We start from the raw sequence: 129,129 nt of genomic DNA, 5'->3' as shown, positions 1-129,129 counted from the left end.
CAGCTGAGGGGAAAGGAGAAGGAAAAAGAGAAAAAATAATATTCAGAAATATTCTTTGAATAGGTGAGTTTTGTTCTGGGACTGAGATGACAAAATTTCTTCCTCTTTTTGTTTCTTTACTCTTAAAAACTGTGTGCCGAGAGGACGGAGCAGGCTCTTCTCGGTGGTACTCAGCAATGGGCAGAAACTGATATACAGAGATTTCCACACGAACAGGAGGAAGAGCTTCTTTACTGTGCAGGTGACTGGAACAGATTGCCCAGAGAAGCTGTGGAGTCTCCCCCCGGTGATATTCCAGAACCATCTGGACACACTCCTGTGGGATGGCCCTGCTTGAACAGGGAGGTTGGACCGGGTGATCCATTGGCCCTTCCAGCCTGACCCATTCTGGGATTCTGTGAGGGGAAATGCAAAAAGTGATACCTGGGTGTGGTACTGTAGGAAAAGATGAAAAAACAACTAATTATTTTAAGAATAAACTCTCTACGAATTTTAAGAATTCACTCTTTGAATAAGTGAGCTTGGCTGCTGGAGGTGAGATGACAAAATTTTTCCCCCTTGTGTGTTTAATTTGTAGTCTCAAAAATTGTAACTCTGGCACACAATTCCTTAGAGGTCAGATTCCTCTCCCTGCTTGTAGCACCTGAACAGAGCCTTGTGCTGGGGGAATGTATTGGAACATCCTTTGTGTTGCATTCAAGTATGTGGTTTTCTGAGTGCCATGGCTGAGAGCAAAGTATAGGGCAGCAAAGTTATTATTGTATTTTAAAAATGTAGACATTATCTATGCTTTAAATTGCTGTAAAATTATATTTCTTGCCCTTTATTTAAAAAGTAGAGGCATTTATTTATAGATCACCAAAGTGAAGTTAGAGGGTTTCCACACCTAAAATGTATGCTTCCCTAATAAAGTCAATTAAGAGGCTACTCATTATTTAGGAAGTGTTTGTGTGGGAGTGGGGTCAGTTCAAAAAGACAAAAGCCAGCTTGGAATAAGACAAACCTAAAACAAATCAGCAGGACAAGCAGTAGGACAACTCTAAGTATAGGCTTGGTGCTTTGGGGAAATGCAAGCTTCAAAAGAAACATTGTTGATTATTGGTGCTAAGTTCTGGTCATGGAAACAATTCCTTAAAATTAGAGCAAAGAGACACCTCACTGCATTATTAGTTTCTCATCAGCAAGTAGCTGTGAAGTCCAAGTTGTTGATCCATTTGGAAAGAAAAAACCCAAAGGATTAGTAGGTTGGTACTGGCTCTTCCTAATGGGTGAGGTTCAGACCTCAGAGGATTCACAGCCTGGCAAATGCAAAGGCAGGTCAGCAGTGTGTGGTGTGGGAGGAGACCATGTAAAATTTTGATTTAATCCTTTAAACATTGCTTGATGTGGAAATAAAGATTTTTCCCTAACCTTTCATAACCGATTACAGGGGAGAAGAAAAGAGAGAAGAGTCCTAAAACCTGAGCTGCAGTAAACAACAGAAGCTGCACGAGGCAGTTTCATTGCTTTAAGAACTTAAAGAGCAGATTTTATATTTACAGTTAAGGTATGATGGATGCCAACCCTAAAACTTTCTGTTTATCCAGGCAAACAGAACATGGAAAAGGAGTAGGATTCCATATGAAGCTGGAGGGTTGGAATCAAAACAGTGCCTGCATCAATGTAACTATGGCTCCTTTAACACAATTGTTATAATTACATTAATCTGCCCAGAGATTTTCTAACACTGTTCTGACTCTAGACAGCATAGCCCTCCTTTAGCATTCTTCAGATATAGGAGTAATATCTGGGAAGGTTTAGAGAACAATTTTGCATTTGGAAAAAGGAGGGTATGAGAAAGTAAAGTGCCTGCTCATAGCTGAGGGCAGGGCCATTTGGCATTTTCTACAACAAAACACTGAGAATGTAAATAAATGTTTCCTAACACAGTTATAGATGAAAACAAAAGATTGTGTAATTACAAAAAAAAATCCAAGATGTGAAGACATTTCCCAAGACTTTCCAGAACAGGCAGTTTACAGAGCCACCAATTACTTTTTAGAAGCTTGCTCATATTGTGCACAATATTTAATTTTCTGTTCTCTGTTACAGGGGGTGATTGCAATTGAAATAGGATGTGGCAAAGCCCACCAGAAGAGGTACTGCAGGGAATACTGAAGAACCTACATCCAGGATTGCCCTGTCCCTTGCAGAATCCAGCACATGCCCTGGTTGAACTTCATATGGTTGGTGATTGCCCAGCCCTCTGATTTGTCTGGGTCTCTGCAGGGCCTCTCCTCCCTCAGGGGAGTCAGCAACTCCTCCCAGTTTAGTGTCCTTGGTAAATGTACTCAGCATCCCTTGCAGTTGTGTATCCAAGTCATTTATGAGGGTGTTGAAGAGCACAGGGCTGAGGCTGGGGCCCTGTGGAGCCCCACTGCTGACAGGACACCAGGCTGGTGTAACCCCATCCACTTTGTGCTGACCCAATTGCTCCCCCACCCCATGGTGTGTTTATCCAGCTGTGTGCTGCACACTTTGTCCAGAAGGATCCTGGGAGCGACAGTATTGAAAGTTGTACTGAAATCCAAAAGGATTACATAACTGGCTCATTAACATTTTAAATTAGATCTATTTATAGGACTAATAAAGCTCAAAAGCTTTTAGATTCAGAAAACATTCAAAGGTGGGTATTTGCAAAAGTATGAAGTCAAAGTGTCCTATGTTTTTATGGTTTGCTGCTTGCAGCAGAAGCCTGGAGTACTGTGTTAAGGGGCATTAAATCTGATATTGCTGGCAGAGCATCAACATTCCAATAACAAAAGAAGGTCTGGTGAGTCTGTTAAAGCTGGTATCAGAGATCCAGGCTGATATCCAAGTGCTGAGTCATTGAGTCAGAATAGACATTGCTATGAAAGATTCATAATTGTTTAAGAACTTTCAACTCTCCTCTGGGAACACGAGGGAAAGGTCTGGTCACTTCACCTAACTTCAGCTATCTCAAGCATCCAGTTTGAGGCCATTGACTGTGAAGAGAGAGAGGAGAAGAGGACACCTGCAGGGCACAGTTCATTCCACCCTCTTTGGAGATGTTTCAGCAAAGAAGGAACTGCCTGCCAGGGCTCTGTCCCAGGGCTGCCTTTTCTCCCCAAGTGCCTCGACAGCCACCTCACAGATGCCTGAAGTTAAGGGACATGAATTCAGGTCTAACTGGTAGCTATAACCTAATGATGGAAATAATGTGGCAGCATTCCAGGAGGTATTAGCAATTCACATAGTTCCCAGATTCTTTTTTTAATCCATCTTTTATGATTTATGGAGGTCAATTATATAAAGCCTATCAGAACACAAGAAATGCTTAAAAATGCTGCATTAGAGACACATTAATATTAGTCCTCCTGAAGTGGTAATGGCTGTAGCCTTCCTGGCCCTGCTGCTCTGCCCTGCTGCTTAATGCATCCAGTTTTTCTATTTACAGATTCTATTTTTGGTGTTAACAAAGAATATGAGCATATGTATCAAACACTGTTCTCACATCTAATTATAGTACTGCTGGCAAAGTAATTCTGGAAAGTGCCACTTAATTACATATAAGCATTAACTTTTTGCTGATAGCTTATCAGAAGCAATTAGACTTGAAATGTGGGCAATACACCTAGAGTTTAGAACTTTCAGGTGAAGCATTAAAAGCACAAAATAACCCATTTTCACTTGCATTCTCCAGTGTCTTCCAGCTGAGCAGAACCTCGGTTTTCATCAGTACAGGGTGTCTTTAGCTAATCTAGCAGTTGCAAGTTTATCTAGGCTCCTCTTTGTGTGTAAAAGCCTGAGCTAAGTGGATGCTTTTGAAAGTGGTTAAATCACTTCAGTATAGTTGATGTTTTTGCCAATTCCTCCTGAAATATCAGATATATTCTGCTGACTTTTTGGGGTTTGCACACAGTAACCCAGGAACTACTGGGGGCAGTCAGACGATCTCACAGTTTATGCCAAGTACTTATTCTTTGCAAGGACAGCTTGATCAGCATTTATATTCATTAACTTGATCAGGGATATGCTTTTTTGTCTGTGTGGCAATGCCAAATATTAGTTAATTCTATGTAATTTTTCATCCATAGCCAGATAGATCTACCAGATAATTATCCCTAAAATATCTCTGCAGAACTTTGAGCTCTGCTGCTGTTTGCCTGAATGTGAAGAGGGGAAAAAAGAAAAACAGAGCTGTAATGAAAATAATTATTCTTAAGTAAAAATACAATGGCTAGAAGGAAAAATTCCTTCAGGTTTGTTTGACAACATACAGCAAAACTACATAGCAACTGAGGGGAGATGCTTTTCCCAGGTCTAACATTTGGGCAAGCAGCAGTAGCAGGAGGATCTGAAATAACACCATCTGGTGAATGCCTGTTTCTTCAGCAGTCAAGAACTATGTGTAACTATAAACAAAGAATAAAATAGAAATAATGCAAAACTACTTTTTAGTTAAATGTTACACAGAATGAACAAACAGCTGCTCTGGGAATGCAGAAAAGAATGATGTTAAATATAGCAGGAAATTTGAGCACACTGCTCCTATAAATACATGAACCAAAGAGAATGTAGGATTCTGCAGAGCTGTGGACAGGGAAACTTAGTTCCAGACTGGAGAGCAACTATTCTGGCAATAAATGTAGCAACGATTTAACCATCACACAAGAAGAGCTCATCCCTTGACAGTGTGAAATCAAGCTGCAGGACATCTGTGCCTGCCTTTATGTCCCATTTTTTGTCAGTCAGAATTCCCATGTTTCTCCTGTTTGTCTGATATGCTTTGCTGAACTCTGGGCTACTCAACCTTCAGAAGACAGTCAGGATACAGGAGTTTGCACAAGAGCTCGCACTTGGCTGCTTGATACTGTTTGTGGCAAAAGCAAATATGCAAATAGGTGATTCAATGTTTAGCATCCTATCTATAAACATATTATGAAAATAATTCAGAGCTCAGTTTTTATCAAGTCCGTTTTTTTGCATTGATAAGAGATTTGCAAAATCCTTGGAAAGTGAAAGCAGCACTGGAAGTTTAAAAAGCAAAGCCACAAAATCTTAAATCCAACCCTACCTGATAAATGCCACTGATTAACAATCACAGGAATCTGACAAGGAAGAGATTTACTGTCACTTAACTCAGACTCCAGTCACATCGAAGTCAAAAGGTATTTTGAAGATGCTGCTGGGTTCACTAACAAGTGAGGTAGAGAGAAAGATTATTAAAGTTTTGGAGGCTGTGTCATATGAGGAGAGGCTGAGGAGAAGCTGAAGCAAACATGCTGCTATTTCTAAGCATTCAAAAATAAAATATGCACAATACTAATTAAAGTAGAACTAAAAGTGTATTTAGCAATGAAAATAATAAATAAGCAAAGTGAAGCAGGTAAGTCTAATTACCAAAGGAGATAAAAACTAAATTGTACCATCAAAGGGGCTGACATGTGCTAGAATTCCAGAAGTAGCTGAATAAGAAATTTTTGTGTTTGCTGACAAAGTAGCATTCTTCACTATAAATTACAGCTTCTTAGACTTCTATCCATGGAGTTTTTCTTTCCAAAGATTCTGAAGAAGTTTTTACAAAGCAGAGCAAGTGCATTATATGAAAGACCCTCTGAAAGGTATGAACCATCCCAAAACACCAGAACCACAGGAATGTTTAGATTGGAAAAGACCTCAGTGGTGATTGAGTCCAGCCATTAACCCAGCACTGCCAATCCCACCACTGAACCAAGTCCCTCAGTGACACATCTCCAGGAATTTTAAATCCCTTGGGAATTGTGACTCCATCACTGCCACGGGTGGCCAGTTCCAACAGTATTAACTTCAAGACCAACAAGCAGTTAATGTTAGATTCTTTTAGAACATACTCAGTACTACCAGTTTTTAACAGGAGGATGCCCAATTTACTGCACAAAATAAAAGAGTGTTTCTGCAGAGTTTCAAGAAAACTCAAATTATTTTATTCACAAAAGCAGAAGTCAATAAAAATATAGATATCCTGATCAGTTTTACAGACCATGTTCATTTCTTCTCTCCACTGACAGGCAAAAGCATGTTAAAAAAAAGGTAACAAGCATTTACATCACAAACCATTATTAACACAGATTCATGTATATGAGCAAATATTACAGGTCCAACAAACATTCCTCTTTTGTTTTTTCCTTTTTTTTTCTGTGCTGTACTGTTTTTTAGTAGTGATAAGAATATGTGCTGTCTCACTGTTATTTAACTAATAGTTTTAATAGAAACTGTAATGTATGAACTCACTGCTCTCAAAATATTTTCTCTGAATTCCAAACCCCTTTATAGGACTAAATGAGGACATTTGTGCTATATTACTGAAGTGATGAAAAAAAAAAAAAAAAAGCATCAGGAAGCTCGTTTTTTATTATTTTTACAGAGCACCTCCTCAAAAAATACCTGAAGATATCCTCCTTATTCAAATCAAACCTCTCTCAGCTCAGTGTTTATGCATGAAACTGGAGGGAAATCTTTCCTCTTTTGAAGATATATAAATGTTCCCTAGAAATCAGTTTTGTGACACTTGTATAAGTCTGGCTTTCAGGACCATGAAGGAAGACAACAGAGATTAAGGACAAGGACAGTTACTTCTGGTTTGCTTTGATGTGCTTTATTTTTTCTTATCCACCTATAGGTTATATAGATTTAATAGGACTGAAGCCCCATCTGGAAAAACTCTTACTGAAATAAAGAGACCAAGTGCTAATTTTATTTCTTTATTCCACTTTTAATGCCTTTGAACTTTGCAGAGATGAAAAAATTGTGAACTCTTCCACCATACAGACCTTGACAAAAATGTTTGTAGAACAGGTTACAAAATTACAAACCCAAACTTACTTGAAAACAAAAACCAGTCAGAAAATGCTTGCTTTTTCAAAAAGCACGTACTGAACTAGGAGGAAGAAACACTGTAGTACAGAAACATACTTTAAGGATGGGTTGTCTTGTACAGAAACCAACCCCAAACTCATAATTATTACTGCTATCATTCTGATGATCAAATCTACAATAATATTTCAGGTTGCTTGCATGCAGATTGCTCCTGCCTCTGCCTACCTAAACTTTGGGAGCATTACCACTGGGGGACAATCTGCTCTTTTTTTAAAATCCAGAAAATCCAGTTTCATTTAGAAACAATTCTTGCTACATAAGTGCTACAAGAGATCATTTTGACCCCCCTGCCCCTCAGGACATGTCTATGTTACCTCTCACACCTTTAGCTCCTCTTCCTTAAAATATCCAGCCATAGATCACTGAGAAGCAGGAGCCCCTGCTTCATCCTCTGCAGGCAGCTGGCAGAGCTGGAAGCACTGGTTGCCAAAGGAAAGCCCCACTCTCCTGTCACTGCAGCCTGGATTCTGAAGGTGGTGAAGCTGCACAGACTCCAACCTGTGCACAGTGAAACTGGAGCTACAGCTGCTCTGATGCCCTGCCTGTGCCAGAGTCACCCCTGCACAGGGCACACACAGCACCGAGTGCTGCAGACAGAAGAAATAAATCATCAGGGTATTGTCAGCAAACTCAAGTCTTCTCCTGAAGGTCCTGCAGCTCTGGGATTCCTGCAATTCACTTCCCCCAGCCTACCCTCCCTGTGGCACCTGCTGCTTTCCTGGCCACAGACAGCAATAGTGGGCACTGGCTCCTTTTCAAAAGCACAAAGTGGACGTCACCAGTCACCAGTACTTGGCATGACTCCAACACAATCTTCAAAATACAAATATTTAATAGAAAAATTTAATTTAATTTTACAAAATACAGATACAACACTACCCAATGTAGCAAAATAATGGAATTGAAAAATAATTTCAAAATATTTAAAGCATTAGGTTCTAAAATAAATAATGCTATCTAAAAGAAGTGTTCAGGTTTTGCAATTAGGAGGCAGTTTCACTATTACTGATCTTTTTTTCAACTTCTTTACAAGTTTCATAATTTATGTAGAAAAATATACAAGAAAAGAATTTGGGATAAAGAATAGGTTGAGTATGTAACATTTAACATAAATAAAAAGCCTAAAGCAAAACCAAAAAGAAAATCAATCATTTTATTTCTGTACATCAAGACTACAAATAGTATTTTAACACTTCATTTATTACCCAAATTAAGAAATTATACATTTTTATATGGTTACTAGTAAACATCTTAAAACCACTCAGTTTCCCCACATTTAAAAGGATATTGCTGGTTACTGCTTATTAAATAGGAAATCCAGCAGAGTTTCCAGTAACAGCAAAATTTTTTTTTGCATAAGAGATGAATACAAATTTGATTGTAATTTTTGATGATTTAAAGTATAGAAGTAAAGTTCAGAGGGATGGACTGATGAATCTTACAGTCTGAACTGTAATTCCTTTTTTAAACTCACTGCAGTTTGCATATGAAACCCCACAATGTGCCTACTACAAGAGGATCAGCTCCTTCCATACAAGAGCAATTTTTTCCCCAGATATCAAATTATATTCAGCAGCATATTCCCACTTACTTTTCTCAGCAGAAATACTGTAGGGAAATGGATATAAAAGCTGTTTAATCACAAAAAAAAAGTCAATTTTGTTAGCGTCTATGGCACAGACATGGCATTTAAGATGGAAAGAAATGATAGGGAAAAGGAATGTGAACACCACAGGCTTCAAATATAAAAGATAAAGCCTGATAACTTTGGTTCAAATAACTTTAATAATTATTACATGTATATTTTTCCAATGTGGTGATTTCTGTATGTACTGTGTATGCAATAGGAGATTGATTCATTTAAAACCAACCAACTAATCCACAAACCTGTACAGGCACAAAAGACAGAAATAGAACAGAGAAAACCTGGAAAGTCACATCCATTCAGAACAGTGTCCAAGTGATAATGAGTCAGCAAAGGTTGAACTTAAAATAATGCAAATCCGTTTTCTTCCAAGTGTTTCAGAATGCACAAGTGGAATATTACACCCATTTTATCTCAGTGCCTACCATCTTGAGGGAAGGTAGTATGAAACAAAATCAGTTTTGCAACAATTATCATAGAATCATGGACTATGCCGAGTTGGAAAGGGCCCATCAGGATCATCCAGTCCAACTCCTGGTCCTGCACAGGACACCCCGAGAGTCACAAGTATCTGAGAGCATTGTTCAAACACTTCTTGAACTCTGGCAGACTCGGGGCTGTGACACTGCCCTGGGGAACCTGTCCAGTGCCAACCACCCTCTGGGTGAGAAACCATTTTGTGATACCCAATCTGAATCTTTCCCAATCCAGTTCCATGCTGTTTCCTCAGGTCCTGTCACTGGTCACCCCAGGGATGCGATCAGTGCCTGCCTCTCCCCCAGTTGTAACTGCAATGACTCCCCTCAGTCTCCTCCAGGCTGAACAGACCAAGTGACCTCAGCCACTTCTCACACAGTTTCCCTTCCAGGCCCTTCTCCACCCTCATGGCTTCCTCTGGATGCTCTCTAAAGGCTCAATGTCTTCTTTTTATTGTGGCACCCAAAACTGCCCCAGCCCAGAGCAGAGCAGGTCAGTCCCCTCCCTTGCCTGGCTGGTGATGCTGTGCCTGATGCCCCCCGGACAGGGCTGGCCCTCCTGGCTGCCAGGGCACTGCTGGCTTGTGTTCAACTTGCCATAAATAAACCAGCACCCCCAGGGCCCTTTCCACAGCCGCTCTCCAGCCTCTCATTCCCCAGTCTGTCCACACAGCCAGGGCTGCCCTGTCCCAGGCACAGAATCCAGTTGAACTTCATATGACTGGTGATTGCCCATCTCTCTATGATTTGTAAACAACTCTGCAATGTAAGTTAAGATGATAGGTTGTCAGTAATGAGCATTTTCATCCTCTCAGTTCTGGGATATCTGCAAACATCTACTTGCCTTCCTTCTAAAAGATTAATTACAGGATGTTAGCCCTGTCTCATCCCAATGCACCGCACAGTACACAACTTTATTGCCAGTTTGCAAAATTATTTATGTTTAAACAGCAAAAAGCCAAAGCTTCATCTTTGGTTAATTCCACTGAGATGTCACTGTTCTTTAAATGTGCTCTTTTTTCACATAAACACAGAAATCAGCCACGCTGCACACAGCATTCATTGTTTTGAGTCATAAAGCAGTGTCAACGCAATATTCAGTAATGGAAGCTAACTAAGAAATTGTGTTTAGAAATGAAACCTATTTGAGGGCATTTGGTAAGACACAAGAGCTGCAGAAATGTAGACAGAATTCCCTTAAAACTGCTTGGGTATGGGTGCTGCTAATAGAGTAGGCACTGGTTCTTTCTTCTGCAGATCATCCAAGTAAGCATTGGTTGGACTCAGCTGAGCTCAAATCCAGCAGCACATTCAATGGCATAGAGGAGCTTGCTGCGCATCAGGTTCTCGTCATAAAACTCGGGAAGCTTCAGCAAGTTCATGCAGGTACTGGCAGTAGGCAGCCTGTCTAAATCAGATCCTCCATTGTGAATGCAAAATGCAGGATATAACTCCTGAAAGATGCAACCAAAACAAAAAAAAAGCCACGTATCAAAAAAGGGTGTACAAAACCTACCCTGTAGCAGCTGGCACACATTTCTGTGAAGTAAATCACTAGATGAAAACCTGTCACAATGACACTCAAATGGCATTTCTTTCATTCCTCATAGCACCAAGACCACTCTTGAATTATGCAGTGTCTGCCTTGTTCCAACAAGATCCACTAATTTGGAATACACAAAGCAATTTATGTGATTCTAAGGAAAGTACAATGACTTGTTATTGTTCATGCAGTCTATGGTAAAAATTTACAATGCTACAAAAACATAGTATCAATGTGCATAGTGAGTCTGTAATAACAAACTTGTCAAACCCTGATTATTCTTGTGCAGAGTTAACTATTGATCTGAAGAACACACTTTAAAAGACATTTATGTAATATTTAATTGTTTTAATAATATCCCATTTATCTTCTTCTAAGAAGTAGTATAGTGAAAAATATATTTATTTGTTACCTCCAAAGCACTGCTTTTGCTGGCAAGACAGTATTCATTTTATCAAATGCTTCCCTGAGGTAAAAAAGTTCTGATTTTAGAAACTGGAAAAAAATTCCAGCTCCAAAGTCAAAAGGTCAATGAGATTCTAAGCTAAATTATTGTCCAAATGGAGGCCTTAAAAGTATTTAACAGCTAAAATGTTGCATTTTTAGTGTTCCTTTCAAAATGCTAATTGAATTCCCCTACTCTAGCTTTAAAAATGGGAAAATGGAGTTCTAAATTGAAATGTCATGCCAAGGGCACCATTTGTTGCATAATTAAATACTGTACAGCGGGAAACTGCAGTAGTTTGGAAGGGAAAAGTATCATCAATTTATTATGTGACCTGATTGGAACTTAACAATTTTCAACCACACTTTAATGATTTCTTTTTTGTCCATAACAATCACATTTATTAAACTTATTAAACTTTAATTAGCTTTAGTAAATGTTATTCTGAACCTGACTCTGGCAATGAAAGTTTAAAATTTTTAAATGATGCAAAGCTAGAGTATGTAATCTATAGGCTATGACCATCAAGGTATTTCCTGATCTTAAATCAACGTGGACTAACTTTAAGAAAACATGCTGGTTGCATAATAAAATGCATACACAAAAAAAATCAGAGTAAGAACCAGAAATTGTGTTTCTCTCAGAAAAATACAGCTCATACACCAGAAGTGCAAACAAATTTTGAGGATGGTTTTTTTGAGGAGTGTTCATGTCTCCCATCAACATAAATACTTGGCTGGTAATACTCAGCACTCCTGTGGCTTCACACTCTGCACCTTCGAAGCTCCAAACAAGGCACTGTCATGGGCTACCAAGACATTCCTGCTGATGACACTGATGACACAGTCACCACTGCCTTTTCTGGCAGCCCTTGGTTTGGAGGTAAATCCCTGCTGACAGGTCCTGCTGCAGCCCTGCCCAGCAGAGCAGCTCTAACGCCCTTTCAGCTGCTTTCCTCTGCCAGCACTGCTGCATGTGCCCCAGCAAGCCCCTTGTACAGTGAGTTCATCTTTTAACTTACTGCTTTCATGATAAAAATTTGGTGACTAATTTGCTTCCATTTTTTCCTAGCCATGTATGTTACAGGCAGTTTGTGGCCCATCTCCCAAATCAACATACAACTGCAGCTTTCCACATTTAGCTTCTTTTGAGTGTGTTACTGTCAGCCTTAAAATTTTTAGACTTTTGATTTTCCATTTCTTCACAAATGTCACACTCGCTACCTCAAAGCTGGGTACCTACATCTGCAATTTCTTCCTCTCCCCTTATAATTAAAGAGGATGACAACAAACAGGAACTTCAGCTTACTTGGTTTCCCCAGCTGTTTCCCAATTCTCCCTTCCTCGTGTGATTGATGTGCACTGTTCTATTTTGGTCTCATCCTGGAGTTTTCCAATTGCTCTTCCTGCTGTCCTGTAAAATACTATCCACTGCTAGAGTACTGTACAGCAATATGGGGGCTTTAGGAGAAAAGCCTGCAGACTTTTAAATAAGGAATCACATAAATCAATCAACAAATACCTGAAACAGGATTCATGTGATTCAACAGCCATTGTCCATTGTCTCCATATCCATACCTATGGACAGTCTTTACTGTTAAAGGGGACCTGGTAAGCATGTTTTGGGGAGTCTAAGACATGACTCATTTCATCCTGAAGCTAACACATGGAACAGTCAGACAAATTACCAACTGAAAGTGCCACTTCCAACTGTAGATGTCTATAAAGGAGTGTAGTTGAGCTATAGATTACAGATACTGAAGATGGAGGATGTTGCCCATTCACATGGTAACATCACCACACAGCACTGAATGTTCCTACATTTTAGAGGAAATTATATGATGGCTGGTTCTTAGCCAAAATTTTGCAGTCCACTGAAATTCATGGGTAGAAAAGCCCCAGAACATCTTCACATTGCCTTGGGTTTTATCAGCAGTACAGAAGATTTTTCTTCATACTTAAGATTCCCTGTAAATAGCAATCTGGAGACTGCAGCTAAATATTTTTCTGCTAAGGGTAATGAACTGTGAGCTATAAGTAGATAAATGGGAATTAGAAGAAAAGAAAATACATGTCCTCCAAATGGTTAATTTAAGAGGATCAATCTTAATAACTGCTTTTATATCCTAAATTGTCTTTTGCCTGACTTGAAAGACACTAGGCTTAACTCAACCTGTTGCTTGAAACTGATAGCAACTCTGTTTCTGCACAACATGAAATGGCAGCAAGGACCTTCCACCACATGCAGCAAGTGCTCTAATCAGTGATTTGCAGGCTTGTCAAATTTCACAGTTAAAACAGAAAGCAACAGAACACTTCATTACATATTTTGAAACTGCACTTATTATGCATGCAAATGCAACCATTAAAGCTGTTGCTGTAGTCATGGATAAGTATTCTCAGATTTTAGATTCTGAGAGAAGAAAAACTTGGGCCAACATCTCCATCATTTCAAAAAGCTTGCCAGGGAGTCAGAGGACATACCTTGAATCCCAAAAGGGGTGGTCGAGAGCAGCTCGTTACAAATTTGAGTAGTTTGCGTTTCTCTTCATCAGTGAAGCTTTCTACAACCCTCCAGAATATTTTAATTACAGGATGGTCTGCTGTGTAGCCACCTACAATGAGATTTAAATGATTTACAGCTAGAATAGTTTTATCTAAGAAATAAATCCTTCAGAAAACCTAGTATCAATCTTGAAGGTTTGGGGAAAATATTATAATCAGTAGGCTTGTATTGCTAACTTCTAGTACCTACAGATCTGTCATCACTACAATTTCAGTTTCTTTGCTTACCAATGGCTACTATATCCCTCAGCTTCTTAAATGCAGTTTTCTTCATTGAATCCTACTTTGAATTAATTTTATTTAGTTTAGCATGTAACTTCAGATTATTGAAGTTACTTCAGATTATTGCCTTTCACTCCAAGAGTGCGAAAAATCTGCAAGACCCAGGATGTTACTGAATGAATCTGCTTACCCTGAGGTAAGCCCAGATGTGAACTGATGATTTGGTAGCTACTCTTTGACTGCATTAACGATAAATGCAGGGAACAAATTAAATAAAATACCTTACATTTTTTAAAAGGAAAATATATGATTTCTCACTTCAGACTCTCTGAGAAATGGTAAGTATCTAAATGGGGTAGTAGAAACTACTATCACAAAGTCATTTGCAGACCTATTTTAAGATCAATCAGACACAGTCAGTGACTAACTTTAATTTAGAAAAGAAACACCCTCAAATTATCTGGCTATAAACTTGCATTTAAGCCTGTCAATAAAATAAACTATGTATCTCAATTTCTCACAGTTTATAAAACTGGGTTATAATTTCAGCCAATTTTCTGAAATTTAGGCACATCTATCAAAATTGACCGAAGGTAACAAGAATGACCCCACAACTTTTTCTTAAACTTAAAAAAGTTATTCTCAAGTCAGTCATAATAGATTTTTTTCCTTAAGCAAAATATGCTTACCTGAATAGTTTGTGAAAGATTTAAGGTCATCCAAACTAATAGGAACTTGTGCACCAGAAGTCAGAACCTAACAGCAAAGGAAACGAGACGGTTGCGTTACAGGAAGAAATCAGCACTAATTTCTGTGCAGAGCACTTGTTCTGTGCAGAGCTAGGCAGAAGTACCTGGATTTCCTGCTGATCGAACATTCGCAGCCACTCGAGGTTCACCACGTTGGCCAGCCCCTGCCGGAAGGCCAGGCAGTGCTGGCGGATCTGTTTGTTCAGCCTGTAGTCAGCCACCAGATGGATGTACGCGATCCGGTTGGCGCTGGTGACGGGAATGTCTTTTCCACCCGGCTTCAGCTCAACCACCTACAAACACAGCCATTCTCACCACCTGCTGAACTGCACTTCTGTGCCCTAACCGTGAAATGGGGCTGCAAAACACTCCAGTAAGTGGTGCATCTGTTTGAAGTTGACTAGTGTACACTCAGGAATATTCACCTCAAAGGAAGACAGAAGATTAAGAGGATTTACAAAGGTAGGTGTTTCTTGTGGTGTACTGTGCTGTGCACCCAGACCTCCAGCTGCCAATGCAGCTCATCACACAGTCCCATGGTTTATCACCAGAAAGCAGATTAAACATAGAGCTCTTTCACAGGAGCTGTCTGTAACACCAAATTCACCAATGCAAATAAGACAAGAACTGAGGTGAAAATACTCCTTGGCAAGCTCCCTGCAGCTTCACTGCAACGTGTCCTGGAAGAGAGAGTAGCCTGTAACACCACAGAGCTCACACAGAACACTATCTATGCATCTAGATCAGGGGAGCTGTGCTTGACTGGCTGGGCTCCTCCCTAACTGCTGCTAGTGAATTCTGCAGGGGTACATTATGGTAAAAGCAATGTCCACTGAGTTAAAATTCAAAGTCTGACACAAGACTGATTTGAAGAATGCTCAGCACTCACAATTCATCCTGTGGAAAATGTACTGTTGTAAAGACTTAGTACATTCAATCAAAGTAAAAACCCCAACCAAACAAATCAAGTCTAAGTATTGTTTTTGTACTGGGAAGCTCAACTTTTGTCCTTCAAGTATACCAAGGTGCCTCAGTATGGGAGAATTTTTAAAGAAAACCCTCAAAACTAAAGATACTGTAATTGCATTAAGATATAAACCAGGTTCAAAGACAGCTTTACATACTCTATTCTTTACTATGTGAGGTTAATTTTGTTAAGCAGCAGCCCAATTGGAAGATATCATTAGACTACTTAAGAGAAGAATGAAAAAAACTTGAAAAGCCGAGATACTGTGACTCTTCCAAAAGCGAAGTATACTATTTCCTTTTTTTTCCCTACATTCTGCAGTCAGCAATTTCTTCACCTAATACAACTGTACACTTTAGTATGTGGTAATGATGACATTTTTAGAGCACAGAGAATGAAACACATGAATAGCTTCTTTTCTAACATGCTACCTAATAATGTGAGCTGTTCTTGTACTAAGCTAAATGTGCAAAACAGAATGATTAAAAATTCACAGTGCTTTTGAACATTCAGATTTTTTCTTGATTCATAGCTCTTTAAGGCAAAAGAAACCATTAAGATCTGTGAATTCTGACTTCCCAGATAACACAGGCCAGAGGATTCTGTCGAGAGATTCCTGTATTTAACTCCATAAATCCACAGATGAGTTAGAGCACATCTACAGAGACATGCAATCCTGTGATGGAGTATCTACCATTTTCTTTGATAAGCTACCACAACCTGAATTACAATAGGTGTTAAAAATATGTCTTACTTCCCACTTTAATCCTTCAGCTGCAAGCTTCTGGCTTTTGTTAGCTCCTACAGTAAAAAAACTCAATACTCCACCATGTCTATGTGCAGGTACTGATAATGCTTAAACTCTATTCCTGCAAGAATTAAGCAAAAGGAAAGTGTCAGTGTAGGTGACTCCACTTCACACTCTGCACACATTATCTTGCTCCCTTTGAGAAGAACCAGGGACACAAGACCCAGCAGGGCTCTCTCTGGGATCCACCCATGGCAGAGCCTGGCATGGGACAGAGCCAGGACTGTTTCCAGAGGGTACAGCCAATGCCTGGGGCCACTGGCTGGCCTGAGGGTGAGAGGATTTCTACTGGCAAAGTCCACATGGAGTATGAATAGAAGTGTGGGACATGTTCCATACCATAGTGGAAACAACTGATGAGAAGGGGCCCCTGCACTGCTGAGCTCTCTGTCTTTCATCCCACTGTAGAAATTTTACAACAGGCATGGGAAAGTTAATCATCAGATTAATCCAATCATTGACAAGAAACATTCCAATTTTCTCTTCAAATCCAATGGGTAAAGTTTGTTCATATCCATTGTCCTTATTTCAGTGTTGAAGAGCTTAATCAGCTCTTTCCTTCCTCCTCAATATATCCATGATGTATTACTTATGGGCAACAACTTCATTAATCTTCCCAGAGACTTTTACACAGAACTAAAGACAGGTTTTTTTTTAATTTTATCCTATAAAATACCTTTAACAAAGCATAACAAGACCTGAAAGCTTTCTCTTATTTCTTAAAGTCTCGTCCTCTTTAGCTTTACAAGATCAGAACAACCAGTGATGTTCCACATGAACAGATCACTGTTGTGACCTCAATATTAGTAATATTTCACTATCTGCCCACTTACAAACTTTCTCTACTTGTTTTGCAGGACTGCAGAATCCCTTGGGGTTTTGACACCATTTAGTACCCTCTCTCTCAAGTATGGACACACTGAATTAGGCCATATTAAAATGCATTAAAGCATATTTGTATCACCTAACTCATCAAGCATCTCTTAAGAATATGGACACCAACACTATACTAATAGATATCACTCCATGTGCATACAACAATTTCTGTGAGATAAGTATTTACACTAAAAGATGCTTGAACTGACCTCCTTCCTAAAATAGTCAAAGAGAACTACTGGCAAGGTGTTCTATAAAACTTCTGTATTTTAAGATTCATCCCAGCACTATGTGAAGTAAAATGTCTGACCTTCCCTGCAGGCCAGCAAACAGAAATCAGGACACAGATTAATTTACATTTGCATTGCAATAGCACTGGCTCCACAGTGCTCTAGGGATGACAGGAAAGCTGTATTCATTCTATAATAAAAAGCTATTCTCTCACCATAAAGATCTTCCTGCAAAACAAAGAAAAAAAAAGTGTTGCACTCTTTATGACTGCTATTTTTAGAAAACAGGACAAAGTTGTTTGTTTTTTAAAAAATTCTATTATTCCTTTTTATTTTTATATTCTTAAGTAGCAAATCTTGATTGCTGATCCAGCAACATTTCTGTAGCTCCCCTTCCTCCCCAGAGCCCTGCATTGCCACAAATACAGGCACAGCATTCAACTGAGTGCATGTCCTGGGTTTTCCAGAGACCAACCTATCCATTTTCAGAGTTTGTCAGTGTGAGGTTAATTTCACCACTGTTGCATCACAGTATCACCCAATACCAAAACAAAAGGGATAACAGAACACAAATAATAAATATATTATGCCAAAAAGGCTAAGAAGGATGTAAAACAGAAAACAGTGACACTTGGTAGGCATAAAACTAAAGTAAAGGTAGATGCACTCAATGTTTTCATGGCATTAAAGGAACTGTTATAGAGTTCCCACTTAATTCTAAAAGTCAGGAATGATTGTTGAAGAGTTCCTATTCAAAAAAGCTACAGTACAACTTAATAGATCTTAAACGCTGTAGCAGCTTCATTTTTACTTTTATCCATCCGGCTTTGGCCACTAGATGGGGCAAGACAATAACCCAGGTTACCCGGGACTGGCCACACGCGGCAGCTACAGCCCAGGGTCATCCATTCCTATTCTGTAGATCTAAGTTTAAACAAACAAACAAACATTTGAACTTGCTTTGGAATCAAAATCGCATGTACTAAAGGCAGTCAAATCACAGAAATAATTTAGGTAAGTATTCAGATCATTCAGATAAATTCAATTCCCTGCTCATAAAGTGAATCTTCAGAATGAAGGGGGAATACCAAAAGGGGACAGAAACGTCCAGTATGAACACATCAAACAGGTAGCTCTTCACAAATCACAGAACCTCCAGTGCAATTTCATATAGCTCTTATAGGTATTCAAGAACTCCTACAAGATAAGAATCTTTTTTCTTTTATCTTGGGCTCTGATCACTTTTGTTCAACCCCTACAGTTTTTCTCCCTTTTGAAAAGAAATCAATAATGTTTTGGTTTTTTTCCTTTCCCTGTCATCTGCCTTCCAGATGTTAATGCAGTAATTCCAGGTAGGAGATATGAATACATAAGAAAGCATTTTCTGTAAGTGTTACAAGTCTGCCTGAGAAGGCTCAGCCTCAGATTAATTACTTTGCTGCTGAAAAACCTCTAAAAACATCCATCTATGCCATTGTATCCTAGTAAAGAGGCTGTCAAGACAGAAACTTTGAAAACTCTTTTTAAGGCTTCAAAAATCTCCCCCCCAAGAAATTTAAAGGCAAAGAACTCCCCTTTGGTGTTTTCAGTGACAGCAATGGCATCCACATCTGTTTAAAAGCTCAAGAAGGTGCCCCAAAACCAAGTTCTGTAGGATACAGATTTCACAGAAACTGCTGCCATATATATCACAGTGCTTCTCTGTGGGTTTGTGCTTTTACACTTTATTTATGGAATCTTCTGATCACACTCAGTTTGTGATCCATGTAATCTCCAGTATGAGAGTGAGACTGATACCCTCAAGCAGAGTTTCTGGAGTACAGTACCCATCATTTCTGAAGGAAGAAGAATGAGTATCTGCATCTCCCTCGTGCCCTGGACAGCCACAAAACTCGCCTTCTTCACTGAAAGAAGGGGAAGTATTTTCTTGAGTTTGCTAACCTTATTCTTACAGACCTTTCATAACCATCACATCTACAAGTTAAAAGGAAAAACTAAATGAATGTACAGACCTATGACCACAGGCTGACCTCCCCTGAGACTTTGCTACTGGCCACCATTTTCTGCAGGAGACCCAGCAGCTGAAATGTAGGCTGGGATCACTGCATTAGATAGATCTTTATCAAAAGCTGTTTGGGGTGGAAGATAAGGTTGATGGCATAGCTCCCCTAATTAGCAGGTCTAATGTGCAAATTATTAAGTACCTTTTTCAACTTCTGGTGAATGCACTTTGACAATAGTTTAATGGGGTCTAAAAGCACATTACAGGATTGGAATCAATACACTGATAATATAATTTCTACCTTCTACTACTGACAGAGGCAATGGAGCCCCTTTTGAATGTGTCTTTCATTGCAGATAATGCTTTTGTGCCACAATTGGTGGATGGACACTGTCATGGGGACAGCTATTTACAATGATAGATTTATGATGCATTTATTGGGCACTAATTTATTAAACACTAAAGTGGTTGTTTAGCTAAAAACTACGTATAATGTACATTCAACATAAGGAGTGCAAATTAAGCTCTTTTCCCAAAGTGAATTAGCCTTACCTTGGCACAGTCAATTAGTATGCAATGGTTCCACGTCAAATAGCAGATAAAATGTATTTATCACTATGAGGTTTATTAAGGTAATGAAATGAAGTATAAAAAGAGACTTGATTGCATTGAAAGACAAGACAGTGACAAGTACCAATGGGTTCTGTTGAATTAGACTAACATGCAGTGAGCCTCATAAAAAGATGGTGATACTTCATGGGTAAAATGCTCTCTCTTCAAGTACAGAAACAGCAAATCAGCATCAGACTATTTACATTTCATCTTGTTACTCAGTAACTCACTATTATATTAAACCTTCCTTTTAAAGTTATGCCAAACAACTACAAATCAGAAGCCTTGAAAACAGCAGCCATAGCCCCCATTTTAGTTAGATACTAAACTGAATTTGTGTTAACTGTGACCAACAAAAGCCATTACTGTAAGCAGAGTTAAATAAATAGTTTTAGAATTCAGACTTTCCCCCCATTGTTAAAAATCCCAGGTAATATTGAAAGCTGTCATTTGGTGTGCTTTGCTCCCTGGAACCCAACCTCTGGGTGCTCCAGACCTCAGTTTAGTACCAGCCATGCAGAGCACACAGTACCACAGAGCAGGCACTCCAAGAAGTGCTTTTGGGTGCATCTGTATCACATCTTTATCTCCAGTTTTTGAGCATTTTTCTAAAGACAGTGCAGGTCAGAAGTTCTCATACAGGGAGTGGAATCCAGGGAGGAAAATGACATATGGCACATGTTTAATATTAAACCTTACTTATATCAGGCAACTGTTGCCTCTCCTTAGCATGCTTTAGGAACCCCAAATCTGAGGGTACTATTTAAAAATTTAATGCAATTCATATTTTAAGATCTTCCAAAATGGCAAGGAAGTGGATGACAGAAGAGTAAGATAAAATCCAAGCCTGATGCTGCTCAAGCAGAAGTCTTGGCCAGCAAACTTGCTATGACTTGCTATGAGCAGAGAATTCAAGGTACCAATTTCCAGGACTGGTTTCTGCATCTCAGTGGTGCTGCTGAGATGTGCAGGGTCCTGGATTCCCTGAGCAGCCAACCCCAGAGCACTGCTCACCCCCTTCTGGAGTCTCTGTTTCTTCCTTACAAGAGGAGGCTGAATTCAGATCCTGCTGCTTGTCACAATGTGGTGAGGGGTCTCCTGTTTTCATCCAATTATATGCCATAATCAAGTGCAAGTTTGAAATTCTCAATTTTAACTCCCCAAAAACCTAAGAGGAAGCATGACAAGAGACTACCTAGGAGGCCTCCTGCACTAGCACACTAAGGCAGGCTTTTAGATCTCCAGTGACATTTATTTTCTACTATGAGTGATCTTTAGTACACACAACAGAGCAAGTAGAAGCTGTAATCAAATTATATTGTGCAACTGCATTAAAAACTCAGATTTAAGGACCTAAGTAACTGTTTTTCAGAAGCACTGAACACCATTTATCCCCTTTGACTAATCTGGTATCTCAACCCTTAAAAAAAAAAAGGGGTGGGGATAAAAAAAATAAGGTTTGTCAAACTTCAGGCTCTCTTACTTTAAAAATTACAGATAAAGGAGACAATGCTCATCTCAAAATAAAGGGTTTTTACTATAATTATTATTTAAAACCTCTCTGACTGCTAACTGCAATTCTAAAACCTGGCACTACTTCTGCAGTTTACACATCATCTGAATTCTGCTATTATTACAAGTGCAATTCAAGAAACAACACATTTTTGTTCAAGAAACATTCTCAGGAAATAGAACTTCATATGTATGACTGCTAGAAAATAATCACTGCAGTTTACTCCTTAAAGGACCAGACCTTTAAGTAATCATCAGAAGTTATTTTTAAGTACAAAGTTACTCTCTACTCCAAATATTGAGGCAGAATTCCAACTGATGCCTCACAGCACCTTTAGCAGTTGTTTCCTATCACCTTTAAATTAAGAAAAATAGTAGGGATAGTAAAGATTCACCAGATAAAAGATTCACTAGATAAAAGAAAAAAAAAATAAATTCAAAGTCATTCTTACCTGTGCTTCCCCAAGGTCATTATTTACCACAGTGAAGTTTAGTCCAAGTTCTTCCACGTCCCCTTCATAGCTCTTGAGAAAAAGCAAATTTTTGTACATTTCTGGGTCTAGTGAAGCTAAATGATGAATGTCAACATCAGCACTTGTCCCTAATAATTTTGAAAGGAAAAAACTAGCAAATGGCAGCTCCACCAGCATATTTTCATAAAGAGCCTGAAAAACAAAGCAATTAAAAGCACATTAGATTTTATTGTTGTACATGCAGCAATTCAGAAGGTCATTGCCTATTTCTAACTTTTGAGTAATTATGTCTTAATTTGGTGCCTGAGTAGGCTCTTCTGGCATGGAAATAGCTCAGTTATTGCATAAATGTAAGAATATTCATCCAAAATTTGAAATGTGAATATTCTTGTGAAACACCAAGGTCCCAAATCTCACAAATCAATTATGTTGTGATTTAAAATGCAAGGTAATCGCTTATTTGTCATTACTCTTCTTATCAAAACAGCATTTATTTTAAGGAAAAGCAAGGTTTGCTAAAGGACAACGCAACTGCATCAAGAATGTCTTACAGAATAAGTTTACATCTCTCCTGCCATTAGCACCATCACAAGCATTATTATTCCATTCATATCAATCATGACATGTAGAACTGTCATCCCCTCATCATCTTAAAACACCTCTGTAAACCCAGTACATTTCAAATTAATAAAAACTATCTAGTGCACATTACACAGATTCATTGGTACACTTTTGGTCAAAAATCCTCATTTGAGAGGAGTTTAGTTCTGATTGTATCACAGGTCCAATCCTTTCTATGCCTGACACTGCTACAGATATCAAAAAATTACTGTACCAAACATGTACCTGACTCAAATTTGCAGCTCTCACAAAAGATTTATTTTGACTGCAACCTCAAATTATCCTCAAGAATTTTCGAACTCCACCAACACCATTCTAGGTTCATCTACTGCATGAGCACATTTCCATGTAATGCAAAGTATCTTTGCATTATTTTTTATTAAGCCAGAAACAACTGCTTGACTGGAAAAATGGTAGCTCTCAGAAGAATGAGAGATGTACCCTTCAGAGCTATTCTGAATAAAGAATAAGAAAAGACCCATTCCTGGCACATGCTGCCTTTCATTGTCCAGTCTGTTTGCCACATCTGCATCTATACCAATGACAACCAAATTTTTACAGAACATTAATATCACTGCCAGGCTGATCAGAAAAGGCATCACCAACATAACATCATTGTAACATCATTCTTTGTTCCCTTTTAACTCTCCAAGAGCAGTGTTTTGGTGTTACTTAATTCCTCCATAATCTGCTGCAAACATAGAAAAGGAATCCCACCAAGGGGGGAAGAAACCTGAAGAAAGATTAATAGATGAAGCTCTAATTACTCAATGATATTCCAACAAAGACTTTAAGAAAAATATACACAATTCCTTAAACTTTTGAAGGAACATTTTTCTATGAGGTGAGTTAGACCTTGCAAAAAAACCTGAGAATAACGAGTTCAAAGCCAAAGGGTGCATTATATTTAGAGCCATATGATTTATTCAAGGTGTAGAAGTCAAAATCCTCATTTGTATAGTTGACTTTAAAAGCAAACTAGAGGGATAAATCATTAATTTGCAATGTGTAAGGTCAGTGTTTGCTGTTCCTGCATTAGTAACAATAAAGCTATTGTAATTCCTTAAATATATCAAAGCTACCCGAATTTAAAATGGAATTCCATCTGTGACTCATAAAATGTAAATGCAGAGGTGTAATTTTTTACACGAGGCAGGTTTAAGCCTTTAGAGCATTTAATATACAAGGACTAATAAATGATAGCACTAAAAACTATGATCACATCAGCTAAATGGATTATAAATTAAATTTCCATAATGTATGCAACTGAAATACAAATGTAGACATAAATCAAGGTATTTTCTAAACACAGGTTAATTACACAAATTCAAAACCTGTCTATTTTTTATGCAAAATAATCCACTTAGCATTTTTCAAACTGGTCTTAAGTCTTCAGCACTTGCAACACTTGATCCTAGAAGCCTATCAATAATTCCTTGTCAGGAAAAAAACAGCAATAGGTATATTGAAGAAACTTGTATGTTATTTTTCAAGTGTCTGTCTTTTATGAGTGTTTATTGCTAGAAATTGTGCCAAAATGATTTGAAATAAAAAGGATTAATTATGGTAGAAGCTTTTTAATATAAGTGAGTGCAGCTGCAATGCAATTAATGCAAATTGTGATGCTATCAGGAAAATAAATGTGAACAACATCACTGGCTATTTCTGTTTGCTGCCAAATAACTTCAGTAATTTACTACATTAAGAATCAATAAAAAAATAATGCATTTCAAATGCATCACTATTAATCTTCAGGTAGTTCCAAAGTGAACATTTATAACTTCATCTAAAAACTATATAAAGCATTTTTAAATAAACTAAATTGTGCAACTTGAGAATAACTTTAATTACTCCCTCTCTTAGCTAAGTGATTGCAATATTCAAAATAAAGTATTTTTGGAAAGAAGACAAACAGTAGTGTTTTAATTAGTTTGAAAGTCAAGCTATCCTAATAAAGTTTAATAAAAAATGCACTAAAACTCTGGTGAATAAAGTAATGATGAACTTTGATTTCTTTTCAAAGAGGTGAATGCCACCATTACAGCCCCAGCACTGTGCACAGATGCTGCAATGTTGTGTACAATATGAGTAAATAAACCAAAACTTTATTTTCTGGATTCCATCTAACTTTTCTGTTTCACACTCAGCATAAATTGATCAAACTACCTGTTGTTGCTAAAAGATGTGATTCCACACATTCCTGCCAGGACAATGAAACCAATCAGCTGCTGATTCCCCCAGGTTTGATGCAAGCACAGCAGTTGTACAGTAGAGGCTACAGGGTTATTATTAACCTGAATAAGAGTCAAAACTTGCAGATTATTTGTGCTGTGCTTTGTTTGGGCTGTTGGATTTGAAGTTTGCAGGCTAAGTGTGTATTGGTGGCCACAGCATGGATACTGAAGCTTCTTCCAAATCAGAGCAAGATCCAGCTCCCAGCCATGGCTGAAACAGGGTGGGAATTGCAGGACCATTTGTTTCACCAGGAGCACAACATTCAAGCTGCCAGCTGCCCATGGAAGCCCATCCTGATGGAGATTTTTCTTACTAAAGCTAATCTAATGGCCAAGAAAGAGACTTTCCTCCTTCCTTGTTTTTCCATACTGAATTGCCTTGGGGAGCTCTAAGTTATCCTATTTTAAGCTTAGTTTTATGCCTGCCTGAACTCTCTGAACTGACTTTCTGCAACACCAACACCAAGGAGGCAGGAGCCCAGCATCAGCAACAGGCAAGGGAATGGTGACCACCTCTACCAGAGGGAAGCAGATGTCAGATTTATCAGCTGCAGGATGAAGATGAATCATTAGTGTACACTTATACATTCCTTTAATACAATATATAGACATGCTCTTCACACAGAACCTTCCTTTTTCTTCCTCTCACAGCCAATGAGCAACAACACTGAGTGGGGAAAATGGCTTGCTCTTGGACAGAGATGTCTACTTCTGTTTGGCTAAGTCAGAGCTTCCTGTTCCGACATTGCTTCAGGAGACCAAAGCCAGCAAGCTTAACCAATGTATATTTTAAAATTAATCTCTTTCTCTTCAAGTGCTCTCACTCTTTCACAAGTTTCCTTTCACTGTGGTAGTCACTGATGAGACTGATGCCTTTGTATGAAGAATTCTGACAGTTCCCACTTCCAGCTTTCCCATCTGAGCCCCTGACCCCACAGTCTCTACCCTGCAGCCCATAAACTCCAGCAGGCAAAAAGTCCAGAAGGGAAGTCATGAAAGGAGTGATTGGTGGTAACATATGGCATCAGACTTTCAGTTTCTAATGCTCAGATGTGGGGGTCAACACAAACAACCTCACCTGATCCTATACAGCTCTGCCTCCTTGAAAGGCTGGGAAATTAACACTCCAGCTGGGCAGAAGTGCAATCTGCAGGTCCAAGCTTGGGGCAAGCAGCTGGTCTGAAGCAGAGCTAGTGATATTTGCATCAAGGGCAATCCCACCAGCACTGTAATGTTCACAGGGTGACGTATTCCCAAGTACCTAAAATCTGCTGAAAAGGCCAGCCTGGAATTCCCAACACTCATGTAGATTAGGGATGCTCTTTAGTTAAAGCTGACATCTCTAGATAACAAAAAAAGTAACTTAAAAGCTTCTGAATTACTACAAAAAATTATATTTCAGTAACAAAATATTTTTAGTAGTCCCCAACCCAGTGTTCTCCTAATTATGTCAAGTCTTTTCTATTTTCTGAAGAGATGGTTAAAGTTTTTTTCTGGTTAAAAGGCCAAGAACAATTATTACACTATGGAAAAAGTAGTATTCAGTAAAAGGAACTTCACCCAGCTGTCTCCCCCTCTGTGTGAACATCTGCAGAACACAACAGAACATTAAAAACCACCAAAGTAACAGAAACCCTACTGAGGTTAGTAAGTTTTCACTTCACACGCAGTCTGAAGTCTGTTGTTCCTCTTTTAAATAGTCTCAGCTACCTGTGATTACAGAATAGTTCCACAGTAATTGATTGCTACAGGGACTGGCCTTTACCCTGTTCAGTGACACAGATCACAATGCTGGCATTTGAAGTGATGAAAAATATGATGTTCAGACACAAATTTACTGAATTCACTCACTACATATCTGTGCTGTGGAGGAACAAGAAACAGTTCTTTAAGGTAAGCACCCTTCAGAATACAGGCATGTAATTAGTATCTGTAATATATTATGGAAGAAGGATCTGGGCTGAAGGACAGCTGTACATAGTGGCAAAAAGAGAAGGATGACACTTCTCTGGATAAGGAGGACTCTTCTTTCAGAAAAATAAGAAAATTGCCTGACAGAGACTATAGATGGTAACTATCACAATACCAAGTACTACATAGTCACACAAGGTATTGTTCAGGTATCACCCCAATATTTAGGAAATTGCTCCTCAGAAAGAAAATATTTCACACCATGTTTTAAATTTGGAAAAAATGTAAGCTATTAGAGTAATTTCAGCCAGCTTAGCTATACACAGCAGAGGTTACATGAGCACTACAATGTGCTGAATAAAGTTCAAACTGTGTAAACAAATTCATAGATGAACTAATTAAACCTCCCTCCCTGTAAGGCAGCTTTAGTGCCTTTAATTACACTCTCAGGTCTACAACTAATTCTCTCATTTATTATTTCAACTAAAATCTCTCTTAAGAAAAATAATCAGTCACTGCTTCTACTTTCCATTAATCCTTCACAACCCAGAACTGAATTTTAAAGCACAAACAATGCTAAAGTCATATCCCTAGAAAGATGCACGACTTTTGGGATTAGCAATAAATGACTGGACTTAAATTCAGTTATTTCCATAATCAGCCCCCAAGACCATAACCCTTTCTATTTCAGTAATTTTAAACAGTTACTATTAAATAATACTTAGCACTTACAGAGTGCAATAGATCTTCAAAGTTGTACAGAACCATTAATAAAAATGATCGAAAAATAGCATAACCATTAGAACTTCCTTCTACCTTATTATTTATATCCAAGATATATCTCATCACACTCAAAAAGCCTTTGGAGGCAGCAGAGTATTTTCAATCCTAATGAAAAAGATGAAACTAAAATTTTAAGTTAAATTAAAATTAACATGTACTCATATTTTTGAAGCTAACATTCAATAATCTCTAGATAAAATAATTTCTAAAAGATATGCTCAATTATGTGCTTTAAAGTGAACAAACCCCAAATTATATTGTTTCTAAAGCCAATGTGGCAAAATAAAATTAATTTTCCCAGGTGTGTGTCTCAATGCAACGTGTCCAGTTACCTGGGAGCTCCAAGTCACTGTTTCCAAGCCTCTGATCAGTAGCAATGTCTAGATGCATTTGTATCACCATAGTAATGGAAAATCTGGTGCATTATCTTCTCTGTATTACTGTGAAAATTCATAGCTCCCCTTTGTTCTGTCTTTTAAAAGAACAGGAGTCCAAAATTCCACTGCTTGATGTCTGTAATTAGGCTTCTGAAAGTTTTAACAGCCCTTGCAGCAAGTGTGAATACCATTACATTTTTAAATTATTATTATGTTTTTAAAAAAAACCTTTTGTAAATTGGTTTTATTTCAGATTTCCCACTCAGTGGGAATCTGAAGGTCAGTGAGTACAAGTTTATAGAAGTTCCAGAGCTTTGAGGGGGCAAGACTTGGGCATGAAAGGACCTGCCTGTCACAGGTGCTGCAGTCAGTGCAAATCCCTGAAATGGATGGCAGGGGTGTGGCACACAGACCAAACTCATGAACACAGGACCAGGAAAATGTAAGGAACCATTCACCAAGACTTCACTGGATCATATCAACTGTAATAACCTTGAATTAGTTTTTAATTTATAAATGGGAAATCATGCTAATATTTTTAATGCAATTAAAGACATGCTCAATTCCTAGAGTAATGTTTATTAACAAAACAAATTGCTTCAGAAATGCCAGCACATGCAAAAAACTACAATTTTATCAGCTTGATACTTTCTTTCTCATAGGAACAGTTCTAATAGGAACAGTTATCTCTGTAACTTACGCCATAACTATGATATAAATTGCAATCAATGCCATTTGAGGGGTTTTGAAGGATGAGAGGAAAGCACTATGGATACCTGTGGATGCACTGGATAACTGATAGTTATCATTCATTACTGAATTTCCAGTAAAGGCTTAATAGATTTTTCTTGTCTCAAATTTAAACATAATTTAGGAAAAACTGAAGAAAAAAGGAAAACTTCTCCTCCTTTTTTAATTTTAATCTTCTGATATACTGAAACACTTAATACTATATAACTAACCTCTGGATATGCTTCTAAGATAAATCTGTATTTTAATAGCAGTGAAACTAGTAATTTTTAAAGTTCAAACCAATTCAAGAATTTCAGTAAATATTCCAAACCTAATTGACTGAAATGGATGTAGGTGTTTCCAACTGTGAAAAAAGATCCGGATACCATTACCACACACTCTAACTGTTTATTTATTCCCTGTCTAGGAACCTGATTTAGAGGCAATAAAATGCAATCAGTACACAAACCAGAAGCAGGAATCATCTGCTAATGGAACTTTTAATTGAGGAGTGACCAGTGACATGAGGTAATTCTTTCCATGCAGAACTCCTTGCAGAGACCTCTATGCACTTTATCACGGTAAACAATCACTAACATATGCATTAAAGAAAATTTAAATACATTATGACCCAATAAATATCACAATCCATCAATAAACACTTTTCCTCCTTAAAGATTTAGAGCTAAAATACCACATTTCAGTAGTCTTTTAGCACTAGACATATATTTACAAGGTTACTACTAACATAGCTATTTGTAATCAAAAGATAATTGGTTTTGTTAAATGCACCAGTACACAAAGGAGCTGACAAGCTGAAGAACTGTGTCAGAAAGTAGATTCCAATTAGTTTACATCTGCATTCATAAATCATGAAATAACTTCTATAAGGTTGCTTTCTTAGGATTGTGTTTTCAGACCCTAAGTTTATCATTAAAGGACCATGCCACTTTCCATGGTAATTCCTGTTTTGATTCCATATCAGATGATTCAGGATTTTCTCAGGCAAATGATCATCAGCTAACTTGCTTTTAAGCAAAATGCTGAAACTACAAAATCATGTGTGAGGTAACTGAAATTAATAAAACGAAGAGTTTATACCAATTACTTCCTCTTTGCATCAGTATCACCAATCCCATACCTACCCCTCCAGGTAGTAGCTGTATAAATTTTGTCTGCAGCACAAACCAATCAAGGATGCACTGACTTAAATCAAGTCAAAGTGGGTCTAATTAAGTGAACAATAATGCTCAATACACCATCCTACAAAATAATCAAATATATGAAACTCAGTTCTCATTGTGAGGCTTTCTTGCTTTGTTTTCTTTCCACAAGCTTTTGGTACACAAATGACACTCAAATATGTTATTAAAAACATTCCCTTGAATGTTTTAACTCCATATGTGAAGCTTATTTATAATTTAAGAGTTTAGGATCTGATGCAAATCTTGCTGTGAAAAGACTCCCCTGATTCCACACTTCTTAGATAAGGCCTGAGAATGATTACAAACTATTTTAGTTTTTCTGCAGAATGGATTCTACAGACACTACTCATCTTAGAATTGTATGTTCCAGACAATATTCAAAGCTACAAATATTAGCCATAAGGTACACTCTCTAATATGCAATCAATAATTAGGTCCCAAATTTGTAGTGTAACAAAATCTGTATTTAATCTACTATTACTCTTCTAAAGCTTTTTATTCAAGCACTTATTTTGTAACTCTTTATATCAATTGCATCTATTTAATAACATTTAGATATGTGCAAAGAACAGTCTTAGATCTTAAATCAGTTAACTACAAAAACTCATAGGAAAATAACAATGTTGACTTTCATCAATATAATATCCACAAATCTATGGAAATTACTGACCTCCTATATGCCATTAAATATGAATGATCAAAGAACTAAACCTAGATTGTATCCGCCATCAAAATAATGCTGAAATTTAAAATTAACATGTTAGTTTTTCTCTAATCCTTGCTGCATCTTCTATGAAACTTCTTTACTTGGTTCCACAAAGGAAGGACTCAGTTCAAAACAACTCAAACGACTTTGCTCTCCATATTGCTTTCCCAATTATTTAAGATAGAAGTTGGGTCTTCACAAACAAACAAATCTAAGTATTTTCAGAAAACTTTAGTGTCTTCCAAGTTCAGGTTCTATTGCTTAGAAAAGGAGACTTAATATTACATTTCAAAAATAGATGTTTTTCAGCAACATGATGTGTGACTCACAAGTTCTATTTAATATTCTGGAATAAGAGAGGTGGTAGAATTCAGTAAATGCAAAGACAGTGTATTATACAGAAACCTCTACTGTCAAAGTAATTTTGTTTAACATGCAAAGACAGTCACTGCAAAACAAAATAAATGCAAGAACTAGCAGGCTTATGTCAAAAAGGAAGAAGAGGAAACCATAAAAATTATCATACTAATCTATCTACGGATTTCCTGCCATATTCTTACACTAATGCTGATACTTCGTGAAATTTAAGTAAATTATCCTAAGAATCAGCAGCTTGATGGCAAAGAATTCCAAATGCAAATAATGTCCTTTTCCACAACATCTGTCACAGTAACATCATTGAACAAATGCAAATGTAAATAGGAAATGGAGAAATATGTTGTATACTAGACTGAGTTTAGGTCAGAACATTGTGAAGTTGAGATTTTACTTCTCCATCACTGCTCTACCAAGTACTGCTTCTGCTAGAATGGTTAACCAGTGTTTCCCTCTTTTCAGGTTTGCAGCAGACCACTCCAGAACCAGCATGGAGTAAATTCTCATTTAATATTCTCAGGTGTTGCTTCCAAATTTCCTTGCTTTGTTGCTTCTTGGCAGCCTGTCAAAAAAGCACCTTTCATGTTTTCCTGAGCCAATTCTACTCCACTGCTAAATCTTCAGCAGCAGAGTCTGCACATGGGGAGATTTTTAGTGCAGCCAGAACAACCCCTGCATGTAGAAAGGAAGTGGAACCAAACCAGGATCCTGCCCACAGCCCAAAACTAGCAAGAGAGAAAAGGATCACAGCATCTGGACCATCCATCCCTCTGGGACACCACCTGGGACAAGAGGACTTCACTTTCCAGAGAGGACAACTAAGAGGACTTGGGGTCAGAACTCCTCTGCTGAACATTCCTGACAGGCCAGGACACCCTTGGCTCTCAAGAAAAGCCTGGGACTCAGAATCCCAGCTGTGCTTCCAGTGGGCAACACACAGGTTCAAGTTCCTAACCCCTCTGGCAGTAGGAGACTCTCACCAAAGGTGGGCACGGCAAGCTGAGCTTTACCATCTGAGGAAGAGAAAGGAAAATGCTTAAAAGGCACCAGTGCTAAGGTAATATTTACATTTCAGAGTAAAGTCACTGACAGTTGAGAAATGTAAACTTTGGAAGTGTTTGAGTAGCTGCTGTTTAAGCAAACTCATTTCTGGGGTTTTTTTAAGGATGATTTTGGACAACATATGCAATTACCACACAGTATTATTTCTACAAGACATTTTGCTCATCCAGTGACTACAAAAGCTGCATGAACAAACTATGCATTTTGCACACAGATTTTAATTTCTTCATCAACTAGAAAAATACACCCAAAAGTCAGGAATTTATTCAGGATTAAAATTATCTACATTTTCAGCTATACCATTTTTCAAGATATGTTTTAACTCTTCAGATATTTTTGCTTCTGAACTGACCAATGAACAAAGAGGATGTCAAGCTGTTAAAAACTTCCTCATAAGAAAACTGAACAAGGTGTAACTTCATGATGCTGAAAGTTTAATGCATTTGGATATTAGTATGAAGTGGTTACCAAGACACAGAGAATTTCTATAAATTATTATATTTTAATGTATTTGCTTTCTGATAACATTGAAGCTTCTTACGTGACAGCTTTTGGTGGCAGCACTCTTTCCATACTGGCTTCCACAAAGAAGAAATTGCTGTGGATGCCTGATTGCTTCCTTTGCATTATATCTATTTTGTTTGCAAAGGGGCTTTTAATAATTCACTATTGCTCTCAAATAACCCTGTGCAAAGCATAAAATGGACACATTTTTGGAAACGGATGAGTGGGTATCCAATAACCTAACCAAGATCACAATACTGGCAGGTTTTGAATAGTATGGTCGTGCCTTATCTTTCTGTTTAATTCATCAAGCCTCTAAATACACTACTAAAAAGGTGTCTGTGCACCTGGGCAAGGGTAATTATTAAGTAGCACTGTCAATTCTTACCTTATCTACACATACTGCAAATACAAAAACAATTTATGCTTTCAAAATGCTAAATAATAGATTCTCTGATTTAAAAAAAAAAACAAAAAAAAAACCTCTACTTGCAGCACTCTGTGAGATAAAACACACCTTGCAACTTCTGTCTCCATGCTAATATTTGAAATTCAATTACAGTAGGCAATGTATTATTTTGACAGAGGAAACTGAAGACACAAAATGACAATCTTTTTTTTTTAAATATTGTTTCAAACTTCCCCGATAGTTGAGCCCTGCCTCCTTCCTCTATACATAAAAAACATTTTTGTGGTGAAGTAACTTCCTTAACAATACCACAAGTACTTGCTTTCCCACTCCACAAATTTATACATGCAGAAAGAAAATGAAGCTTGGATATGCAGTATCTGTTATATCTATTATATTATATCTATAGTATCTATCTAAACTATTGTATTAGTACTGAATTCATCTCCCAAAAGAGTGGGAACATCACTCAAAGACAGATTATTTACTGAAACAGCAGATTTGTGATTTCCATTTTTTAAGAAGTTTGGATGTGGCAGTAGCCAGGATGCATTAGCAGGGAATTTGCTTACAAAGAGGCAGTTTTACCTAAATCAGTCAACTGGCAGCTCCCAAGCACAGCACTGTTTCAACAATTCACTGTTTGCCAACAACATCCCTTGAAACAGCTTCCAGCTACATTATAAAGACATCCAACTGCCCATCAAACCAACTGCAAGGCAGCAGCAGCATTTTAGCTTCCAAAATACTTCAGGCAGTTAAATGGGACTTTTATATCTTAAATATCTTCAGTATTAGACAGCTAAGTAGCAGTTAATACTTCTTTTTTCTGAAATGGAATTTGCATTCCAAATTTTGTTTCACAATTATTAGCTTTATAAAAATTATTTTGAGTGCTTAGAATGAAATAGCTTCAGTATTAAACCTGACCATAAAAGAAAATTGAATGTAATTAATGTTTGTAATGGTTTCTCTCTTTGTTCTTCCCCCTTCATGCTTCATCTAGCTCAACAACCATCTATTAGCCTTTGCACATTCATATCACCAAATTATCAAGCACTAAAACTCAAGAAATAGGCAAAATGTACAAAATCCCAAACAAAATATTTGAAAGGTAATTTGCATGTGGCACCTAAGTATGGAAAATGCTGATGGCAAGTTGTAAATGCTACCAAGAATTATATACCTCATACAATTAGTAACTGTTTAAAACATTCATTTCATATATTCCAAATGATGAAAATGCAACTGCAGTCACATTCCTAAAAGCTCCAGATTGAAAATCACTATATGCAGAGTAGAGATGGTGACTTCAATCAACTTAACCTTAAGCACAAGGATATGCACAGAAGCAAACATACACAAACTTTGCTCAACTGGCAGCCAGAATAACACATATTTCCTGTACTTCCCAAATACATATTTTATTAAAAACAACCAGAAATTTAGTAATAGTTACGTTCATACTCTACATCTCAAAGTTACTGTCTCTCAAATCTGGGAAAATCTTTTGTTTTTCCCATCCACTCCTCCTAATTAGAAAAAATACCATTACTGAATAATTTCAGTACTGCTATAGCTTTGTATTACAGAACACTGTTTTTACCTTTCCAAGCATTCTCCCAAGGAAATAGTAATGTCGGGCATATGAGTCTCCAACGAGCATCTGTGCAGCAGGGTTAGGGTAAAGCAGTCCCTCATTGGTGGTCTTAAAAAAACCCTGATTAGGGTTAAATCCTGATTTGAGGAGTTCATTCAGAAATTCTCTGAAAATTCCACCACCATCAATACCAGCTTCATCAAGACCATGTGCATTAAGCAAGTGAACACGAATGCGCTTTTTTAGGTCAGGTTCTGCAGAGACAGAAGAGAGACAAACTCAAATGCAATTGTCTGCTTCAGTTTTGTATGGATGAAAACACATGTAATTGTACACACAAACAATATATGCTAGAATAAAAACTGATCTAGTAAACAGTAGCAAAACTCTTATTACTGGTTTGAATTTTGGAACATTCTGTTTGTGAAACACTCGCTTTGTAGAAAAGGTCTTGTTTTAAGAGTCATCAAAAAAGAAGTAAATAAGACCACAGGCAGGGGAAGAAAAAAAATCCTACGAAATATTTAAAAGAGACCCAGAAAAAACTTGAAAATTGTATTTATGTAAAATACTGTGAGTGCAAGATTCACACAGATTCACCTGAACATGATTTAATTCAATGTAGTAAAATGCATAGTACTACATCCCATCATTAAAAAGAGCCCTGCACTATTATCAGACACATTGTACCTAGCAAACCCCATTCAGTCTGTATGTATTTGTTGGCAAAGATCACCAAAGCAGATAATACCTAATTAATTACATAGAAAAATATACAAATTACAATTATTTGGATGAGCAAATGAGAATAAAAGCACCATAAAAATAGATTGTAAAGGGATTATTTAGACTGCAATTATCAGAAAGAATATGGGTGAAAATCACTTCTGTGAAAACATGGAAATTTAACTTTAAAGAACTTTCACATCTCAGGCTGATAAACCTACAGTATACCAGTAAAATAAGCAAATATGGAAGTACATGGTAAGAACAATAAAGTGTTGTAACAAGCTAGTAACTTAACTGTAAACCTACCATTCTCAGGGGAAAGTTTATCATAAGCATCTTCATAAATATAATTTCTTCTGATAGTGACATTAATTCCATCCAAAAATGGCCCATCTCCTTGAACTTCCTGTTTATCAGCATAGATCAGTCTTTGAAAAATCTGTTAAAATGAGTGAAAAGAGCAATCATATCATTGTGCAGATGAGAGATGGTTATTCACTCCTTTTACTGTCCTTTGTGCTGCCTCTGGCACTCACTTTAAAATGATTTGTCTTCTGTCTTACTGAGCTGCAAAACTTTAATACAGAGCCATGCCCCGTGGAAGGGGAGGAGGGGGACAGAAATGCAAAGAACTTTTCTGTGCCAAGATATCATCCTCAGTTCCCTCAACATAAAGAGGCAAATCTACATACATTGGGCCAGTGCTTCCAGTTTCCTTTTCCTAACTTTCAGAGTTCTGAAATGCAAAGTATTCAAAACCAAAGGAAAAAAACTCCCATGAATATTTTATACACAGAAGTTATTTTCAGTACTGGTAAATAATTTTTTTTTTTTTGCTGTTTGCAATGGTCAGGAACATTCTCAGTAATACAGTTCCCCTTGTATAAACAGTGAACAAATAATTCAGACTAAAATAATGGATATTACTGCCATTAAAAAAATAACCAGAGCATCATAAAAATTCAAAACAATTATGCCAGGTAAAGTACAAACTGAACTTCACACTGTCCATTTTCAAGTCTTCACAACAGGAACTTGTTCCCCTGAAGAATAACTAGCTAACTGTGCTTCTATGCCAAGATGCAGCATGGGAGGGGGTTGCCTAATGTATAATAATATTCCCTCTATCCAGGCAGTGTATGTTTACTATAATTTCCCTTGGCATCATTCCCATGTTCAACAAATAGACAAGCACATTTTCCAAAGGACAGAATCTCTCAGTAATACGTCAGACAATCTATTAATGAAGAAGATTAAGTAAGAGTCTGCAGGGATTTTTAAAAACAACACATTAACCATGAAAGAGGAAATCTAACCCCAGCAAACAAAGGCAGAATAAGGTCTCAAATCTACTGTTTTTATGGGCAACTGTTGCTAGTGGAGAAGATGCTTTCTAACAAGGAAAATTACAGTATAGACAAAGCAGAAACCTTTCCCAAGGTACACAGCAGGAAAACAAGAGAAAATAGTCCCAAGCTGCAGAAAGAGAAACAAGGGATGGACATAATGAAAAAAGTTCATAATAGGAGTGATTGGGTATTGAAAAAGGTTACATGAGAGTCTGTAGATAAACATTTCTGGAGACAGACAAAACTCATGTGGACAAGTCCTTGTGCATGCTGATCCAAGTCTTAAATTATTCTTGTTTGAGAAAAGGTGTGGACTAGAGTACTCCAGAGGTCCCTTCTGGCCTAAATTTTTCTAGTTTTATAACATCAAGGCAATAGCCACAGGCACCTTTTTCTATACACAGAGCATGAGAATATGCTCACCACCACTCTCCTTCTTGAATCAGGACTAGATAGAGTTTATTAACTATTGTTATTCAATTCTAGATGGAAAAAAAATCACTTGGTATTACATCTTATAGCAAAACTCTTTTTGGTACTGACCCTGACTCCCTATATATAACCCAATGTTCCTGGATGTGTTAGTCCTCAAAATGAGAACCCTAATGCACAACTGAAGCATTTGCAATGACTTCAGACAAACACAGGAAAACAAGCTGACTGAAGCACACACCATGGGAAGTAGCATCACCATAGCCAAGCTGACCAAAGTTTGGCCTAAGGAGGTGAGAACCAAGGCACTTGCTACAAATTGGATTCATTACCTCCCACAGACTGAAAGGTGCACCCCAATGTGCCTTAAGGCTGAAGGGGAAAACACTCCCTGGGGCCAGAATGCTGAAGAACCTACCATGGAACTGGAACTCTGCAATGGCTTGTAAGAGTATCTGTTATCTAGTAAGTCAAGGTAAAAATGGCAAGAGGAAGTCAGAAAATGAAAGGGCATATGGAACAACCCACAAACACAAGCAGCACTGAGCTTATCATATCAAATTACAGGGCAATAGACAGCAACTGACCAAAAGGGAAAAAAACCCACCTTATTATGGTCATGATATTTTCTTCCCTTATTGCAACTTGCTCTGTAGAAGCAGTGGGAGAGTCCAAAAGAATGCTGACTCCCACTATTATACAAAAAGGACTGTACACACTTGTTCCAAAACATGGTGTAACTGGACCCCCTCTCTGAACTGCAGAAGTTCAATTGTACCTTTATCTCCAAGCTCTCGTGCCACTGTTATCTTAGTTTTTGTGATAAAAGCACACAAGGTTCTATGAATTCCAACTGCACCAAAAAAGGTTTTATGAATTCCAAAAACATAACATATATGCATCTGAACACAGCTTTAGGAAATCCAGAGGCTGGAATGAAATTATTAAGTCATAACACAGAGATCCCTACTCGAGGTCAGCTCCTACATTCCCTGTAATTCTAGTGTAGGATTGCCACACAGTTATAAGATGTTTTGTTGGAACAACTGTTTCATAGAAGCCTGAGAAAAAAACCACACATTTTCTACCAAAGCTGCCTCTGTCTGTTTTGACAAATAAAGATTGACTTTCCCTATGGAATTACTCTTCATTTCCTTGATAGTGTCTTGAAATGTATTATTTCCATGACAATTTAGAGACCAGTTTTAAAATAATTGATACTAAAACTAAACCAGTTTTTTAAAAAAATGTGTTTAATAGAAAAAAACCAAACTTTTAGAATATTTATGATGGAAACTGAAATAGGCAACAGAACTAACAGTTACATCTATAAAATCTCAAGAACATTCAGAAGCAAATCAAATCAATCAAGTACAAGAATCTTGCAAATTTTAAGCTATACACCCTATTGAAACTCAGTTACTCAGCTATGAATGCAGTAATTTAATCTCTAGGTGTTAATTTGCCAAAGCAGAGATCCATTATCTCATTTGGAGCAAAGCCACAGTGCTCCAATGTCTCCATCTGTGACCCTGCACTCTGGTACAGACACGGCTGGCCGGTGCTGTGCCACCACCAGGGGGTGCAATCGTGTAGAGCCATCCCAGAGCCGACTGCAAACTGCTCTCACCTGCCTCGGAATAAATGTTTCTAACTTCAATGTTATTAAATATTATTAAGAGCAATGTAAGTAGGAAAGTAAGACAGAAATCATTTACTCCAAATGTTCAGCTGCTGCATGAGTACGGAAAAAAGAACCGTGCAGACTGTCATATCCTTCTGTAGGAAATCTGAACTGAATCCTGTTTCTATCTAACTGAGTGATCTTTTCACACTTACTCAAAACAAAAGCTAAAAAAACCAATTGCATATTAAATTAGAAATTAGGTACCTTTACTCTTTCTTCAAAAGGAACTACAAAAGGTAGCTCTGTCAGAATTGCAAGTTGTCGTTCTTCAGATACAGAAAGAGGTGCTGGTTCCAAACCCACTTAAAACAGAAACAATAATTTTAAAAATTTTGGAAACAACATTTTTAAAAGTAATTTATTTTGTATCAAGTGACTCAATCTGCTTTGTATAAAAATACATATATTAAAATGGTTCATTTATTAAATATTCACTCGAAGTCTTACCTTGCTTTAAACATCAGTTGCTACAGGCAAACTGAAATATAAGCAGTGAAAATACACAAAAACAAATGCATATAAAAATACATACTTCCATACCTCTATTTTATTCAGAAAAAAAAAAATCTTACCGATATTTTTAGCTTAGGAAATAGGAAAAAAAATGCATGATAGAAGACAATTAGCAACTGTGATGATTTAGAATTTTCATTGCAGGAATATACAATATTCCTACGCTTATGCTCAAAATAGTTTACATTATTGTGCTTTCAACTACATCATCTACTTTCAATCAAGTTGTTTTAGGTAAAAAACTTTAGAATTAAACCAAATCTAAGGAAACCAACAGAAAGTTAACACTTATATCAACGAGTTTTGTCTCATATCAGCAAAGTCACAGTGACCACATTAAATCCTAGTCACTGCAGAAACAGTAAAAACATCATCAATAATCTGTATAATGCACTTAAGACAAAAATCTTAGAGAAAGACTCAAGAAGCCACAGCAGAGAGGCTCATTCATGCAGTTCCCAAACTACTGTGCAGCTTCTTTGAGCCCACAGAGGGTATTTTTAGGAAACTCAATTTTTGGTGATGCACAGTAGAAATGACAATCCTGCCCTAACTTCATGGGAGGAAACTCAGCCAGAGAGCACAGATCTGACTGTAAATTAATTAAGTACAGTCAATATTGCTCACTGAGGAGCCACTGTGGCCAAAGGTCCACCTGACTTCAGTCTACAGCTGTAACAACACCCACAGTGCCTTGGTTGTTTCATTTTCATGTTTAATAATCACCTCTCTGGGAAAAAAAAACTCCAGAGTCTGGACTATTCATAGAGTGTCTTAAAAAATTAGTAATTAATTACATGTCACTACACTGTCTGAAGTTCTTTATCACAATTTCAAGGTTTTTTCTTTGGCTTCTACCTATGGTGACAAGCATCTTCTGCCATCTTCTGGACTGAACACTTCTGTTCTTTTTTGTTTGTGTTTTAAATCCTCGAAGCACTTTCAGTAGGGATATTTTAAGCACCAATTTAATAGGATATGGCTCTAAACATCACTATCTTGATATATATTCATTGGGAGAAGTTTCAACATTGCAAGCCTTTGGAATTTCTGATAAAATGCTTATTTGTGATTACCTTTAGTTTACTTAGTAAACATTTTTAATTAAAGTCAATGTATGAAGCCTATTAAGCTAACAGTTAAAAGCATTTTAAATGAAAAGTGCATGTACAGCAAAGGTAAACTACTACATGACTTCGACAGTTCAATTATTTCAGTCAATTAGTCAATTTTATCTGCATTTCTCCATCACAGCTTCTTTCTTTAAAGAGAAATATGGGATGGAGTCATCAATACAGAGGGCATTTAGAACTCACAAGTCTGCCATTTAAGTAAATGAAAAAGCACAAATAAACATGACCATATGTGATTCAGCAGTACTTTCATGCTAATTGGCTTTAACCCATATGGAGTCAAGAGGGATTAAACAAGTCATGTGTACAAGGTTACCTGCTTGTTTTCACACATTCATGTTGACTGCACTTTCTTTTTAGTCTGACTTCATATAAAAAGGAGGTTTACATGAACACAACCATGTTTCCTCACCATTTTGCCTTCAATACACTTCCTGAGTTCATCAGCTGAACTTCAACTTTGACAGAGAATAGGAGATTCAAAAATACCAAGTACTGCGAAAATTTTCAATGGGCCAGAGAGGAGAAATTCCTTTGGCAACCTGAATACAGGCAGAGCCAGGAGAGCACTGCTCAGTGTGCCAGCTCACCTGAAGCCAGCCAGGAAAAAGGAGGGAACAGCTGCTCACACCAGCACAGCACAGGCATTCCTCATCCCCCACAGGGGAGGCATGAAATGGAGAGAACTGGGGGCATTTGGGGAAGGAAGACCTGGCAGAGAGTCAAGGTACTGTAGGTGTGAGTGCAAGGAGACCAGGAAAATGTGGAAGTGATAAATGTGGAACAGGTTTGACAGTGGAGAACATCCAGACAGTATAAACAGCTGTGGAGAGTCATGCAGGTCAGTGAAAGAAACAAGGACTGCTGATGTGGAGAAGAGGTGACTTCAAAAGAAAGAAATTAAATTGAAAAAATATATAATTAAAAATTCTCAGCAGTACTTAAACTGAGCCAACTAGTTATTATCTGAAAACTACACTAAGAAGGTAATTAAAATAAAACTTTTACCATCATAGTTACTCAACTAAAAATTATCACAACAAGTCTTTAGGTTTCAACCCTGGACAAAGCTCTTAATTCTGTACAACCCTACAGCAGCATTCAAAGGCTCCAGTCTCTACATGATCTACTGGCTAAACTAACTCAAGCAGATTGCACTGTCTTGAAAGACAAGGACTATTGCAGATTAATCATTTTGCCACTTAAAGGCCCAATTTTAAATTCATTAATACTTCTGCACAAGTGTCAGTGATTTAATGATTATTTTACCTGTTCATAGAGAGGCAAAATTCTAGAATAGGGAAGCTGAAAAGGTATGAAAAGCTGGAAGAAACAGACTGTCTATGAGACAGCATATTGGCACAACTAATTTAGTGTACATTTACCCTGATTGCTAAGTTTGTCCCATTCTCTAATTTTTCTCTGCAAGTTCCATAAAATCCTGATATTTTGAATAATTCAGAGGTTTAAGTTTCTGCCTTAGTTAATTAGAGACAATATTTATAAACAGGAATCAATATTTAGCATGCCAAGCCTGTTTGTTACAGTTTACTATATAATGAAAATGTCTCTTTACAGTATACAGCAAAAGCAAAATCTCAATGCTTTACATCTTCTGAAACTGTATTAATTTCCTAGCCTATCCAACTGCCTTTTATACATATTAATACATTATTTTAAAAACACATCATTTCTCCACCCCATTATTTCCCCTCATCAATGTCAGCAGAAGCTTGAACAAGTAAATTATTAAATTAAATAAAATTAAATATTCTAAAAACATGCACACACACATACAAGTACACAATTCTAAAAAATATCTTAACTAAACTTATGAAAGATTGTCTTGCTTTTGGTTACGAAGATTTTATTACAAAACACTCAACTGAGTAGCAGAAAAGACAGATTTCTTTGCATAAGGCAAACTTTTATTTGGACTTAGCAAAGCTGAAATTGCATAGGCAGTGTCTTACCATCCAAAGTAGACTGCAGAGGTCCTATCCTCCCCATCCTCCTGACTCTCCAGACATGTCTGGCTGATGGCACATACAGCTGTGTGACCTCACAAATTAACAGGATTTCACAGTTAAACAGGACCTAATTACACACTAAAATTTACTTTATAGTAAATGCACTGAGTTGTCATATGCAGGAGTGTGTCTTCATTTCTGCTGATCCCTCCTTACATTAGTGCCTTACAGGAGAGCCACACAATTAACAACAATACAATATAAATCCCATGTATTTAAAAATACTACACAATGCTACATTCAGTTCTGGTATTTAGGACACTAGAGAAGCTGACTTGGAATTTTGAGATGTCAAATATTCTGTTTATTTTATATTGAACATGTGTCATGATTCAAAGGAATTTGTCCACAGCAGGCATTAGCTTTTTCTTTTGCACACACCTATACACTTTTTGAGATCAATGTCATCTTTTTCAAAAGTTCTTAGGAAAAAAAAATAATTTCTAGTTACAGTAACTACAGAAAATGCTGCTGAATTTTCTTTTATTTTGGAAGAGAATTTTCCTCACTATAGTACAATTCCTCCATCTAGCATTTTTTACTTCATGATGATGCAAGTAAATGCTACCAGATTTCCAATTCTCCTCTGCTATAAATGCCAGTGATTTACACTCTTGAACTGCAGGGCAAGTTCCTCTTTATGGATTGGAAATGTGCTTTAACATACAAGTTTCTTAACAGATTCAAGACTCTTACATCAGAGAAAAGCAACATTATTCCAGGTTTTAAACCATTCAATCAATACAAAATCAACATCACTAATACTGTAAGGAATCAAACAGAACCATTGAAAATCTGGCACCTGCAAGGCTTTGTGGAAAAGGATATAACTCTTACCTTATCTGCTTTAATGTTTTCTTGTTCTGAGAGCCAGTGATTTGGTGGACAGAAATTTCTCCTTGTATCCCTAGATTTCAACATTTTCACTAAGTTTGTGATGACCTAGGTGTCAGAAACACAGACATTCAATATACATTTAGCACTGTGAATGAAATTACATAATTCACAATGCAAAAGCTTTTCTAAGAAAAATCAGTAATGTATAAAATTGCCACTTATTTTTAACTCACAAAACCTTGCTGTTAGACTTAAACACCTTAGAATGAAATTAAGTACTCATGGTTCACTTGCAAGACATCAAAAAACCTAGCTTATTAATTAAGTGCTGCATGCCAGTTCAGGGAAGCCCAAACAAATAATTATCAACGTTAAACTACTTATTTAAAGAAAATCACACCTAACCAAGTATACACACAATGTATATTATGTATGTATATAATGTTCTTTTATCTTCCTAGCAAAATTGAGAGGCTGAGAAAAATTGTTATCATGGTCACTAGGGCATCTTTGCAATTTTAGTGTTTTTCCTGGCAGTTTCCTCCACTCCAGAAAAACGAAGTAGAGAAACCAAGGTAACAAGTTCTCCACCTCAAGCAGAACTGCCATATTCAGTTGTATTTCTTCTGTCCAAAGCTGAATCAAGTTCACCCACCACTACATAAAACATAATTAAGTGGAATCAATAGAATAGTAAATTACTAGGCTAAAAAGACATTATCACTGCTACAATGAACAACCATCTGTTTGGCAACTTTAAAGTACAGCGCTTGAAAAATGAATAACAAAAAAAATGTACACAGAGCTTTTCTGAAATAATCTTGCTAAAAGACAATCTTAATAGACAGGTGTCAAGAGTAACAAAGTTTAATGGGCCTTCTAAAGGATTCTGTGACTAGATGCCACACAAAAGAGCTTTTAACAACCAGTTTTTAAGGTAATGTCTTTATTCAAGACAGAACAAAGAATGTTATTAAGGGAACTGTCTGATTACATGGGAATTTTCATCACCTTTCCCTTATAAAATTCAGTGCAGGTTACATGAGTCACTGAAGCTCTCTGGTCCCATTGCCACTGTGAGGTAAATGTTTTCAAAAAGGAAAATAAAATCAGAACATACTAAACACATGAAGACCATGTAAATACAGGACTTTATAAGAGGCTGAATAAACCTTAAAGGAAGCTGAATCAGATTAGGTGAAATTGGGGTTTCTCCTGCAGAATTCATGGACACTGAGAGCACTAACCCAGTTGCCACTCCAACTCAACTTTGTAACAATTTTTGTAAGTATGTATTCCATTGAAAGGGAAGATGCACTACAATAAAAATTACTAAAATGGGAATTTCTTCCAGTGTCCAGTGTAAGCAGCATTTAAAACTAAAATTCAGCAAAATTAGAAACTTGATTCCACAGGATTAACTCAAGATAGTGAAATAATTATTTTGTTTAACAAAATCCATTTTCATGTACTCATAACTTAAGATTTTCTACAAAATCTGTAACAGCTGACTACACTACTCATCATTCTACCAAGCCAAAAATGAGGGATTCTGTTGAATGGAGACATTTGCACATGGAAATCTTACCAAAGACCTTTAATTTGTTAGCAAATATGCACATGACTGTCAGCAGCCTGTTTCCAGATTTACCATTACATTGCAGAAGTAAAGTCTACGTGTGTATGTATATATGTGTGTGTACATATAGAGATTTCATTCACTTTATATACACACATATGTGTTTCACTAGACACCAGAGACATGGAATATACACAAAAGAAGTGAGGAAAAGAAAAAAGGAAAAAGGGAAATTAAAAACACAAATAAGGAAGGAATGTGCCTTTTTTCAGCCAGCAGCTTGCAAAAGCTTTAGCAAAGATAAATCCCATGTAATTGATAGATATATTTGACATAGTGTAAAAGAAAGAAAAAGTATTTTCTACTTGAACTTATAATTAACTCCTTTAGCTTTGTTTTAATGATTTGGAAGAAGGTGCTGCTGCCTGCTTACTGGCAGGAAGCAATTTGGAAGCTGCCCTCAGGAAAGATTCAGTGCTATGCAGAGGAGTCTTATCAATGACATTAACTTCAGCCACATTCAATTTTTGTCTGTAACAACAAACATGTTTCTGGAGAAGTAAACAAGGGAAGCTGTATTATTACTTCTTTTTTTGGGTAAAACTGGAGCCTTTCAGATACCCACAAGACTTATATTTCCAATTCAGCTGATGGAAGACAACCCTGGCTCCTGAGCATAGTTAAGAGCACACCCAGTTTTGACAGTTCCACTACAAGTTTAATGTCTGACTGCCAAAGTGGGACAAAGTAACTCAGGATTTTACAGCTTTCTGAATGACAGCAAAATATGATCAAATTCACCTGAAATCCACCCACTTATACAAAGATTGAGCATAACAAATTAAAGCAAACAAAAAGAAGGAGGCACGATATGAACTGCATGCATAAAAATACCCCTGGTCTTACATATTTCTCAAAAAAAAGACATATTGGGGGTTTCATTAGTGACCTTTAAATCAAAAGTTTACTTGGTAATTTAAAGACAAGTAATTAAATTACATTGTGCAAACATATATTAGATCAATCTGTGCAAATTACAAATCCAGTGGTGCATTAGGACTGTATTCCATGCAATCAAAACATTATCAGTTACTCTCACTGCTATTAATGCTTATGCTCATAAGTGAAATGTGTTGTAAAATCAGGCAGAATAGGCTGGATAGAGGCTACCTTAGACTTGTAGAATGAATAAGCATTCCTTAATTAGCCCATCAGGTTAAGTGCAAGCCTTAATGGGCCTTTCCTAAAGTCTAGCATGACATCTTTCTCCAAACATGGCCAAGAAGAAAGTTCCATTAGCAATATTAATACAAGCTTAGTTGATCATTTTCATTCAATTAACTTCTTTCAATTAAATAGATAGCTTGACAAAAGCAGTGATAAAAGACCTGAAGGGACAGCTGATGACTCGAACTGAACATTAGTGTGCGAGAGGTCGCCAGTATTAAACAGACTGTAAATCTAGCATTCAATTTGGAAAATGCATTTCTTCTGCTCCCACTTCTTTAATGAGCAATTTTAGCTGACTAGATGTGTTTGCTGCAGAATTTTCATGACAAGTCAAGCACTCCTTTTTTTCAGCAACAGTTATATTAGGGTTTTTTTTCTGCCAATGTTTTCAGCTTCTCTTAACTCATGTCTTAGCTTAGGATGGATAAAACCAGAAGAAAAACACTGGTGGATATCCAGAAAGAACACTAAATTCACATTTGCTAATCCAGATTCACCTTCCCTTCAGTATTCCAGCAAACCCAAAACGAGGAACACCAACAGGTTTTAGGAGAATACCAACAAAACCAATACAGCATGGTACCAATATAGTGAAGTCTCTAATACAGAATAGTAATTAGAGTAATAATTAGATTTTGTTAGAATTTCACAGCTATGCAAAGTTATAACATGCTTAAGCACCATCTGAATGGGAGTCTGAGTTAAACCCCGTATTTTACACAGTAACTGTTTTATAAGCAAGGCAAGCAAGAAAATTAAGAGCTGACAGAAGGAAAAAAAATGGTTAGTTATCAGTTTAGTTACTTGAAGTTTAGCATATTTGCCAAACAGCAATCTTCCCAAATCTATATTCCTTGTAGCAACAGCAGTAAAATTAGAGAAAAAAAAAATCTCATTTCATATCTTCAGCAGCATAATGAAAATTTTATTCAGCTATGTTCTGAAAATTGACTCAATTTACCTTGAATAACTGAATCCACCTTTTCTGTTCTGTCTGTATACATTGCTGCATTTCTGTGTTTTTTGTTACTCCAACACTTCTAAATGCTGCAATATATTCCTCACGAACCTCTGGCTTTGTTTCTGGGTAAGCCAACTTTATGATTCCTAAGCATGCATCTCGAAGGCAGCGGGACAGTATCACAAGCTCTTCTAGGGTAAAAGGCATCATTGATGATTGTCTTTGACCTACAACTGCATGAAACACAAGCTTGAGTTTCCTTAAATGACTTTCAAGAAACACATTTATTTAATTAAACTTTAATATTCAAACATATAATCTAAAGGTAGAGAAAAGAAACATCACCCAAAAAGAGAATGAGTAAACATTTAGAAAAAAGAGATCAAATCTTGGGATTGTGTGTAGCCACAATTATTTTAACTACAATATCCCCTTTATCACTTTTTTGATTCCTGCTATGTTAAATTTATACATTAAACTACAGCTTCAGTCCAGAAGTTTGCTCTCTTCACTAACTCATTAAAAATTACCATGATTAAGAACTTCCATATCAGACCCTGTATAAGGCTAGGGATCCCAAGGTACAGACCATTAATTTTTCTCTCTTTTTTTCTAAGTGCAATCACCATAAAAGAGCCAGCTGACAGCTGAGTGCTCAGGGGACCATCAGGCCAGAAGCTCCTTCCTCCCAGATGTCAGCAAATCATTGCCCAGGGAGCTCTCCAGCCTTACACAAAAACATTTTACAAAGCACTGCTATTTAGTATGTTCAAAACTCACCTTCTATTGGGTCACCAAAGAATTCATTATCATGAATAGAAATAAGTGAGTGACTGAACAATGAACTGAAAAGGTAGAAGAGAGGGATAATTCTGCTGGAGTCCTCTAAAGACATTGGAGAGCCTCTTGAAATCACCTGAAGGAGTGGCACCATAGACCTTAAAACACAAAATGCAGTGTAAAAGGGAGGGTTAATAAAACACTCTACAAAGCACTATAAAGTACTACCTTCAGCATTCTAGTAAAAGAATGTGGCAGTAGCTCCAACAGCAACATAAAAATTGTTTTTTGAAGTCAAATAACTATTATTTCCAATTTTTGGAAAATAAGGTTGCTCTTCAGAAGTTCTTGTGACTGGTACCTCAGTGTTGCCATGATAAATAAACTTGGGCATTAATTCATACAAACTGCAGATACTTAAAAGACACAAAGAGAATAATTCTCTGCATGTCAGCACTGAATACATCTGTAGGTTCAGTGCCTCAGCTCCCAGAAAAGTGGTTCTGCCACCAGCTATTTTTGGGCTAGTCAGAGAATGTGAGCTATAACTCACATTCTTGGGATGAACAACCTGGGGCTTCAGTGCTTGTTACACTGATGCTTGTAAGCACTCCAAGAACTACAAAATGTTTAACTCATTTTAAGTAATATTTCATTTTTTTCTGACTGATTTCCAAGATTTTGCTCAGTTTTAGGAAATCACAGGAGGTAAGTATCTCTAATTGTCCCATTCTCTTTTCTTTAGATATGCTCTATTTTAACAAAGAATCAGTTTCAGAAATGGCACAATACATACCCTGTAATCATTCGTGTAGTCATTGAAGATATCAAATACCAAAGATGCCTCAGGAATCTGGCATTAAAGGCTAAACTATAAAGAAGCCTGCAAGAAGAAGTTCAAATGAATTGTGTCTTCCAAAATACTGTATTCACAAAACACAATGTTTCTATAAGAACTTTTCTGTCAAGCATTCCTCAGAAATTAACAATTTAAATTTACATTTTCAAGATGAAGGGTCTTATTCAGATCAAATCTGGTGAAAGCCCCAAGAGTTGAAAACCAACCATATAAAACCTTATACCAAAAATAACTTTTCATTAAATCAGCAACAAACTATACACTATAAAACCACATTTCCAGTCTTTTGCACAATTCAGCATATATTAATAAAAATAACATAACATTGAATTAATGATCTAGGACTTATAAAATTCTAATACAGAAAGTTATACCAAATTAGTTAACAGGTCACTTCTGTGGTTCTTCTAACAATAACAAACACAGCAATTTTTTGCAAAAGGTAGATTGAAATACCTTCACTTATGTCAGAATTATATACTTTTATTATTATATACAATTTTATACTCAGCTTGGCAGAGAGAAATAGAATATCAGTGAAACAATGGCAGGACAGCTACACATACAGTAATCTATCTGTAGAGTGAAAATTGTCTACTGTTTGTTTGAAAAGTTTTGATTTATTAGTAAAAATAAATGTGTAATTTCACAAGTCAGTTATACACAGAACTGACTTTAACCCCATTATTTCAGACATGATTACAGTATGATCAACTTTTCATAGAAATGAGAATTAAAAAGCTTCCTGAAACTAAAAAGTCAACCTTAGTGTGACTTTTCCTGTTCCCCCTGCAGGAAACAACATATGAGACAAAATCATTTGAAACAATGTCTTCTAGGAACCAAACTGGGTTCCACTGACTAAACTGCCATTTTTCAGGTACCAAAGAATAGTATTCAGTTAATTTTTCTAGATGCTATTTTGCTAGGTCTCCTCATTCCTATTTGGAAATAAGAAAAACAAATACTAAGATCAACATCTCCCAGTGGTCAATATTTTTGCAACATCAAAATTCTCTGTGACCAGGCATACAAGAGATAGGAGGCTGGAAACGGGAGCAGGGAGAGGAAACAAAGTATTTATATGTGGACCACATGGAAATTAAATTTTGCCAGATGGCAAAAGGAAAAGAAGCATATATTTCATTAAGGAAAAAAAAGTTAAATATCAATAAAGAACTTCAAAACATTGGAGAATGGTTTAACTCCCACACAAGAACACCTACACACCCTGTCACAAACCAGTCCCTGGGTCCTGGCTGCTCCTGCTGCTCCCTCCCACCAGCACAGCCTCAATCCTGACCCCACAGCTGGTCCCTTCCAGGGGCTCCCAGCTCACCTGCATCCCCCAGATCCAGCTGCACAGACAAGGATCTGTGCCAGGATAAAGCAGCATGAGGAGGGCAGAACTCCTCACTAAGCACCAAGGATTGTTTCACAGGTACAGGGAGTTTTGGAAATAGAGCAGGGCCATGCAGGAAAATGGGAAATGAACAAGTGACCTTGAGTTTGCAGTGTGCCTCTTTGAATTTTAAATGCATAGATCAGTACCTTTAAAAGTTGGGAGCTTCACTTATTTCATAGAAATTGCACACTGGGGACATTACCAAGTCCAAGTTGAATTTGAAGCAACTGCAGCTAATGCAATGGCAGTTTAAGATAAGCTTTGCTATTACATTAAGTTCTACTTTAACTACGTGCTTTTTTTAGAAAAATTCAACCTGAATTTGATACATGAGAATTCTATTCCCTTCTAAAATCACATTATTTTGACATTTGGCAAAAATTATGCATTAACATGAAAGCACAGCCTTATCATACCTAGCTAATTTAGAATAAGGATTTGATTTTATTGTTTAAATATCTGAATGATAGCTCAGATGTCTTGGTTTCCAAAATGAAGTGACCTTCAGTCAGGCTCATATTTAAAATGAAAAGTAATTTGGCATCTTGCCTTCAGGTCTCACGCAGCTTCCAAGCAAAAACTTGCTAATTTCACAATCATCCCTGGAAATTATGTAACAGTTTGAGCAGAAATGAACAAACATTATGGACAATGAACCTATCATAATGTAATTCATTTTTTCATTCTAGCAATATTCAGCAGTAATGAAGGGGAAAAAAGGACAAACCTTAAGAGCTTATAATAATAACCTTTGCTAAGTTTTAGCCATTTTTATTCCATATCTGTGATTCAGGCAGTCAATTGTAGCAACTGCTCTGTTTCATGGCTCAGTTCCAGAATTGCTGAATGCATTCAACTCTCACATTTCCCTTTCCTGAAAATCCATTTAAGTACAAAAATGCACATTTGGTAAAAGATGGTATCAACAACCTGTTTCTAATGAATGTTTCAACCTGTTTCATCTTGATGAAATAACTTAAATATGAAGCAAATTAATTCATCATTTCTAAAGCTTCCATTCTAAAGTTTCCATACTGTGACCAGAAAATAAACAGAACTGCAAACTGAACTCAGAATGGTGAACTGGGCCATGTGTTACCAGAGATTTGCATTGCTAGATTCACCTGAAATTTAATCCATTGCAAAAGTAAAGATGGTAGAAAAAACAACTGCCTTCCCACTCCAAGAACAGAAATTGGCTTTCAAAGTTGAAAATTACAATTGTAACCAAAAAATACAAAAGAAACCCACCACAAAATATAAGAATGGCTTTGAGAAGTTGTATCTACAACTAGAACTATCTACAAAATTAGCTACAATGAAGTTTCAAACCTTTTGGTTTCACATTGATGAAAAAAAAAAAACTGTGAAAAAGAAAACAAAGTAAAAAAATTAAAACTTTGAGAATTTAAGTAAGTCAAAATCTACTTTATTTGGTCTTTTTCCTTGGCAGAGAAAAATGTTCATCTGCTTTAAAAAATCCTTTCCAGGTAGAGCTACATTAAAATGACACAGTGCAAGAATTGCTGTTAAAATGTGGAAGAATACAGGGATGGCTTAGATATCCTGAGGAAAAAACCTTATGAGTCCACAAAGTCCACAGATCAGCTAATATAAAGCTTGAGCTTTTTCTTTTACAGAAAAAAAAAAAAAATACACACACACACAAAAATAAAAATAAAAAATATTACAGACATTTTGATTTATATGTAAAATTGTAAAATCTAATTCAGGGGTTTATTTTCAATATTTGCACTATTCTAAAAACAACCTAAGCAGCTAGTTTAAACTCCTCATATCTGGAGGTTTTGCATTTTCTTGAAAATCTCACTGAATGCCACCAACATCTTTATTATGAGATCATTATACATGTTTTATGTAATGGATTCATTAATAGATTTTTAAGTCCAATATTAAGATTCAGCACCGTCATTTGGAAGAAAGAAACATTTCTCTGCTACCAGAAAGGATAAACTTCTTTCAAGTGGAAAAACACACACTGCCTCAGCCTCAGGCTGTGATAGAGTTAAATTCACTTTGGTGATTCCTGTTAAGTATCAATTTTAATCATACTAAATTAAATTATCTGTTCCCAAAAGTAAGTACATAACGATCATTTATTTAGAACCTTGTTTCTCTCTCTAGGTATCTAATTGTCCACAAAGGCCACATGATTTATGTCTACTTGCCAGAATAGCATTTTGGGCACCTCTGGTTTAAAAAAAAGTGTCAAATTCCTCCTGTGCAATGGGACAGATTAAATGACCCATTAAGCTTAATTTAGCTGAGGCACCACTACAAGTTAATTAGTTAAAGGCAAGATTTTCAGTCTAGGTCATAAATTGGGCCCAGTTTCCCACTGAGACCATTTAAGTTAATGAAGAGAATCCAGCAGAATGAGAGGAGCTCCCACAGCCTGTGACAGGTCAGTGCTGCCAGGGCAGCAGATTCTGTCACTGCAGAACTGTGAGGTGTCACAGGTATGAGACAGCAGCAAAGCCCTTGGTGAATGAACAGTCCTGCTCTTAAGGCTGCTTTATGCTTCTATCTCTGCATGTACTGGGCCAAGAACATAAAGCAAAGCTTACAAAAAGAAGGTTAAAACTGCATACACAATGATTTTGGCTTTAATAAAAACACAGCAGAGTCAGAATGCTGCCTAAAGAATGATCCCAACAGCCCCAGGTAAAGCCTGGGTATCTCAGCACACACAGAAGACAGGCTGCTCAGATCACACCAGAGAGGCATCTGCCAAACAATTCTGAAGCACAGGCTAAGAGGAGCAATGTTACAGTAATTAGCAGCAGTGATGAACAGTGACTATGGAGTAAACTTGGGGGCACTGGCAGACAGCAACAGACACCCCAAAACCAGCACAGCTTCCATCACTAAGGAATACTCAGCACTAATAAAGATGAAGACTAAGGTATTAAATTACACCCCAAAATATGTTATAGAAACAGAACTTACTATTCATTTGAAGTATAGTTTTGATGAAAATAGTCATGCAAGTCTCTCTATGAGAACTACAGTCTAAGACACGATTTTTCTCTTTTTTTTTTTAATAACTGTATTCAACAATATGTATCAACTTCATAGTGAAAATATTAAAGCCCCATCCTTTCTGAAAACAAGCAGAACTCACAACCTCCTCCCTTACAACCAGGATTTTATTTTACATCTCCAATCCAGGTTACTGAACACAGGCTACAGTCAGGGTTTTCTTGTACTGTGACCTTCTTCCTTAATTTGGCTTGATTGCATATTTCCAGAATTATCCATAGTTCATCAAAATTCCTAATAACTAACCCAAAGCAATGTGATTTTTCAGTTATCCACCTCTGGATCCCACCACCCTGTCTAGAGGATCAGAAAATAACTTCACAAGCTTCCTCCTTTATACTTGTGGGTATCTTGTTTTGGTCTTGGTCTCTGTTGCAAAACCAAGGAAAACACTGAGCTGATTCAGCAACACCAATGTTTCTAAAACCACAAAATATCATTATCATCAGTCAAATCATAAAAGTGCTGACAAGCCTCAAGAAAAAAAAAAAAAAAGCATTCATGTTTAACAGAGTGAAACAAGTCTATATTCTAAAATTCTCATCTTTGTCCCAGCAGGGAAAAAAAGTCACAACTATTAAAACAATACTGATATTCTAGTCATTTGCTCCCTTCTAAAGCCTGTCAAATTTTCTTGATATTGAAAAATTATTTTAAATTATTACTCTATTTATCATCCCATTTTTCAGATTTGAAGCTCCTAGGTTTTTATCATTATTTTATATTACAGATGTATATGCTGTTAAATAAACCAAGTCTTTTTAACAACAACTTTATCTTAAACCATTCGACCCAGTATGATTCCAAACATGAAATAAAAGAGTACTATTAAGCTCTTGGAATATATTAAAAGTAATTTGAGATAAATTATTTTTGCTTAACTATTTCTACATGGTTTTATTAAGTAGATATACTTCACTCTGGATATTAAGCAATTTTAAAGCTTCAAAGCAGGTATAGCATCTTTCAAAAGACTTTAAATTCCACAAATAAACACAATCTGTCCTTCAAAAAACACTCAAAAATTATGTTTAGAATAGCTGCTTGGTAACCTAGGCCAGGTCTGAAATGCAATGAGAATAGGACAAAAGATTAACATCTGCAGAAATGATGACCCTTGGCAAACTCAGTACTTACAGGTGACATCTAAGTCAGAACTAGTAATTAAATGTCTGCTTTAAATTACTAAATATCTGCATAAATTAAGTTCATTTTGACCATGAAAATAATTGTACTGGTATCATTAATAGAAACCTTAGTATCTGCTATTTATATCTAAAATTAAGCTATTCAAAAATCACAACTTGTAAATTACTTTCTACTAGAAGATGCTGTATAGAACTTTCTTAACTCCTGGATTTATCCAATGTGTGAAGAGCTTGTTATCACAAATAATTGCAAAGACCCAAAAGAACTTTTCAGAGGAAATAGATGCCATACTCATACAATTAAAGTTCAGTGACTTCTTTATTCATTAAACACCCTTTTCCACACAGTTCAACAGCAAGCCTCCAGTCAAAGCAGTGATGCATTTAAGCTCAGTAATTACTATCCAAGGCAATGTACTACTTGCAACAATAAAGCTGGCACACTAATTCAACTGCTGCTATGATCTCCAGGTCTCACATCCTGCTCTAATGCAATTAGTCTACAAAGAACTAATTACCCTAATCGAGCAATCACAGTTTCACTGACATCTTACTTCCTCTAGCAGCTATAAACACCATTGGGCTAAGATAGCACCTAATTAGTTTTCTGTATCACTGTTTACAATGCAGTTTGAATTATGTTTACAACATTCCCTAAATACTTACTTTACTACCAGCAACTACATAGGTACTCAAAACTACTTGCACCAGAACAATGTTAATACTTATGGGTCTCAGTCTGATAATAAAAAGATAAAATCTTCTCCCATTGTTCTGACATTTGTGGTTTGCAATCTTTGTAAAAGAATATTGCAGAAATGAACATATCCTTTATTTTCATCTCAGGTGCCAAATCCTTCACAAATAACAGCAATTTTCAAGACTTAGGAATTATTTTAATTTGCAGCAAGAGATTTTGACATATATTAAAGAAGGGTGTGAACAAGTTGGTTCAGTGCTCAGCTAGCCAGAGAGACTGGGGAATTCACAGCACTGAATGTTTTAAAAACAAGGTAGTCCAATATCTACTAGATTGACACTTAACACTGCCTCTGAGCAAAGGAACAGATAAAATGCTTACAAGAATCCTGCGAGGGCATAGTAAACAGCAAGAAAAGAAACAAAAAATTCACTCTTTGGTTTGTGTGGAGTTACTGTTTAAATTCTAATTTATTTCAGCTAGTTGTAAAAGAAAACACAGGAAAAACTCCCCAAGGAATTTAAAACAAGTCTATCTAAGAAAACTAATTTTGGATATACTACAGCTCAAGATGACTATTATTTCTACTTGCCTGACTTTTGGCACCATCATTCGGTGTTGTACCATAAGTGTGTGGCAGATTGATGCCATCAGGGTAAAGACCTCTTCACTGGCTGAGTCTCTCCACACCATGTTCAGCAGAGTGTTTGTCTGCTGCTTTGTGTCCAACTTCTTGAGGCACTCCTCACTTATGTACTGGACTGATATTCTCCCATCACCCTACAAACACATCAAAGGAAAGTTTACTTTTAATTCTTTTTAATTATACCACCTTTTCTATAAAAAAATACTTCCAAATTTAACTAGAATTAAGTTTTCTTGTACCATAAATAAAACAGAAGCACATATGTATATCTAAGTCGTTAAAATATCAGACCCAAGAGCCAGGGTCCCAGGCAGGCAAATGTTCTTTGGTATCCATCCTTCACTGAGGCCAGTGGAAATACTGCCTTTACTGTAAGTATTCTCTGCAACACTTGCACACAATTAGGCAAAATCATTTACTGGCATGAAACATGTGAACAATCACCTCTTCTCCACTGACATCCGTCAGCACTGGATATGAAACCCAGAAATGGATGTTGACTCTAAAGTTCTTGACAAGGAGTATTTTCACATTCACAATTCTTGGGTTAACAAATAACAAAATTCAGACTGGTCACTACATGTCTGGGTTGTATCAGCAGTGTGTGATGAGGAATGCTTTCTCTTGGCATACAACTGAGTCCACCTCAACATTTTCTTCTCCTAATTTCCTATCTTTATCTTGCCCCCAACTGATCAAAGCTGTCGGGCTCACTGAAGTTAACCAGCTATAAATGTTTAAGAAAGAGGGGGTCCCCTCCCACTCAGCTTTTTTCTTTTTTTAAGATAAGCATACATGAAAATATAGAATATATACAAAAAAATCACAGGAGAAACACACAAGAAAAATGTATTTCAATAAATAATATTATTTATATAAAGCCTCTTCAGGGCAGATTTTTTTTTCTAATTTATGAATTAGTGTAACTTATCTGTGAACAGAAATTACTGCTTTTTTTTTACCAAGTAATCTCTTAAGCATCACCTATCTGTAAGCCTTAAGTAGAATCTGTCAATATTCACATTGCACACAGTGTATGTGCCTGGCAAATTGAGTATTTTATTCACATTATGCTGGTAAAGATTTTGGTGTGACAGTAACATGCAGCATCTAAAAACACTCAAGTCAAATGTTGCAAGTGCTCCCTGACAGCATGGCTCTTCCTAAGTTTTTTTTTAATGAACTTAAAATATAGTGAGATTTCTCACATAGTAGAAGTAAAGCATGCACACTAAGTCCTTGGAATGGCTGTATCTTCTGAAAGATTACATAAAGGCCAGTAAGAAACAGCTGAATTTATATTTGTTCAACTTTGGTTAGTCAAAGCCTTGATATGAGTAGTAGTAGGCTAAAGTTAGCACAGATTTATTCTGTTTATAAGTTTAAACTATAGTGAAGTTCTATTTGTAACAGTCTTTCTATGTATTATTGCAAAAAGCAGGTGTTTCCCTTTGAGGGCTTTTAAGATAGTGGGTATATACAGACCTATCCTACATGATAAAAACTGTAGTTGAACTTGTAGTTACTTCCATGAGAAAAAAAAAATGCAAATACTAAGTTGGAGTATCAGTGTATTTCATGATATTTCAGCATCATCATGGACCTACAGAACGCAGAGAGTAACAAAATCTCTGTAAAATACAAATGTAAAAAGGCAATTTTAAGCCTTTTTTTAAATAAAAAGCTTTGTAGTTTCACAGACACTATCTGTAGTTTAGGATCTAGTAAGGAGTTTCCTTTAATGTAAGCAATGAGTTCCAATTGCTTGCAGTGAATAATCACTAATTTCCACACCTATAGAAAAATACTGGACTTAAAGTGATCATGATTTTGCCTATCTTTGCTGGTGCTGCTGCTGTACAAACCCATTCACAGGAATTCTGCACTGCTTACCAGTGTAGTTGTTATTTTACTGATCTCTTCATCCTCATCTTCAGAATCACTGCTTGCATCTTGACAATTTGTACCAGCAGCAAACACAGGCAGCTGAGAGAGAAAAGTTTGGAGTACCCTCAAATACACAAGAAGTCCTTCCTCTGAAAGAGATCCTAGAGCACACACATTGAAACAAAAAATCATCAGTGAGATCACACTGGGCTATGAAAAATATTTTACCAGAAATACATGACGAAAACAAGTTACACCAGATGTTATCAAATTAGTGCATTTTTATGATGAAAAGGGTAAGAAGAGGTAACAGATCTCTCCAATACTCTTATCCACAATTTGTCCTTTTTACTTGGCAATGAACCATGTCAAGGAAATATGTAACATATTAATTCCAACATGAAAAAAACAACAAATTGTTCACTCAGCTTGCTCACCCAAATATGTTTCTCCAACTGTTAACACAAAGTAGAAAAGCCATGGGGCTTGATCACTTCTTCTTGAATATCCACTTTCTGCTAATAATAGTGCATTCAGAAAGAGTTCATAAGGGAAAATAGTCTGCACATCAGCAAGCGCTGGAATGATGAAATGGAATATTTGATCTGTAAAAGGTGCTGCCAGAAACTCCTCTGTGAAGGCTGCAAAAATCTGCTGCCTGAAAGGAAGAAAAATTGTTGCTATGGAAAACACAAGCAAAATCTCCTACAATTATACCAATGGAATAACAGATCATTTTGCAAGTATGAACACATCCATCAAAAGGACTGCAAAGATGCTCAATTAATTCTATCCTAGTACATCAAATTTCTCAGATTTCTCAAAAACTAACTTCTTACACTAAATTCTCTTCCTGATGATCTTACATGCAATTCTACCCTTTAAACTTTCTATGAACTCATAGAAAACTATTCTGAAGTTAAATACATTTTTATAATATAGGAAAAAAACCCCACATCTCAAAAACCCTTTTGACACGAAACCTTACTGTAACAAAAAACACTACTGCATGTGATACAACCTGTCTACATACCTGACTCTTTCTGCTTGTAAGCTGCCTTAGTAATTTCTCTCCATAAACTTCAGCCCATCTGTCACAAAGTTCTTTTGAACTCTAAAATTCTTTTCATCTACCCTTAGCTTCATCTCTCCTCTCATCTAAATTTTCCACACCCTCATTCCTGTGTACTGTGATACCTGCAATTCTCTGTGCTCTGTTTATTGCAGCATTCAGCATTTTATTGCCTTTTTCTTAAACACACCTGAAACTACATTGCTTTAGTACAGTGTTACCAAAAAATCATTACTGTACAAATAAATCAACAAACTGCACTGCAAGAACAGCTGGACACTGGACAACAAACTGCACCTCTGACTATAGCAAGTAAATACACAAATGTTTAATATTATCTTTGTTTACCTTGCACCTTCTGGGCAGGAGCTATATGTAAAGTGCAATGGCTTCAGAACATTCTCCAGAAGTATTTTTGCAATAGGGACACGAGAAACATCAGAATACTCAATACTCGAGGGAAGCTTATTGTTAATTAACAAATAAAGCGACTTGTAGTAGCCTGAAAGTGGAAAAAAAAAAAAAAAAATCACTCTTAAACACAGCATTTTTCTTCTTCTTTTCCATATAAAACAATACAAATTAAGTTGAAAAATAATTTATAATTCATTACATGAAGCTTAATTTAGGAAGACATTTTACAATAGTCCAAGTCACACTCACATAATTAACAGGCTATACCAGCAAACTCTTCAGAGACATCACATTATAAAATCATTCATAGATAACCATATCCAGAGTCAGTTTGATTTTCAAAGATCAATCAACTCTTGCTGATGAAGTGAGTAATTAGATTTCTTTAAATAATGATTTATGAAAAAGATGTTCTCCTTTAAGTGACTCTAGTCATGTTGTCCTTCCACTCTTCCATAAATGAACAATTTTTCACCCCCAAACACAACTGCATCATACAGGCAAGAGGCCTGCTGGCACAATGTCCTAATTTTGTGATCAGCTTGCCTCAGCAGGCTGAAGAATACAATCGCTATTTCCAGAACAGGGCTTCCTCAGACAGTGATAAAATGTAATTTTACCCATGCCATAAAGACAGCAATTTATTTTTGTCTCACTGAAGTACAAATGCAACCACGTGATTCCATTCTTCTTAAACCAACTTCCTTCATGCTCAATGAACTCCCAAACTAAGACACAAGTTCCACAATTACAGGAACACTGTAAATGCATAAACAGTGTCACATCATTGAGAGTCCAGCCTAAGAATCCTTCTCAGGGACCACCTAACTTGTCACAGTGGAAGTTCCCATAAAGAAATGACTTAGTAATGCTGACCAGACATATAGAGAAGGCAAATTAAATCCAAAAACATACACTAATGAAATCTGGTAACAGATTCTTTATAAGTTAAGCATAAAAAAATAATAAGGAGACAGAACATTTGCAGTTGCACAAAACTGCTTATTTTTGTTTACATTGCAAGTAATCAGAACACTAAATTTCAGTAAAAAAATAATGATTCTATAATCTCACTTTAATATATCAGTTGTGAGGAGAGAGTATTATACTAAAAGAAAAAACACATGCATCTTTATTATATAAAAACCAATAAGACAAACATACAGTTTTTGTTATGCCAAGGCAAGTAAAATAAATGTGCTACATTAAGACTAATTTTTTTTCTCATAGTGACTTCAACATAGAGTTCTTAGTAACAGGATTAGGTAGTCAAGTCCACTGAATGTACTTTAAAAATTATATAGAAATATGCCAATAACCAATGATTGGAAGATGCTCTTTCTGCATTTTGTACCAAAGAGGCTGTCCAAGAGATTTATTCCAAAATGTTTTTGCCTTTCCTCATGATCCACAAATTTTGCAAACTCAAGCCCCCACATCAAAAAGACAAAATAATTTATTTTGGACATTCCCAGAATAATAAAGTTTCTTTGCAACTAAACATCATTTTGGTGCTAACTATCCAATTAATTAACTTTTGGTATGTTTGCACAGGTGTCACTGACTGCAGTTTAGCAAACAGTTTTGCTGATGATGGTAGGAGAGAAACAAAAGCCAGGCCACCATCTCTGCTAAGGTGTCTGAGTGCTGGCAGGATGAAAAGGTAATGCCAACCTAGAATAATAATGAATATTAACATTTACAGAGAACAGTACTGCAACACAATGACCACTTTTACACAACTGTGGCTTAGATTTGCCACAGTGTGTGTGTCCATGTGAGAGTGTTAAACAGGTACTCCAATAAAACTTTTGTTAGCCAATATCCACCTACTCTCAAAATGTGTGCTAAGGTCTGTATAAATAACATAGTAGAATATTCAATTTATAAACAGAATTTTCTAAGAAATCAAGCAGTAATTTCTCAAGCCATGACCTCATAACAAGGACAATATCCACCTGATGTATACATTAGTGTATGCAGCACTTTATTCATAGTGTCTGTGGAAAAGACAAAATCTTGATTAAACAATAAGGGCTTCAGGTGTTCAGTTTTTTATTATCTCCCAGGACCTGTGGTTCCTAGCTACTTACCTTTTTGAACCATGTAGTGCAAAATTTGTTCAATTAATGATGTCACATAGCTGACATCTTGTAAAACAGGCAAATACGTATTCTCAGATGAAAATACCTCAAGCATTCTCATTGGAAGTGCAACATTCAGACTGTCATCATTGCAATTTTGCAGTAGCCTATAAATGAAATTAAAATTATTTAACAAGGTATTTCTTGTATTTTTCCACACATTCACCTTAAAAGTGACTTACAGTAATTTATTTCTATCTACTTGTTTTCCAGGGGTTTAGCTACATCTTTCTGATGGCATCTTTATAAATAATAATTCCTGATTTCAGGCTATCTATGAATATAGCATTCTACCTTTAAATCTTACTAAATTCTTGCTCTGAGTGGTTTGAAAATTTGGAGGTCTACTGCACAAACTGGAAGAGAAGCAAAGAATAATACATGTTTTACCAACATGTAACACAAATGTATTACAAATGAATCCATGAAAGCCCCAGAGCAACAGGGGCTGGGAACAGGTGCTAGGGAACATCATGTGCATAATTAACATAATTCATCTTAGGCTGTATTTCTAATATTTCAGCCTGTAATCATTCTCACCCTTTCAACAAGTTGCTTATGTAACAGCTAGCAGTAACCACAAAAATTATGATGATTAAAAGCCTGTTTAGAATTCAAAGTATTTTTTAATATAAGATACATATGGGCTGATTTGTCCTAAAAATGTGCTTTCTTCCCCATCCATATTAAGAGCTGTATTTACAAAAACATAATTTCCACTGTAGTGAAAATGTGCAATTCCATGCAGTGACACCAGAGCTGTGTCCCACTGCACACAGACTTTAAAGCCCACCACTCATATCATCTGTAGTACCTTTTGTCACTGTTTATCATACATACAGTTTACACACTTATAAGAACACAAGCTTCAGTCACTTAAATGAAACCATTTTCTAAAAAATAAGTATTTTAAAGCTCTGCAGAGTGTAGCTAGTCCCTTTTATTAACAAGAACAAATACACTGCTTCCTAAGAATAACAATAACTGCCTGATATTCAAGTCACCTTAACAGATTTACCTTCCTGTGATCCTCCCACTACAAATAATAGATTTAATGCTGAAGCCAATAATGTAACTGCTTAATATGCCTTCTATTCAAAATAAAGAGTAAAAAAAGGCATATTAAATTATGGTAGTTTTGAAACAACATCTATCCAAAGCATATCCTTGGAACATTAGTCTACATCAGACAATTACATCTAAACACTACCAGTTCCCAAGAAAACCTGGTTTCCACAAATATTGCCAATACTATATAAAACAGTTAAGAACATAGTCAGGCCTATCCTAGGAGAGCACCCCTTAAGCACATGTTGAAATTGAAAGTCAACAGAGCTTAAGAACATTTGATTGTTCTACAAAGAACAGGTATCCTATACCATGGCAGACAAATTTTTAATATAAACAGTCCTCTACATAAAATTAATGTAGATTTAATACATCACTTGCTACAAAAAGAAACAAACAAGTGCCCAACATAATTTCTGGAAACTTTTTACATTGTAGCACACAGGAAAAAAAAGGGCTTACCTGCAACACAGCCCCAACAGTCTTTTTATTTGGAATAAGCAAGTAAGTCTGTCTGGACCATCCAATTGCTTAACAAACTGAGAACTCTGTTTAATTAAATTCTGACACATCCATACCTGCAACAAGATATGCACAAGTTTACAGTTTATCATTACAAGCTCTATCATCTATGGCAAATCAGTAATATTTCAATGCTCTTGTGGATACCTTTGGAGGACTTAAAAAACACAAACTCACATTGAATCATGTTCAGTTGAGAAAAAAATAATTGTTACTCAGAACAAACTCCACAACCACTAGAACTAAACTTTCAAAGTTAAGACTGAGTTACACCATCTGGTAATTTTTAGTTATTAAACAGCCATAATTCTTTAATGTCCATTATTAACAGCCACTATGAATCACACTTACTCATACATTTGGGAAACTGGCAGTGACTTTGCAATTGATACGCCAGCAATACTGAACAGTGAGAAAAAAAATATTACCCAAACACCTCAAGAATGACCATGGGGCCAAGTAGAAATACTGTCTAAAAACTAAAATCCTAACAGAAGTATATTATTTTTTAAAACTTACTGTGAATAATACACATGGGATTTTTCAAGGCTTCATTTCACATACTATGTATGTGTGTGGGCACATGCACTTCTAAAATCTAATTTCAAGTTATTGTGACTAAATGAAAAACAGCAGAGTGCAGTAAAAAGTGCATTTCAAGTGAAAGACTATTTTAAAAGTGCATGAAATGCAAGTACTACAGAAGAAAGTATGTAACAGTACTCACCAAACGCTTTGAATCCTCATTCTGTCTGTAGAAAAAGAGCAACTGGCGAACTAAAAGAGTCAAATTGGCTCCATTAGCAGTGGAAAAGGCTCCTCCAGACTGGGCCAAATTAGCACAGCGATCAAATTCACTTCTTTGGATAGAGTACTTAAAAACAAAACATGCATCAATATGTCAGTAATGGTTATTAATTAAAACAGAGACACAGAATTTCAGTTTCCCATCCATCCAGGTTGTACAGTAAAACAGATACAACATGTATTTGTTAAGAGATCAAAATGTACACGATACCACAGATGAAGCCACAACTCCATTCTGTAACTCCAGAAGTACAGTTGCAGCAAATCTGTTGCTTATCAAGCATTGTCACATCAAACATTTTAGTCTAGTTTACTCAAATTAATGAATTTTAACAAAACTTTCTTAGAAGAATCTATCCAACAGTAACTTAGAACCACTTTTTGACTCAAACTCCTACCTTAGCAATACTACAAAAGAAATTTAAAGCTTCAATAATGTGTGAAAGTTCTTAATACCTAATTTTTTTATCCAATTTATCAGCTAAAAAATCACTGCAGGGTCCCACTCAGGTCCATGCAGTCACATCCATGCTTTGCAGAACATACATCTGTTTACTAAAATACTGAGTTTGAAATGAAAATGTCCAGAGGGAAAAAAGAACTTCCACTTGCTCAAATACTCAAAATTATTTTTCAATGAAATTATTTATTACTAGAAAGTCTAATCTTCAGCAAAAATATTTAGTATCTTTCTAATTAAATAACCAGGTACTGACTTGATGTTTTCTGTCTCTGTACCCTCTTACAAATGACTGGATTATTATTGCATTTTTCAGCCTCCGCCTTTCTTCCTGTAAAACAAAGCAAGAAAACTGAAATCAACACCATAGGACTGACTCTAATTTCTACCATTTTATCAAATATATTTGCATATAATATGCTTTTTAATGAAAATTAGGCAGTAATCATTAGTAAAATTGATTATTTTAATATTTGTACCCAATATACATAAATCAATGAGAATGTTTATGTTCTTAAATGCAAATTTACCATTAAATATTGCAAAAGAATCTTTAGTACTCAGTAAATATGTAATACTGCAGAAATCAATATATTTTATTCCTTTGCATCACTTCATTGTTAATGCATTTTATTAGACAAAGTCATAATACTATGTTGAAAAACATTGATTCATCAAATTCAATGACATCATTCCTCTTTCTGCTTAGAGCAGCAAACACTGACAACCCACTTATTTGTTTTCATTCAAACAATATACAAGCATTATGATGCTGGCACAGTTTAGATGTGGGGAAAAAAATCAGTTATTTGGAGACAGTACTTCTGTCATAAGGAAAATGAGGCTTAAAGCTCATTGTGGCCCAGGAGCAAAATACAGAAATTAATAAAAATTCTTAGCCTCTTTTCCAAACCAGACATATCTAGTGAATCCTTTTATAACACCTTCCTCAGCAGGTGGAAAGAGGAGCAAAAATCACCCCTTGGTGATGGCTCTGAGGAACTGAAAGCCAGCTTGTTTGAGATGTTACGGAAAGAGCTTTTGGAGGGCTCCTTGACAACATCCTGGGCATATCCCATTACAATAAACATCCATGGGAAGTGGCTACTGTAATTGTATTTCTAAAAATGTCCATATAGTTTCTTAGGGAAAATAATGAGTTGTTCATGAACGTAGAGCTACAAAGCAGGGGTTGAAGGAAAATACAAGGATCAAGAAGCTGCTTGAAAAAGAGAAATTTTAACCTAATCAATCCTTAAACATATTGAACCTATAATTCTGAGGGTCACCAGGCAAAGCAAACAGGGGAATTTTTTCATAAATTTCATTAAAATACTTTTTGAAAGTTCACATAAACTTTCAAGTCGCAAAAATCTTGATTTCCAATTTACTGTCCTATAAAGACATATCCAGCTTAAAAGCATGACCTGAACTGACCAGAGAGAACACCAGACAAAATTGCTATTCAAGGCCTATTTTATTTTTCTTGGAAAACTCTGGTTCTTAAAGCAACTTATCTGAATAAGCAGATTCTTGAAGCCTCTGCCTCTAAATCATGGATCAAAATCAAAATTTTGTTAGGCCAAAGGGTATTTCTCTTTCCAAAGTATTGACAGTAAAAGTGCTATCAGGAGAGAGTTTCAGAGAGTTTCAGTTATCTCTTCATAACTATAATGTAAGGCTCAACTAAAACACAGGTAACTTCTTTCTAGGTACTGGTTCTATCTCAAAACACATAATTGTCAATTAGAGACTCCTAATTGCAAAGGTTTAACTCTAAGGTCACTGCTAAGATTCTGCTACAGGCAGTTTTTAAAAGCCACAGCTGATTTTATTCTCAGAGGAGCCATTCATTTTGTGAAAATGTGCTCCATGCCACAGCAAATCATAGTGTGCACATGTGTGCTCCACTGGGATGAGTGCATGGCTCTGCACGAGCTTTGCAAAGGACAGAGCCAAGCAACTGAATGAGTTCCTGGACCACACACAATGTTTACATGCTGTAACAACTCATTGATCATAAAGCCAATTCATAGCAAGGAATTCTGAGTTAATGGGTGAAATCCTGGTACTTCCACACTTGAACTTAGTCCATAACTACACACCCATGCTGGAGAGAAAAAAAGCAGAAACTGTCCACAGAAACTGAGGAGCCACTACAGAACTTGTGCTTAATCCAGCATGAGTCAAACACACCTTTAAGGGCCAAAGAGTTGTTTTCTTCATGAGCATAAAACCTGCATAGTTATACTTTTTAATCAGTATTTAACACCAAATTTTTTTCATCTTATTCGGGGGTGTAGGGGGAAAAAATGAGAAAATTAACATATTGACTCAAATTCCACTCTATTAAATTTTGGGTTCTTCATTTCAGTGCCTATTCCTCCTTTGCATTATTCCAGATGAGTAAACTTCCATCACAAAGCAGTATCAAGGTTGCTAAAAGCTTCATACATCAGCTTCTCACTGCTCCTAAATTATCAGGTGACTTCAATACACTTGAGCACTTTTCAAAGCATTCAAGAATCACTGTTCTGATTTTACCTTCACAAAACTGAGGCACACATTGAGGAAGTGAAGTACTAAAGGTCAGCCAAGAAACCATAGCAGAACCAGGAGAAGAAAGTTTACTGAGACCAACCCATAGTAACAGATTATGGACAAGGTAAAATGCCCAATTTACAAGCCAAATCCTTATCTTTTCTCAACAAAGACTAGATCCAATAAACACCAAAATGAAAGGGAAATTTCCCTTTTGCACCCAGTACATGTTTATCTTCTTTTGAGATGAAAAGCACTTCTAAGGAATATCTCAAAGCACTCAAATTGTTTTGCCAATTAAAGCATACTTGAAGACTATACAGAACTTTCAAACTGAAAGAAAACATTGGTGTACTAAGTCCTATTGCAGCAGAAGTACTTGGCACAATAAATGTAACACCAAAGAAAAATCTGTGGGCAGACAAACGCTTACAGGCTACTTTACCTCTCGTTTTCTCCTTTCTTCCTGAGTACGATGAAGGAGAGAAGCCTTTTCTTCCTGTAAGACACAAATAAAGACACTACTGCATTTCATTCAAACCTGCTTCAACCCTGTTCAGGATATTTAAAGCAGACTTCATTCAGGGATTGTTTAAAATGCATAACACATAAAACATAGAGAAAAGTAGTTAATCATTTTCTGAGCTCACAGACACGTGCAGCCCTCCCAAAGAACATTGATGGAGGGAAGTTATGTCCCCATGGAAAGAGACCAGCAAAGAGCAGCAAACTGCACTGATCCCTGTCCATGTTTTGGTCTCAGCATCCCAATTACCCCAGCAAACATCACCCATTTACAAACAGCAGAGCTGGAGCACAATAAGGTCCCAGTCCCACCAGGTCACAGCAGAAGTCTGAGTGTTTTCCTTGCCTGGAGGGTATGTAAATCCCTGGCCCAGGTGCACACAGCAAGCTGTGGCACATTCAGAGCAATCACATCCTGTTCCAAAGCCCCATGCTTTTATCTAACTTGCAAAAAGGCATGAAGCTCTTACATTTACTTATCCTTTTCCCAAAGCTTGTCCAGAAAAGATGTGAAGAGAGACACAGCATAAATGGCAAAAGTTTTTTCTTTTAAAATTTTGAAATCTTCACCCAAATTAAGGCTATGCATCAAAACTTTCAGGACAGTGATCTCACCAACACAAAAATACAAGAATACTAAAGTATTCATGAGGCCTCAAAAACCAATATTATTACAACAGAAAAACCATGCATTAGCTTTTAAACCACAATCTTATATGAGTACTCATAGATTACAATATATAAACAAAGCTTTATTTGCAGGAGTATCTTACTGGATGGTTCTGGGAAATTTCTAAGGAAATATACAAAAAAATTCAAAATATTGAGGCACTGTATTCAGTTTTCTCTGGAGGCAACAGGAGAAGAAAGCACCCTGGCACCTTCCCAAATCCAGTCTAAAACACACAGTAGATTTAAGGAACCTATTTTCATTTTCTGACACTATGACACATATGACAACTTCGTTTTACTCCACATGCCCCTATTACCTTTGGGAAGTTAAGAAATTAAAAAACACTCAAACTGAAAATGTACTGTATTTTAATATAGAAAAATCAATTTGAAGATGGCAAACAAATGTTCATAAAATATTTAATTACAGCTGAAACAACTGTGCTGGAATACTTTCAATGTCTATCAGCAGATACAAAAAAAATGAAAGCAAAACTCTTCTGCATTTCATTTTTGATGATACAGAGGAAGCAAAGTCATGATTCTCTTAGTTTCTTTAGGATAAAAAATACTGTAACACAGACCACCAAGAGAGTGAAAAAGAAAAAAAAAATCCCACAAGAAGGTTAACCATCTTTCCTCTAAAGACAGTATTTATGGCCAAAGACACCACTAACTACAGCTATTGCCCTCTAAAGACAGGGTTTGTTCCATGTGTTAAACACACCACAAACAACCCAAGGAAATCCATACATAAAGATGATGCATCTTCACTCAAAACAGTACAGAAAGGAACACACAAAAAGACAAAACAAGGTACTAAATTAATAACCAACAAATGGCTTAAAGTTTCAGGACTTTCACAACAGCTGATACCCAATGCTTTAAAGAAATTGGTGAAATTTCCCAGTCTAGAAGAGATTATTCTGCAGACAGCACTATGTAAAGTGCATTTCTGCTTAGAAACAATGTTTTGTAATTTGCCCTCACACTTCAGAGAGAATTGAAAGAAAAAGCAGAACAAAATACAGGAAAAGTAAAACAAGTTGCTGCATGTGAATAGAGAAGAGAATGGTATGAAAAAAACCAAGCAAAGACAGAAAATAAAAATTATTAGTAGATAATGGGAAATAAGTGGGCAGAGGGTGTATCAGAAACAAACAATTTCAAATCCCTTGAACAGGGACAAAGATGTAACAGGGAAGTGTATCCTTAGTGTATCACCAGCTTTTCACTGATGAAAAAGTGGGTTTCTTTGTAGCAACCAGTCTTTAATCCAACTCACTCTGAAACTAACAAAAGTGAAGTTTTCAGTCAGCCACATACTTGCTTCGAGTACTTGTAAAGAAAAATGCCAACTTGTTACAGTATAAATTAAATAAAATTGAAGAACTATCCTAAGACAATAAAGTATTCAAATAAGTACACCTCACCTTTAACAAATCATTATGGGTAAAATAATACTGTTACTCATGTTCACAAGATATACACAGATCATAACTATGACTAAAGAACACATTTAAATTAAAGAAAAATATACCCCCTTAAAGAGTTTTTAAACCAAGCTCGAATACACTGTCTCTTCAGAAATCAAAAAGTAACCATGTAAGTTCAAAAGAAAACAAACCTGCAGTAGGAAAGAGATGAAAAGAACCACGAAATAATTTTCTTCCAACACGAAGGGCATTCTATGAAAATCATTTCTTAAAGAGAGGTAACTGCTGAAACCCTCCCTGAACTGACAGCCAACCAGCACTGTGAAAAGGAGCCAAACTCAGCAGCTGCTCTTCTGTGGCTGGTTGTGAATGACAACAGCGTTACTCAAGTGACAACTCCCACCCAGAGTGACAGCCACACCACCAGCAGCTCCAGCTGCCCAGAGCTCCTCACTGCAGGAGATGGCCCGACAGGAACTCCAACATCACACCTGGCTCCCTCCTACTCCCCACCTTGCACTGATCCTGTGCTGCTCATGGCACCTTTCTTCACCTGCCAGACAGGCACACACCAGGTGCTGAGTCTTCCTTTCACGGCAGGCAGGCAGACAAGGTAAGGGGAATGAAGCATGAGCTTGTCCTGACTCTGTCAGTCCTAACCCAAAAGGAGTGAAGAGCCATTCCCTGAATCACTGATTTTTATGATGTGATCTTCCTTCAGGGCTTGCCCTCCCAAATGCAAATGGGGAATGCACCGTTTGTGAGTTTTCACGCAAAGTTGCAGACACCTGGCAGTCCCTTTCCTGCCTGGTGCTTTCTGCAATGGAGAAAAGACAACCAACTAACCAACCTCCTGCTCTAGCACGCTGAGCTGCAGCACCATGAAAAACCCAGTTTGAGAAGTTTTCTGTGAGGCACGGCACAAAGAAACAAGAAAGCAGAGAAAGCATATGTGACAGCAAAACACAGTGCAGAGACATTGCAGAGGATGACTCCAAGGGTAAGATAGGAGGAGGGAAGAGGTGGAAACAGGGAGGCAGATGGAGGACAGCACACAGAAAGGAAAACGTGGGATTGCCACCAAAGAAATGCTGAGTAACATTTGAAATGTTAATCTGTACATGGGGATAACGCATACTTCTATGTACTGTGCTATTCATCACAGCAAAATTCTGGGTGGCAGAACTGCTGCAAGGCAGCAGCTGACAACAGCTGACAGTGAAACAATGTCAATGTCAGTGCTCCAAAACCAGCAATTCAACCCATAATGAAAAAAAAAAAAATTGCTTTCTTATCCTTGTTTTGCTGAAATACACTTTCTGGTTGCAAAAGTATGTTTGCAGAACTCCTAGCTTTCACATGTCCTAAACAAAGACTGAATAAGGTATACAAACATAGAAACTATTACTCTTTTCCTTCTGCATTTGAACATTTTGTCTTGAGAGGAAAAAACTTTCAGCCCTCTTGGCTCAAAATCCAGATTCAGAAAAACAAAATGTATACATAATTAAATCCTTTTCAACACTTCTAATATTTGTTGACTCTTAAACTCTGAAATTGAACACTCCTGGGCAGCTATGTTAACCAAGCTATCATAGAGCAAATAAATTTAAAACTGAAATATGCCCAGATGCAAAGATAAAACAATCCTTATTTTCAGAAACTAAAAAACAGTTAAACAAAGATTTTAAAAAATATTAATAACACTAAAGCAAAAAAAATATTATTAATAAATGTTTGATGCTTCGTTATAGACAGAGAGGGTTTACTTTGGTTAGTAGGTGAGAATGCTTTGTATTTCACATTACAAGAGGTCATGCAAAATACAAGGCATGACTTTTTATGCAATTTTCTTTAAAAAACAAATGAATACTTGATCTTATTAATTTCATGGACAATTATAGAAACTTGTACGGTTTACATCTACAAAATCCAGGAACTTTGAATCTTTTTTCTTTCCTTAAAATGAGGAACACGACTTTACAGATAAATTTAACTTGAAACACATAAAAATCGGTAACAACTCCCAAAACAAATGAAGTGATCTAAGCAATTTATAGAATAAAATTCCTTTCAACACAAGTATTCAGTAACTAAGCAAATAAATGGAAATTTTTCTAACATTTATTTTTACAGAACAAACATGGTCACTGGGAGCTATTCCCCACCTTCTCTACAATGTTTCTATTTCCCAAAATAATTTTAGACAAGATGAACTCCAATTGGGTTTTTAAAATCTGAACAGTAAAAGAAATTCACATTTTAAAAGGCTTGCAATGCCTTGAACTGAACCTCAACAATGTCAATTCCACTGAACATGTCTAAGTTCATTCAGCACCTTGAAATATTCTGCTGTCATGGTACCCACAAAACCATACATGGTGGAACCAGAATTTGATTGGAGGCTCTAGAAGAGGCTCTTGCATTTCATTTCTTGATTGAAATGCAAGAAAGCTGCTATTACATTTATGCTCAGTTTGTCCCTATGATGATTTTTAAGGTGTATATTGTACACAGAGCTGTAGGTGAGTGATTTCTAGTGCAAGGTGTGCCCATGACAAGGGGATTGGAACTGAGTAATCTTTAAGGTCCCTTCCAAACCAAACCATTCTGTGACTCACCATTTTCTCAGGAAAACAAGTGGGGAAAATGTATTTATAAAGGCATTTTATTTATAAATAAAATCTAATCTATAAATTTTTAATCTGGATTTAAAAAAACAGCACATAATTGAAAATAACAGCATAATCACTACTGTCAGGTAACTACAACTCCATCATTTGTAGCTTGCTTTCAAATGAGGAGAATTTCAAATGTTACAGAGAGAAAAAAAAAGCCTAAGAATCAAAGATGCATTAAATGTGCAGTTTCCTACTGACAGGCAGGCATTATTTTACAACATGAAGGTCTCCTCATCCTTCCATGCCACAGATGTAAAATTCCACAAGTATTTCAAGACTTAGGCTGTGACACTGCAAGATTGTGGGTAAACATAGCTCTGACTCAGAATGAGGTATGCACCTGCACACAGAGCTACACCATGTGCCTGACAGGACAAAGGTCTTAGGGAGCAAAGTACTGCAATTCTTTCCCACCATTCAAAAATAAACACTCAGTTTGTAATTCTAAACTAGAATATCCATACTGTAATCCTTACCATCATTCCACTTCCATTGTGGCATGGTGTGGGGTCAAATAAGTTATAATAAAATGGTAATCATTCCTTCCTAAAATTATTAACTGTTTTCCTCAATCAATCAGTAAGAGAGAAACAAAACTGGTTTTTAACTGTCCCATCAATGTTTATATCCTACAGGCATCTATCACAAAAACCAATCTCAACACAGGCAGATCTCTCCATACATTGGCAATTTTACAGCCTACTGATTGTAAAATTTTAATTTTAATTCCACATGTGTAGAATACAGACAGCAAAGAGCAAACAAGGTGCTTCTGGAGTTCTACCTCTGCACTTCAGCTGAAAGCAGGGGGAAATATAAACAAGACTCCAATGTTTAATGTCATGCTTCTAATTTAAGAAAGCAAATCAGTAACTACTAAATTAAAATATAAAAAAACTTTCTAAATAGATCTCTGATTAGTAAAAATGTCCATATTAAAAGCAATTACTGAGACTTTTTAAAATACAGATGGAGTAATCAGTATTAGTAAGTTTCATTAGTAAGCTTCTGTCTTCCACAAAAAAAGCCAAAGATCAAAAAGAACCCCAAACTCAATGAAGTTGTTTTCACTTTCACTTTCATGATCATGCTAGCTCATCTGTATTACAAATCCTGAAAAAGGAGGGAGTTTTCTATTTTAAACAGTCTTGGGATTTGTAAAAGCATGGTCTAGACAGCTCAAGTGATACTGAACATTTGACTGAATATTCTTTTACCCATTTTTCCTGTTAGACTTCCAAGGTGTCACTCATACATTTCACAACATAATCAAACCACGTGGAGCTGCAGAGCCCCTTGTACATCCCAGCATTGCCCTGGGGATGCCCTGCATGGATGCACTAAAGCATTGCTACCTCTGAGTTTTCTTAATATTACTGAATTAATGAAGTAACACTAGCCTGACTGTCCCAAATCAGGCTGACATGGTTAAACCACTTCCGTGTTCATGCTAAAATCAGTGCAAGCTGCCAGCTGTCCCCAGAAGGCCTGGTGACACTCCACCTGGCAGAAACCTGTTCCCTGCACGGGACACAGGGGATGGGCTGGGAAGCAGCCAGGTGAAGGGACCATCTGCTCCCTTATCCAACCCAGCTGTGCAGGGGGCTGTGCAGGCCAATCTGAGCTGCACCCCAAGCCAACTCTTCATGCACAGCTCTGCATTTCCTGCCTAACACACCACAGACTCTCTGCAGCCACAGCCTTCCAAGCAACAATTACTGTCCTGCACAAAATGCCCATGAGTAATTCAAGAGGTTCCAGTATTGAACTCTAATAACAGCATTCATTTTTGGAGACTACTTCACTTAAAAAGCACAAAAATATGGTTTGCCAGTTACAATTAAACTAAATTTGAAAATTTCTTTTGAAGAGCCTCATAAAGCAAAGAACCATGTTTTAAAGGTGATGATAAACTACCCCAGAAATAAAAATAAATAAATAAAACCCTCTAAAATTAGCTTATCACATTGTAAATAAAATCTTGTCTCTACGCCCTCAAACATATGTGACAGGGCACAGTTCAGATGAATCAGCAGATTCTTGAAAGTAGATATGGAAGGAAAAGTACAAGCATTGACAATACCACCTACATTTTTACACTTCTGTACAATGCTTTATTATAATGCTATAATAATATTCTGAAAGGATCAGTCACTGAGGCAGTAATTTCGAGAACACTAATTTGCAGCCAGTGACTAGAACAAAAACAAGTGATGCTTGATATGGGTGGACTGAAGTGCCTCTCAAGAGCACACACAATTCAGACCACAACACACATGAATGTCAGATGCAAACAGTGCAAAATCAGATCCAAAGCTTTCTGTTTTTGCAATTCAAAAATGCAATACAAGCTAGTGATGGGAATGCACACTAGATTCAGTATCTAACTGCCAAAATTATGCAAATCCCCAATTTTACTTCTATCATTATGCTCCTACTGATAGAACTTACTGAAGTTCCCTAGCGAGGCCTAAGGGAACACTACAGACACACATGGTGCTGCCAGACAGGTGTCAACACATGTGAGCTGTGACCAACACAGTTACTGTTTGCAGCTGCAGTTCCAGCAGCAAAACCACACTTCTAATAGTGCTGCTGATCACTATTTTGGTGTAGCTCTACTCACATCAGGCTCCACTGGCACCTTCAGCACTGACTGGCTCCTCAAACAAGCATCCCTGTGTCTGTACAGGGTGGTTTTGTCACTGTTCTGCAGTGGTGCAACCGCATTTGGGAAACTTCCCCACACTGGATACAGAGTTATTCTTAGCATTAACCTCCATGGCCCCAGTGTTTCTGAACTGAGACTTCTTCCACCAAAGGAGTCACAGTGGGAAGCACCGAGTATGCAGCTAGCTACCAGAAGTATGGCAGAGTACAGAGTTGATCTTTCTGAAGTTACACACCATTTGGGAGGGTCAGGGCATTTGTGAAAAAAATTAGGGTTTTTTTTGTATGTGTACCAAAAGCTGAAAGGAAATAATTAACAATCCATCTTTCTGTAAAAATGAAGCCAATACATATGAGAAACATGATCCCAAGGAGTCTGTGATGTGAAATAATGAGAAACTCATGTGATGCCTAATTCAGGCTTACTTAGAAACAGAGACCAGACAAAGTTAAAAGATAAAAGCTGATACATCTAATTGAGGGCAAACAAAGTCTCCTCAAAGGGCTACACCCCAGATGGACAATGGCCACGAGTTTTTCAGACAGGTATAAGTGTGGTGTTTTTATGTATCAGGTGTTAATCCTTCAATTACACCTTCAGGTAGTGAAGTCATACTGCCCCAGTTTGCTCCCCCCCAAATCACTTCTATACATAGTTTTTGGAGCCTGAGGCTGTAGGGTGTCCTTGGATAACAGGCCCAGAGGGATTGTTTTGTCTAACCAAAATGTGAAGACAGTTAACTACACTTTATATGGAGTTTAGAGCTTTGCACTAACACAGTATAGGATTTAAGAAATACAAAAGCTTAAATCATAAGGCATCACATGGAACCCACATAAACATTTCCCACAGTAATCTTTGTTTTTGTATGTTTGCACAGAAATTCAGGTAAACCACATTTAGAAGTAGTTTTTAGTACTGTTTGAGTAAGTTATTTCACTAGTACCATACAAAGCTTCTGAAAATAAGCAGCTATTTCAAGGACACTCTGGGATGTCCATGTAACCATGATGCCCAAAGCTGCATGTAACTGATTTGCACTGATGCAGCACAAGCACTTCAGTGAACCAATCTAAAATCATGAAATCTGTGCACCAGTCAGTATCAATCTCATCATGAACCACAGCCTCTACTGCACACAGTGAAGGTTATGCATCAATTTCAGTTTCCAGTCCTTTACATGCTAATATTTGCCCTTGGAAATTTATGCCTACATAACATTAATAAATTTGCCCCATATAATTCTGATACATTTTCATTAATTGCTGAGTGTAAAAGAAGATGTTATAACAGTTGTTTCCTTCTGTAGGAGGCAACTTGTTCAGCAAGAAACACTATGAGCAAGTCAGGGTCAAAAGTTGCAAAGTACCTGAAGTGTACAGCTGAGGATCAGGGCATGTTCTGCCAACTCCTACTTAAGCTGGAGAGTATTTATGGCATTTTGACTCATGTAATGCCAGTTTACATGGACTAATGAACAGAAATGTCTTAAGATAAACAGATGATGAATCAGAGGAAAAGCTGCATAATCTAAATACAGTTCTGTATACAATCTCTTCATATTAAGTCAATATGTCAAAATGCAAACTTCATTGTGGTTTTAATATCACATACTGGAGTATTTTTGCTCATTTCCTCACTGTACTGCCAAACCTTAAAAGTTTCCAAGAATCAAACTAGGTTTTAGAGCACAGTAATAAAAACTTAAGACTTATTCTTTTACCCAATTAAAATTCAAAAATACTAATGGAAACATTCATTAGCTTCCCACGCAGTCATCTCCAATGACAACGGGGAAACTCAAGTATTTTCACAGCGAATTTAAGTGACCCCTACAGATCAGGCCACTTCTAAAAACACTTTGTCCTTTCTGTCGTTCTTCGGAAGTCCTGTGCCCTCCAGTGCTCGACTAAACACTGGCTTACACTGTCCAACCAGCAAGATCTGAATAAATAATTTTGCTTCTTTCCCATCAATAAACACAAGGAGATCGAACAGTCTGGTACAGCTGACAATTAACTGCTACCTACCCTGCGCACGACAAATTGACTGAACCTAAACTTGACAGAGACCAACCCGGCACGCCCGGCTCACGTGGATGGACCTCCCCCAGCAATTCGGGTTGTGTGAGGCTGTGTGTGCCCCACATCCCTCCGCCGAGGCAGGTCCACGCCACACATTCCCTGTGGAGGGAAATGACAGGAGGTCCCCGAGTCCTTTCCCCCCCGGGAGACCCGGAGAGCGGCTGCTCGGGAGGTGCCACCGGCCGCGACACCGGCACCGATCGATCGCCCGCGGGGGGGACGAGCCAAGGAGACATTTCCTCGCTTCCCACAATTCTTACTACACTACCAGCCTGGGATGGTGTGGCCTGATTGTACAAAAAAATAATAATAACAGAGAGGCAAGGAGATCAGAGATAAACACATCATCAGGAGGGGAGGGTTCTTCCCCTCTATTAAACCTTAGTCATCGCTGCTCCCATTTCTGAAGGCCCGACGGTAAAAGCACGGATAACAGGGCGGGGGGCGACGGAACCGACACGCACACAGGCACGGGCGGGCGCCGCTCCTTACCTTCCTGCTCGCTCCTCCGAGGGACACCTTGGGCCTTGTTTTGAAATCCCCTTCAAAGCTGAACATGTTTACAGCTTATCCCATGGAGAGCGGGGCCCGGCCGGCCGGCAGGGCGAGCGGAGGGGGCCGCACGAACCCCCCGGGCTGGCGCCCCGCGGCCCGCCCGCCCCCGCGGGGCTGCTCCCCCGTCCCCCGCCTTCCCCGCGGCCTTCGCTATCCCGGTCGCCCCGTTCCTGACCGGCGGCGACGGCGGAGCGTAGTGGGAGGAGGGAGAAGGAGGAGGAGGGAGCGGAGGAGGGGGCAGAGAGAGCGCTCCCGCCGGCCGCGCAGAGAAGATGGCGGCCGCCCGCCGCCCGCCGGGCGCGCTCCCGACACACGGCCGCGCCCGCCGCCCCGCCCCCGGGCCGCGCCGGCCCTCAGCGGCGCCGGCTGTCCTGGCGGTGCTGTGCGCGCTGCCCCGGCTGTGCTGTGCTCTCTGTCCCGGCTATCATGTCCTGACTGTCCCCGCTGTCCCGGCTGCGTGTGTTCCACGGGAAACTTCGCTCCGGGCCCGCGGGAGCTGCCTGCGGGTGTGAGGGGCGGCTGGGCTGGGCTGCGCTGCGCTGCCGCATCCTGCCCAGACGGGCCGCGCTGAGGGTCCCGCCGGGCTTTGGAACAGGCTGCCCTCAGCCTCACTTGGCTACGGGAACACACTTGTTGTACACACGCACACATAAATATGTAATTGCCATTTGTACTTTTAGTAGCATAAGCATATCACAGAATAAATAAGGTCTTGAAAAAGACCTCTGAGATCATAGAGTCGAACTTTTGACCAAATACCTCCACCAACTACGTGACGCTTCCAGTTCTTAAACAACTCCAGGGACGGTGACTCCGCCTCCCTGGGAAGCCCATTCCAGTGTTTAACACCCTTTCCTGTGAAAAAATTCCTCCTGCTGTCCATCCTGAGCACCCCCTGGTGTGAGTTGAGGCCAGCTCCTCTCGTCCTGTGCTGGGAGAAGAGTCCGACCGCTACCTGCTCACACCTTCCCTTCAGGGAATTGCAGGGATAAGGTCATCCCTGAGCCTCCTCCAGGAGCTGATGGACATGCGATGGACACGGCTCCATGGCAAAGACTTCGTGATCAGGGTGAAGAATGGACACGAACACACCGATACAGGCTCCTGTGTAGCCATGGCAGTGCATCCAGCCTGAAAATACACTGGAGAAAGTCCATCAGAGAGGTGGGCTCGGGAATGGGAGCTCAGACGATGAGTGGAAAGGGGAAAAGGCTGTCATGTAAAAGCAGCAAAGAGAAAAAGGTTATCATGTAAGAGCAGCAGACCTGAACGGTGAAACTACACCTGAGGCTGCTCTACATTTCTTAGCCCGTTCTCCATTTTCTTCAGTGTGGTGGCTGCATCACTCCAGATACAGAGGCAGCACAGACAACAGCAATAACAAAAAGCAATTACTCAGTCTGCAGCTCCAGGTGGTAAATAAGTATAGGTGGCCAAATCCAGCTTTCATTCCCTTCAGTGGAAATTTGATTTCATGAGCTCTAACTTGTGAATTCTCACATCAGCATATCACAACAAACACATGGCAAACGCCCACTCCAGGAAAGGATGTATGTGTTTTGCAGCTGTTCATACCAAGAGCACAATTCTCTTTAACTCTTGTCAAGCTGACTGGCTAATGAAACATTTGTTCAGATTTCATTGGATTTGGATGATTCAGAAGAGTATCAGTTTTAAAATTTCAGATTTTTCATAAGGGAATGAGCGCTTGGCAAGAGTAAGCATTTCCCCAGATAACATCGTCTCAGTACAAGCAGGTCCAGCCTCCTTAAATACTGTTTACAAATGCAGATGGGGTTTAGGGTATTGGGAAATACCATGTCAAATGTTTGTTCATAGTTTCAACACATTACATTGCTGATGAAATATCCCACCACTCTGTATTGAAATGACTGTAAGTTTTTTTCCAAACATGACAAGACTTTTTTCAATTTGAACTTGGCCTTGATAAACTTGGTAAGTCTCATACAAAAAAGGGCTAGTCTAGATGTCCCTAGCAGTTAGTTAATTAATTTTCATTAGCACAGGAGCAACATGTTAGGTCATGAGTTTGTGCCATCTTTATCAGTAACAAAGACAACTTAAGATGCAATCCCTCCTCATGTAAGAAGTCAAAGAAACATAAAACTACAAAGAACAGAGTTTCTATGAATTAGGGTTTTCACTGATACATATTTGATATATTCTAGCTTCAGTGTCAGAAGGACACAAGATCTTCTGCTGGCCCTGGCTGTTACCTTCTGCAGTAAAGTGGTTGGTAAATAACACTGGCCCAACTGATGAGTGTCTCAGAAGTCTTGGTGACTTCTGGTGTCCCCAGCACAGGAAGGACATCAACCTGTTGGATTGAATCCAGAGGAGGCCACTAAGAAAATTAGAGGGATGGATCCCCTCTCCTATGAGGAAAGGTTGGGAGAATTGGGGTTGTTCAGCCTGGAGAAGAGAGTGTTGTGGAGTGACCTTGTTGTGGCCATCCAGTACCTGAAGGGAGCCTGCAAGAAAGATGGAAACAAAGTTTTTACAATGAAATGCAGTGACAGGACCAGGGGCAATGGCTTTAAACTGAAAGAGAGTAGGTTCAGACTAGATAATAGACAACAGTTCTTTACAGTGAGGCTAGTGAAGCACTGGAACAGATTGCCCAGAGAAAAGTTGTGGATGCCCCATCCCTGGAAGTGTTCAGGGACTGGTTGGATGGGACTCTGAGCAACTTGGTCTGGTTCCTATCCATGGCAGCAGGATTGGAACTGTATGATCTTTAGGGTCCCTTGCAACCCAAGACGTTCTGTGGTTCTATGATTTGCACCCCAGCACAGGCCATGCCCTCCCAGGTCAGAACAGAATTCCACAGGATCCAGAGAGAGAGGGCAGAGCCTGGCAGTGCTTGCACAGGATTCACTGACAGCCCCAGGCAGGTGAGTGGATGAGTCCTGGGAGTCCAGACAGTGCTATGGTGTGGGTCCACAGTTCATCCAGGAGGAAGGGCTGGAGACAGGACACCTGAGTTTAGATGGACCATGAGCAGTGGGGTGAGTGGGGACCCCAGATGAAGCTGTTCAGGGCAATCCTGACAAATGCAAACTCAAGGATGTGGGAATACTGCTCCTGTATCTGTGCTGTGTTAACCCAGCTGCCTCACCTGCTGCAATCTTTCCCATCTTTCTCATCTCTTTATTACACATTCCACAAGACTTTTTGTGTTCTCCTATCCACAGCTCTCTGTGATTGAACCTTTTTGCCACTGCATACATGTGTGCACATTGCTCCCAGGTATGGGTGGCTTGGTCCAGTTGTTTATCAGATGCAGTCTGATCTTTTTAATAAAAGATGTCATTACTCAACATTTTCTTCTCTCCCTAAAATCAAGTTTCTCAAGTGTGTGCAAACACCATCTTTTTCTTATAAACACACACCAGAGAAATTAAAACAGCAACACAAAGATAGTCACAGTTGTAGAAAATATGGGTAAAGTGTGATTCAATCCACATTACAGAGAAACTTGCCCACAGAGTGTCTCCTTCTTCTAGGTACAAAGGGACAGGAAAAATCTGTGGTTCCCATATGGCTGCTGTAAAATCTTACTTTTTCACTATGAGTGGCTCAGAGCAAAGCCATCTTCTAAAAGTCTCTTGTTGACACTTTGAATGTCTCTTGTGGAGCAGAAGAAAAAGAGGAATGAAGATTTGGTGGGTAGCAATAATAACAGGAAAAATAATTCCTTCCCAAAAGTGACAAAGATCTTGAGTTGTTGTGCTGGGTGCCAAGGATAACATTACTGAGGTGACTTATGAACTTCTAAAATTATGAGCTCCTTTTACCTTAATGTAAGTAGCAGCACACTCTGCCTGTGTCAGGGAGATCTTTTTTATTTTTGTAAATGCTCTTTCTACATATTAAAACAGATCAATGGCACTTAAATTTTCTAAGGAAAATAAATATTACACATTTTACCCTTTTAATGAGCACTGGTTTATATCTACAATCTTTTTTTCTATTCTCAGACTATCCCCAAACAATTTCAGTTCTGATGCATTGTCCTTCTGGCCTCATTCTGTACACACATTCCTGATTTAGACAGGGTAAACAATCAAGATTGTATTTGGCAATTGCTCAGTTCTGTAGGGTATGATGGCCAAATTGTCACCACCTTACCATTACTTTCCACTCCCTATGCAATTATAATAAAGTGTCCTAAACTTTTTTGCTGACTTGCTGAACTCAGATGAAAATCTAAGATGCACTGACAGCACCTCATAATGTGCTACATTATTTCCCAAGGTACAGAAAGATTTTTTACAAGAGTGCATAAAAAATGGGACAGTAAATAAGTTAGAAATGCTTTAATTTACAGGAGATGAGGCTTGAGATTAGTCCAAATGCTGTGATAGGCCAATATCTGATTTTTAGTAATGCTTTTAGTAAGGTTTGCTACCATATGGACTGATGGTGGGAGGTAATTTTTTTTTTAATTTATTTACTCTGGGTAAAACACTGAAAATTAAATCTATTCTATCTGAGAAGATACTGGCAAGACTGTAATGTAAAAAGCACTTCACTTAAGCACTTCCTTTAGTTCAAACTGAGTGCCAATAGACACTGCCAAGGAATGAAGACATTTTATTCAAAATTACACTGGCAAGAGACCATCAAATTATCCTTAACATTTTCATTAAATTGAGATACAGATATAGTTAGGGTAGTAAATCTTTTCAATACAAGGAGTTTATTCCTGAGCCAAGGCCAGATTCAGCAGTAATTGTAGGAACTATAAGACCTAAAGGCTCACCTACATTACCAAAACAACTGTTTGAGGCTTTGGCCCAGTTTTGAAGAATGGATGGGCTCCATCCTGTACTACAGAGCTAATCACATCAGCAAACTACAGTGATGTGTTTAGATTCCAGTCTGGGGCCATCATTCCATGTTTTGTTGGCTTGATTCAGTGACGTTTTGGGGGTTTCCATTAAAAATCTACAAATATCTTTTGGTTGTCTGCTGTCTCTGCTCTTAAGGATGTAAAAAATTCAAACAAATGATACCATTCCCAGAATTGATACCTTATTCCTCTAAAGACATGTTGAGCTGATGAGATGAGGAACCTTATGTCCACAGTTTTTAAGATGAAAATGTTATTAGCCTATAGTCTCAGCTCCTTTTTAATAGCTGCACTGGAAAATTTTCTCCCCAGAGGTGCCTACCTTTTGTTCACAGCTTCTGATGGAACAATATCATTTATTGTCAGAATCCAGTCTTCTGGGGAGCACTGGGGATAAGGGCTTATTGTAGTTTTAGAGCTGAAGTTGTAAGATATTATTATGTTATTTGGAAAATGTTCGTTAACCATAAACCCTGTTTTGTTTCCTAGGGTTTAAAATTATAGACATATTTAATTCAAATACTATTGCTGCAAAGATGTTCAGCTAAATGATAAAGATTAGAATAATCTTTTTCAAGTCTGTCTAAAACTTAAACTGTGTTTTAATAGGAAGGGAGCATTCAGGATTCTTACATGTCATTGAAAGTCCAATTTTAAAGAAAAACTACCCTCAAGTGAACACAAACATAACTTCATATTTATCTATCTTTGGCTCACCTTTGATACACCTGGAAGCTTTCCCTAAACATAAACATTATAAAAATTGGCATTTCAAGCAATTCCAACATGTTGATTTTATCTGGAGAGAAACATGTGTGCTATGGGTGAGTATACATCTAGCTGTTGTTAAAACATGTTCCATTTAATTTCCTATTTAAATTGGTTGGAGCATTTTCACCCTCCCTTGGTGCCCATGTAAACAAGAACCTTGTCGAAGTCAAATCGTTCATGTGGTTTGAGAAAAAACAGACCAGATTATTTCTTTAAGTTAGTTCACCTGAGCTTCCCTATGATCCAGAAAAAGCACATACACACATGCATTCTTACATGTGCATGTATTGATACAAGGATTTATGGGTGTGTTTTTACACAGGAATTCACAAAAGAATTTAAAGAGTTCCTTCATAACAAATTACTCGTAATTACAAATGTTAACAATCTTGAATTTCTGAAGAAGATCCCAGGACACCACAACCTCTGTTCAGTAAGTTTGAGCACTCAGATGGGTTGTTTATTGCACAAGACCTGGGCTACTGTAACAGTGAAAAAAAAAATGGAAACACCTGTCAGTACTATTTCCACTCAGAAAGAAAATTTTCCCTGACCAGTTCTTATGAGGTGGAGCTGGTCTTCATATGGAAGCAGCTTGAAATTAAAGGCAGACGGTAAATTCATATTCTGAAGACTCATTCAAAAAGTATTTAAAGGACACAAGTTATGATCTGGTGGAAAATAATTACAAGAAAGCAAAAGAAACCCCCAGAACACAGAAATCTGTTTAGACAACTAAGGGGAAACAATACTATTCCAATATTTAAAATTACTCTGGAAAATTTACTACAGTTAGCTGTGGGATCCTGAAATATTTTTTTTAATTTACATCTTTGTATCACTCAAATTATTCAGATTAATTTTCTGCATGGGTGTTTTAGCTTAGTCTTATATGTGCTGTATAGGTTCTTCTCTAATTTTAGATTTTGCATGGCTTGGATTCATTTCTTTAGGTTTGCCATTGATAAAAATGAGCATAGGTACACTGAATTCAGTAGTAGAATTATGCTGCCTTAGAATAAAGTTTTGAATTTTACTCCTACCTACTCTTGTATTTCTTTATAAGTGGCATCAGTGTAATCTAATTTTAGCTATGTAAATATCAGGCATCTGGTCTAACCTCTTCATCTAAACCTCTCCACACAAAGAATAACTTCCTTCCTCTTCTAAACTCCCTTACAAGGGGTTCAAGTTGCTGGATATGCTGATTGACTGAAAGTTTATTATGACATTGGGTACTTGCCACGTGCAAGGCTCAAGTCAGCTGGAATCAGTTCACTTTCCATGCAACTGGAAACAAACCAAAAAAATAAAGAAATAAAGAAAATAAAACAATAAAGAAAAAAATGTATCCTTTATCCTTAAAGTAGGAGCAATAACGCGTAGGCACTTCTAAACAGATTTTAAGACCTAAATGCCAAATGAGCAATAAAATTATTCTGGATTATTATTAGTGTCACAGAAGGATGTTGAGAAAAGTGTCAGAGACTGCTGAATAATTCCCATTTTACCAATTGCAAGGACTGTAGTTAACATCCCCTCTAGGAAAAGTCACAGAAATGACGTTTTTCTTTAGATCTCTTCCAGTAAATTTGGATTTTCAAAGTGCCATTAGAAAGAAATGAAGGTGCCACAGGATTTGAGAGATGTAATTTAAATGCCAGGCACTTCCACTCACTTGCTGTACAATCATGACCAAGTCAGCCAGCTGGAAAACATCTGAGCACAGAAGGGCCTGGGCTGTACCTAGGCAAGAAGTTGAACATGAGTGGCCAGTGTGCCCTTGCAGCAAAGAAAACCAGCTGTGTAGCAGGTTGCAATAACTAGAGCATAGCCAGCAGCTTGATGGAACTCCTCCCTGCACTCTTTGCTCTCCCTTCTCTCTGAGAGTGCATCTGGAGAGCTGCATGCAATTCTGGGCTCCTCAGGGCAAGGATGATTTTGAAATACTGGAGGAAATCATCAGAGGACAACACAATACAACGAGGGATTGGACTGTATGATACAAAGAGAGGCTGAAAGGATTGGGTTTGTTCAGCCTTGAGACCAGAAGCTGAAGGAAAGACCTCCCTGCATTTTATTGCCATCTGTTTGGAGTGTGCAGTGATGAGGGAACCAAATTCATCCTGAGGATACAAGTTGCAGTAGGCACAAGTTGCAACGAGGGAAATTAGATTATTTTCAGCTAGATATTAGGAAGAACCTTTTCATGCTGGTGGTGGTGATACAGTCTGGATGGACCCAGAGAGACACCTCATGAAACCTCCATCCTTGGGGACATTCAAACCTGCACTGCACAGTGTGCTGAGCAATCTGTTGTCCTGCTTTGTCCACAGCCTCATCTCTTCTCTGACTCTGTGACTCAGTTCACCAAACTAATGGCTATGGTGTGGTTGTTTACATCCCATCTGGCTGCTCTGGGTTCCTTTGTGGGATCACTGTTGTGACTCTTCCATTGCCAATCTCATGTTGAGATTCCCAGTCTGTGGTCAGGATCATTGCTCTGTTGCTGAGATCTTTCTGATGACAAAGGGTTCTCCTCTGAGCCATGTCTTGGTCATATCACTCCCACACACTTCAACTCTCTTTCACACTTGCAAAGCAGAGAAACTCCTACCTTAATACTTTTTGGAGTGTTAATATTTGACTCTCACTCAGAGACTGTGATGTTGGCTGCTATGTATGGAAAGAGAAGAAAGAAATAAAGCCTTCCAGATGATGACAGCACAGTGGCTCCCTCCTCCCCTCAGCAATGCCAACAATAATTTTAAATCAGCCTTTTATCTTCAAATGTACTTCAGAGGCACTTCAGCATGAGAAGAGCTTCTTAACATATGAACTTTCAGATGGGTGGGTTGAAGAAAATATGGAGCTTTCCTTTAAACAATTAGAGACCATTTTGCTAATCAATTTTTGTCAGGCGCCTAGAAACATTTTTCATTATCAGATTCCAAATTGTCTTAAACAGTACGAACTAATGAACTTTTATCAGTCCAGTTTGGGGCACTCTGATACATCCCTGCTCAAATTAAATAAATCACAAACCTTAATTAACAAAGACTGGCATAGCTGCAAAAGCAATGAATTAGTTTGTACGTTATCTGAGAGATCACAAACGTACAGTAGTTACAATTAATGGATTTAATTTTAAATGCTGAGGCTCCAACATGAAAGTGCCTCAGAAGTCCATCCTGGCATTCTTATTACACTTTAATTATAATTGATGTACCTGGGAAAGATGTCAGCAGTGTACATTTTAACAGAGATGCTGGTCTCCCTTAGAGAACTCATAGTCCTTGCTTGAAACAGTCAATGATATGCAACAAGATTTTGATGAAATCCAAATTTATTAGGGTTATTAAAAGTTATTAATTATTTGGCACTGTAGAGATGTAATCTGGTACTATTCTTTAATAGACAGCTTTATATATTTAAGTTTCAGAATTGAGGTTTATTTTTAGTTTAAAACATTTCTGTCCCTCTTGGCCCCCTCCCATCATTCCTGTTTCTTGCAGATTTTGGGGTTTTTTCCCTTTATAAGGCTAAGCTCTTATCTTCCAAGCAGATATTTCCAGCACTTTTCCATGGGTTTTTTCTACTCTCAAGAGAGATCTTCACTGGTCCACTATCACCATTCCTGTCTGAAGCAGCTCCCAGGAATGAAGTCAGTCAAGTCTAAGAGATAAAATCAGTGAACATCAGCAGAAGATAAATCCATCTTCTGTAAATTACATCAATCTGCTGCCACTGTTTGAGGTGTCAAGCTTGAATTGAACATAAGTGGCCTCAAATTAAACATTTTCCAAGGGTAGTCCTCTGCTTCCCCCCATCCCACACGCAGCCCAGCATGCAGGGTGACACCAGGCACAGATGAAGCCACAATCTGACAGCTCTGCTCCCACTGCACCCCTGCCTGTGCCATCTGCAGAGCAGGACCAGCAGCTCCTGCCTCTGCAGAGCAGGAAAGGTGGCAGCAGCAAGGAAGGAGGTGGACAGTCCCAAAAAGTGTCATCATTGCTGCCACACACCCCTCCTCTGAGGCACAATGGCAAAGAAGCTCAGCTGGGATCTGCACCCCACTCTCCCTCCCAGCTTGGTCCTTCTACCTTCTCAAAGCTGCCTGGACCACACTCCCAGCCCTTAATTCCAGGGCACTCCTGTCCAATTTATCAAATCTCCCTGTGAGACACTACCCTTTTCCTGCAGGATGAGTTTAAAAGAAAAATTTGCTCTCCAGTTGACTGGAGACACTTAATTAGAGCACAAACCTTATGGTAACTTGTCCTTCTGTTATTGCCTCAAATCCTGGACTTATTAGACTATGGGAAAATTCCATCAGTCAGTTAAAGAGGGAAATTAATTTTTTGATTACAGAGACTGGAAATGGCAAGTAGGTGAGTCCTGAAGGCTCATAAAAAACAAAAGGCAATTAAAACTAATCCCATATGGATTTCATCACTGACTTTACAAAAGGTTTGTCATTGACTTTAATGTAGTCAGAATTTTCTTGATTCCTTGTGAAATATTTTTTAAGGATGTGTCCTGATTATTGGGATTTCATTCACAATTTTTTAATATTTTGGCTTGACAACATAGTATTTTGTGGAACTCTGTAACAGAGGTAGAACCATTTGCTAGATCTTCTGTGTTATGCATCTCTTGAACACAAACCTATAATATGAAAATTAAATTATTTGAATCAAATAATGAATATAAGATCTACAAAACTGGATTTTTTATTAATTAAATGCTCACTTTCATCAGTTCAATTTTCTATGCTTGCCAGTTAGTGTCTACAGCATTTGAAATCAATAACAGAAAAGTGATGGATGGTGGAGGAAAAAAGTGAAATATTTTTAACTGAAAAATGGAAAACTCACCTACAAGCTGTGCTTATTTTGCACTATCTGATACCCTAGTCTTAAGCAAGGAAATATTTTGTCCAGATAAGAATGCTCATTTGGTCTCTTGTGGAATACAAGACATGAAACTTGGTTCATTTGCCTCTGCAGTGATCCATACACTTTGGATCCAGGACTTGAAAAGGCATCTTGCCCCATGCACTCTGGTCCCCTGCTACCACACATTCCTTACATATAATCCTTTACACAAATGGATGGAGATCTATCCTAGGAATACTTTTTGAAGTCTCTGAAGCAGAGACTAATGTGTTCCCCTTCAGGAGTTTGGCCATCCCCTGTTTGAGCCCATTTATCTTTGTGGCCTCTGTAACACCCTCCAACAGCAGAATCCTGTTGCTGCATGCTTATAAATGCTCTGTGGGTGAAAAAGTAATGCCCTCTGTTCTAAGGTTTTTACTTGAGTGTTTATTGAGTGTCCCTCAGTGTTTATGTCTTTCCCATTTTCCTGACTAATCCCATAAGAAACTGCAGAGTCTGGCTGGTATGGAGCTTTAAACCACTCCTCTAACTTGCAGCCCAGCTTTGTTCATGGCCAGTTTGTGTCCATTTATTCTTGCAACAGCACTGGCTTCAGTCTTATGCTGTTGAATGTTGGTAGACAAAATCTCCTTTCTGTCCTGTCGAGTTCTTCTAGGCTGAGCAAGCCTTGCTCTGCTGAGTTAGGTGAGGTGGCCAGAAACAGGCTGAGTCAATTCAGCAGCTTCTTGCCATTGGAAGGGGTGATTCCTGATTTTCTTCTCCTCCTCCTCACAAAAACAAAGAGTTTTCTGCTGATTTAGGGAGCAGGATCAGTTTGACAGGTGGTCAAAACTGAACTTGTTCAGGCCACGCCTAGGAACCACTGTGTCTTCTTGTCAGATCAGCTGCCCACTCCAGCATCATACCTTTAACACTTTTTCACACTTTTTGTCAGGATATCTGGCCAGAGCTGGGTGACAAGTTGCCGAGCAGGTGTCCCTTGTCAAATTAAACCTTTCCTTGTGCTCTTTGAAGTACTTCTGTGAATGCATTTCCATTCACTTTTCTCATCTTTGCACAGTATTTTTGTCTCCTAATAGCCTGGTATTCATTGGTACATGCTGATCTTCCTTATTCTCAGCTGGTGAGTTTAATTTATAGAAGTCCCTCTGATGGCTCCCCTAAAGCAGGACACTTCTGCACAATGAAATTTGGAGCCAGTTTTTTGATTCCAGCACTTTTGGTTATTCAGTACTTTCTTTGTCCTGGATATTCAGATTCCTTTCAGTATCAACAGTCTCTCTCAACTTCTTAATTTTGGCAATTTCCTGATGTGTGTGTCACAATCATTGAAAGTAAAGTTGAACAAGACAAGCCCCAGGCTGGACAGGTGCTAAAGAACATTTCTGGTGACCCCTCAGCTTAGACAATTTCTGCTTGACTGAAGTTTTTCTTCACTAAACTCTGATTACAGTAATCTTAAGGAAAATGTAATGCTGCAAAGTAAACAGATTATGTCAGACAACTCGACCTTGATTTTTCCTCATCATCCAAAATACTGTATGCCTAAACAAGAAGGAAAGGCCAAAAAAAATTAAATAAATATATATATATATACAGGTTAAGTGCAGTCAATTACTGTACTGCTCTTGCTATTTTCATTTGTTTTGTGAAGCTTTTTTAGATCGGGTTTGTTTCCAGGTAAGATTGCCTTTGGAAGGCTTCCTGGAAAAAGTATATTTAAAAGTTAACTTTCACTGAAAAGAAGGTCATGAATTTGTTTCCAAAGGAGACTGGCCTATGCATCTGATCTCCTTATTGCTTAGAATTGGTGTTAATAATTTTCAGGTGAGTATGCTATTTATTGTTATTGTTAGGCAGCCAGCTAAATCCCCTGTTTCCACTTTATTTATTCTTAAGTTACAATGACATAGCATATTTAATGTGGCTGGGAGTCACCAGGTACCACACCACAGATAATCTTCAGATATTTACTTACCTAATTATAGAGATAGAATAATGAGATTTTGAATATTAATTAACTTTTTTTTAGAAATTGCCATGATGATTTTTCTTCCTGACCCTGCACCAAACTGACGTAATTCCTAGGTAAGTCTCTTGCCTTCAGGAACCACAGAAGCAAACAAAACACCCTGGGATGCAAAAAATTATACAGCCTTTGATATGCATTTGTTGGCCCTACACTGTACTCTATCTATCTAGTATGCAAAACTCACAAGGGAACCAAATTTTATGGATATGTTAAACTTTTGAACTCAAGAAAAACTCTTCACTGAGTTTCAGGCTGTTCCTGCTCAAATGACAGTTTTGCAGAGCAGTACTTGATACACTGCAGCAATGTGTCACTGCTGATTGCTAATTTACTAAATAAAGTATCTCTGGCAACAATTTTCCAAGACATGCCATCTTCTGTAGGTTGTGTTTTGATTTTAAGAACATTAATATCAAGAGCATTGGATAGTAACTGATGGAGAGTAACACTTTCCACAGCATAACCCTGGTCTCTAGGAAAAGAAATAACTGAGAGAATACAAAGAATGTGTAATTATATTCAAAGAGCAATTATTGCTGTACTTGCATCAACCTTGTGAGTCTCCTGCCTACAATGCCCATAAAGATATTTTACCTGGCCTTTGGTAATGAAATATGATGAGCAGATCACTGCAGCAAAAGACAATCAGGAAATGCTCACCAGCACTGCTACAACATGCAGGATCAAATGCTACAGTATGGAAACAGAAAGTATGGCTGTAAAAAATACAAAGTGACAGGTAAGGAAAAATGAGGCAAGAGGAAGAAATGTCAAGAATTCGAGTTATTTTGATTGTGGTAGTTCATCTAGAGGCTTCCTGAAATTGGTGTTTCATTGTTTTTCAATGAAAAAAGAAGCTTCTAAAAGCTCTGATTATTGGTGTCCAGGCAACCAAGTGACAAATACTTCTGAAATTGAAAGAAAATAGACAGGTGGCTGATATTTACAGCAAAGCTAGGTGATGTCATCATTGAAATGCAGTTTCTAGTCTTGGTCAAATCCACATATAAACTTTTAATTTAGAGGAGCAATGTCTTGAACTCACATTGATTAGGCCACTGGGGTAAGAGGTGAAGTAGCCCAGTCCCCAGGCAGTGTTACACAGCCAAGATGTGCTGTGAGCCCAGACCAGCTCTGCTCAGCCAGGGCATTCTTCAAACCCTCCACCAGTCCAAAAGGAAAAGTGCTGCCATGTTCACTAGGAACTAAGTTGCTCAACAGATCAACTTTTACCAGTGTCGTGCAATATAAAACTTGTCTTTGTTGGACAAATAAATAAATGCAGAACAATATGGACACAATTTCCATGTTGGTTCACAGAATAACTTGAGTGAAGCTAACTAATAAAAAACCTACAGAAAAATAAACTCTGTTGCCTCTGTAGTGGTCACAGTACTAAGATAAAATTAATTTATAGCCATGATGAACATTGTCCCCTCCAAGTATCAGACCATAGCTGGCAAATGATGCAACTTTTCATCATCCAAAAGAAGTACAATGTTCGTATTCAATATTTAACATTAAAACTGGATTAATTCATTTAGCTATTCAAATTCCATTTCTTTACAGTTAATAGTCTTCTTGTGCTGAAAAAAAAAAAAAAAAAAAGACTTTTCATATTATTTATCTTGTACATTTGATTGCTATGACAAGATTACAAATGGAATTTTGGAGGCAGCATTTAATGTGAAACTACCAAAATATTTCTCCACTGACAGATGAATTTAGATATGCCCCTAAACCAGGAATTTAGTTATTTTCAGGCTACAGAAAGCTGCAGTTGACTACAGTAAGTTTGCTGAAAATTTACAAATGCATTTGTCTAGTAGCTTGTAAAATATAAGAAAATCAAAATTTTCTTCAGGAAATTTAATTTTTTTTCTTTTTGTTATGAGATTATTTTCTTCTACAAAAATATTTTTAAGAATATGAGGGTTTGGTCATGTTTACCCTGTACTGAAGCATCCATATGAAAAGGACTATTAAAGGTACAAAAATATATTTCAGGGATTTATTGCTGTGAAATCTGGCTGCTGGACTGTAGCAAAACAAAATTGAAGGTACATTCTGGTTGTGTGGATCTGTTAATGTAGCATCTGTAATTCCATGGGTTTATGGTTCCTTTCTAATTATGTTCATGGTAATGGCAGTATGCTCTTTTTAAATTTTGGCAGTTTAAAAATCTTATAAATTTGGAGCAACATGAAAGTTTGTTCACTAATATCTTTTTGGGCCTTGCCTCTGCAATCTGCAGATCATCATGTGGGTGTTGTCACTTAATGTTCCACAGATTACTATTTTAGAAAGGATGCTGTCTAATGTGACAGATTAATCTAGTCACAAATGGACTCAGGGTTTGGAGGATTAATGGATTTGATGGCAAATATTTAAAAGGCAGCCCAGCACTTTAGTTTATATGGACATTTGTTTTTAAAATACGAATGAAATTGTTTTCTAATACATGAATAATAAGATGTCTCTGTCCCAAACTCTTAGTCATAGGAGACCAAAACCATTAGATGAAAATGTTAGATAAAGCCATTACATTATGTTCTAACCATTTTTGAAACAGCTCCTTCAGAAAATTTTATTGGCAAATAAAATTCTTCTTTGGATCTGTCTAAAGGTAGTTTTGGAAGTCTGTAGTTTGAAAAATGATTCATTTGTAGATTATTCTAAAGTCTAGGACAGGGACTATTTTAAGGTTTACTAATGGGTAAATTTTGGCTTTCTAGAGCAATGTCATATTCCAAAGCTTGCCATACAACAGTTTTCCCAAAATGTAACTGCTAAAAATTACTTTCAAAATTAGTATGTAATAAAGTTGGGGTTTTTTTCATGGCAAATACTTCATCACACAATTGGTTTTGTATTCATTGCTTGTGAAGAACAAGCTATGAACTGTATTCTTCCAGGACAAACCACACAGAGAACAGCAGAGATAACATTTTATCAGAGGAGTAATTCCAGCTTTGCAGTTGAGTGATTCAGCATTTCACTGAGGTTTAAACCCTTGGCTAAAGAAGCCCCTCTGCTACAGCCCCATCACTGCAGCCTAAGTCCCAGACTTGCCCTTTTTCTGTCTCCTTGCCCTGTCCTAGAGCTCTGTGTGATTCCCAGGTTTCAAAATTACAGCTCCCACAGCACTGGAAAAAATTTGAAATACAAATCAACCAAGGATGATAACTTTCCAGCAATCAAAACTTCTCAACGATTTATAGATTTTGTTAGAATTTTTAAGCCATGCAAGGTCTTTCAATAGATTTTTTTGAGTGACTCAGAGAAACATCTTCCTCCATTTCCATGGTGGGGATCCTGCCACTGGGATTTAACCCATTATTGCTACTTCAACACAACAACCTCATACAGCAGCTCCCAGGACATGGTGAAGATGTTGAGCCACAGGTTTGAAGGCAAAAGCACCATGAGAAATGGATTTGACACCATTTAAATAAACCCAAGGAAATCCATCAGCAATCCCTCTCCTTCCCATGAACAATCATTCCATGGTGCAGAGGGCTTGTGCCAAAAATTCATATAGTCCCATTGTGCCTTCTTCCAGTTAAGGTATTTTAGCTGTATTTGATATCTGACTATTGTACAAATCACTCTGTGGATGTGACTATTGCATCATGCATTACCTGGCACACATGAAGAAGAAAAAGAGGAAATGGGATAAACAGTTTCACTTAGGGACAGGAATTATCCCTTTACACAAAGATTTCCTGACATTTTTTCTTTTAAACTGAACTTTCATCCTTTTAAATTTTTTTTTTTGTTATGTTTTTTCATGACAACTAAGGAAATCTGATGTGTTTATGCAGTCTGGGCTTTACAAGAAAGTTTTTAAAGGTATGCTATTATTTCTTTTTTTCAGACTACTTCAGCCAGTTCTTGGCTGGGTCAGCAATCCATGGTGCAGCTGGTGAATCAGGACATCACCAGAGGAAAGAGGCTGAGGGCTGTGGAGATGATCTGTCATGATCTGTCAGATGCCTTGGTGGGACTGGTTTTCACAGTGTTTTCACTGCAGTTTTGAGTGTTTGGTATATAAGACATAACTCTCTGTCTCTTGGAGACAGATTATTTCCACCCTGGCACCTGTGATCAGAGAAATCACAGCACACACCTTCCAAATTACCCAGCCCCATCTAGGAAAAACAGAAATGACCTACAATCTCAGCTAAATTTAAGGCAATAATGAAGCAAAATGAACATTTTATTTAAGAAACAAGATAAATTCTCTCAGTGCTCTTTAGCTGTTCTTAAGAACAATTTTCATGTTGCTTTTAAAGCACAAGACAGAGTAATTGGGTGTTCTGAAATTAAAAATTATATATATATTATACTTTTCCTAAAGAAATTATAGAGGTCATTTTAACCATCAAATTAGTTGTGATTAATGCTCCATACTTTTATGCTTTCTAAACCTCATAGAGGAAACTTCAAATGACAGAAATGTCTGATGAAAGATGGCCATCAGCTGGAGTTTCCTTCTCATCTACAAGATTTTACATGGAGGAGATTGAATTGGCTGCCTTCACAGCCCTATTTCCTCCTGAGCTCATTGCCCATCCACTCAGTCACTGCCCACCATTTGCTGGTGCTACAGTATATATGGAAATTCCCTGCAAATTAACCAGGCATGGCATAGGAGAAACCCCCCAGACCCAAAAGGAAAACTCCAAAACCTAAAATACTTTTAAAAAATGTATTCCTCACTGATTCAAAACCATCAAGAAACAGCAGTGAATGTCAGCATTCACCCACAGCCCTCTGCCCCTCTGGTGCTGACCCCAGGAGCAGAATTACACTGCTCCAGTGCACTTGTGCTCCACTCAGCACCCACAGTAGGAAACAGCAAAATGTGGAACTTCCCCAGCATGGGGAGGAGATGTTCTGTCCTTTCAGACCTCAGATGTCCATGAGATGAGAATCCTCCTGTCCTTTGTGTCTTCCTTTAGCCTGGAAATAAAGGAGACTCAGAGGTGACTGTATCACTCTCTACAGCTACTGAAAGCTCAGATGGGGTTGGTCTTTTCTCCAGGCACACTGACAGAACTAGAGGACACAGCCTCAAACTGCACCAAGGGAAAACTAGGTTGGATATTAGGGAGAAGTTTTTCACAGAAGGAATAATAAAGTATTGGAATACTTTGCCTGGAGAGGTGGTGTAGCCACCATCCCTGGATGTGATTTAAAAAAAGACTGGATGTGGTACTTAGTGCCATGGTGTAGTTGAGGTGTTGGGGCATGGGTTGGGCTTGATGTTGTTGGAGGCCTCTTCCAACCCAGTGATTCTGTGTAATTCATGTCCTATCCCCTGTTTTCTCACTCCCCTGTATTTAAAAAACACCTGTGGCTAATCTACTCCCATGGGCATTTGCACTGCATTTTCTGGGAGAAACCTGTGCTGAGAGTTGTGACCTTCCCCTCCCTGTTTCATTCTGCCTTGCCAGTACCTGTCCCCAACATCCTACAGAGCTCAGCTGCTCCCTGTGTTGTCCTTGGGAATCACAGAAATCTGCAATAAGGAGGCAAAATAAATGTACATGTCGTTCATGCTGGGTCTTGATAAGTTTGGTGTTTTTCTAGTTGTTTTGGATTCCTTTAATCAATTTTGTGATAAAATAAGGCTTCTCGGGTTTGGAGACTGTATTGGAGGCAATAGAGCCCCTTACAGTGTAACACTGTCAAATGAAAAAAGCAGATTAAATTTATAAAATCTAAATGCATGGTTACAGAATTATAGTGGCCTGGGCTTCTTTTTTCCTGTTTCTTTCAAATCACATCTGGTACAGTTTCAAATTTTTTTTCACCTGCAAACTATATGTGGAATTAGAATGATAATAAAGCTGCAGCCACAGAACTTGGGTTGATAATGAGTAAACCAGAACAAGAATCCAAAAACCTGGGATGGAAAGCATTGTAACTTTGTTAGATGGGTTTTATGCCGACTTAGTTCCCAAAAGTTTAAAAGTTGGGCCTCAGCTTAATCCAACAGGATTTGGTTCCTTTATTATTTTTACTTCTTTTTAGGGTTGGGGTTTTTTTCAGGTTTTTACAACTTGAAGCTGCCACTCAAGTCTCTCAACAGTTTGCATAACACACAGGAAGGGTGGAGATATTTTGTCTGTCAGAAAATATCCCCAGTTGCCCCAGCTTCAAAGAAGGTCTGTCTGGATCCTGATAGTCTGCTCTGCTTCTTTGTCAGAAAACTCTGCTTTTCCCAAGGTTAAGGCACCACTTCACAAATCCTGTTAGTACATGATGATAGCACAAGAGGGCTGGATTAGCTGAGCTGTGTGCAGCATGGAGGAGGCAGGAGAGCAAAGGAAGCCTGGACATGTTCATCCTAATCCTTGGGCCACTCAACTGTTCATTAATCCCAGCTGCCTGTGGCCCCAGGATTTATGATTCACCATCATGGTGGGATTTGGGGCTCACTCCCTTTTCCTAGGAATGTATACAAAGGTCAGGCTAATGCTGACTGCCAGGGTCTTTGTGATGTTGAATTGCTAGAAAAATTGCATAAATTGCAAAATTAAATCAAATGTCTCCTCACAGCTCCCAATTGCTTTGATGCCTAGGGAAAACTTTGGGGAAGTCTGGAACTGGTGTTTGTTATGGTGCTCCATCATGATTTTGTTCTTAGCTACTTCTCCATATTCTCCTTCAACTCTCATGCTTAGAACTGTCTTGTCTTGGGTTTGTGAAACACCCAGAACCTTGGGACTGAACACAGATAATAAATACCACTGCAATAATAATTAAAATCAGAGGCCAATGTCCAGTAGAGACAGGGGAAAATATCAGGATTTCCCATCCAAATAATTCCTGAGAGAAAGCAAAAGCAAGGTCTTTTCCTTTCTTGGCACTGAGTCACTGATGTGACTTCAATCAGACTTTTCAAAAACAACAAAGATTATGATATGAATGCAGTTTAATCAGTCATTTTACAGCAGCAACAGTGGCAATTAGAAGTGGTTTAGTACTTTTAGGTCAAGATTAAAAATGATAGAATTTATTGCTGCTGATTTAGAGATAAATGTGTCAATTAATCAATTACTCAACATAAAGGATTGACAATTCATTGATTTTTTTTTGCAGGATGGCAAACTACTGTTTGATAGTTGAGAATTTAAATATATATATATATGGATCTGGAACAACAAGTCCTTTGGAAGCAGTGCAGGTGGGTAAAAATAGGCTGGATAAAAATAACATTGAGAACCTTGGCAGTTTTCATCAACCCCTGTAGCCACAGGCTTATTGCAGAATGAAAAATCAGACACAGCATTTGATTTTTGTGTAGGACATAAATATACTCTGCAGCAAACAGAGCTGTGGGTTATAGGCAAACTAGGGTCACCTCCTCCCAGACCTGGTTCTGCTGTTGCCTTTCTTAAGCAGCTGTCAGGAGGCATTTGGGAGAAGTGGAATGAATGAATAACACAGCAGGCAACCCCCCTTCAGTTTTCTCACTGGGCTTGACTGTACCTACCTTTCTTCTTTCCAGATAATCCAGCCTGCCTGTTAAACCTGGCTCCAAAACCAGCCATTCCCACCAGAAGTGCTGTTTTGATGCCACCAGCCACAACTGCCTGGAGAGCTTTTCCTGTTCTGCACAAAAGCAGAGTCAAGCTTTGAATGGTGCCTCCAAACCAGTGTCTGTGTTGGTGTTAGAAGAATTAGCACTAAAGGGGTTTGTGTGGAATTTGTGTGAGAGGAATCAGCTGCCAGTGTGATTTCCACCTAGCTCAGGAGGGATAGAGGTTACAGTTTCCAAGGTGCTGAGAAATCCCTGCCCTGTGGGCTGGTTTCTCTGCTCAGAACATCCGGTCTCAGAAATCCAAACAGTGAGGCTGAAAATACTGTGCTACTCAACCAGGAGTGTTTACACCTGTATATAAGGAATATTTGCATCTCTTCATGTTAGCAGGAAGGAGAAAGAAAAAGAAGAAAGTCAAAGATCCAAATTATTCCTCCACACACAAATTGTATAAATGCAACATATTGCAGGGGGTTTTTGTTATTTAAATCAAGTCTATCTGTAGGAATTGGGTGAGCAAGAAAGAACTTTTGCATTTAAATAACTTGTTAATGTCTAGAAACCAAAACAGTCACAGAACAGCAATAAAGAAGCTCTTCAATTGTTGCTGGAGAATGTCCATAAAGAGGATATAATGAAAAAGACTGCCCAAATGTGCAAGGATAATACAGTTAATGTATTACTTCTTTTATTATTTTATCATCTTTCATTAATTGCTGGCATCTTTCCTGCAGAAGCTGGTTCCATGAAAAGAGCTTTTAGTCAAATGTCCTAAATGAGACAACCACTTAGAACCCAAGAACAAGGTTGAAGCAAGGTTCACCTGACTTCTCTAAATCACACTGGAAGGGTGAGGGCAAGGCTCAGGGGTTTCATTTTTGGCATCCCAATGTCAGGACTGAACGAGACCCCACAGAGCAATGTCTCCAGGGGTACAGCTTTATCTGTATCCTGAAGTAAAGACCAGGTCTGAGAGCATTAAGAGATATCTCTATTCACCTGGGCTTGGGTTTAACAACTATCTTTAGTGAATTCTCACAGAATCAAGCCTGGGGTAGATGCTGGCCAGGTGGGCTGTTATATATATTTTACTCTTCCTGGCTAAATGGCCAAGCCAACACTCAGGCATGGAGTAAGTTTATTCTCTCCCCTGCAGGGAGTCCTGGGCTCAGTTTTGGACAAAGAAAAATAAGCATTGGCCAGTGCAAACATTTCTTCTTCTATTGAAGGTAAGCAGCATTTCCAGAAACCCTCTGAGCACTTCAGCAGGACAGGGGAAGAGTTTGGGGGCAGGGTCCCTGCTCAGACACAGCTGTACAGCAGGTCAGGGAGTCTCCAGGGGCAGCAGTGGGGAGCAGAGGCTGCTGCTCATGCCAGGAGCATCCACCCAGGTCACTGCTCCACCTCTCCCTCTGTTCCCCAAAGCAGAAGGCTGCAGTGTGAGAGAGACATGATGAGCACAGGGCCTGGAGTAACACAGGGGCTCAGGTAACATTTGGAAAGACCCATTCCTCTTCTGTGCCAAGAAATTTCCATGTGTGGGCACTTCAGAAACAGAGAACAAGGAAGGGCACATCCTGCCTGTTCTGAGCTATGGGACAAGTCCAGGCAAAGTACAGAAACATTCTCAGTCCAACTCAAATCAAGTCCTTCATGCAGGAGGATTTGGATAACTTCTCTCCAGAAGCAGCAGTGACCACTCCTCTCCATAACTTTTAAGATCCACAAATACACTTCCAAGTCCAATGGTTACCCCCATTTCCTCACTAGAGAAAGGTCGTGGACTTGACTACATCAGGGGTATGGGAGTCACTGATCACATGCAGATGTCACCATTCTTGACTGGCTGATTTTTATTAAAACTCAGTGAGAGTCAGATATTGCCCAGTGTTGAACACAGGTAATTCCTCAGTCACAAACTGGCCATTTTATGTTCCCATTGCAATTGTTCACTGTCCTTCTGCAGCAGAGACTTTTTTCCCAGCTACCAAACATTCAGCTCACATTAAAAACATAAACCAGTAAGGATATTCTGAAATTTGTGGAGAAAATGTTTAGAAAGAAACCCATTCACTGATACTGGAGTAGGCACCACAGAGACAGCCCAGCAAATCAGAAGCAGCCAGGAACAAAAGAAATACTTTCTTTGTCAGACCAAATTTTATAAAAATCCTGAGCTTTTGACCTTTAGACTGTAACAACTGATTTTAGTGGAATTGCTCCCAGGTTGCTTGACAATAGTTGGGAGGAGAATGAATCCATATGTCTTCACTTTATATTAATTTCTAACACTGTCAGGGAAACTAAAGGGCTGCTTTACCCCAGGCAGTGTGAGCAGAACAAAAGAACAACCCTGACTCTTGCACAGGTTGTGTTGCTGCTTTTGCTCAATGACTCTGATTAAGCTCTACTCAGCTCAATTTAGGTATCCAGCTAAACTGATATAATACATAAGGGAATTGATTATAATCATTGGGACTGCACCAGTTTGTAACCCTCTGGTTTGGATCTGTGCATGCCCCAATTCTTGCTGAGTTTGGTGTCAGGATGAACCAGAACCAAACAGGAATCTTTCAATTAAATAATTTCCTGTTAGTAAAATATTTGCAGAAATACATCAGTTTAGAAGAAAATGTTTCCTCGCTTCTGGTTGGAATTTTTGGCCAGAAAGAGGAGCAAAAAAAATTGATTTCAGGACTCACCAGCCACAAGGAGAAAGGGTCCAGGTTTCTCACCCAAACAAGTGCTGGCAGCTGCCAAGTTTGGATAACAAGGGCTGAGGAGAAGACTGGGGCTTATATCTGAGGCAACTGCTGTGCATAAATCACTGCTAAAGCAACTGCAGTGTCACCTGAGGTAGCATGAGGACCATCAGGCATGTTAAGTTCTTGGGATTCCATCCAAACCCATTGAAACATTGGAAAGTTAATCCAAGTCATTTCAAACCATGAAGCTGCTGTTGATCCACAGACAAGGCAAGTGAGATAAAGAGCAACCATGAGCTTTGCCTGCCACAGTCACAGGTAACATCCCCTGTGCTTACAGAGGGTATTTCTGCACAAAAAAAATAGAAATTTGTAGGCAGCCTTTTGCTGAAAAAAATTTAAGTTTCTGTTTTACTCTTTTAGAAGGTCATTCAGAAATTACCTGAGAATTGTCACTACGTAGATAGGTCAGCAGTTTCAGCTCCTGTTCACAAATTATAAAGGAATTTTTCATGGAGCATTTGCTCTCTCTGGCATGTGCCACATGGCTGATAGATAGGCAAGGTGAAACTCTGAAAAGGACAAATGTAATGATCTGCAGGAAAGGCCAGTTTTGGTAAAGAAAATGAGGTATCCCAGTGGCAAAAGTTGACCACCATGTGGTTACTCTGAAGAAGGGCAGAAAAATCACTTCCTCTACAGACACAAGCCACACACCATCCTGCCCCTGAAGAAGAAATTAAAAATTCAGATTGTTGAGATCAGAGATCCAGAAAAAGGTATTCTGTTTCCTCTTCCTCATTGACAGCAGCAACTTGCACTGCTAGTCACACCAAACTGGAGCTTTTCCACTTCATCCTTTGGACTTGGTAAACAGGGCTGTGTAACTATCCCTCTCCAGAAATTTGATTTCAAAGCTTTTGCAGTCTTTTTCTTTCATGCATACTTTCACTCACTGCCACCTTTTCCTTCTTTTTCTTTCCAGCCTTCCCATTTCTAGGCCTGATGGGGCATCAGACCATCCTCACTTTTTAAGGGTTTGGCACAGAGCCACTGTCTTGATCCCCATGGTCCCAGAGTAAGTTCAATAATCCTCTTCTGCCACAGCTTCTTCCCTTGAGGAGTGGCTCCTTTTCACTGAAGCTTTTTGCTGACTGTGTTGCTTGCTTTCTCATGAGTTTAATAATAGTAAGGTTTGATGATTCTTTTTCCCTGCTTGCCAAAAGCCAAAACATTTAAATGCTTACCTTGCCTCACACAATGGAAAGAACCTAATGTGCTTAACATGGGTTTGGGAGTTCGTAGGCAAGAGGAGATTGCCAATGTTTTAAAGTTATTCATTTCCAAAACAGAGGGAAAAGCAATTCTGTCATGATCTGTATTTTATTATCTCGCTCATGATTTGTAAGCCAGGAGGACAGAAGGGACATTTTCTCTCTCTTGGATTGGCCAGAATAACACATAGTTCATTTTAAAATCAATTATATTACATAGCAGATTTTCAGCAGTTCAGCCTGGAACTGCTCTCAGATCTTAGAAAATAGGATTGTCAAAGACCTTGAGAAGCCCTTGATTCAGCCCCTAGGGTGTGATCAAAAATATCTACATAATCTCTGATTGAGCTTTTGTTAGCCAGATCTAGTAAAAATTTTTTTTCTCTGTTAGACTTCAAGCCCCTCCTGGTTCTGGATACATCCCTTCATTCTCTACAGGCATGCAGGAGAAGTGACCTTCATCATGCAGCCATGATCTGAATTTGAATCTGTCCACCACCTTCAGTTCCAACCCTACTGTATACCTGGTGTAAAAGGTTTACTCTTAACACTTTGGTTTCATTCAATAAAAGTGTAAGTGCCAGAAATATGTTTATTTGATGCTGTGTGGTTGTGTTTCCCCTATGGTTCAGTATTGGTACTGGAGGGTTCTGAATGTATGAAGACTACAGCTACCCTTAAATATTAAACTTTTTTCAAACATTTTAAAATCAGAACAGATGGGTTTTTTAATCTGAAAGACCATACAGGCAACAAATCAATAACTTTTTCAAAGACAAAATATCTGAACTCCTGGGTAAGCTTCCAGATCATTGCAGAACTGCAAATGAAAAGTAGGGATTGTTTTGCTCCCACCCTGGATGTCTGCAAGCAAATCCCCTTCCCAGGAGCCACCTGCAAAAGTTCTGATTACAGATTAAGGAAAGAGCTAGTCTTGTTAATTATTACTTTTGACCCTTTACTATTTTATTAGTACTTCTTGACCCTTTTTTTTCATATGAATGGGATAGAAAGAGATGACATAGCAGAGACTGGAGAGGCATTGGCTGTCTGTCCCAAGTGAGGAAATCTGTTTGGAGTGAACAATGAGGTCTTAGGAAATGAGCCTAAAACTGGATATTTGGCCAGGAGGCAGTATTTCTGTTGGAGTGGGACAAGGGATATATAACATCTACTGACTAACAGCTCCCCTAAATAGAACTTGACCAGAAGCTTTGAATGACCATCCCTTTTATTCCTACTCCTTGTGCAAGGTTCTAAACTCCTGTGTTTAGTCAAATAGGTTCATTCAATTAATTCAACTCCAGTGGTGAATGGCAGCAAAGGTGAAAATCTCAACAGTGCCACTAAATGAAAAACTGTCCTGCTCTAGGAGAGCTGCTCCTTTCAGCAACCCCATCCAACCCCATCTCTCACTGTCCTGCAGAGGAGCTGCTGACAGTGATGGGGAGTTTTGCAGTAGGTGACTCTTCAGCCATACCCACCTGCACAACAGAGAATTTGCTCAAAAGTAGCTTGATTACCAAGCCCAAAATACAGATAACCACCTGTGTCTATTTGTGTGCAAAATCATCATTGCATTACAGCCAGCAGTGCTGATAAAGGTTAATTACTTAGATAAATTGAAAAATCTATGTTCATTTGCAAATGGACATAAAATGAAGTCTCAATTATTATAATTTATTTACACTGTCAGCTTAGATGAAAACATATTCAAAAATATTGCTGAAAACTGGGGCCCTAGGGCTTGATTCTTCAAAACCTCACCCTCTGAGTAGCACTCTTGGAGTCAAAATAGTTAAGAGAGAATAAGGTTTGTGTTTTGTGGAAAAATAAAATTTAACTTATATAATAGTAGAGTGCATCAAGAATTTCTTCCTTGCCCAAAAGCCATGCATATTTGATTTGGATAGTCTAGGGCATTTTTGTGCTACAGTAAATTCATAGCAAATATAAAAAGACACTTCCATATATTTATTACTCCAGAGAGACCTGTAGATGGATTTCACCTCACTTACCATACCACAAGCAAATTATGTTGAAATCCTTCCAAGATCTGAAATGATATGTTTATAAATTCTCCTTATTGAACTCTTGGCCTCAAGTAACTTTATTATAATAAAACATTTAGGTGTTTATTTTATTTATTTATTTTTTAAAATGCTTTCTGTTTACTGTGAGAGAGGTGGAAGCAGTTTGTAACTTCACATCCATCGGCTGCATTTCATGCTGCAAAACAATCAGAAAGCAAAATGAACCAAATTAAAAAAATAACACCCCAGTGTATCAGATATGTAATGAATTTCTGTATGTACTCTTGTTTTCATTATGCTGATTTACAGCCACTTTAATGTACCCAGCCTTCTTAAACAACTTAGAGTTGATTGTTCTGGAACTAGACTGTGATTCAAGATAGCATAATGGCTCTTTGCCATCTTTTAGGAAAATTCTAAGCCCCTCTGGGGGCAAACAGCCTTGTATTAAAGAATTTGGGCTATTCAGCATACAAATGATGTCCTAGCCACTACAGCTAATTGCTCAAATGTGGTGGAAGCAAAATCAACACCCGTGGAGCTGGTGACAAGCAGGCAGTGGGGGATTAGTGTCTGCAGGTATCTGTAAATCACATCCTGAGAGTTCCTGGTGCACTCACAGTAATTTCACCTGAGGATTTGCCTTTAATGACACGATGCATCCTGGCCTTGCTGTTGTTTGTTTGCCCTGCAATAGCTGGCAGCCCTTTTGGCCAGTGGCACTCTGTGTGCAGGCAGGAAATGCAGCGTGGGAGCCTCACTGCAGGAGGACAGTGTCCCAGCAAGGTCAGCTTTCCAACAGTGCCCCACATCACAGGCAATATCAATGTACCTGCTACACTTCCAGGAAGTATTTGCATCCTTCACACAGCAGAGAAAAAAGAAGGCAAGTCTGTGTGTCCCAAATCAATGTCACTACAAATCCTGCAGCTCTGTTAGAGAAAAGCATCATCCTGAGCTTGCATTTTCTGACCACTGCCAGTGGTTTGGCCCAAGGATGGCTTTCAGTGTTGCTTTTCCAGTTTCCTGTTCACCTCACCACAATGTGCTCTGGTGCTGGTAGGTCCCCAGTATTCCTGCTGTGGATGTGCCAGGCCCAGCTCCTCTCTGCCTGCCTGGAGTCCAGGCTGACACAGCTGAGCCTTCCTGCCCCACCAAGCTGCCCCTGCTCAGCCCCTGAGCATGGCAGGAAAAAACACAATTCCAGGTTCCAGGAATGCTTCTTCAAGTGCTACTCAGAGCTCCTCACCCAGATCAGCACAAGGCTGAGCCAATACCTGTTCATCACTACTGTGATTGAAACTTGCTGGTTAATGGCAATGACTGGGAAAGCCAGCCATGAAACTTAATTAGACAACAAAACAGAAACTTAACTGGACCCCACAAAACCCGGTGAACCTCACATTTGCAAGAGACCATGCCAGGAAAGGACTCTGTGTTTTCCTCTGGAGCATTTCCCTGTATCATTACTGGCACAGTTGCTGTCATTGAGTTCATCTCTACCTCCCTCTGCTTTGTCAAGACAGCTCTGAGCAGCAGCCACTAATGTCACCAGCAACAAAATCTCCCTGATTCATCCCCAAATCTGACTTTTCTTGCTCAGGACCCTCTGCTCCCATTTATCATCCAACACCCTTGCAAGAGCAGCTCCTGAAGCCACAAAGCCATAAATGCCAGCAGTGACTGCAGCAGGATCTACACCAGAGCCAGAAATGCTGCTGAAATTACTACTACTCTTCTCTCTTTTAATCTTATCTCTTTCACAGGCTCTCTCATCAGCCTCTCAGTGAGCTGTAAGTATTGTAATAACATTAATTAGGTGTCCATTAGTATCGCAGATAGCACTTTTCATGCAGCATTACGGAGATACAGATTTATAAAATGTCACTATTTTCTTTCTCTGCATTATGTTAATCATGCTGTGAGTTGCCCCATGAAGGGGCCTCGTGGAGGGTGTGATATTTATGCTGATTTAACATTTACAAGCCGCCAGTCTGCCTGGGCACTGTGCTCTGCACAAACACATGTGAAAGGCTAATGGGCTGGACTGAAATATGTTCCTGACTTCAGTAATTTTATAAACACTTTAGGCACATTAGGACACTTACACTGCTCTGCAGACACAGAGCCTGGTCCTGTTTGCTGTCAAATTGGTGGCAAAATTCCCACTGAATTCCCTGAGACCCAGTTCACTGGGCCTCAACTAAACAAATGTGCAATAAATGTGCAATAAATGTGCAATAAATGTACAGTAAATGTACAGTAAATGTGCACTAAATGTAGAAAATGCAGACTCAGTTCCACCAGAGCAGAGAACTCCTTGAGCCCAAGATACACAGGGAGCCTGCTGGGACCATGCATGGGCTGTGCTGAGCTGGGATGTGGAGGAGGTGTTTACACAAATGCAATATTTGGAGCAGGGTTTGTTCCTGCCCTTCCCAGGGTAGGTGCCTGCAGCCAGGTGTGAGTTGCCTCACAAATATTTGTGGGCTCTGCCATCCAGTTCCACACATGGTGCCCTTCTGGGCTCAGGGCTGGAATCAGTGGGCATGACTGAGAGCTGCTCATGGCTGCAGGGATGGATGGACAGGTGGGGCAGGACACAGTCAAGAATATTCCCTGAATTTCACACTGCAAGGGGGTAAGATGATGGGGCATATCAACTCATCTCCCTTAAACATATTGATTACTTTTTAAGCACACACCTAGTTAGAAAAGGGGTTGGGTGACTCCAGCATCAGCTTTTCCTTCCCATCAGCGTCAGCTTGCCAACTCCCATTCCAGCTCTCCAGCCCCCTCTCTTTCTTCTCCATGACCTCATGAGTCCCCAGAGCATCACCCTCCTCACCCTTCACCTCTCTCCTTTGTACACAGAAAATTCAGCAAAGCAGAGGCCACAGCCCCCACATTGTCCCTGTCCTTTGGCCTCTCCTTGCCATGTCCCCCTTTCCTGCTGTGCCCATTTGGGGCATTTCTGGGCAGGAGGGGCTGTGCAGCTCTGTGTTTGCTCAGCACCAAATGCTGCAGTGGTTGATCCACCAGAGCTCCCAGCCCTGTGGAGCCCAGCAGCTGCTCCTGCTGGAGCTTGTGCTGGAGGAGTTTATTTTGTTTGCGTTTCATGAGAGAAATTTCTGTTGATGTTGGTTGATCTAAATGTCAGTATCACAGTATCATCCTCATTTTGCAGCACTTAGTTCATGTAGCCCTGACATGATAACTATGTCCACTTAATCTTGCATGGAAATTTCCTTTCAGTGTCCATTGGCCTGCACTGATTTATGCAGACACTGCTTTCTTGTGTCACTGAGAACTGCTCTCCATAGATTTTCCGTGTCATTGATTTGCCATCATCTCCACAATCCAATACAATTTTCCTCCACTTGCATTTGATATTCTTATGTTGACACCGAGGACCTGCATCACTAATATTGTATTAACATCATTTTGACATGGGAACAAATCCTCACACTAATAACATTTACTGATATTAACTCACCATAATGCAGTTACCAGTAAATTGCTTCCAGAGAATTAAGTCTTTGGACTTGACATTCACCCATCCTCTTCAAAGTGTTCCTGATGACTGTACCCTGCTATGCACATTCCTCTCTAAATTAGTATTAATAATGCAATACCAATAATTTGATAGATCAGATTTTCAAAGCCACTGCAAGTGAGTGTTTAATTCTCACAACCAGGCAAGAAATACTCTCCCTGTTCCATGTAGCTGGAGAGGTTTTTAAGTTTGCTGTATGAAAATCCAATAGATGATCCTTGGAGTAAGAAGTAGCCCAAGGGCTTTATCAGTTATGTGAGAGTCTCACAGCCCTTCAGCTCCTCTACCTGACCCAGACAGGCTCCAGATGGCTGCCCTGACCTGCTGGCCATTCCCCACTCAAGGATTTCATTTTTTTGTTACAGTCAGAGATTCTGGCTCAGGCCTTAGCAATCTCTCTCAACAAAATTTAATCAGTACTGATATGTTCCCATGAAAAGTTTCAGTTTTAATAAATCAGCATTTTCCAAGAGAAAAACATCTGGTTGGAAAACTCCCAACCCACTCACATCTCTGCTATCAGCTACAGAAAGTCAATATTATCCTCCATCATCAGGACCACCTCTAAGCTCCAATGTTTTAAGAATGTTAAACTAAGGTCCTGGTAAAGAATATGATTTTTTTTAAAGGTGCCCAAATGATGGAAGACCCCAGCAATTTCATAGGACTCCTGTTCCAAAGTCACTTGTAAGCTTTTGAAAATCCCAGTTTAAATCTATCATTTTGAAGTGCAGCTTGATTTTTACAGTCTGGGATTCAAAGACATGGCAAAAGCTAAACAAGCTTCTTTGAGACCACAAAGCAAGATGATGCTGTCCAGAGAGTGGTGAGAAGGGAATTTTGGATCACTCCTCTCTCTCACATGTGGGATAGGGCAGCAAACCTGGGCTCTTTGCAAGCCATGCAGGTGGAGGCAGCTCTTTTTTCTCTTTATGTTTGTCACCTGGCCTCAGTTCCACTCATTCACCACCATAATTTGAGCTGTCCAAAGCAAGAGCAGGGCCCCTGCCAAAAGGAGATGTTGGAGCCATGACCCACAGGCACATTGAAAACTACATTGAGCTCAGCCAGCAGAAGCTGTGGATGAAACCACTCCTCTGGGTATTATCAATTGTCAGAGTCATGGAATCACAGGATCATTGAATAGTTTGGGTGGGAAGGGACCCTGAAGATCATCCAGTTCCAGCCCCTCTGCCATGGGCAGGGATTCCACCCACGAGATCAGCTTGCACAGGGCCCCAGCCAGCCCTGACTTGAGGACACAAAGCAGCCAGTGCTAACTCCCAGTACCAATCCTGATGTACTCACTGCCCACTGAGAAACTTTGGGGGAAACAAAAGGATTTTCCAAGTTGCCCACAGCTCCTCTTCTGCTTGCTGAAAAAATCCATTCAGCAGAGAGCCTTAGGAGAGCTCAGTATTAAATTGTCATTTTGTCAATAAAATGTCATTTCATCAATAGTACGTCCAGGTGGCCAAATGTTTCTGCATAATTAATTCAACTGATGCATTAAGGAATGTTATACACAATATTAATCAAAAACTACTGTCAATATAAGGCCCATATATAAACCCAGCTAAGAAAACTACAAACATATTTGAAAGCTAAGCTTTTTTTTTCCAAGATGATCCTTCAATCTACAGAGATGTGGATTCTGCTATTGAAAATACCATTAAGGAAATAGCATTATAGTCCATTGAAATATATTAATTAATTCCTCGACTGTTTTGTCATCAGAAGGGCATTACTAGGATCTGAACTTAAATTGTACCATCTGAAAGCCAGGGATCACTGAGACCAGAGCCTTAAAGGAAGCAGCAATTGTGGTTCTTGGGAAACTCTATAATTTTCACATTTATGTTTGAATAAAAAGAAACTGCAAATGTTGTACAGCTTCCTGAGAGAACAGGAATTTGAGAATACTCTGTCAAGCCAAGTAAAATAATTTTTCTGCAGTGTGGATTGAAATGGTTTGCCCCGTTAAATTTTTTACAAAGTTGGTTCTGCAATGAAAATGAGGTTATTTAATCCCAGGACTGTCAGAAATTCACTCCTCTGTGAGCAGCTGCTGAGAGCAGCAGTGGCTGATTGCACAGAGCACTGGTGAGCACTGACCAGCACTGACCATCACTGACCACTGCTGAGCATCACTGACCACCACTGACAACCATCACTGACCAGCACTGACCGCTGACAACCATCACTGACCACCACTGATCACCCCTGACCACTATCACCATTGTGGACCATTGCTGACAATCACTGACTATCACTGACCACCACTGACCACTGCTGACCACCACTGACCACCACTGACTCCTCCCTCTCTCTGACATGCTCTTTGGCTGCTGCTCCGCAGGCTCTGCCTCTCGCTGTCCGGCCACCCCTCCCTGTCCCTCCTCACCTCTCACCACCCTGTCCCTGTCCCTGTCCCTGTCCCCAGCATCTCTGTCTCTGCTGTCCCCCAGCTGCCCCCAGCACCCCCAGCTCTGAATTTCCCGGTCAGCCCTTCAGATGCGGTACTCGCAGTGCTCGGGAGCTTCCCTGCGGTACCGGGAGCATCCCTGAAGTACCGGGAGCATCCCCGCGGTACCCGGAGCTTCCCTGCGGTACCCGGAGCATTCCCGGAGCATCCCCGCTGTGCCCCGGAGCATCCCCGCGGTACCCGGAGCATCCCTAACCCGGCTCCTGCTGTCCCCGCTCCTTCACTCGCTGATCCCTCATTCCCCTCGCCCCGGCTGCTGCAGCCCGTGGGAGGCAGAAAAACCAGCGAGAGGGAGGGAAATCCTGCTCAGAGCCCGACCAGGAGCGAGGACAGCCCATGGGAAAAGCAGCTAAGCAGGATGAGCAGCTCACTTTGGAAAGTTTTATGGCTTGGCCAAAGGCTGGGTTGGTGGGATCAGTGACAGGAGGTGTGTGCCCTGTGCCAGGGGGGCTGATCCCGACCAGCCGGGGCTGTAAATCAGGGTCTGGGTGTGCAAACACCCTCACCGGGAAGACTTTAAACCGGCCGAAGCAACGACGTTGTTTCTTAAGCTGGGTCTTTGAAATGGCTGAGCCAGTTTTGTTAAAAAAAAAGAAAAAAGAAAAAAAAAAAAAAAAAAAAAAAAAAAAAAAGAGGCAGATATTCAGGAATTTCACTCCACATTGATCAAATGTAAGCCAGTAAAAACAAGAAAGGGTATTTTGGCATATTTTTTTACAGACAAAGAAATTAGCAGCTCTGCTTATGGAAATAATAATACAGCATCACTCTCATTTCTTAGAGTTCCTTCGAGAGGCTGAACGAACAATGCACCAGCATCTACATGAGCTCTGTTGGATTTTATATTGACTATATATATTCATATTTTCAGAATTTTTTCAATCATTTTGTTTTCATGAGTGATTCTGCCACAAAAATAGATCCACTGCAATCAGCTGCATAAGCAAAGCAAATTAATTCTGCTCTTAAAATTAAACATTTTATGCTGAAGTTAATAATTTGAACTCTAAATGATTTTCTAGCCTTCTATAAACAAGATCATGTTCTAGAAATTTTCATCAGAGATGTTATTAATTCCATTACCTCCTTGTAATTGCTTCCTATCTTTAACATGGGAAAATTTATTCTAGGTTGTTATCTGTCCCCTGAAAATTTTAGGTGCCACAACAAGTTGCCAGGTTCTGCACAAATAAGCCACTTAAGCAAAGAAACTGCTTAGATTTATCTATTTTATTTGTGTTTGATATTTTCAGTGTGTCTGCATTTTAAATGTATTTTAATGTAAAGGTTAATGGAGTTTTAATAAAGGGCAGATGGCTACTCTAATTGCAGAACACCCAGCATACTCTTTTAAAAACCTCTTTAGCTGGCTAGACAGATATTAATAATATCTGCCATTAGAAAAGCAGAGGTTTGAATCAAATGATTCTTCAAAGTTACATTTATTATTAAACCAAAACTGCAATAATTGCATACATTTTACAAAGAAAAATTGTATTATCAATATATTTCCCATCAAGTAATCCTGTGAACTCTCTATTGTCTATTATCTATAACTAAATTATTTACATTAAAGCACCAAATGTTCAGTTTCCTATTACATATTGTTTTTCATCCAGGTGTCAATTTTCAGCCTTTTTTTTTTTTAATTCTCTAAACATTTTACTTGTCATTCAGTCTCCTCCCCACTTCACTAATTTGATTTTTTTTTGGCAGGAGCATGATTCCTGGCTTACATACTATTATGCATGCACATCACAACCCCTGGTATGTGTCTTAAAAAAAGAGAATAGAAAAGGAAACAAAAAGCATGAGCTATTTTGTACTAGGCCCTGTGCCAAGCAGAGCCTCCTACCTCCAGAAAATACAAAAAGGTAAAACAAACTGTATCTATGAATATTTTCAGAGCAGCCAGTTCACTGGGAGGGAAGGTGGCCAAATGCTATGCAGAAATCAAGAAGCCACTGGTCAAAATATTGTGGGGTTTATTCCCAAAATAATTTGATTCTTTGAGCATTTAGAGTCAGGCATTTCAAGTGCTGATTAAATTCTCAGGATCTCTGATGTGAACCTGAAGGCACAGCAGAATGACCAAAAATAATTTAAACCGGACAGCAATTTTCTGCTTTGGAAATAATTCCTCTAACCTCTTCCTGCCCCCTCTGCAGCCCCTCAGCACAAGCCCATGTACACCATAACCATCCCCATCACCCTCTGAAATTAGCAGTTACATTAACAAGGTTTTGAATTATTGGCTGGAATGCGGTTTGGGGCTCTACAATGGAAGAGAAGTAAGTTTTATATCATTTTATGAATGGACATTAATCAATGCTAAATCACAATGAGAGTCTTATGGAATCACATATTACAATCTCCTAAATCGCAGGAGGAACTTGCTGTGATTGATGTTGCTACAATGGCATTTGATGCAATCAATAGTGAGAGCAGCTCACGTTTAGGTTTTACCACATTAGGTGCTTTTCTGAGCCCACCGTGGACGGGGAGGACCTTTGGAGCCCTAGCCAGGAAACAATAGTATTTGTCACATTATTAATCTGTCCTTATGATTCATCTTTTATCCTTCCTGGCATTTATGTTGTTCCTCTGGCATGCACACTGGAGGCCCAACCAGTCCCAGAGCTGAACAGCCTGAAGGTGAAGAGAGGTTTTGTGTGCATCCTGGAGAGGTGGCAGTGCCCCACTCTCCACCCACATGGATCTCCATTTCTCCAGAAAACTCCTCTAAAATAATTACAGGACGCTTTGCCTGGTTGGAGAGAGGGTCCCATGGAGGCAGGGCTGGAGATGGAGCTCAAGGCAACCTCCAAGATCCATAGACCCCAGCACATTCCCGTTTGGAGAGCCCAGTGACACCAGGGACAGCCAAGCCCAACTCTGCCTGCTGCAGGAGTGACTCTGTGCACAGGTTTTCTGTGCCCAAGGTATCATGGAGAGCTCTGCCATCACCCCAGATGTGGGTGGAAGGCAACTTCTCTGTGATGGTGTTTATGCACAAACCAGTGAAGGACAACCCAGAAAACCCCAGGGTGTCCCAGAAACTGTGTGCAGACAAGATATTTGAGACACTCAGGCCCCACAGTGGCCCCCCAGCTCTCAAGTGCTGGAGGGTAGAATGGGATGGGCTGGACCAGGGAGGAGGCATCAGCTGAGGGATTCAGCAGTAGGAGACATGGGATGTTCATGTCCATGTGCACACACTGTGTACGCACAGGCGTGTCCTCCACATCCCACATTGCCACAGCCCATCCGTGCTCACCTGCACACTCAGTGTTTCTGACAGCCCACTCCCTGCTCCTGAGGGGCTGCTCCATTGGCCTTGTGCATTTTCAGGTGCCCCCATGGGCTCGTGGGGTCTCCTTAAATGTTAGAGCATGGTGACAGAGCCAACCCAGCTCATGGGGAAGGGGGGACTGCATAGAGTCTGTGGCTGCTGGAGGAGGGGGGCCTGCACTGGGGATCCAGGAAAGGAGATAGCCAAGATCACCCATGTTGCCCAACCTGTGTTTTAGGCCAGCTTTTAGGGGTCTTTCCTACACAGAAGAGGGGAGCAGAGAAGGTAAAAGAGCATCAGCTGCTTCTGCCCCGGGAAGTACTCACATCCCCCTCCATCCCCAGCCCACCCCTTGGGTTGTGCTTTGGGGGAGGGCCCTGCAGATCACCCCAGCCAGGAGAGGGCTGATTATTTAACACCCCATTTGGTACGTATTGAATTCCCTCGTTAGCTCCCGGCCCAGGCTCCTGCACGGGACGGCCAGCCGGGGAGGGAGGTGTCGGCGCTGGGGGGGTGCCAGAGGAGCGGGGCCGGGGGGAGCCCCGAAGGCGAAAACGCACTGGGCAACAAAGCAAAACAAAGCAAACCCTCCGTTTTCCCCAAAACCAGCCCGGTTTGCCCGCAGCGGCGGCGGACGGAGCAGCGCAAGCGATTTTCAGAGACTCGCTCTGCGCGCAGCCACGGGCGGAGCGCGGAAGGGGCCGCGGGGCGGCCGCTCCCCAGCGCGTAAAATACGCGCCGTGTTTTCCTGTGATGCATTTAGCCAGATGTTTAAGACGTATGAGAGAAGAGTAGTTAAAACCCACATTATACAGTTCTGCCTAGTCTAAAATTGCACGCGCTGACCCATATATTTTAAACTGTAAACGGACTCCAGTCACTTAAAATATTGCAACGTCGATAGGACTAATTAATTGGAAATAAGAAACGAAAGAATACAATTAAACGAGGAGAGAATCATTTTCTAATTTAATAGCGGGACATTTATAAAGATCACAAGCTAAAAGGCATCGAATGATCCTATCGACGGAGTGTTAAATCAGCGCAGCTGGAGGCGGGGCACGGCCCCGGCCCCTCTCCCTCTCCGCTCCCGCGCAGAGCCGCGCTCCGGCCCGCGGAAACCCCGCGAGGTGCCCTCAAATACGGCGATGTTTTATTAGCCCCCATTTCCTAACAATAATTTATTGCGATAAAACAGACATCCGAGGTCCTCTTAAATTGCCTTTTTATAATGAATAAATTTAAACTGGCTAATTAATATATAAACTAACCCAATTTGTCAGGTTGATTTGTATTTTAGTTAATTGTGAAAGTAATTACCACACGGGCAAATTAACAGCTTTCTGGAAATGACCAAGGCAGGGTTTTTATTTCCTTCCTGGGTGAAGAAAATTCATTTTTCCCAGCTCTTGATGTGATGAATAAAAGTCATAAATCTGGGTGATTGGTGCAGGCAGAGTCTAAATGGCTTCATATTTCATTTTAGGTTTAATAGAAATATTCATGCTCTGTTTTAATGAAATTAAATTGAAGGGGGGTGGACTGAGACGCTGTCGGTGGGGTTTAAAGGGGCAGCGCACATTGGGTGGGCTTTTTGTTGTTTTCTTGTGAATGAACAAAAACTGTCCAGAGTCCTTATTCCAGACAAACCGCGACTGATGCGGGAATTGCAGCGATAGCAGGAATAAATTCTAAATTTTTGTTTTACATTATCTGAAGAACAAGTCTAAAGCAATACAGGCAAAACTTTGGAAAATGGCTTGTAGGGAAAAAAAAAATTAAAAACCCAAAATAAACAGTCAGAAAAACCATCCCGGCCTCCTAAAGTATGGCCAGCTTTTTGTCCAGATGTGGGGTCTGAGGTGAAGGCGGGGTTTTGGCAGCACGGCCCCTCTGTGCAGCTCGGAGATCTTGGAGTGCATGAAACGCCCTTTCCCCGGGAGGGACGGGCGGAGGCGGTCGCCCCCCGAGACCCCAGGAGGGGCAAGGTGCTGGTGGAGACCCAGCCGCGTTCAGGACCTGCCCAGAGCCCTCCAGGCAACCCCAACTTCTTTGCCGGGCGAAAGGAAAAAGTTTGATAACGCAGAGGCGTTTTCCGAGTGCCTGAGGGTGTTCGTCCCAGCCCAAGCAGCCTCAGGGGTTCATTTTCCCCCCCGAATGGGCTGGGGCAGCCCCCGGCCCAGGAGCGGCCCCGGCGCGGGAGCTGCCGGCAGCCGGGGCCGCTCCGTAATGGATCTGATCTGTGACTTGTTGATTTCCCCTGAGCAAATAAGGCTTTGATGCAGTCCCGGCGAGAGTGGTTAGCTGATGAATTGACAAAAACTAATCAGCTTTATTGGGAAACAGGTTAAGGGCAGCAGAGTGTCAATAATTCTCCGCCTGACCCCCTCATCCATTAGGAGAGGCAGCTGATTAGACCGAGAAGACCCTGTGCTTTTTGCACTGAAATTGCTTTCATAAACTCACCATTATTAGCAGTCAATGCAAGCGGCTAATTTAGAGGAGACATCCCGAGGATGTCACATTTATCAGGGAGGTTTATGTATCATTATCTCATTTACAGAATGTCGCAGTGTAATATGTGTTTTTGGCAATAACGCTGGCCCCGCGCCTGCGGTTCGTAACGGCTTTGGGGATATCGGGGAGTTAATTCGGAAAAATGAGAGACACCCCCATCGCAAGGCTCCGTGCGCTCCGCTGTTCCCACCGGGATTTACCCCAGTGCCCTGCACCACCCCGGCTTTTCAAAAGGCGAGATATGCATCTGTTTGCCCACGGCTGGGGCAGCGGGGCTCTGCTGAAAGGGACCACCCGGAGGTGTCGGGGGAGCGCGCTCCTTGCGCTATCTCCGCCGAGATAACCGCGCATTGTTGGCTCCCGGGCAATATACTGGATCAACACAGGTGCGGGAGCCGCGGGGAGTTCAGCAGGCCCGGATGCCCTGCGGCACCTGTGGGGACAAACACACGGAACGGGACGGTGCGGGGGAAGGAAAAAAAAAGGCTTTAAAAATTGCCATAAACAAAAAAGAAAAAACAATAAAAATATTAAAAAAAAAAGGAAAGGAAAGAAAAAGGAAAGGAAAGGAAAGGAAAGGAAAGGAAAGGAAAGGAAAGGAAAGGAAAGGAAAGGAAAGGAAAGGAAAGGAAAGGAAAGGAAAGGAAAGGAAAGGAAAGGAAAGGAAAGGAAAGGAAAGGGACTTTTAAAAATAGCACTCATAAAAAATTTAAAAATAAAAATAAAAAAAAAAAAAAGAAAGAAAAAGAAAAAATAAAAAGAAAAACAAAGCCAAAATAAAAAGCGGGGGGTGGGGGGATGTCTGAAAAATCGAAATTCTTCTCCACGCACTAAATATCCGTCAGCCAAAAGATGCGACGCCCGGGCCGAAGGCGCGGCGTGTCAGACGGGGCGGCCGGCCCCAGCCCGCCCCCGGGGCGGTGATGGTCGGGGTCGCATGATCCCCCGCCCCCGGTCCTCGTTCCCCACCAGCCGGCCGCACCTTCTGCCCCATCGCCGCCCGGAGAAGCCTTCACGACACCGCCCGCCCTCCACCGCTGGCCGCTGCCAGCCGCGCGTCCCCTCGGGCGGCGGACACGGATCCCCCGCTGTCGGCGCAGCCCTGCGCCCGTGGCTCTCTGCTGACACCGGACGGTTTCCCCTGCAGCTCTGTCCCTCGTTCCTAAAATGCCCCGAGAAGGGGCCGCACGCTGTACCCAAGGCAGTGTCCCTGCATGCGGGACAACCCGCAGCCGCCACACGTCCGTGCAGCCCCGGGCATCGGGAACGGGCCCCGGCTCTGCCCGGGGCGCCCGGCCGGTGACAGCAGCGTCCCCGTGTCCAGCGGGCTGGGCACCACACACTGAAGGGACCGGGACGCAGGGAAGGAGGCAGGTGCGGGCCACCACCATCCTCCTCCTCCGGAAACTGTCACAGGGACAAGCGCCGGGTCCGACCTCGCTACTCTGGGACTGCCCACGCTTGGGACACAAAGTGACTGTCAGTGGGAAACGAGCGGCCGGCTGGGGTGCCCGGGGCGACCGTCATGATCTCAGATCCATTCCCCGGGGCCTCCTCAGAGCCTCGGCAAAACCGAAGCGGCTCATTAAAACCATCCCACCACTCGGTGTCCCCCTGGTCATCCCGGAGAGAGGGGGGCACTGGGGTCTTGTGCGGCTGCGAGCCTCGACCCGGGTCCTGCGGCGTGTGCGGGCGGTGCTGGTGTTCCCGGGCGGCAGCGGCTGTGTGGCAGCATCTCTCCCACCTCTCCGCTGCCCGTGTGCGGGTACAGTGTGTGTGTGTGCTTGTGTCTCTGCTGTGCCACGCGTGTGCATCGTGCCCGGCCTGTGAACAGGGGCGGCCGTGTGCCTGCTGGAGCTGTGTCCACACGTCTGTCCTGCTTGTGTCCGTGTGTCTGTCGTGTGACTCTGTCCCGAGGCTCTACTGAAGCCAAGGCGGGGGAAAAGTGCAGTGGAAAGGGGGAATACGAGGGCCCTGAGCAAAGGACGCGTTGTCTGTACATGTGCACAGCCCGCAGAGGCGCTCCGGGCCTCCCTCACACGGAGTAGTGGCAAGGAGACAGGGCCAAACTTGGTGATATTTTGTTGGTTGCGTTGGATTCCATTTTTTCCCTTTTTTTCCCCTTTTCCTCTCCTCTTTTCATTGCTTTTACTTTCCCCACCCCAGGGGCAGGGGCGGGAGGGACAGGCCACCTTGTTGTGGCGGCCCCGGCTATCCCCGAGGCACCGTCCCGCCGCCCTCCGGGTGCGGAACGACCCCTCCCGGGGGGCTCACGGCGATAGAGCCGCGATTTGGGCATTTCCCGCAGCCCAGAGGAGACCCTTCTCCACGGGGGAGAATACGTTTGCCCTGGCAGTGCTTCGTGCCGCAGCCTGACCTTTCGCTCACACGGCCGGGGCGGGGGTCCCCGTGGCCTCCCCGGTAAGGAGAGACCCCTCGGCCCGCTCTTTCCCTTTTCTGTCCGAGGCTGTTTGCCTTAGATAAGCAGGTGTAATAAGGCTGTTGACAGACCCGGCATTTGGTGGCAGGGTGACTCCCTGACCCGCAGGTGTTTATTCTTTCCGACTCGTTAAAAAGCGGCCGGCGGTGCGTTTACGGCAAATATTTGCCGGGTGCGGGAACGGTGGAAAACTCTCATTGGACACCCGGCGGAGCCAGCGCGGCGGGCGGAGAGCCGTACACTGCCGTGGCTGGGAGAGTTCACTCCGCGGGGGGCAGCCGGTGCCCCATGGATGTCCCGGGCCGTTCCCCATGGATATCCCGGGCTGTCCCCCGTGGGTGTCCCGGGTCGCCCCCCGGTGCCGCCGCACGCCGCGGGCAGTGCGGAGGGGGCGGGCTCTCGTTGGTGACGGGTGGGCGGCGCAGCCAATGCCGAGCGAGGCCGCAGCGGCGCGGGGCCAATGGGAGCCGCCTGCGGCCCTTGAAGGGGCGCGCCGCGCAGCGCGGCCGCACTGCCGCCCGCCGCCGCCGGGAGACGCGGCCGGCCCGGGGCAGCCGCACGGTCGGTCCCCACCCGCGTCCCGCCGGCGCTCCCATGGAAAAATCCAAAAATTTCCGCATCGACGCGCTGCTGGCTGTCGACCCTCCCAAGGCGGCGGCGGGGCAGAGCGCGCCGCTGGCGCTGGTCACCTCGCTGGGCGGCAGCGGGAGTAGCAGCAGCGGGAGCGGCAGCCCTCCGTCCTCGTCCTCCTCTTCCTCGTCCTCTTCATCCTCCTCCGAGCACCCCGCCGGCGGCCCCGCCGACTGCCTGCGCACCGACAGCCCCTCTCCGCCGCGCCTCCTGGCCGCGCACTGCGCCCTGGTCCCCAAGCCCGGCTTCCTGCCCGGGGCGGGCAGCGGCTCCCACCCGCACCACCACGCCTCGGCGGCCGGCATGGCCCTGGGACTGCACCCCGCGGCGCCCGGCGGGCCGGGCATGCCGGCGCAGGCGGCTCTCTACGGGCACCCGGTGTACGGCTACTCGGCGCTGGGCGGGCAGCACCCCGCGCTCTCCTACCCCTACTCGCAGGTGCAGGGAGCGCACCCCTCCCACCCCGCCGCCGACCCCATCAAGCTCAGCGCCGGCACCTTCCAGCTGGACCAGTGGCTGCGGGCCTCCACCGCGGGCATGATCCTGCCCAAGATGCCCGACTTCAACTGTGAGTATTTGCCTCGGCTCCCCTCCATCCCCTGTCCCGCTGCACGGGCCTACCGAGAGCTGCTGCCTTCCGAGAGGGTAGAGTCCCCCTCCTGCCCCCGGCTAAACAAGTTGCAGACAAACTCGGAGAGACGCTTACAATTTTTGGAAAAAATTGTTTTAGAAGAAAGAAATAGGGCTCCGCAATGGGAAACGGGGATGTGCGGTCACATCGCCGTTCCCTGCCCTTGAGGAGCCCCGTTCAGCCTGGCTTCTCACGGCAGGTTAAACGGGAAGGTGACAAATTACTCCCTGCCTTTGCAAATATCTTTCTCACCGTGCCCGGAGGGTGAAAGCCGCTGGGGAGGGGAGATGGGGATTGGTGGGGACAGGACTCCTTCTGATGTCCCCAAAATCCCAGTCTCAATGTAACCCCCCAAAAGCGAGGTGGTAGATCGCATCACTCACTCACCGTTCTTAATTTTATTTCTCCCTTATCGGAAATGAGCTTATAATAATAATGTCACGCCTCCTAGTCAGAGGGATGTAGGGAGGATCTGGGATCTGCCAAAACTTGGGTTTCTCCATTCCCTGGGGACAGCGAATAGGGGTGAAGTGCAGTCGGAAGGGTTTAGGTTTGGGCCCAGGAAAGGCTGGGAGTGCTGGATGGAGCCAGGCGACCGCGGAGTCCCAGCAAAGCGCCGTGCCGAGCTCTAGGCCTCGCGGCGATGGGGAACTTGCGTGCATCTGGTTTCAGCAAAGATTTTCGGAGGTGTGAGCTCTCGGTGGGAATGGCCGATTTAACAATACCGGAGGTGTAGTTTTACGAAAATCATGCCAGGAAAAAAATTGCGATTTTTTTTTTTCCCCCCTTCTACTCTGCACACGCATTCGCAGACAAAAAAGTCCATTGTTTTCTCTCGAATTGGGGTTGTTTAGACTGGAACATTCAAGAAGAAAAAATAATTAGGAGAGCTGTTAGAGCCCTGACTCTCAAACAAGGGGCAGAGGGGAATAAATAACCGAGCAAAACGAGTCTTGGAAAATCGCACGACGGTGAGAAAATCTCCCGGGCGTTGCGGCCGGGAGCGGACACTGTCCTTTTCTTTCTGCCGCTTTAGCGAGCTGTCTCCAACCGCAGCCGGGGAGCAGGAGCCGCCCTTTCCCAAATTTTTCGATTTTTCTGTACCAAATAAGCCGTACTATCTAAATACTTTCAGAAATGAGCAGTAGCACTGCCGAGTCGCATGCCCGGGGCTGTCGGGGCCTTCGAAGAGGCTCTGTTCCCGCTTTCTCGCGGCTGAATCCTTTTTTTGTTGTTACTTGGTGTTTTATTTCTCCTCTCTATTAAATCCGTAGTCTTAATAATTTTTTGTTTCCGGAAAACACGGCTTTTTTTTTTTTTTTTTTTCCCCTCCCTCATTTCCAAGACTGTTTTCTAGTCCTCGCTGCTGATTTATGCTCCGAGGGGCAGCCGATGCCCGGCGCTTGCGGGGTGCGGAGTGAATCCTGGTCCCGGTCCTGGTTCCGGCTGGAGGTGTGCCCGCCTGTAATCCCGCTAATTAAACGGATACGGGCGGGCAGGGAATGAGGCCGGTTTAACTAAAACATTAAATGGAGCAAATTGCCGCTCCCCGGAGAGCCCCGTGCCCCTTCGCCGCGATCTCTGGCTTCGGTTTATTGTCTCGCGTTTGTTAGGCTCTTGGGAAATCAAGAGACATATTTTTCTTTATTTAAAAGATTTAATTTAATTCCCTTTTTTTGGTCCCTGGGGGCGATCCCCTGATACTGCGGAAGCCGAGAAACCCCGGAGTCAGAGGGGCTGGAGGAGGTCCTGCCTCTGTCCGTGCTCCGCTGTATGATGATGCCTTGCTCCAGAGCAAGAGCCTTTCCTGCCTCCCGCTTCCCACCGCCTTCCCGGGGGATGCGCGGCCCGGCGGCTCCGTGCTCACCTTCCCAATCCCCCTTCTCCTCCCGCAGCCCAGGCGCAGTCCAACCTCCTGGGCAAGTGCCGCCGGCCCCGCACGGCCTTCACCAGCCAGCAGCTGCTGGAGCTGGAGCACCAGTTCAAGCTCAACAAATACCTCTCGCGGCCCAAGCGCTTCGAGGTGGCCACGTCGCTGATGCTGACCGAGACACAGGTGAGTGCCCGGCCCCGCGGGGCTGGGCGGGCCCCGCCGCCCCGGCGGGCGGTGCATGAGGGGATGTGTTTGTGTCCCCTGTCCCCCAGGTGAAGATCTGGTTCCAGAACCGGCGCATGAAGTGGAAGCGCAGCAAGAAGGCGAAGGAGCAGGCGGCACAGGAGGCCGAGAAGCAGAAGGGAGGCGGCGGCGAGGACAAGGGGGATGAGGACCTGCTGCTGCCCGCCCCCGAGAAGAGCGCCGGCAGGAGGATGCGGGAGCTGCCCGACAGCGAACCCGAGGACGAGGAAGAGGAGGAGGAGGAAGAGGAGGCGGCGGCGGCAGCAGCGGCCGGGAGATGCTGTCCGTACCACTCCTCCGACTGTTCCGAGGCGGACGAGGAGGACACGCAGCCCCGGGGCCGGCACGGAGCCCCGGCGCAGCCCCAGTGAGCTCCCCGCACGCCCAGGTCCCGCCGCACACTGGCTGGCACCGGTCCCGCTCCCCCTTGTTCTGATTTCTCCCTGCTTGGAGAGGGATGGAGAAGAGGATCCTCCGCATGCCGGCCGGGGAAGAGGATTTATCGTGAATACAGTGTTATTATTGACTGAAAACCAGACAAAACTTGAGCTCCCCCACCTCCCATCCCTGCCCCCAGGAAGCGCGTTCCTTTTGCTGAGTATTGGAAATGTTTTGTTCTTACTATATATCGGGAAATCTGTTTATGTCATGAACGTTAAAACTGCTGGAAATCTCAATACTGTCTTTATTTTTGTATATTGTATTTATAAAAAAAATTACCTCTACTTATGCATGCTAAATTATTCCCCAGGTCCTCCCACACGTGTGATGGGAGGAAAATAAATGGCGTTTTTTACTGGAGGTGTATGAGCGCTGTGTGAGGGGAGGATGCTCGCCGCCCCCGGGCCAGGGCATCCCTGTGCTTTGGGAGGTGCCGGAGCGCTCAGCAGGGAGCGGGGAACCGCTTCCTAACCCGAATTTAGCCCAGTGCTGCAACTACTGTGTAATATCTGGTAGGGAGAGGATATTCCTGGTATTCCCGGGAGGAGCGCCTCCGGCAACAGAGCTGCGAGTGCCGGGGCGGTGGCGGCGATCCCCGCCGTGCGATGCTTTGGGAGCTCTGGGACTGAGGGGGACCGTCCCCTACCGAGAGACTTGGGGCTTAGGAAAATGGGGAGCAGCACTGCTGTCCAAGGGCTGCTGGACTTCCAAAGGAGCGGCGCTCCCGTGCCCTCCCCGGTACCGAGGCCGGGACCCCCCGCCGGCGGTGGAGCGCGGGGTTTTCGATAACTGCGCGATTTATCTCACCAATAAATTTGCAGGTCAATTAATCCCTGTCACCGCAGCTCTTCTCCGAATCAATTATAGCGAATTTAAATATAATCACTGGCTCATCCCCACTAGCTCGGGGCCACGTCTGGCAATTCATCCCTGGGAATGAATTACGGGGCGACTCCGCTCCTGCGTAGGGGGGCGCAGGGCCCTGGATTCCGCATCCCACCGCCCGTGGGGCACCTCTCCCCCTCCTAGCCCCGGAGGGTGACAGTGAGTAGCTCTGAAACACAGAGCTTTCCAACTCCTGTGCATTATAGAAATAAAATAATTTTACTAAAAGGTGTTTTCTACAAAGTCGCGTTAACCTGCCCCGTGAGGCCACAGCTCAGCTTCTCTTAACAGCTTCTGTAAAAATCGGCCCCGTGAAACACAGGCTGGCAGATGCATGAGATTATGGGATGAGATTAACGAAGGAAAAGTGTTGCCCTTCACGGAGAGCTTCAGGTGGGTCGGCTGGAGGTGGCATGCAGGCATAACGCGGGTTATGCCAGCTCACCGGCCCCGCACACCCTGTGCCCCGGGGGACACGCCAAAAATCACAATATAGCATAAATCAAAAAACTTGATCAGGATAATCTCGATTTGAGTTTGACCGATGCCTACACCCTTGTACGGAAACGATCGCGTTGGGGGATCTGGTTTAAATTTGTAAACGATTTTCTTCTGGCCACAGGCTGTGGAGACTTCGAGACAGAAGAATAAAGGTGTTGGTATCTCTGGTTTTTCATGCTGCTGGCTGATGCTGCATCTTCGTGGGTGAACGGCTGGGCAGGAGCGTCCAAGACCCGCGTAGGGTCGCGGTGGCTCCTCTGCCCTAATCCTGGCGACACGTTCGAGTTACTGTCAGCAACATCCGCCTCTTGCTTACACCTTAAAATGTCTGATATCAGATATATTAGTCCGGACAACATCTTATTATCTAAAAAAAAGTCATCAATATATTAAATATAATGCATAGTGTATATAACAACACCAACAAAAACAACTGTAATAATAATAATAATAATAATAATAATAATAATAATAATAATAATAATAATAATGCCTGAGATCACCCCTCCCCCAACAATAAAGATCCTCCCTTAGCCATTAATTTCCAATTAAACACCCATTAATTAAGTTGGCAGACTGCCCCACCGGGCCAGAAACATCCTGTATGTCCAAGAGATATGTGTCTGAACTCGTCTCAGCCCCACGAAAAGCAGCCTTGTGGGTACAGGCAGCTATTCACGGACCCGGTATCAAAGTCCTACCGGTGCATTGTGTCTGTCTCAATAAAATTAATCTCTTTAAAGCCCAGCGTTTCACAAGAATACCTTCAGTGTTCCAGACTACAAGGGCAAATATGTTTTTCAGATTCTGTTTTTATGGACGGATTAAAGTTTATTTTCCATAATAGGGCACCTAATAAAACTCATAAAGCTCTGTCAGTCTTACAGCTGGTGGCCTCATTTAACACTTTCACTTCGTAAATCATTTTACAGCTTACCAGGTGTTTCCAAAACTGAGAGGAAAGGAGGGGGAAAGAGAGCAAGAGGGGGGAAGAGAAATTAAAGTCACTTAAAATATAGATACCGTCCTTTGGCGCTAGGTGCGTTTGCATTGTCGCTTGGAAGAGCTTCAAAGAAGGTGTCGGTCCCAACGGGGGAGAAAAGCCTTTTAATCAGCATTTCCCACGCTCTTTTGAAGTGCGGAGGCTCGTCCCCACGTGCAGGGCAATCAAAGGCTCCGGGTGATTAGCGCAGCCGGTAACGCGAGCGCCACGCTCCGCTCCCCGCGCTCCCGGAGCGCCCCGGGCGGGGAAGCCTCTGCCGGGGGCACAGCCGGGAGGCACCGAAGGGACCCCGCTATCACCAGGGGACGCGCTCCCCGGCTCAGCACCAGCTCCGGGTGTCCCCGAGCCCAGCCGCATCCCCAGGCACCCCCCTCCCTGCCCCAGGAGCCTCATGGTTCCAGCCGACCTCCCCCCGCACCGACCTCCCTGCTCCCGTCTCCAGGGTGAACCCCACACCCAGCCCCCTCTGCCCCCCACACCCAGCCCCGGGTGTTCCCCACACCCAGCCCCCTGTGACCCCCACACCCAGCCCCCGGTGCCACCCACACCCAGCCCCTATACCCCCCACACCCAGCCCCCGGTGCCACCCACACCCAGACCCGGGTGCCCCCCGAGCCCAGCCCCCGGTGCTCCCCACACCCAGCCCCGGGTGTCCCACTGGTGTTTTTGGGGTTGTGTTGCCTCAAGACCCAGCACAGGCAGGGCTTTAATCTAAACCCTCTCCTTGTAATTTCATTATTCGGTCGTTTCCCTCCCCAGACGCAGTGGGTAACAAACCTCTTAAAATTTTCATTGCTGTACTTGAGAGGTGGTAAGTATGAACACGAACCTTTGGTAGACATTTTACTTTAAAAAGCAACATGGTTTGGGCATGGATGTCATTAACTGGCAATTTCACAAGCATTAAGTGCTAAAACAAAAGAATCAAAACAGGATCCATATGTTCGAGGTAAACCTGCTAAAAGTCTTTCAAATGGGAAACCATAAATATATAATCTCCCTCAAGCTCTCCGTGAAACTGCTGCCAATGAAATGCTCCACTAGCAGAAAGACTATTGATTATTTCAGAAGTCCGAGCTATTACATCCATCCAAAACGAAGAGATTGATGCTCTGCTTCTCCGTGATTTCTCCAGCTCTCAGTGAGACCCTGCCACACGGTTTTTCCTGCTCCTCTCACGCCGGGAGAGCTGACCTGTGCCGCCACGGACCCTCCCAGCCCCCTGTGGCAGCTCTGCTTCCTCCGCTGGGAGCTGCACTGAGGCTTTCCAGGTGACACAGAATGCCCCAGGAGAGTAAATCTTAGCCTAGATGCCCTTCTACCTTTCCCAAATTTCCCTTTGAGCACTGTTGGTTCTAAGATAACCACTAAGATAATCAGCTGTGAAAGCGGGAACATAATTTATTTGTTTATTGTATATTTATATTTGTTATTTGTATCATTGGTAAATTTGTTTATTCCTGAGCCATGCATTGTTGCTGACATGTGCAGGGAGCTTCTTGGTCTGGTGTTTGAACCCCAGGAACAACACACAGGACAAATAGTGGAAGGGATGAAGCTTCCAAGCTCCTTAGTTTCCCTTGGGTGTTGTGTAGTGGCACAGATTACAATTTTTCTGCCCCCCAAAAATGGTCAGGTCTGGTCAGGTTGGTACCAACTGCATATTACTCTGAGAATTACTTAGCAACTCTGACATAGATTTTTATTATTTTTTGCCAATATTTATGCAACCAGAATCACAGTGGCAGTGGATTGAGGTTGTCCCACATTAAGAAGAGGTGATTTTGTCTTTTCTGGGACTTTTTGTTTAATTTTTCTTGCCTTGAGGGCTGTGTAATGCTCTCTTGCAAACAGATCTCTACAAGGGCAGTAGATCCAGAAGATATTTATTGTCTTCTCCCCTACTCTGAAGTCAGAAGAATTTTAATATAACTAAGTCCTAGGTGGAAATGGAAGTGTCTGCATGGAAATGGGATCACCTGCAACATGCAGGAAATAAGGGTGGTTTTCCTCTGATCACAAACTACTATAAAATTTGGTTTTCCACTTTCATTTGGAAAAAAATCCACATTTTGCTGAGTTAGTCTAACTGGGACTGGTCTTTAAAATGAGTAAAGAACAATGCTGTTTTCCTCTATTAAAACTCTGCAGAGGCAGTGGCTTGCAATGAATTTTGTAGCTGCAAGGCTTAGCTCCATTTTACCACCTGCAGGATATTTGCAAGCAGATCACAATTTCCTCTAATTAATCCACTATTTTAAATTATTATACATAGGACTTCTGTTAATGTCCTTGGCCCATGGTACCTTCTGGCAGGTGGGACTCATGTCTGAAGAGGAGTATGGATGCACAATGCAGAAGTTCCTGATCCAGCTCCCTCCTCTCTTCCCACACAGAGGAGATGGGGACAGAGAATTCCTGTCCCCATCCAGCCCTGCCTGGCTGTGGGTACCATTTCCATAAATAATAGTAATAAAAAAGATCAGCCAGTGTGGATTTTGATGTAAGGCTGGGACAGGGGAGTGAATTTAGAACACCTCAAGGGATGGGGCAGAGTGTCCATTGCTGGTATCCCTGGATGGCCTTTCTGGGAAGGACGTGGAAGCCAAGCAGGAGCTGCTGAGCTTCCTCTGGTGCTGATTTCTGCAGTGTAATTGTGGCTGGCAGTGTGCTGGGGTCTGCCTAGACCATCTAATGATTCTTTCTGGACTTCAAAATGATAAATCTATAAAGCATGTATTGCTGTAGCAGCTAGGTGCAATTTTAGAAATGTTAATGAGTAATTACATAAAGGTTGTCCACAGTCATCGATGTTAATCACTGTTCTTTTGCCAGGGATAATTAAGATGACACTTCAGCAGCATCAGCCAGTGGTTCCTGCTGTCTGTGCTGTCTCCTTCTCTCCTCCCAGCTCCTGCTGCAGCTCTCACCCTCCTTCAAGAATCTCTTCACTCCCTTCATTCCTCCCTTGCTCTTGGCCCCCCTGGCTTTTCTGAAGGGCAGTTCACCACAACCTAAGGATTTTTAAGCTGTTTAATGTAATTTCACATGGTATTGTGAGGGTGAGCTGGGGGTGCTGGTAGAAGCAGATTTGGATGATGTGAGGCAGTGATCTGCTGCTCCTACACTCCTGCTCAGAGTGTCAGGGCACTCTGCTCTATTCTGCAGGTAACTTGCTTAGACAATGTGTGCAAGCTGCTTCACCTTTCTTGAGCCTCCTCCTCATGAAATGGTTGGTCTTGAAACCTTGTTTTGTCTTTTTGTGTGTCATGGAAACCTCAGTCAATGGCTGTGGAGGAGATGGAATAACAGCTATCTAAGCATATGGTTTGCTGTAATAAAACCTGTGAATTTTATCCACATTTTCACTCTTCAGTCTATGATCAGACTTCACTCAGTGTAACACAGGCTTCAGGTGATGGAAAGCTCATGGGGGAGGTTTTAGCAGAGGTGAGATGCCCAGTCCATGCCTCTGAAATGTGCCACTCCTGCAGTAACCCAAAACCTCGTGTGTTCCTCTGGCTTTGGGGTGTGAGGAAGAAATCTCTCCCATCAGCTACAGATACCTGAACCCCCATTCCTTTATTCCTCCAAATCTTCATCTCTAGGACTGATAATAACATCTACAGGTTAGATTTGAGGGTCGATTTTGGTAGCAGATGAAAATGGGATAATGTTGAAAAGTCATAAATGTGCTCTTCTGCAAAACCTGTTACTCCTGTGCCTCCGACAGCTCCACATCAGCCTTGGGCAGCCCTGGCTCCTCCCTGGAGGAGGTCACTTTGGGGAAAGTGTTTAATAAAGGTTTGTTTCTCCAGTCCTTAGCAGTCTGAAGGCTCCTCCAACTCACAAACCTGGTGTGAGGCTTCCCAAGGGCCAGGCAGCCCAGAGGCAGGGATGGGTCTAGGGTCTGTCCATATCTGACTCTCATGCAGGTTTCAGAACAGAGATCAGAGATTCGAACTGATTCAAAACCCACAGCAGCTTTTGAGCTGATCTATTGCCTTCTGCTCAAGCTCTGAAGTGCTGGTGAAGAGCTCTCTGAAGCCTCCCTCCACAGCTTTTATCATCACAGGAACAGTTCAGGGTTCTCAGGTGCTGTCCCTGTCTTTCTGCACTGCTTCCTCATCCCTGACACACAGAACCTGGCATACACAAAATCCCTGGCATAACAAATAACCCCAAGGGAGCAACACACAGTTTCAAACCATTTAGGCAGGGAAATTTGGAAAGCAAATATCTCTAGGCAATATTTTAAGGGTGACTTGAACTACAGAGTAAGGAAAAGAAATTCCGTTCAGAATTGGCTGGGGAGGAAAGATAATTTTTTTGAAGATGCAAGCCTGGAAAATGCAATCAAGGTGACAATTTTCTTCAAGGTGACTCCAAGTATATTTTGGGTTATTGTCTCTATATTAGAAAAATATAATTCTGTCCCCTGGTTATAACCAATGGCTGCTCCCCAGTGAATTTAGCTGCCTCCAACAATATTCCCTGCTATTCCACACCAAAGCCACGAGGGCCTGTGCACCCAGGAGAGATTTGAGAGTACTCTTATCATCTGAACTGTAAAAGGTCCATAATGGAGTTTTTAATGAAAAATGTGTAACACTTGGAAATCTTTCACTTATGAAAATGAAACAACCATTTCACTGTAACTGATAAAAGACTATTAAGGTACAATTAAAAAATGGTCTCTGTTTTAATTTTGCTCTGTACTTCTCAGTCATTTTTAATTCACTTTGAAATGAATTCCACTCAATTCACACAAGGTGAGCTGATTTGGTGTGTTAACAGTTTTGTCCTAGGACACAAGTTTTAAGGAATTTTTGGTGCCAGCTGGCTCTAAGCTTATCCTTGATAGATGCCCATTCATTTCCTTAAAGTGTTATTAGGGAAACCACATGGTATCCAGTTTGGAATTGTGCATGCATCTAAATTAGGGGGAGGCTACTGTAATTAGCTTTAAGTCAAGGCTGTATATCACACCAGAATTTGGGGATAGCAGAGCTGTTTGATGCAGGCTGCTGTGATGTGAATGCCTGCAAGCCTGATGGTAAGCTATGTTTACTGGAGGGTGAAGGAAAGTTTCTCTAGGAGATGAAATCACAAAAAGTGTCATATAGTAAATGACTCATATCTCTACCTACAATCTCTGAAATCAGTCCAAACCAAAAAATCTTGGGTAAAACATACACTTATCCTTTTAAAAACGACCCTACGGATCCAATTGTCTCCTGAATACAAAATTGCTTTATCAACTGCAGTAAAAAATCACATATTGACTCACACACAGGGGATGTAACG

The 129,129-nt window shown here is 40.3% G+C and overlaps 2 protein-coding genes across 2 annotated transcripts; one reads left to right on the top strand and one right to left on the bottom strand.

Moving 5' to 3' along the window:
* Nucleotides 1-7,732: 7,732 nt before the first annotated feature.
* Nucleotides 7,733-77,479, bottom strand: UBE3C (ubiquitin protein ligase E3C). Its single transcript, XM_079300305.1, has 23 exons — nucleotides 77,119-77,479; nucleotides 67,003-67,056; nucleotides 64,273-64,347; nucleotides 63,477-63,623; nucleotides 62,690-62,805; nucleotides 61,109-61,266; nucleotides 58,950-59,103; nucleotides 57,967-58,187; nucleotides 57,536-57,690; nucleotides 55,589-55,776; nucleotides 48,618-48,704; nucleotides 47,822-47,979; nucleotides 47,042-47,274; nucleotides 43,272-43,376; nucleotides 42,378-42,465; nucleotides 38,963-39,060; nucleotides 35,597-35,729; nucleotides 34,568-34,815; nucleotides 22,022-22,234; nucleotides 14,667-14,855; nucleotides 14,503-14,569; nucleotides 13,511-13,641; nucleotides 7,733-10,493 (listed from the first exon to the last, which is right to left on the bottom strand). Exons 1-23 carry the CDS (start codon nucleotides 77,182-77,184, stop codon nucleotides 10,323-10,325), a joined length of 3,255 nt encoding a protein of 1,084 aa, XP_079156431.1. The 5' UTR covers nucleotides 77,185-77,479; the 3' UTR covers nucleotides 7,733-10,322.
* Nucleotides 77,480-118,120: 40,641 nt separating this feature from the next.
* On the top strand, nucleotides 118,121-121,793 carry MNX1 (motor neuron and pancreas homeobox 1). The gene is made up of 3 exons (XM_079302842.1): nucleotides 118,121-118,813; nucleotides 120,772-120,932; nucleotides 121,022-121,793. The coding sequence occupies exons 1-3, from the start codon at nucleotides 118,210-118,212 to the stop codon at nucleotides 121,361-121,363; spliced, it is 1,107 nt and encodes a 368-aa protein (XP_079158968.1). The 5' UTR covers nucleotides 118,121-118,209; the 3' UTR covers nucleotides 121,364-121,793.
* Nucleotides 121,794-129,129: the final 7,336 nt, after the last annotated feature.

Source organism: Erithacus rubecula, assembly GCF_903797595.1.
Source record: "Erithacus rubecula genome assembly, chromosome: 3".
Classification (NCBI taxonomy): domain Eukaryota; kingdom Metazoa; phylum Chordata; class Aves; order Passeriformes; family Muscicapidae; genus Erithacus; species Erithacus rubecula.
This window is presented reverse-complemented; position numbering and strand designations above follow the sequence as displayed.

Coding starts and splice junctions, on each gene's coding strand:
- MNX1 (XM_079302842.1), top strand. CDS start 118,210: ATGGAAAAATCCAAAAATTTCCGCATCGACGCGCTGCTGGCTGTCGAC. Junction 118,814..120,771: donor CAAGATGCCCGACTTCAACT/GTGAGTATTTGC, acceptor CTCCTCCCGCAG/CCCAGGCGCAGTCCAACCTC. Junction 120,933..121,021: donor TGATGCTGACCGAGACACAG/GTGAGTGCCCGG, acceptor CCTGTCCCCCAG/GTGAAGATCTGGTTCCAGAA.
- UBE3C (XM_079300305.1), bottom strand. CDS start 77,184: ATGTTCAGCTTTGAAGGGGATTTCAAAACAAGGCCCAAGGTGTCCCTC. Junction 63,624..64,272: donor ACAGAGACAGAAAACATCAA/GTCAGTACCTGG, acceptor TTTGTTTTTAAG/TACTCTATCCAAAGAAGTGA. Junction 55,777..57,535: donor GTAAAATAACAACTACACTG/GTAAGCAGTGCA, acceptor ATGTGTTTGTAG/GGTGATGGGAGAATATCAGT.